Source organism: Pyrus communis, chromosome 5 (assembly GCF_963583255.1).
Source record: "Pyrus communis chromosome 5, drPyrComm1.1, whole genome shotgun sequence".
Taxonomy (NCBI): domain Eukaryota; kingdom Viridiplantae; phylum Streptophyta; class Magnoliopsida; order Rosales; family Rosaceae; genus Pyrus; species Pyrus communis.
In genome coordinates this window covers 5,360,418-5,496,241 of record NC_084807.1, presented here as the reverse complement: position 1 = coordinate 5,496,241, position 135,824 = coordinate 5,360,418, and the positions used below count along the sequence as shown (strand labels likewise).

At 37.8% G+C, this 135,824-nt stretch overlaps 10 protein-coding genes and 2 pseudogenes across 11 annotated transcripts; 6 read left to right on the top strand and 6 right to left on the bottom strand.

Annotated features, from left to right (window-relative positions):
- The first annotated feature begins 12,895 nt into the window (after positions 1 to 12,895).
- On the top strand, positions 12,896 to 15,876 carry LOC137735412 (non-specific phospholipase C3-like). The gene is made up of 4 exons (XM_068474836.1): positions 12,896 to 13,591; positions 14,263 to 14,672; positions 14,853 to 15,023; positions 15,373 to 15,876. The coding sequence occupies exons 1-4, from the start codon at positions 12,942 to 12,944 to the stop codon at positions 15,705 to 15,707; spliced, it is 1,566 nt and encodes a 521-aa protein (XP_068330937.1). The 5' UTR covers positions 12,896 to 12,941; the 3' UTR covers positions 15,708 to 15,876.
- A 2,944-nt stretch (positions 15,877 to 18,820) lies between these two features.
- On the top strand, positions 18,821 to 23,230 carry LOC137734989 (non-specific phospholipase C3-like). The gene is made up of 4 exons (XM_068474335.1): positions 18,821 to 19,737; positions 21,837 to 22,246; positions 22,407 to 22,577; positions 22,753 to 23,230. Exons 1-4 carry the CDS (start codon positions 19,109 to 19,111, stop codon positions 23,085 to 23,087), a joined length of 1,545 nt encoding a protein of 514 aa, XP_068330436.1. The 5' UTR covers positions 18,821 to 19,108; the 3' UTR covers positions 23,088 to 23,230.
- Positions 23,231 to 42,365: 19,135 nt separating this feature from the next.
- Positions 42,366 to 52,732, top strand: LOC137735266 (putative acyl-activating enzyme 19). Of its 2 annotated transcripts, XM_068474679.1 has the most exons (15): positions 42,366 to 43,353; positions 43,798 to 44,001; positions 44,515 to 45,240; positions 46,020 to 46,693; positions 46,916 to 46,991; positions 47,093 to 47,179; positions 47,312 to 47,355; positions 47,842 to 47,950; positions 48,834 to 48,893; positions 49,683 to 49,767; positions 49,899 to 49,963; positions 50,652 to 50,711; positions 51,345 to 51,389; positions 52,178 to 52,287; positions 52,364 to 52,732. In XM_068474679.1, exons 1-15 carry the CDS (start codon positions 42,451 to 42,453, stop codon positions 52,572 to 52,574), a joined length of 3,459 nt encoding a protein of 1,152 aa, XP_068330780.1. In that variant the 5' UTR covers positions 42,366 to 42,450; the 3' UTR covers positions 52,575 to 52,732. The 2 variants fall into 2 exon arrangements, with proteins under 2 accessions (XP_068330780.1, XP_068330781.1); XM_068474680.1 differs by lacking the exon at positions 48,834 to 48,893.
- A 2,431-nt stretch (positions 52,733 to 55,163) lies between these two features.
- Positions 55,164 to 55,841, bottom strand: LOC137734179 (E3 ubiquitin-protein ligase SIRP1-like). The gene has a single exon (XM_068473489.1). The coding sequence runs from the start codon at positions 55,839 to 55,841 to the stop codon at positions 55,164 to 55,166; it is 678 nt and encodes a 225-aa protein (XP_068329590.1).
- Positions 55,842 to 68,403: 12,562 nt separating this feature from the next.
- LOC137734797 (5-oxoprolinase 1) lies at positions 68,404 to 73,545 on the top strand. Its single transcript, XM_068474081.1, has 2 exons — positions 68,404 to 68,516; positions 69,468 to 73,545. Exon 2 carries the CDS (start codon positions 69,500 to 69,502, stop codon positions 73,301 to 73,303), a length of 3,804 nt encoding a protein of 1,267 aa, XP_068330182.1. The 5' UTR covers positions 68,404 to 68,516; positions 69,468 to 69,499; the 3' UTR covers positions 73,304 to 73,545.
- Positions 73,546 to 74,293: 748 nt separating this feature from the next.
- Positions 74,294 to 75,440, top strand: LOC137733329 (uncharacterized). The gene has a single exon (XM_068472483.1). The coding sequence runs from the start codon at positions 74,498 to 74,500 to the stop codon at positions 75,023 to 75,025; it is 528 nt and encodes a 175-aa protein (XP_068328584.1). The 5' UTR covers positions 74,294 to 74,497; the 3' UTR covers positions 75,026 to 75,440.
- Positions 75,441 to 75,594: 154 nt separating this feature from the next.
- On the bottom strand, positions 75,595 to 76,840 carry LOC137733781 (BTB/POZ domain-containing protein At3g03510-like; annotated as a pseudogene).
- A 10,784-nt stretch (positions 76,841 to 87,624) lies between these two features.
- On the bottom strand, positions 87,625 to 89,402 carry LOC137735317 (uncharacterized). The gene is made up of 2 exons (XM_068474734.1): positions 89,090 to 89,402; positions 87,625 to 87,895 (listed from the first exon to the last, which is right to left on the bottom strand). Exon 1 carries the CDS (start codon positions 89,360 to 89,362, stop codon positions 89,090 to 89,092), a length of 273 nt encoding a protein of 90 aa, XP_068330835.1. The 5' UTR covers positions 89,363 to 89,402; the 3' UTR covers positions 87,625 to 87,895.
- A 2,652-nt stretch (positions 89,403 to 92,054) lies between these two features.
- Positions 92,055 to 94,242, bottom strand: LOC137733309 (transcription factor bHLH91-like; annotated as a pseudogene).
- A 4,881-nt stretch (positions 94,243 to 99,123) lies between these two features.
- LOC137735658 (transcription factor bHLH91-like) lies at positions 99,124 to 101,449 on the top strand. The gene is made up of 3 exons (XM_068475103.1): positions 99,124 to 100,324; positions 100,542 to 100,970; positions 101,165 to 101,449. The coding sequence occupies exons 1-3, from the start codon at positions 99,317 to 99,319 to the stop codon at positions 101,267 to 101,269; spliced, it is 1,542 nt and encodes a 513-aa protein (XP_068331204.1). The 5' UTR covers positions 99,124 to 99,316; the 3' UTR covers positions 101,270 to 101,449.
- Positions 101,450 to 103,451: 2,002 nt separating this feature from the next.
- LOC137735576 (pentatricopeptide repeat-containing protein At1g08070, chloroplastic-like) lies at positions 103,452 to 105,614 on the bottom strand. Its single transcript, XM_068475007.1, has one exon. The coding sequence runs from the start codon at positions 105,548 to 105,550 to the stop codon at positions 103,733 to 103,735; it is 1,818 nt and encodes a 605-aa protein (XP_068331108.1). The 5' UTR covers positions 105,551 to 105,614; the 3' UTR covers positions 103,452 to 103,732.
- Positions 105,615 to 106,662: 1,048 nt separating this feature from the next.
- Positions 106,663 to 112,594, bottom strand: LOC137734099 (glucosamine inositolphosphorylceramide transferase 1). Its single transcript, XM_068473379.1, has 4 exons — positions 112,048 to 112,594; positions 111,550 to 111,672; positions 108,950 to 109,117; positions 106,663 to 108,719 (listed from the first exon to the last, which is right to left on the bottom strand). The coding sequence occupies exons 1-4, from the start codon at positions 112,396 to 112,398 to the stop codon at positions 107,037 to 107,039; spliced, it is 2,325 nt and encodes a 774-aa protein (XP_068329480.1). The 5' UTR covers positions 112,399 to 112,594; the 3' UTR covers positions 106,663 to 107,036.
- Between the last annotated feature and the right edge of the window lie 23,230 nt (positions 112,595 to 135,824).

Sequence of the window (135,824 nt, the reverse complement as noted above, 5' to 3'; positions counted from 1 at the left end):
GTAGTAATTAATTTTATTGAATAAATGATACTATCTACAGTAAGGGAGTTTGAGAGTGGGTTAAGCTTCAAAATGAGCTAGCAATAATGTGCTTCAAATTCACCATTGGTTAGAATCGAACCTAAAGCCTCTCATTTACAAGTGAAATGAATACCACTAGACCGTAATACTAAGTAGTGGGTAGTAATTAGTAAACAATCACAACTCATTTTTCAGATTTGACTTGCAAAAACGAGGGGAAAAAAAGGTCAAATTATATGATAGGACATCCCGATTGAGTTGGTAAGCCCAACATGATCAACAAATAGAGCTTTGTAAAAGCTTAGGTGAAGCCCAATATATGGGCCCCTAAGATAGACCTCAGCAGCCCACAAATACTCACACCACACTAGGGCTTCAAAACCTATATATGTTGGATTTATTTATGAAAAAAAAAAAGTGATGTCTCATTTTACAAAGAAAAGGGAGACGAGGGAGCCATAAAAATTACAATTTCAACTTCTTTTTTTTTTTTTTCCCCCGAAACAATTTCAACTTCTTATAGATCCGTCAAGAACACAGCTTCTCTTAGATTAATTAAATCATAATTCGAAAATAAAAAATATTGGATCATATTCGTTTGGGGATATTGCTGTTTTACTTCTTAAACTATTATTTCAGTAGAAATTGACCTTTTGAACTATTTTTTTGGTAAATTAACATCCTGAACTATTTGTTAATAAGTCAATTAACCCTTTGTCAATAAATTCCGTCAACTATTCTGTCAAATTCAAGGGCAAATTAATATTTTTATTATCATTTCTTACATGTCACTTATAACAACCAATAGAATTATAACATGTGGGCACATAATAATGTGTATGACAGTATGAAATGGTCCGTTATGTAAACGTGTGGTTTCTTTATGTTTTTTATTATGCTATAAGTTTTTGAATTAGTTTGTGTCCATGTGTCAATATTTTATTTGTGGTTATAACTGACAAGTAAGATTTGATGATCAAAAGACTAATTTGCTCTTGAATTTGACGGAATAGTGGACGGAATCTAACGGCAAGGGGTTAATTGACTAATTTTGAATAGTTCAGGGGGTTAATTTATCAAAAAAATAGTTTAGAAGGTCAATTTCAACTAGGATAATGGTTTAGGAGGTCAAACAGTAATTTACCCTATTTGTTTTCCTGTAGGCAGGAAGACTTGAATGTCCTTTATCTTTTTCATGGAATTCTTAAGGAGATAAGTTTATAATTTAATTGTTTATTTTACCTATGTAAAAATAGCTGTTAGGTATTTTTTATTTATTCTTTTAATATAATTTATAAATAAAAAATAATATTTAAAAATTTGAATACGTAGTGGCAAATTAAGCCCTACAATGGCAAACCTAGCACTTCACTTGTGAAAGGGCCTCATACTAGCATAGGAGAAAAATAGTTGGAATTCAAACTTTACAAACGCACTAATTGAAAGCATATATCCATTACAACCATAGTTATTCTCAATTTTCGTAAAGTGACAAAAATAAAATCCCATTATCAAGGTACACATCTAAAAATGAGAAAGAGATTCGCAAAAACTTTTGTTAATCTTCGTTCCTTTTCGGTACACTTATACTATTTAAGCCTACAACCTTGACTATCATTCTTTTATTCTTAGTCAAATTAAGTGGTCATTTACCCAATTTTACAACAAGCTCTCATTTGTTGTTATTTTTTTTCCCATTCATTTTCAAAGATTAGACTATATGGACTAAGCGAGCCTAAACAAATTTTCTATCCAAAAAAACAAAAAAAAAAAAAAAAAATTGCTTTTATAGTGTTGGAATTATTGCTTAGAGATACAGGATTTACGAATCCCTCCTGCTTATGTTAAAACTTTTTAGGACCTGCCTCATGGTTTACATGTAGATAAAAACTAAATTTCTTGGTTTGAATTAACCCACAAGCTTTTTCATGTTATCATAGCATAATTTTCTTCGTTTGAATCTGTGCAATCTCCCAGCATAAGTTAAATTTTGCATGCTCATCTCTACTGGCATTTCTCTCGGTCGTATTAGAAAGAAAAGAGCAATCCACCTTCATAAGCATTAATAAATCTTTAATTTGCAAAGAGCAATCTACTTTCCTTCTCTCCTCTCGCCAAAGCACAAAAGATTTTCATTCATGTATTTTTACAGAATTAAAAATTAAAATAAAATAAATAATTTTTCTTTCATAATACGTACCACGCATAGAGTGGTCCAAAAATTTAACGGTTAAATCTTGTAAATAAAATCTAATGAATCTTTACAACAGTAAAATTATTTTTTTTTGAACAAATGATATGATCTACACGAGGAAGGGGGTGTGCCTAGCTTCACAATTAACTAGCAATAATGTGATTCAAATTCACATTTGACAAGAATCAAACCTAAAACATCTCACTTATAAATAATAAAAAATAACAATTAACCCTAGTACCTAAGTGGCTTCCAAAGTTAAATTTTATAAAAACATACCACCATATGAAAGTAGAATTGTAGCACAACCCAAAAGAAAAATTAAAAAAAAAAAAAAAAATTCTACCACCATCTTGGTTATTTGAAAGAGTTAATTAGATTTAAACGCTCAAAATTTGAGTTTCTTTTATTAAACATCCATATTTTTTAGAATTTTGATCAAGGCGCTTTGGTTCATTAGTCCACATCAGTATTTCTTATGTTTTAAATTAAAAATAATAATTGTATTTTTTAAATTAAAATTTTACATATTGATTTCTAAATAGTTGAGAGAATTTTTTTTATCCGGCTATTTTTTATTCATGTATTTTAGGAGTTGTGGACTCTTTTTTAGGAGAAAATTTTGGTTTTTCGCTCAACATATTTATCCAATTATATCTTTTAATTTTTTTTTTCGTTCAAAATATTTTTTTTGTCCTAAAATTGAAAAAATTATTGAAATGATGGACGCTTAGATTTTTTTTTTGTTTGTTTATTATTTAGTATATACTTTTTGTTAGATAATTATTTTGTATACATTTGAATTTGTACATATTGTCTATTAGTGATAATGGTACGTTTATTGTTGGTTATTATATATTGGTTTTGTATTGATTGGTACGTTTATTTTTAATTTTTGGGTGTACATATCGTTGATTCGTACGTTTAGTTTCAACTTTCGGTACGTTTGGTTGTAGCTTCTGGTACGTTTAGTTTTGTTCTTGTTGATTGATAGGTTTTTTTCAAGATTTTGTTACGATTTTTTTTGTATATATTATGGATTGTACCATTTAATTAGCATCATATGGGTACGATTAATATTATACATATTGTTGATCGGTACATTTACTTTTGTTCTTCAATGTTGTTTATTTCTGGTTTTAGTAGGTTTGTTTTCATACATATATTTTTTATTGGTACATTTGTATTATTCTCGATGTTATTTTCTTATATGAATTACTACAAAAATTATATATGGAGTACTACAAATATCTTAAATGGTATTTTATTTCTTCATTGAAAGGAAAAAAAAAAATCAAACGGCAGGGTATTTTATTCCTAAATAAATTGTATATAATCATTTTTTTTTGTATAATCATCTTTAGAGGGAATCAAGGGAGATAGATTGTAGGAAATTTGTTTCAATATCTTTGTATTTTTTTTTTTCCTAACATGAAGAATTTAGGCAGTGGTAAGATCTGTACTTTTGCTACAAATAAATGATAGTTATGATAGATGAGACTCTAAATTTGTAGGACAAATGTTTAATTAAATCTCTAAAACCAACAAATGTTTAGTCTATAAAGTTGAAAACTCAGGCACTTATATCAAAATGCCCCTAGGGATGGTTTATTAGTTCGACCTTCTTTGTATAAACAAATGAGTTAATTGCTTTCTCATCTCAACGACGAGAGTGAATTTGAGTTTCCTTCGTTTAAATACCCTCGTTCGATGGTGCTTAAATACCCTCGTTCGATGGTTTATTAGTTCGACCTTCTTTGTCCAAACAACCAATATCATGAATAGAACATTCCAAAGTAGCATCAATCACATATTCTCCAGTAAGCATTCGAATAAACACCTAAGAATCCGATTCAACCTCCACATCCTCACATCCCAACTCAATACAGATCAATAATGCTGCACGGATCGCAGCGGCTTCTGCCATTGCCGCAGTATTGAAGAGCAATCATCTTTCCCCACCACCCGCTTGCAACAACCCAGCAAAATCCCTCAGCACCCACCCATAGCCACCTTTGTAAGTCCTCCCACACCACGCCCCGTCACAATTGATCTTCAGCACCCCATAAGGTGGTCTCTTCCATCTAACCCGTTGACCCGCAAAGCTTGCTGCATTCCCAGTCTCACCGCAGCCAGCTTTTATCCTCTTCTTATATTGGCCTGCTCTAAATTCAAGAATTTGTTGCCTAACCAAATTCACCATCTCCATGGGATTAACCAGCAGTCCATTGAAGACCATTTCATTCCGACTCTTCCAGATTCTCCACATGACAAAAACACACTCTTGCATCAGCTCCTCTTGTCTATTGTTGTCACGAAAACGAGCACATAGCCTCTGCCAATACTCTCGGAAGTCCCTTCCTGCCATGGGCACCATGCCCAGTTGCAAGGAGCAACAGTACGATAGCACACGACTAAACGCGCATTCAAAGAACAAGTGGTGCTCCGTCTCCTCCGCCGCTCCACACATTGTTAGAACCAATCAAATGTTAAGTATATATTATACAACAATTGCACAGTTTATTTCGAATAGAAATTTCACAAGGATACAATATCTTACAATATAAACAATTAATAAAACTGAATTAATAAACCACAAAACACTGACTTGGTTAGGAAGATAGAGGTTTGCAGTAGCAATCTCCTAAGACAGAAATACACCCTACACCAGTGCAGTAGTTCAAATGGACGTCTATCTTGCAGGATACAACTATCAAATCCAAGTTCTTACACACGAACTTGGATTCTTGGCGAATTGATTGAGCGTTTCTCTGTGAAATATGGAGAAAGGTAAAAATGAAATTGATGATGAGTTTCTGATTTTATTGCCATATATATAATGGCATAATTTGAACTAATACAGCCGTTCATGCTTATCAGTTTTTTTTTAAAAAAACCGAATGCAACTGTTCAATCAATTTTTAAAAACTGAACGTAACTGTTCAATCAGTTTTATCCTTTTGGAAAAAACTGAATCCAAAAAATCAAAAACGTAACTTGTGTTTTTCGTCCATCCGAGCCTAAGAGCCCCAAGGCCAAAGCCTATCTTTGACATTTAATATATACACCCAAACCCTTCAAGTCTAAGGCCCAAAGTCCATGGTTTTAACCTAATTCAATTCAAGTTATAAGTGAGTGAACTCACTTATAAAGATGTAGTGTTAAAGGTGTTTGGGCGATGTGGGACTGGCAGTCCCACATAACACAAGTTCCAACACACATAACACATGTACTATCCACTTGCATTCGGCATCGAGAGAGATTAATCCGCACTGCTAAGGAATTGTTGCAGCATCGCCAGATAAAAAACTTCAATTTATTTGGAACAACTAACCTCTAAATATCCATCCAGCAATGGTCACCCTCATCCCTCCGACTCCATCCCCCCTCCCTTTCCTCCCAAGCTCCCCATTTTCCTCATTCTCTATAGCAACTCCATATCCTGTACGAACCGTATAAGCGCCATTATTAGAATAGTGCCATATAACTCTATCCGGACACCCCATTAAACTTACTGGCAGCCCCAGGATAATATTACCTTCTTCCTCATCAAAATACTTCTGAATAAGGTCTTCCTTCCAAGCTCCCCGCGCCACGTCAATCAGTGCATTCACCATCACCGACATTTCAATATGTTTCGAACGAACTTTATATGTATGAGGCCGTGGAAAACAAGGGTCATTACTAATGCGCATACTCTGACCAAAACCAACCCGCCTTCTTATACCTCTCTCCAGAATCCGACTCCCCTGAATGATACCCTTCCACCCCCAAGAGGATATTCTCCCCAACTTAGCCTCCATAAACGACCGATCTGGAAAATATTTTGCTTTAAGAATTTGATCCAACAGCATATCCGGATTATGCAAAAGGCGCCAACAATCTTTGCTAAATAAGCTAGGTTAAAAGACAATAAATCCCTAAACCCTAGCCTGCCTATCTTCTTCCTTCGTTTCACTCTTTGCCAAGAAATCCAATGCATGTCGCCTTTATCCTTATTCCCCTTCCACTAGAACTTGGCTATAGCTGATTCCAATTCCTTACAAAGGCCTACCGGAAGCTTAAAACAAGACATCTCATAGTTTGGCAATGCCATAGCCACCACTTTAATAAGAACCTCTTTTCCAGTTGGGGACAAAAATTGATCGGCCCACCCATTGATTCTCCCTTCCAAAGCCTCACGAACCCCTTCAAACATCGCCTTTTTCGATGAGCCAAAATCAGCATTTATCCCCAAATACTTACCAAAGTCCTCTCGACCCTCAATATTAGTACAAATAGCAAGTCTCTTCCGTCGTTTTCTCGAGCAATTAGCCCCACAATACAAAGAGCTCTTCTCCCTATTAATAACTTACCCAGAAGCGTCCGCATAACACTTTAACAATCCATAACCTCTTGAACCTCTTCCTCCTCGGCCTTACAGAAAATTACAGCATCATCCACAAAGAATAAGTGAGATAATGAAATCCCACCATGAACCACTCGCACACCATGGAGAGCCCCCCGCTCCTCCCTCCGTCATAGCAATGTCGAGAAATCCTCGGCACAAAGTAGAAACAGAAACGGCCATATAGGATCCCCTTGCTGCAACTCTCTTTGTGGTTGGATAAAACCAGTGGACGCTCTATTAATTAGTACACTATACGTGACTGTAATGATACACTCTGCAATTCGATGACAAAATTCAGTCGGAAACCCCAAGGCTTCCATCATTGCCAATAAAACCATTCAACTCGGTCATAAGCCTTCGCCATATCCAACTTCACTACCACGAAAACCTCATCCCCATCACATTGGTGATTAAGAGAATGCAATATCTCATGCACCACCAAGATATTATCCTGAATCTGTCTCCCAGCCACAAAGGCCGATTGATTTGCACTAATAAGGTGCAGCATAGCCATCTTCATACGATTGGTCAAAAGCTTAGCAATCACCTTATAAGCCACATTACATAAGGATATCTAATGCAATTGAGACATATTCTGAGGACTAGCAATTTTCGGAATTAGAACAAGATGAGTGTGATTCAATTTCAATAGGAGTTTCCCCGAGAACCAAAATGCCTTTACCATATCCATGATATCCTTACCAACCACATCCCAGTATTCATGATAGAAACTACCAGTAAACCCATCCGGTCCAAGTGACTTATCAGCAGGGATTTGGAACATAGTGTACCTCACCTCTTGCTCCGTTACTGGTTGCATCAGTCTTTTCGTGTCCTCATCCGAAACCCTAGCCGCCACACAATCTGTTATCTCCAGAACCTTTCTCGGACTACATGTAAGAAAAAGATTTGAAAATGGTTTACTGCAATCGCATCCACCTGACTCAGCTCAGTGCACCAAACCCCTTGAGCATTCTCCAAACCCAATATCTTATTACAGTGACGCCGTTTCACTATATGTGCATGGAAGAACTTAGTATTTTTATCCCCCTCCTAAATCCACTGAATTCGTGATTTTTGCTTCCAATACACCTCTTCCTCCTTAAGCATGCATTTTAACTCACCCTCTTTACGTCGAACTTCTTCAGTTGGCATAATAGAATGGTGCAAAGTATTATTGTTACTAGTTTGTCTTTGTAATATAAGGATGTTTGGATAATGGAGTGTGTAATGTTGAATTTACGTTATGTAGAAAATTAAAAAAATTTGGTTTAAATCAATGAATAATTTCATATTTCGACATAGATCGTTAGTACTGTTTTTTATTCTTGAATGCAAATTGAGTGTAAAACTTGGTCATGTTCAAGAACTTCAAGATTCCACTTTCAAATTGACTATTTTTTAGCATAATTGGAACGTTTTCAATTGGAAGTCAATTATATTTATAAAGCAAAATTAGAACTTTGCTCAAACAGAGTACTACTTAAAATGAGATAATCTCAATCTTGATCTTGTACGTGAGATAAGAAATAAGATTATCTTAAACTAGTACTAAAGTAAAAATGGTGCATTGCTGAAAAACAAAATTCTAAATTTCTATGTTTATGAATTCATATAAGACATTTGAAATTTCTATATTTATGTATTCAAACAAGGAAATTAGTGCATAGTAATTTCAAAATTCTGAAGTTTATCAAAATTCTAAATTTATTTTCCTCATTGAAACATAATGTTAAACATAATTTATAATTTCTACACTTCACAAGTTGTTGCACTTCTCTCTATATCTATACTATTATTTTGGTCCTCACTCTCGAAATAAAAAGTTTGGGGTGACAAGGACACGATGTATGAATATTTTGAAAAAGGAAACGTCGATGGAAGGGAATGAAGTTTATGGCGTAAGACGATATTGACGTCGGCGAAATATAGTTAAATCTTCCATAAAACATACCACGAAATGAAACATAGCATTGGCAAAAGTTTTCTACAACCTTTGTGGGTGATTCGAAGTACAATACAACCAAAAGAGCCTAGCCCCTCCAAAAAAAGGTCTGCCGACGTCAGTAAGCCAGAGATACCCCAATATAACAGTCCAGAGTGCAAGTAGGGTTCGGGAGGAACCATATAGACACATGGTTTATACCCACAGCCTCTTCACCTGCCCACAGAAACGTACAAGCTACAACGATGGTGGTTAGGGGTGGAAAAAATTCCCAAAAATCCCGAACCGAACCGAAAAAATCCCAATCCCAAACCAAAAATTTCCCAAACCGAAATTCCCGAAATTTTCGGGATGCTATCCCGAACCGATCCCAAAATTTCGGTATGGGATTCGGGATTGGCTTCTCGATATTTCGGGAATCCCATACCAAACCGAAAATATATAATATTAATTATTATATATATTATTCTTATATAATTGATACTAATAGTTTCTAATTCATGCTCTGCAACCTGAAATGCCCTACACCTTGCATATTTTTCATGTTTTGTTTGATATTCATGTGGATTTTATTATTGTTGCTGCCATGGCTGATGATTTTAGAATGCTTGATTAGTTTGTCTCTCAACATATTGCAAAAAGGGTTTAATTAATTTGAATTTTGACTATGATAAAAACAGTCAGGCATGCCAGTGTTCAATTAAATAGTAGTGTGAATGAAATGAAATTCCTAGTTCATGAATGTGTTCTTGAATTATATATTTGAAGAACAATTCATAATTTCATATTTCAATTTGGGATTCCCGATTTGTCCCAAAATCCCGAAAATATTTCGGGATTCCCGAAATTTGGGATTCCTGAAAATTTGGTTTGGGATTGGTCTTCAAATTCCCGTCCCGAAAAATTTTGATTTGGGATTCGGAATACTAGTTTCGGTATGGTATCCCATACTGAACCACCCCTAATGGTGGTGACGAATCATGATTTCATCTCAGTTTGGTTTCATTGGGTAAATATATCATTATTAATTTGTGGATGTGATGGCCTACGCCATATTTTCTAATTTGAAAACAACTTGGTTAAGATTAACTGTCAGATCACGGGAGTAGATCCCTTTTGGATCTATGCATTCAGAGTTCAAAGATTAAATAATCATTGCTTTTAAAATTTGATCGTTCAAAAATTATTATATCTTTCAAAAGTTTTTAGTAAGTTCTCTGCTTTTGATTGTATGATCAAATTTTAAAGATCATGATTGTTGGGCTCCAGATGTTATCCAGAGAGGATCTGCTTCCTTCCACGTTAGTGTTCTGTTTCTTATATCATATGCTAATGCTAGGGTTGGTTTGTTAATTTCAACCATAATTTCTTAGTATAAACTGTAAACTAAATGAAAAGAAAGTTGATGATTGAATTATTACTTAAGCGTTGATAGACCTGCTTATTTATATTGGTGACATATCATTTAGTTTGTAAATTTTATCTACAAATTTAGTTTTCCTAATATTACCCTAAAAATATATATATAATTAGTGAGTTCTATGCTGTTTTTTTTATAAATTAGCTGACATGCTTTACAATGATCGTAACTAATATGTTGACGTTCAGATGTATTAGATCTTGACTAGAGAATTAGATGTGATTTGAAACATGTTTTGTTTAATGAAAGTTGTTCGATTCGTTACATTTATAGTGCTTTATTGTACTATACGCACCAAAAAAAGAAAAAGGCCTTTCAAAAGTACCAGCCTTATCTTGTTCTGTTCAACTATGTTGTTTCATGGGAGGAGAAAAGGACCTAATGGACTAATCCACCCGCAGCAACAAGATGTTCAGCGGTTATTATCTACGGCAAATATGTTTCTTTTTTTTTTCTTTCTAAAATCCAATATCATTGTTTTTTCTTGTGTCGTAGTTCTATTATTCATAGATAGATAAATATGATTTCACAAAGAAATACTAAGACAATAAGACATTCATTTGCAAGGATCGTCGTTCATACATCATCTTAGCAAAATAATAGACAAATTTTGAAACATTAAAACATTAATGTGTAGTAAAAAAAAGAGACAAACACGGTTTCACAAAGAAATACTAAAACGATTCATTTAATTCAATGGTTATATAGTTTTGGATTTAGGTGATTTTTAATAGACATGATCTTTGAAATAAAATTTAAAAGATAGACGGCTTGATTGTTGGAATATAAATGGCCTTACAAAATAGTGTCAAAATATATGTTAAAAAGTGTCATTCAGTACTATTTGGACCCAAAATAATATTATTGGGCTGAACTTAGGTTTATGTTCTGCCCAATGCTCTTCCACTAATGCTATGGGATGTCCAGTGGTCGCAAGCCGTCCAATTAGGTCGGTCGAGTCCTATTGCAAGAAGGATTGATCTAGATAAGAGTGAATAAGTTGAGTCCTGATACAACAAGGATATTTAAGAGTTGAAGACGTTGAGGAGACGGGAGTGAACCTGGTTCATTATGGAGCTTGGTTCAGAAACCTATTGGAACTCGGGTTGGCCGAATCTTAATCAGATTAGGCTTAGGAGTTTTAGTCCGAATACAACTCTGGTTCAGCCAGGAGTAGGTACGTTGCTATATATATATATATATATATATATATAGGGGAGTGCATTATTGAAGCTTCTCCAATTCAACACACAAACTGCCCTGCGCAAACTCTCGCTCAACGCGAAAAACCTCTTAACAACCTTGTGATTTTTATTTTCCTTTTTCGTCGACACATCTTCAGTTTGGATAAACATCACTGTGAAGGCAACCGGCGAACATCTTCAGTTTGGATAAACAGCATTGTTGTTGTAGAATCAGTCGACCGCAGAGCACCTTCAGTTTGGATAAACAGCATTGCGTCGAAGGTCGACTGATCACATATCCAAGTCTCGGCTGACAAGGATTTTCGAGTCTTTGTTGGTAGAGGTCATCTCACTAGCCTTCTCGGCGAAGTGAGGTGTTACAAGTTATTGGGCTCGGCACATTGAACGCCGAGTTGTTTATGATTGGATATTCACAAGTAAGTTTTAGAGTTCGGCATTCTGATGGCTGAACGACATTCACCATCAAGACACACATCTCTTTTGAGTACTTGTGTCCGTATAGTTTGGTACTAGTTAGACGTGCTTATACTCTTACGAATATAATCACCGTGACCGAACCTGGCACCGACAATTCGTGAACTTCACAAGACTAGCAACCTTGTCTTCAGGCTCTAGAACCCGAAGGCTGAGATGTGTTCCTTCCTCGACCGCAGTCACAAGATCAAGAAGTCAGTAACGCCCTCAACGCAACATCAACACATTTTACTCCTCGGTCGAGCTCGGCCGATGAGTTGGCACACCCCGTAGGCTTGGTAGTTTTTAAGGTCAACATATAAACTTTTTGACGCACTATGGGAGATGTACGCTTTTTGACACACTATATGAGCCTATTGTATAATCAATGATTCAACCATCTAATCTCTTATGTCTTCCCTCAAACATTCTCTATTCGTATGACTTGAGGTCTATAGTTGACTGATATTACACTCCATCATTTAACTACTGCAATTCTTTTTTTGATAGCGGGTCACATGTATAGGACCAACTGGGGCATTAGTCATCGTATAAAAGATATATTAGAGGCTCGTAAAGGCCCATTTAAGTTTTTTCTTTCTGTTTGGGTCTAAATTCACATTTTCTCAAAGTTAAAGTTTAATCTTTTTGTGAATGACAAACTCTGTATAAACATATTCTTTGATCTCTTAGTGTACATTATTCTTTTAATTCATGATAAGCTCAATAGAATTGGTTTCTTGTTGATCTTTAAGGTTAGCTACTTTGGCCAATACAACTCCTTGTGCCAATTTAGTAATATTACACGCATAGCATATTCTCTGTTCGTTAGCATAACTTGTACACCTAAATTTCATAACTTATATTATCATGCAATACACATTTGACCACACAAAATGTAGAAAAGAATATCCTACACTATATCGCATTTCTGTACGTGTTTAACATGCTAATCACGTACTTTAGAATTAATCTGATTAATGCAAGTAATCACTTCAACCAATCGACTTGCATTCCTAATGTTTGGACCATCAATTTCAACTTCTTATTTCTCACGCTCATATGAATTCTTGTGAAACACAAGTTTACGTACCCCCCCAAGCCTGTCTTATCCAAATAAAACCATATATTTTTTCTCACACTTTCCAAGTTTCCTCTCCGTATGGTCCAACCAGAAACTTGTCCAACATCATCTCTCTTCATTTCTCTCTCCTATATAACCATATATATTGTCACATACAAAGCGTAACCCCAACAAAATATTTCCCACAATACTAGAATTCCCAACCACCGAAACACACCACCAAACAACAATGGTTTCCGAATCGAGCAGCGGCAGCGCTGCAACTCCTCCACCCAGCAGTCCCATCAAAACGGTGGTCGTTTTGGTCCAAGAGAACCGCTCCTTCGACCACATGCTGGGATGGATGAAATCCCTAAACCCCGAGATCAACGGGGTCACCGGCTCCGAATCAAACCCCATTTCCACCTCTGACGCCAACTCAACCCAAGTCTTCTTCCGCGACAACTCTGCCTACGTCGACCCTGACCCCGGCCACTCCATCCAAGCCATCTACGAGCAAGTCTTTGGCGAGCCGTGGACGGAGGCCTCCACTTCCAAAACCCTACCTCCGAAAATGAACGGTTTCGCCCAAAACGCTGAGAAGACACAAACCGGTTTAGCTGAGACGGTGATGAGTGGTTTTAAGCCAGAAAACGTCGCAGTTTACAGGGAACTAGTGAAGGAGTTTGCGGTGTGCGACCGGTGGTTTGCGTCCGTTCCGGCTTCGACGCAGCCGAACCGGCAGTACGTGCACTCTGCGACGTCGCATGGGCTGACGAGCAACGATACAAAGAAGCTGATTGAAGGGATGCCTCAGAAGACTATATTTGAGTCGTTGGACGAAGAAGGCTTTTCTTTCGGAATTTACTATCAGTACCCTCCTGCTACCCTTTTGTATAGGTACCAATTTCTTCTTTCCTTTTTTATTTCAGGTTCAGAACTTAGTTTATTACCTAGTTCTTAATTACAAGAATTGTTATTTTTGTTTTGTTTTCTGTACCAACGAACCGCATGCTAGAATATTCGCACTTCATTTTTTTTATTTTTTTTATTCCGAGATACCCTAAGAAGAAAACAGGATTTCTTGTTGTGATTTCTCCAACAAAATTTATTTTGTCCTATTACATAAGTTGGGTTGTCTCTTCTCTTCATGTACATTAATTTATCTGTCACTCCAAAAGGAAATTTCTACCGTGCACGTGTACTGGTGCACAATGATTTATTACTCTTAAAAAATTGGTTTTGCATAGACTTGCACGAGAACGGTGGTGTATTAGTACACGTGTACCGTAAAAAGTTCTCTTTAAAAATGATTGCCTTACACTTCTTATTATTTTATAGTATAAGCGGTGAGTGCAAGACGATATTTTTTTTAGATTGCAATAACAACCTTCATAATTTAATTTTGATCTTTTTGTTAGAAAAGAAATGCATAGTGTTTTGCTTCTCAATCTTTAATTAGAAAAATTGAAAAATAGAAAATTGCCAAAGAGGAAAGAGCCACTCAGTTTTTCTAGCTAAAGAAGTACACGCCACTCATACCGCGTTTTGAATGTTGCTTAACATTGCAGAAACCTTAGAAAGTTGAAGTACATTAAAAACTTCCATCAGTTTGATCTAACATTCAAGAAGCACTGCAAGGAGGGAAAGTTACCAAACTATGTGGTGGTGGAGCAAAGGTTCTTTGATCTGCTATCAATACCTGGGAACGATGATCATCCATCTCACGACGTCTCTGAAGGCCAGAAGTTTATAAAAGAAGTGTATGAAGCACTAAGAGCAAGTCCCCAATGGCCTGAAATGCTGTTCGTTATAATATATGACGAGCATGGTGGTTTCTACGATCACGTTCCAACACCTGTTACAGATGTTCCTAGTCCGGATGATATCGTTGGTCCCGAGCCATACAACTTTAAATTTGATCGTCTTGGTGTTCGGGTTCCAGCCATTTTAATTTCTCCGTGGATTGAACGCGGAACAGGTAATAACTCAAACAATAATAGTTATATATGCTATAACAGTTACATCATATTCACTACAACTTTAAAAGTACGACCAACTTACACGGATCCCCTCCATCAAGGATCTGATTAACATCCTATAGTTAGTCACCAAAAGTGAGACATGCTATATAACATGTATTGATTGTTTATTGTTGCAGTGTTGCATGCGCCTTCAGGGCCATATCCCTCGTCACAGTTCGAGCACTCCTCAATCTCAGCAACTGTTAAGAAGATTTTCAATCTGAAAGAGTTTCTGACAAAGCGTGATGCATGGGCGGGAACCTTTGACGTTGTCCTCAATAGAACAAGTCCAAGAACTGATTGTCCAGGTGAGTTTTGATAATTTTAAGCTTTGATAACAACCGTCATACCTAATTATAAAAATGCCAAGTAAATGTTTTTCTCGCACTACTCTCTCTTTCTAGTTCTTATCTACCTTTCCAGAATATATATGCCTCGCATGTACATACATAGCACGTGGGATATTTCTTGTTAATACCACATTTGACAAGTGATTCATATATACAATTGACATTTATTAGGAATTATTAAATGACACATTCACATCATAAAGTATGTGACGTTCACAGGCAAAAATGTGGTCTCTAAAACATTATATATCATAATACATTGACTCCTCCCACATTTTTATTTTAAAATTTTGTTTATCAATTGCAGCTACTTTGCCTGATCCTACGAAACTACGAGAGGCTGTATCTAAAGACGGCGCAAAAGTAAGTGATTTTCAAGAAGAATTAGTACAATTGGCTGCGGCATTAAATGGAGACCATAGAAAAGATATATATCCCCACAAAATTGTGGAGAACATGACTGTTTCAGAGGCTGTCAAATATTGTGAAGAAGCATTTAACAAATTCTTACATGAATGTGAGAAAGCCAGGGAGAGTGGAACAGATGAATCTGAGATTGTCGTCTGTGCAACCTCACCTACACCGCCCTCCACCAAGTCGTTTGCTCAAAAAATATTTTCTTGTGTGGTTTGTGATCACTGATGTCCCGATTGTTAGGGTTTATCTCGACACATGTTTCTGTTGGAAAACATAAAATAAAAGAAAAGTATTTTATAGATTTAATATAATTAGTGATTTGATTTGATTTAATTTGGTATAGGTTCCTAGTCTTGTGAACAAAGGTTTGATTTTATTTATTTTGTATTATTGCTCCATTGTATTCTTATAAATAACTCCTTATGGAGAAGAATAAAATATAGAAGTTGGATTCCGAAGTTTGTGAGATTATTAGAGAATTCTGAATTTTACTTAAACCCTTTATTTTTAACTTGGTATCACAGCAGAGTTTGATTGTTGGTTGAACTTTGCTGTGAGCGCTTCCCTATGGGTGCACGAAGCTAATTTTCTTCGTGCACTGCACCCACATGCCATGAACCTGAGGGTGAATATTTTCTTCTATTTTTTGATGAAGAAGAAGAATAGTTTTCGCTGTCATGAAGAAAAAAATTGTGGTTTCGTTGCCATGGAGAAGAGATTAGGGGAAGAAAATTCATGGTAGGATCTGTTTCCTGTCATGTAGTTTTTTGAGTTTTATTGCAAACCGAATATACTACTGCAGGATCTTCTGCAACTTCTATTGTTATTACTCCCACCTGTCACCACACCACCTCTATTTGTTCTTGTGTGTTTGGTTTGTTTTTGAGTTTGAGGAAGAAACAAAATTGTAAGGAAAAAAAAGCTCAGGTGACTGGGCTTCTAGAAAGAGGCGTTAGTTTTAATTGGGTTTTCAAAAATATTACCACTAGTTCCAATTGAACTTTTGAAAAAAAGTGTTAGTTCCAACACATTAAGAGCTTTATTAATTGGGCTTTCGATAAAAGACATTAGTACTAATTAGGTTTTCGAAAAGATTAGCGTTAGTTCCAAACGTCCAGTTGGACTTTCGAAAAGAGGCGTTTCTAGTTGGGCTTTCCAAAAGATTGACGTTAGTTCTAGTTAGGCATTCGGAAAGAGGCATTAGTTTTGGTAGATTGTGATTTATTACGCTTTTGAAAAGATTGCCGTTAATTTTAGCATATTAGTGAAGATTTCCTGCACTTGTGGCTCCCTTAATGCGTGGTCCCACGTGAGGGGGTGTCAAATTTACAAAGTTTCAATATAATTTTATTTCCTTCTTGGCAAACTCATGATTCCAGAGGCATGTGAGTGTAAAATTAGAGTTCCGTAACCTTAAACCATTGCAAGAGAATACTCTATGATATGATTCAAGAGTCTCTATCCATAGCTCATGAATATGATTTAGGAAGTACCTTCCAAATCACATTCACGAAAATTATATAGATAAGGAGAATCATATTAGATAGTAGATATGAATAAAATATCAACTAAACAATGTGATCAAAAATATTGATTTAGAGAAGAACCGTATTGCATTATAATTTCAACTGAATAGGTTATCCACCTATTGCTTAGCTTAAGTAGCCATGACATACTGCTAGATGGTAGCCATGACATACTGCTAGATGTCAATCATGGCGTGTGGAAACCCTGAGGCTTACTACCTGTTCATCTTCATTAAAGGGAGAATTGAAAAGTAGTTTCAATTCACAATCGATTAGTAAGAGTTCTAATCACTAACTACCTTGCTAATTAGAACCTAATGGCTCGTACACGAATAAGCTTAAGTTTTGGAAAACTTAAGAAGAATATGAGATTAATTAAATTAGTTAATCAATTATACGCATGTTAGACGCTGTATTGGGCCTTAAAAGTGAGTTTCGAGTTCCTAGGTCTATTGGGCCTTGACCCATTATTGGGCTTGTAACTCAAGTTGTGCATGACAACTTATGTGTGAAAGCCCAAAAGGCCCACCTATACTATATGGCCGGTTTGGGGAGCAAAATGGTTGGGGTTCCACACATGTGACTCACCTATATAAGCCATTTTATAGCTCCATCCTAGGGGTTTTGGAGAGCAAAGAGAAGGATGGAGAGCCACCATTTTATATCCTTCTCTCTACAAAACTTGGCCACCATGGAGAGATTAGTAGCACTCCTCTCTTTCCATGGTTATCTCATTTTTTAACCAAACCAAGCTTGGTGAAGAGACTTAGAGGCCACCTACCTTGGTGGCTCATGGAGATTCTTATTCTAACACAAATCTAAGGAGCAAAGAAGCTAGGAATGAAGGTCATATCTTAGGAGACTATCCTTTGCTCAAGAAAGAGATATCTACAAAGGTAAATGAATTCTCACCTCTTTCTTGTAAAATTGAGTTGAGTTTTGGTTCACCACCTACTAGGCATTGAATTTCATGGTTAAAGATTGGTTTTTGAGTGCATATAAGTTAACAAGCTTCCATTGTATAGTTAATTACTACTAGTTTTGTCGCTCCCACTGTTACTATGTGCATGCTGTTCATAGTCTCTACTTATTATGTATATGCATGGCTAATTAGTTTTGTAAAAATTTAAATCTTCAAACCATACAAACCCTTTCATTTCTCAGGGAGAATGAAGTATACTCACATGGCCTTGTACATTTTTTCACTTAGATTAGGAGTATTTTTTCTATTGAATTTTTGCTAACTTGATGAGGTTTTGATGATGCATCTACTCTGGGTTGGTCACACACTTGTGTACATTCTGAAGATGTCAAGCATCGACATACGTGCATTATCTCACATTTTTCTCCTTAGACTACAAGTTTGTCCCACTAGGTTTATTGTAGCTAGTCTTTGTGAGATTATCTTTTTATATGCACCCCTATCAAGAGACTCGTGAATGCAACTATTGTGTCTGCCGAGAAGGCAAAAACAGACAACAACCGCCATCTCCTAATTATGAAGACCTGATGCGACTACTTAAATTGTACACACTCAAGGAGGAGTGTTGTAACTAATAAGTGTAAACTTAATATAGGAATCCCAATAGAATTTGAAGATACTTAACCTTGTATTTCCTGTAAGGCAAAAAAACTCATCATAATTATTATAAATAAAAGCCGGAAGATGAAATACATTTCTCACAAACACCTAAGCCCTTGTCTCTTTCTACCATCCCCCTCTCACCCACTCTTAAATTTTAGTTATACATCTTTCTGTTTGTTCTAATTATAAGGAAGTAGCTTTAGTAACTTTTCATTACAATTGAAACTCATTAGTGGTTATAAGAACTCGAAAGTTTGTACTTTATTTTATACAATCAACTTTACCCTTCTTTTAAGCCCAACCGAAGCTTCTTCAATGTTTCTCCAAAGTCCAACCTAAGCTTCTTCAATATCATAAATCCATGACCATCTCTCCTCTCTCTATATATAACAACTATCACATGATCATAACGTAAGCTTAACAACATTTACACAATATATATTTGTATTCCCAAGTAACCCAAAGCACAAACCACCACATTCGATCGGACCACCACCACCACCACCACCACCACAATGGTTTCAGAGTCAAGCAGCAGCAGCAGCCCCATCAAAACGGTGGTCGTTTTGGTCCAAGAGAACCGCTCCTTCGACCACATACTGGGATGGATGAAGTCCATAAACCCCGAAATCAACGGAGTCACTGGCTCCGAATCCAACCCCATTTCCACCTCGGACCCAAACTCCACCCAAATCTTCTTCCGCGACAACTCTGCTTACGTTGACCCGGACCCCGGCCACTCCATCCAAGCTGTGTACGAGCAAGTCTTCGGCGAGCCGTGGACCGAGGCCTCCGCTTCCAAAACCCTACCTCCTACCATGAACGGCTTCGCTCAAAACGCTGAAACAACACAAACCGGTTTAGCTGAGACCGTGATGAATGGTTTTAGGCCCGAAAACGTCCCCGTTCACAGGGAGCTGGTGAAGGAGTTTGCGGTATGTGACCGGTGGTTTGCGTCGGTGCCCGCTGCGACGCAGCCGAACCGGCAGTACATCCACTCAGCGACGTCGCATGGGTTGACGGGGAATGATAATCAGAAGCTAATTGAAGGGTTGCCTCAGAAGACCATATTTCAGTCGTTGGACGAGGAGGGCTTTTCTTTTGGGATTTACTTTCAGTCCTTTCCGTCCACTCTTTTGTACAGGTAAAAACTTTCAAATTGTTTTGCCCTTCCTCTTGAAAACAATGAATTAATTTTCGTTTAGATTCATCCATTAACTAAAATTATCCATTCAATTTATCTGAAAATCCATAATAATTATTCACTTATCGTTTAAAAATAGATTACACTATCAACACATTTATTGTCTTAGTTCATGAAACCCTCTTCAAACTTGTGAAATCATAATGGGTCACGGCAATGTAGTGCTTACCAATCGATCGAAAATGTCGAGAATTTTTTCTTGAAACCGACCAAATATATTTAGAAATTTTGGTTGCTCCTTCTATGTTAGGTTTGACGCACGGGGAAGTTGTTAAAACCTCCTCGAATAGTACTTGTCTGTTAACTCATCCACAAGTGATTAAAATATTTAATTAATGCCTTTAACATATTCAAGGTTACAAAATAAAATCTAACATTTAAATATAATTCAAGTTTCTTGAGGAATAATGATTTGCAGCATAAATCTTATCCCGTATTATTTGATTGTTTTTGGTTCTTTAAGAGTCAAAGAAAAAAGTAGTAATGGATTTCCTAAGGCGTATGCCAAGTTGGAGTTTTGGAGTCTACAACAGTACAGATTGTGAAGACAATATGATCAGTTAATTATTTCGATTTTCTTTTAGAAAGATTTTTCAATTTTGTACATAAGAAATCAAAGGGAAGAAGGAAGATCGAGATTGGAATTTTTTATTTTCATGAAGTAAGCTATATTTTTATGATAATTTAGAGAAGTGGCCAACCATTCCAACAACTACAATTTTCTTAATATAAAGGACACTCAATTACTGGACCTACTACAATTTCTTATCGATATGATTGCCTTACCATGTTATTCAAATAATAGCTAGGTCCACTTTGTCAACTCTCTCAGCAAATTTTTATTTAATATAATTAGCGGGTTTCATGTTAAGAACATGCAAGCCAATTTGCATATCTCCACCTAAATGGTCCCCCACCCTGTCTGATTATTTGTCCCTTAATTAATTATTACATAACTTGACCTTATCTCTTCTATTCACTAGTTGGAAAGGCTAATTAATCAATACAAATTCAAGGTTTTAACACATGCATATTAATATTTCTTTGTCCTTATTTGGCCGGTAAAATATTCCCAAAATGAGTGGTTAGTGGAGGGGAAAAGTTAAATTGTTTTTGGTTGAGAAAAAAACAATCATCTATAACTTTGCCCCACCATCGATAAATATAAAAATATCTAGTTCATTGTGAGATGATGTTCGATTTAATAATTTAATAATAAGATAACATGTGAAAACAAAACTATAAATAACATTATACTATTGACTTGAAATAGCAGAGTAACGGATTGGAACTCTGCGTCGTTTATGTTACATTGGACTATATTATAACATTTTTTGTCGCACAACTCACATGGATTATTATCATATTGCCTTTATACTTTTGATGTGTCTTTTGTTTTTTTTATTTTGTGACACACATATTGTGCATATTGCATGGTTGAAGTTTCTTAGTAAGCAGCCCTCACATGTACATTTATAAAATGATTATATATTATCATACAGGTGGGGAAGTGATGTTAAAGTATTAAGAATTGAGTAATGATACCCTTATCATATATTTGTACATTATTTATATCTTCTCTTTAATAGAGATAGGGTCCACCAATATACGTGAGTTCATCTCTATTTGAAAAAATAGTACAAATATGTAATAAGAGTAACATTTTTTTTAGGAATTCTCGCACCGGAAAGTTTGACTACTTCTCTATTTGCCAACTCATGGTGAAATCATATGGAGATAAGGGAAACATGTATGTACGTTATTACCACCGTCACTAGCACATTTAAGAATAAACACCATGCAACATCATCATATCTATTTGAATGATGTAACAAGATTTCGATTGAGCTGAAATTATATGTCATTTAACAAAACAAACAAACTGCCTACCTACTTTTTGTTGGCAAAACGATGTCATCTCAGTTTTAGAGGACTGAAAAATCAAAAGGTCACCAATATAAGCTTTGCATTTTTTCTAACTACGAGAGAAAGTACACAGTAGTTGAGCAATGTTCTGAATTTTAATTTACAAATGGCAGGAATCTAAGAAAATTGAAGTACATCGACAATTTCCATCAGTTTGATCTACAATTCAAGAAGCATTGTAAGGAGGGAAAGCTACCGAATTATGTGGTGGTGGAGCAAAGATTCTTCGATGTGTTATCAATGCCTGCAAACGATGATCATCCATCTCATGACGTCTCTGAAGGCCAGAAGTTTATAAAAGAAGTGTACGAAGCTCTAAGAGCAAGTCCCCAATGGAATGAAATGTTGTTCATTATAATATATGACGAGCATGGAGGTTTCTATGATCATGTTCCAACACCTGTGACAGATGTTCCTAGTCCGGATGATATCGTTGGTCCTGAGCCATACAACTTTAAATTCGATCGTCTTGGTGTTCGTGTTCCAGCCATCTTAATTTCTCCATGGATTGAACCTGGAACAGGTAAGTTGAAGAATGTAACTATTTGTATCATAATTAATAACCATATTGCTACGATTATTACTGAACTGAGACGTGTAAGATCTAACATTGTTGTTTATTAACTGAAAAGAAGAATATAACGTTACTCATACACTACCTTTCATACTTATTGAAAATGCAGTGTTGCATGGGCCTTCAGGGCCATATCCTTCATCAGAGTTTGAGCACTCCTCAATTCCTGCAACTGTTAAGAAAATTTTCAATCTCAAAGAGTTTCTGACTAAGCGTGACGCTTGGGCGGGAACCTTTGAGGGTGTCCTGAGTAGAACAAGCCCAAGAACTGATTGTCCAGGTGAAACTTTAATTAAAAGATTCGATGTCTAGTGTTTTAATTACCTATGATTATTGTATGAGTTGCTCATATATAACATTCCTCTTCCTATATGTATGTGAGTTCCACTGTAATGTGGGATCGAACATATTTATCTGATTTATCGCAACCATACATTTTAATTTGTTCATTGCAGTTACTTTGCCTGACCCGGTGAAACTACGCGAGGCTGCATCTAAAGATGGGACAAAAATGAGTGATTTTCAAGAAGAACTAATTCAATTGGCCGCGGCAATAAATGGAGACCATAGAAAGGATACATATCCTGACAAGCTGGTGGAGGACATAACTGTTTCAGAGGCTCTCAAATATGTGGAAGGAGCGTTTAAGACATTTTCAGATGAATGTGAGAAAGCCAGAAAAACTGGAACGGATGAATCTGAGATTATCGTCTGTGCAACATCACCGACACTACCAACATCCAAGTCGTTTGCTCAAAAGATATTTTCTTGTTTGGTTTGTGATAACTGATGATATTTCAAGTTGTTTGGAGCAGTTTCTTGGGGTTTTCGATTCTAATGAGTCGTGAGGTTTTTTTATGCCAAAAAAAATTGTTAAAGACGATTCACAACAGAATTTATTTGCATGTCTTTTAATAATGAAATCCTTTTAGTTCGTGCTTGAATCTCTATCTATACTTTATATAGACTGCTAGTGGATGTGCTCTAAAAGTCAATCGTAATATGAAATTTTTTAGGATAACTAGATTAGTCAAACTGATCTCACCAAAGGGCAAGTTCACTTGTTAAGACTGTCTCATTAATTGTTATACGTCTGAACAATGAGTCCGTGGAGAAAGTATAGAGGAAGCAATCCAAGTAAGCTGGATTGGTGAAATCTTTGTCGCTCTATTTTATACTAAATTGTTATCAAATGGACCCTAATTATCTAGAAAGACTGGTACACACTATTTTTGCTCAATTGGGAAGATGGCTTATCTCAAGCTATTCATGTGGAGACACTGAGACAGGTGTATAGGTAACTGATCAAATGAGAGTACTTGCATAGAGTTCTACTTGCATGTCAAGCAAGTAAATTCTAAGAGTTGCAATAATGCAAGTAATCCTCTAACCTGAGACACCATGGTTGTCTTGTGTATAAGTCGTTGGCTAATTGATGATGCAACATGACCATATCCCACCAATAATGTGTTCTATGCATTTTCAGAGTCATTAACGTATTCATAGAGGCATGTGAACATAAAATAAGGGATCTCTAACATTTAGCAAGAGAAGGAGAATACTCTACGATATGATTCCAAATTATTTGGCCAAAGTATCAAGTGTGATTTAGGAAGACCTTCCATACACTTGTCCCTTGAATCATATACATTCGGATAATTACAATACGGGTTTGACATAAGCTTCCGTACCCTAATTATGTGATATAATTATTGATTTGGAGATGATCAAATTATTTTGTAATTGCAACTGAATAGGATCTACAAAATATTCTATATTGGCTTGGGTATGTAGCCGTGACACTATTGGGTTTCTAGGCAAATTGTTGGTACAAATTTAGTTCGATGAATTAAATATGTAACAAAAAATAATAAATAACCTACCATATGGTATCCTACTATATATTTGGTTGGTTGTAATCGATAAAGCAACAAAGAAAGATGGCAAAGAGATTACTATATGAATCCTTAGCCACGTGTGCTTCGCTTTGTAGGATTATCTTTGTGCTTGTGTTCTTCCTCATCATGATTAATTGCCAGAAGCTCCTTAATTGTTGAGCCTCTAGGAGTATCGTCATTGATACACCAATAATAGATGATGTAATAGGGATTCAAATGTGCTAGCAAAATCACTCACTTGGAAGAATACTATTGGGCGACACATTGTAGAGAATTATGGGCTACGGTTTCTATCTTTTCTTTGAAGGACAAAACTGATTAAACTTACATTAAGAACATATGATAAAACTTTATGGGGGTATGTAGAATAACCCCTAGCCGCACCCTACTATTGGGCTTGACACTAAGGCCATCTCCAACCGACTCAGCCTAAAATTGGAGAACCGGCCAACGAGCTGGCCTAGAGCAACCAGCCAGCCAACTCTATAGCCCAGCCCAAACACATGCTACCTGACATCATGCTGAGATTAGGTTACTGTTAGATTTGAATTTTTTTTTTTAGATGAAATTTAAAATAAAAAAAAATTCTAATTTTTTTTCTATAAATACCCAAGTCATTTCTACCCCATTTTTCACATCATTTTCACCATTCCATACTATCTTACCTCATTTTATTTTAACTCTTCACCAATTTTTCACATCCTTTTCATTGTATAAAGATAAGAAATCCAGAGGCTTATTAATTTAGCGACAAGTGACACTCAAAATATGTCTGAAAACCTTATTTTAATATGGTAGTTTAATTCAATTGACCATATTAATTCATTTAAAATAATAAATTATTGATGGGGCTAAAAAATAGCCCCCTTCGGTTGGAGATGAGTTTTTTTGTCAAACGGGCTATGTTTTAGCCTATGGCCCTTTGGCCCCCTCAATTGGAGATGATACAAAATATGGCCTGACATAGTTTATTAAAAAATAATTTTTTGCAGGGCTATAGGGCTAAACATGGCCCTTTGGCCCCTTTTCGGTTGAAGATGACCATGTTTAGCCCTATACCCTGAAAGAAATTATTTTTAATGAACAGTGTCAAACCGTATTTTATATCATCTCCAATCGAGGGGGCCAAAAGGCCATAGGCCAAAACATAGCCCGTTTGACAAAAAACCTATCTCCAACCGAATGAGGCTTTTTTTTAATATGTTCTATAATGAAAAGAACCTCCAAACAATAACCAACCAATAATAAAAAATAAAAAAAAGGTTGTACCTAAATCGATGTCACTAAATATTTTAATGTTAGGTTTATCAAATAAGTTAAATTTGGGTAAATTACATTTTACTCCCTCAAGTTTGGAGTCAATTGCAACCTCATATATCGTCTTTAAAACATTTCAATCTTATACATTTATTTATATTTTTTTCAATTTCATATATATTTGTGCTGACGTGGCTACCAACTTTAAACTATTTGAATAGAAATAAAATAAAAAAGAATTAGTCAATAAAAAATCAATAATTTTTTAACAATTAAAAACTTAAAGAACAGAAAGTGGATCTGGGTAGATTTTTCTTGGGTGAATAGAAAGTTGATCTGGGTAGATTTTTCTTGGATTTGGATCCTCTCCGGATCCCCTCCCTGGGGATCCCTGGGATTAAGACACAAGGACCGTTCATTAAAGATCGTGCGGCCATAATTAAATGTTTTTTTATGCAAAACGAGATTGTTTTACTTTTAAAAATATAAAAAGCATTTAATTGTGGCCGCACGATCTTTAATGAACGGTCCTTGTGTCTTGATCCCTGGGATCCTAGGGAGGGGATTCGGAGAGGATCCAAATCCATTTTTCTTGGGTCTTCATCCCCAATAACCCATCTCCTCTATGTGCTTGTCTACGACCAGAATTAATTGATTCTTGGTTTGGGAAGCTTCTTCCGCCGCCCCCCTCTTCGACTTCATCCCCATCTGCTTATCTGTCTCCAACAAATCCATCAACAACATCCTCACTGGCACTACCGTCCTCGACATCCTCACCGGCACCGCCGACTCCTCACTGGCATCGTCGTCCCTAACTTTAAATATGATTATAAACGGAAGATGATGCAGCTACACAAATATGATCAAGAAATACCAAACCCATGGCGCTGGCTGGGCTGCTACATCGGGCTGGCTGGCTGGTTCATTTTGGCCAGCTCGCTAGCCTGGTGTTTGATTTTTGGCCTAGTTGGGCCCACAAGTTCTTTGGCCTAGCCCTTAGTTGGAGACGGTTTTCGTGTCAAAACGGACTATATTTTGGCCTATGACCCTTTGACTGGGTCTGTTAAAGATGGCCTATGGGCTTTACTCCTTTCATTTTGTCCATTCCACTAGCCTACTTGAGCTTGTGACTTGAACTCTTTTTAATTAAATAAACTACAATGCTTATTTTAACAAAAACATGTCCAATTACCCTAAATAATCAATCCAATGTAATTAACAATTAATTATATATTATCATCATCATCTGTGTAACATTGTTATTACTATTGTAGGTGTGTGATCTCTTAAGTTTCAACAAAAGCTGTCAATAAAATTAATTGATAAGTTAATTTAATTCCACAAATCAGAAGTGACAACTAGTGATTAGTGAATGTATGTTAAGCTGGAAGTGGACCCAATTTAATGCACAAGAAGCATTGGTGCAATTCCAACACTTTTAGCGCCCGCTTCCTCTTTCTGGACTGTAATCTTTGGTTCTAGGTTTACAAGAACATCAATGGAGTTTCCCTGGAATACTAATTAATTACTTCTCCATATGTAACAGTAAAATTCGGCCTCAAAAGAAAGATTACTAGTCTAAATCTCTCTTCTAGGCTCCGTCATCCACCTCACTGTTCTACTCTACAGGTGTGGTGAATTTGGAGGTTGCCTACTCTGGATACTATATACGGAGGGATATCCAAGGAGATTCAAGGAGGGCGATCAAGGTTCTAAGGCGCATAGTAGCTATTTTGGAGAGGCCATAACATTGGCTCCATATGGTATAATCTCACTCTCTTCCGTTTAAAAAAAAAAATGTGATGTAAGGTAAATACATTAACCACTAAGCCTATGCATTTTGAAAGGAATTTAATTTGATCAGTAATTTGTAATTGATTCCGTTGTCATGGTTTAATTTTAAAGTATATGCATGCTAATCTTTAGTTTTTTCCCCCCTTCAACTGCTAACACATTGCAATTCCATTGTTTCTACATTGTTATTACATTGTTAACATCACTGTATGAAAAAATTATGTAAATGGATTATTTAGTATAAAAAATTGGTTTACTTAGCATTACTTTTTTTTTTTTTCCAAATATAAATGGTAAAGTACGTTTGGCTTGATACAAGACAAAATTTCTATAATATATGTAATTAAAAGTAATTTATCTATAATATAACTATATAAGTAGATTATTGAAAGAAAAAAAAAAGAGATATAAATTGATAATAAGTAACATACATCCCAAGCACCACACCCCGAGCCCCCGCGCTTGCACTCTTCACCGATGACTCGCTGCCCAACGGGCCACCCCACCCAACCCAACCAGTTGCAGTATTGCGCCATTACACTCCCCACCTTCCAATGCAGCAATGAGAATAACTAAATCCGCCAATTCCTGCTTGTTGGAAAATTTAATAGTAATATTATTATATTAAATTTATTAATTGAATGGAAATTAGAAGTGGAGTTTTGTGGTAGAAAGATATGTCTACTTAAATGAAGTGTTGCAATTTTTTACTCTTCATGAATAGTCACATGTTTTCCAAAGGAGTATCTCACATTTTATAAATAGGGAAGCCCCTATAATCACTAAATAAATTTTCATTGTTTACATAATCATGCATAGAATGCACTAAATATTAGAGAGTCTTATTGAGTTCATATGAGAGGGTTTTCAACACAATCGTGGTTCATGTAGTCTTGTGATTTGGAGTGCTGCTATTACAAGGACTTAATCGTTGTATCTTGGGAGATATGCTTCGATCAACCATGAGCACCGTAGTGGGGCATAAACTTATCTTAAGGACAAAGTGTCCAACACTTGCCTCGACCGTATTTTCTAGGTTTTTCTAATCCATTATATCATTTAACATTGGTTACTCATGTGCATGCATTATTGTGATACATAATTACATGAATTATTTCTTGATTTTCTATGTGATTTATTATAGCAATTAGACCCAATGTTTCCAACACTGCTAACTATGAAAATAGGGTTTGGAGTGATTGTTAGGTGTTGATGAGATATATTATGTTCTTCTTGGTCATTATACACAATCACAAATTTCTACATAAATTTTTATTTAACACTAATATTAATTTTTCATGTTCACAACACTTTTACAAACAAAGTTTATCAAACATTACAACTGATTATTGTAGAAGCAGTTTTAGTTTAAAACTATCTAGAGTGAGGTGCATCGGAGTATGTACACCTTTATAGTTCGGTGATAGACTAAATAGCTCCCATCTCGGAGTTGCACAAACGGATCAGTTATGCCACCATCATTCTGTTCCAAAGCCTTGCTGAGATTGACCATGCACATTTAGCAAGATACGAAAACCTGATGGTATGGAATCAGCCAGGTTTCCGTATTCATGAAGATTCCTAACACCCAAGGATTTGGCATGTGCCACAAGTAATCACACTTCTAAGAGGATGAAATATCTACTCTCACATATCCTCTAGGATTCTCGAATGCTTTATCGAAAACGAACTAGGAAGGCAACTCGAAGATTCATCTGACGGGTAAACAACATTAGTCCAAAGGTAGTACTTCAAGAGATAAGTACTTTTGATTATTTAATTGTATACATGATTAAATGCATATTTAGAACAGAAGACTCAAAAGTTGGGAATGATCTTAATTTCCATCCTCGCGCATATTTTTCTTTGTTCTTTCTCACACAATTCCTTGCGGTACATGGAATACCCTAAATTTCCAAATATCACACAGTTTTGAAACTTCGCATATTGAAAAGTCTAAAAATTTAAAATGATACTATTAAATGAGTTTCCTAGAGCTCATTCTGTGGTGTTTCAATTAGTAGCTTAGGAGGCTTAAGTCGTATTAAGTACGGTTACAATATGTAGGTTACATACACAGGACATGGCCCTATAATTTGGAAATCCAACGCACCATTCGAGAGGTTTTCATACTCGAAAGTCTATCCGGAAATCATTTGAGTGATTCTTCTGCTGTTTGGGTTTGAAAATCCCTTGTTATCTTTCTTTTTATTTTCTTATTCACACATATTCAATCACCAATTATAACAGCAACAATAACAATATAATTGCGAACCATAATTAAAGCAGAATATGTAATTCGTAAAGCGTAAATTATGGCTAAAAAAATCCAACTTAATTATGTGTTTTAGAAGTTACTTGGATTGTGTGACGAGGATTATGAGCGAGGTTGTAGCATACTTAATAATGTAGAGTCGAGAACCTACTTAATAACGTGTTGTGGCCTAAATTTAATTGAAGGAGAGAAAAAAAATGTGTAGGGATAGAAAGTGAAAAGAGAGACTTGAAAAATTTTGTATTTACATTTCCCATCGCATTAAACCTGTCAATTGTGTCATGTTTGTCGTGTTCGTATTGTTTTTGTGACATAACCGATATCTTAAAGGATTGTGTCTTGCCTAATCCGTTAAACTGAATGGGTAATATGACCCAACCCAAATTTAACCTATTAAAATAACGAATAATATGACCCGACTCGTTAGTCGTTAAAGAAAATAGGATAAAATACAAAAAACTACCTCAACTATTGATGTCACGACACTTTCATACCTCATCTTTTAAAATTGACAATGTCATACCTCATCTTACGAATTTGTGCCAATGTCAGACCTCCGTTAATTTTTCTGTTAAATGCTAACGTGGCCAGAACGGGACCTATTTTTATTAAAAAAAATAATTAAATATTAAAAACTTAAAAAATTAAAATAAAAAAAACAATAAACAATAAACCAAAAAAAACCCATTAACCCGTCCCTCCTCCCTAAAAACCCAGATCCCCTTCTCTGAGTTCTCCCCCACCCATCCCTATCTCTTTCTCTCTCGTTCTCTTGCCTCTCTCTCTTCTCTTTCCCTGTAACCTGCATCCCTAAAATCCCAAAACCCAAAAAACATTCCCACCCGAGTCATCATCGCCAGCGAGCTCTTAATCCTCTAAGTTGATGATCGTCGATTAACCCCAGACCCTTCCCCGCCACTCTCGCTGACATCATAGCTCTTCTTCTAGCACCATAAGTGCTTCTGGTTCCCCCACTTTAAATACCATGGCAAGTTGAAATTGTGCAGAGGCTTCGCCTTCTCAGAACCCATTGCCATGGACTTCACCTCCACTCTCTCCTCCTTATCCGACCCGCCTATATACACCATTTATCGGAAACTCAGGTCAAAGAGAGCCACTCTCAGATCACAACTTTCTCTCTCTGTTTCTCGAGCCTCCTTTGATTTTCTCGGAAAATCTCGGAATTTTTTGGGAAAAACAGAGAGTTTTTCTATTGGAATTGTTGTTGTTGTTGTTATTATTATTATTTTTTTTCTCTCGCAAATTGCCGGAGGGGCAGATTTCGGGGGCGAGGAGGAGAAGGGAATGTTGTTGTGGAGGTTGTGGCTAGAGTTGGGGTTTGGGGGCAATTGGGGGTTGTGGCTGTCATCGCTGGAGTCAACGACAGAGGTAGGGTTGTCGTCGGTGGGATCGGAGAGGAAGGTTGGGGGGGGACGGGTGGGAAGGATTTTTGGGTTTTGGGATTTTAGGGATGCAGGTTGCAGGGAGAGAGAAGAGAGAGGCGAGAGAGAGAGAGAGAGGAGAGAGAGAAGGTTGGGTGGGAGAGAACTCAGATAAGGGGATCTGGGTTTTTGGGGAGAAGAGACACGGGTTGATGGGGTTTTTTTTTTGTTTTTTTTTTTTAATTTTTAATATTTAATTAATTTTTTAATAAAAAATGGGTCCCGTCTCTGGCCACGTCAGCATTAAACAGAAAAATTAACAGAAAGACTGACGGAGGTCTGACATTGGCACAAATTCGTAAGATGAGGTATGACATTGTCAATTTTAAAAGATGAGGTATGAAAGTGTCGTGACACCAATAGTTGAGGTATTTTTTGTACTTTACCCAAGAAAATATATGTTACTTCAACAAATAATCAAATGAAAAATATCATTAGCATCTACATATTCTAAGCCCTAAAACCCTAACACCTAAAAGTCCAAACGACGATGTAACCATTTCCAAATCGTAGAGGGTCCGATAACGAGCGTTGGCATAATTTTTTTCTTCACACTTGTAAATTAGTTAGTATGAATTATTACACATTTTCAACTCCACCTAAAACACTGTTCCAGAGGGTTGGGAGAGTTTTAAAAAATGAAAACATACGAAAAATCTAAAAAAAATTTAGTTTTAATGAAAAAGAACAAATAAATGTGTAGTAAATAGTACCATGAAAAGATAAAAATGTGGTTTTTCATTAAAAACGAATAGTACCGGGAGTGTTTCGTTAATACTCCATTTTAAAAATCTAAACGATGATGTACCAATTGTTAAAGCATAGATGATGTGAGCACGGACGTTTGTATATTTTTTTCACATTTTTTGCACTTGTAAATTAATGATTGTTTATTTTTAATTTGCTTTGGTATTTTGTAGGAGAAATCAAATTACATTAAAATGTTCATAGTGAGCAGTCAAAGTTGACCACCCTTGACCTTTGGCGAACGTTGACTGTTGCTGACAGGCGTTGACAAACGGTAATGATTTGATCTCACTTATGTGAGGTTAAATCCTGACTATTGTAGTAAGGTTTTTTAGTTGTTGAAAAGTACTAAACTAAACTTTTTTTAACAGGTTGAAATGGGTTACCTGCAAGTAGACATATTGCTAGTTAAGAAAATCAAACTTTAAAGTTTCATTTGTTTTTTAGAGTGTTGTTATTGGCACTTCAAATATCTCATTTTGTACTTCAATTTTTTTTTTATTTAGAAAGAAAGAATTACACTTATAAAAAGTGCACAAGTGCTAATAAAAATAATTTTTAAATATACAACATTATTACATAATACTAAATGAAAACACTTTGAATATAAACAAGGTTCAAACTGGCCCTTCGTACATAGGACATATCATTAAACCATTTTAGGGTTATAATTAAGGGAATTTTAATGAAACACTCCTGGTACTATTCACTTTTAACAAAAGTGACATTTTTACTCTAAAAATCTTGGTACCATTCACTTATAACACCATTTTGTCATTTTAATTAAAACTTAAAGTTTTGAAATCATTTTCATTAGTTTTCCTTATAATTAATTGATAAAGGACCAAACATAGGCTCTTAACACCCTAATACATGCATTTTTAAAGAAGCCAAAAAACCACTCATCCTGCCAAGTAGTACTACGATTTAGTGATATTTCTTTTCACTTGTAAGTGAGAGGTTTTAGGTATGATTCTCGCCAAATGCGAATTTGAACCACAAATGCCCATTGTGAGGTTTAGCCTAACCCCGTCTCTCCCTTAGTGTAGATAATATCGTTTGTTCCGAAAAAAAAAAAAAAAAAAAAAAAAAAAAAAAAAAAACCACTCATTCTGTCACTTAATACTACGGTCTAGTAGTATTTTGTAATTCTCTTCACTTGTAAGTGAGAGGTTTTAGATTCGGTTCTCGCCAAAGACGAATTTGAACCACGTTATTGCTAATCCATTGTGAGGCTAAGCCCTAGTTTGATATTGATGTGATTCTGAAAAAAAGTGGCTATAAAAAAAAGTCACGTCAACATTTTATATTCCTATTGCTTTTTGTTTTATTATTTCTATTAAAAAAAAATCAATATAAAATATTGACGTGGCTTAACCGTGATCACAAAAATAAGAGGAGATGAGAAGGATATGAGATGGGAAGGGCAGACAATTCAGGTCTTATTGGCATTGCCAAATTGTAAAAACATAAGTTTTAAATTGCACAAAACTAGAAAAAACAAATCAGGTGTTATTAATTACCCCATTAATAGAATCTATAATTTTAAAATATATTTTACGAAACATTTTTGCTCATCCTCTCAAGTGATAGTAATGTTTATCCCTTATTTACTATTATTGAATGAGTTAAAATTTTAAGAATTGTGAAAGTAAATCAACTTTTTTCATTGGTTCAACACTTTTGTTGCTTTGCTGGGAGAAATGTCAAATCCATTAGAAAAGTATCATACATCCTCACAGACATGGATCTCCGGATCCATGTATCATAATTCATCAAATCCATGTATCTAAATTGTTGAAATTTGATTCAATGGTTACAAATAAGGCTTACTTTTAAAAATTTTAATAACTTTAATCGTTGGATCAAATTTCAAAAACTTGGATACATGGATTTGGTGGATTAGGATACATACATCCAGAGAGGACCCATGTCCCATCCCCACGCTATTCATGGAATAAAATATAAATTTAAATATCCAGCCATTAATTAGCAATTAAGGGTGCATTTGTTACATAGATTATCTCAGATTGGACTAGCTTAAGGGATTAAGTTGGACTGACTTGACTTGGACCAAGCATGATAATAATAATGAAGTGTTTGGTGCAGTACCAGACTAATTTATGGACTAAAATTATTTTAAAGCCCAAAATATTTTTTTTATCATTTTTAATTTACTTTTACTTTAAAAAACCAAAAACAGTCAAATATTATATTATAAAATATTAATTTTAATTTACTTTCATTTCTCTTATCTTCATTGTTTCTATCAAACTCTGCATCTAACCCCTACCTCTCTGCTGCTGCTCTCTTTTCTCCCAATTAGTCAAATCTCCCTCCTCTTTGCCCTTCCACTTCTTGCCTTCTCAACATATTTGGGGTTTTTGCAATTCCCAAATTCCCCTTCTTCGTGTTTTTGGCCGAATCATGTGTTGAGACATTGCGTTGTTCGTCGTCGAATCTTCAAACAATTTCTAGGGAGCGGTGAAACCAGCCTGCAACAAAGCCCGACGAGTTAACCGGAGGGGAGTGGGGGATTGTGGAGTCAAGGGAGTGAGAGACTAAGGTGACTTGGGGTTGGAACGCTTGGATTTCTCGAGACGCTGCAAAACCTAGAAACAGTCTTAGTAGTCCGACGCTTTTCGGGGTCTCTCGCTAAGAACCCCTAGCGAGCTCTTTAGTCCATGCGAGTCCACCTAATCTCTTTGAAGTTAGTCCCTTCTGTTAACAAACACTAGACTACACTAACTCTTAGTCTAGTCCAGTCCAATAAAACTTAGTGAGGGCAAACAAACACACCCTAAAAGCAAAGGGCAAGGCTTTTTTATCCCTAATTTGCTAAAATACCGAAATTCAACAACAAACCCCATGCCAAAGTGGCAGTGCATCAAACCTATCCCTCGACCATCATCATCATTTGTTCCAACTTTCTCACATGACACAACGTGATTAATTTAAAACAAACACTTGCCATCCCCTTACTTCTCCCATAGAAAGAAAGAGTGAATTCTACCAGTTACCCCACCAAGAGAAACTTCCCATTGGTAAATCGAGTTTAAGAAAGAGTAGACGAGAACTTAGGGCTGTTAATTTTTCGACTGGGATAAAACACTTGTTTAACCTAAACAATAACTGTACAAACAACGGCATTCACTATCTGAAGATGATACAAAGGAATTTACACTTTTCTTCGGTGATGGTGCTCATATGAAGCAGACCGTCCAGTTATTTCCTACCGCCAAAAACTTCACATGAGATTCACAACAGCCGGAAACCGGTCCTGAACAAAAGACTTGCACCTGCGCAACCATGATATTGCCCGATCCTTGAATTACGGCCCAACCGTATAAGTTCTTTCATCACCTTTCTAACAAAAATGGGGGAGGAAAAAAGGATTGCGTAAATAGATTGAACTCAGAGAGAGAGAGAGATGATACAGACTAAACAGAATATGCATATACATGATTTTAGAGTTTCTCCTACTCAAGGAAACGACGACGAATGATGCAAGTATTTAAATGTAACTTAATGTGTTGGATCTACACTGTACACAGGAATACATCATATGCATGCCCAAAGCCTTGAACACCTTGGAATTGAACTTTCATGAGTCACTTCCGCACAAGTAGATTAATAAAAAACAAAGATCATTCACGAATGTCTATTATAAAAATGGCAGATCCTGTTAATTTGACAATTTCATAAAGCTCCAAAAGAGGAGAAAAGCTTCTTTTGAATCACAATGCATAGAGCCGATTAAAATCACAGTTTTTGTATCAATAAAAAAATATCACACAGTTTACTCAATAAATTGGGGATGTGAATGAATGATTATGCTTTTGTTATGACTGATTTACTCTGTTGTTTCTCTGGTAATTACATAAATATTTATTCAAGGAACAAGTCATCTAGTTATGTAACCAATTATCATATTATATATGTACCAAAACTAAAAGATTTATTTAAGTTTGCGTGCATCTACAAACAATGTAAAAAAAATTATAAATCGAGCGACTTGACATATACATGATTAATTAGAGGATGCGTGCATGTTTGATCAAATTCTCTAACGCTCAACGATTTACTTTTGAAAATTGAAATTTTGAGACGACTTTGTCGACTTTGATAATATTAAAGTAGTAGTTGATAGATTTATATCAAAGAAGACACTCTACAATGATGAAGAACCCTAACCCATAAGCCAGTCTCACAATGTTCATGTCTGACATGCTACTTGTCAAACACTTCACAATAAAATACCAGGCTGCTGTAAATCTCACTTGCATGTGTTTGCATTCTTCCTGCAGTGTACAAAATAATTAAGCAAACTTTTAAATTAATTATTCGGTATAAATAAATTTAAGTTGTTGGGGATGGAAAGGGTGCAAGAAAGATCACGAAGACAGCATAAGGGTGAGATAATATTGTTCCCAAAAGGGATGCAAATTTTCAAGAGTAGTTGCATGTAAAGATTTCATGAAGCTATCTAGCCAATGTTTTATATGCAGATTAAGGGGGAATCCCGATTAATGGCTCATTTGAAAGTGCTTATAAAATAACTGAAATGCTTTTGGTGAAATTATTTTTGCAACCAATCCTTAGTAAAAAATTCATGCAAATCCTAAAACAGTACTTCAAGTGCTTTTAGAACTCAAAAACATTCTTTCTAAAAACACTACTTTCAATTATTTTAAAAGGATTTCCAAATGAGAGCTAAGTCTATAATTATGATCCTTGTTACAGTTAATAGATAGTTTTGTGAACAGTACTGTCCTTCCTTAATCATGTGCTTGATTATGCGTACGTATGTACGTAAGTTAGATGTTATTGAAGGAAAGAATCACAACTGATCACGACTGATTTGGTGACATCCTGTAATTGCTGTCATTAAGTCAATTTACCTAGAATAGGTCCTAGAATAGTGGATCGTATCATATGTAAATTGTATATATACTGCAAGTTTTTACACAATGAAATACACAGATATTATTCTCATTATAAAATTCTTCATGGTATTAGAGCATTCGCTCTTGAGGACCTAGAAGTTCATACAAACGAATACCTCATGGCTGGTGACGAAGAGCAGAGACTCATTGAACCTAGAAAGGGCTCGAACTCTTCCAAGACCTCAGAATCATGGGAGAATTCCAATCATCCTCTTTTCCTCCATCACTCGGACCAACCAGGTGCTGTTCTTGTTTCACAACCACTGATGGAAGACAATTATACGACGTGGGTGCAGTCAATGAACATGGCACTCACTATCAAGAACAAGAAGGGTTTTATTGATGGAACCTTACAAAGGCCGACTCACAATTCTGATGAACAACTGCAATGGGACCGATGCAACGTTCTTGTCAAAACCTGGTTGCTAGGAGCCATGTCAAAAGACATCTTGAGCAGTGTCATTCATTGCACGGATGCTAGAGATATGTGGCTAGAATTACAAGAGAGATTCTCCCACACAAATACAGTTTTGTTGTTCCATATAGAGAACGGCATACATGAATGTGAGCAGGGCACAAACTCAGTCACTTCCTTCTTCACAAAACTCAAAAGTCTATGGGATGAAAAGGATGCTCTCTGTGGTTTTCCTACTTGTACCTGTGAAGCAGCAGCTGAAGTTAAGAAGTTCATGGAGACGCAAAAGACCATGAAATTTCTTATGGGACTTAATGAGAATTTTGCACAGACCCGCAGCAACATCATAGGGTTAGATCCACTTCCGAACTTGAACAAAGCTTATGCGATGGTACTACGTCAAGAGAAGCAGGCAGAGACTACTGCTGGCAAGTCCACGACACCACAAGAATCTTCTGCTTTTGTTGTAAAGAAAGCGACTCGTGATTTCAAGTCTATATAAGGAGAAGCAAAATTCTGTGAAAAATGCAACATGACCAACCACAACACAAAGAACTGCAGAGCCCATCTCAAATGCACATATTGCAATGGGAAGGGACATACATATGACTACTGTCGAAGGAGGAAGAATACTACCGAAAGTGGCCAAGCAAGATCAAAAGCAAATCATGTAGCCCCTCAAGATGATCAAAAGGAAGCTGTGAGTGACTTCCCTTTTTCACGGGAGGAGTGTCACCAACTTCTCAAGATGCTCAAAACGAAGGCTGTTTCAGCCAATTTGGTCGGTAACATTCCCAATTATGAAGAATAGTAAGGAGCCAATATGGATAATAGATAGTGGTGCCAGTGATCATATTGTTTGTAATCCCAACTTGTTTACCTCATTCAAGGCAGTCTCTAATCGTTGGGTCAAACTTCCCGACAGTACCACAACACATGTCACTCATGTTGGCACCGTAGCCTTCTCACCACATTTTGTTCTTCACAACGTTCTATGTGTACCCTTGTTTTACCTTAACTTAATCTCTGTGAGCAAACTAGCGTTCGACTCCTTCCAGATTACCATCTTTCTAAGACAAATTTGTGTCATACAGGACCTACAATCGGGGAAGATGATTGGGATGGGAACTGAGAGGGAGGGACTCTATCGACTCAACCTACCAAAGAAAGGAACATGCAATGTGGTGCACACCAACTCAGACAGTTTATGGCATGAACGACTTGGGCACCCTTCAAATAAAGCGTCTTCATTATTTTCATTTCTTTCAAATAAAGCTTGTGATTCAAGCTCTTGTTCTATTTGTCCTTTAGCCAAACTTACTAGACAACCATTTCCATTAAGTACTACTCGTAGTGCATCTTGTTTTGATTTAATTCACATTGATATTTGGGGAGGTTATCATGTTCCAACTTTTTCTGGTGCACAATATTTCCTAACAATTGTCGACGACCATTCACGCAGCACTTGGGTGTATTTGATGAAACACAAGTCTGAAGCACGCACTCTCCTCATCCATTTTATTCATTTGGCAGCAACTCAGTTTGGTAAACATGTTAAGGTCGTTAGGAGTGACAACGGTCCGGAGTTTAAGATACCCCAGTTTTATTCTTCTTACGGCATTATCCACCAAACTAGCTGCGTCAACACACCACAACAAAATGGTGTTGCTGAACGCAAACATCGCCACTTGCTCAATATGGCCAGGGCCCTCCTTTTCCAAGCCAATTTGCCAAAACCATTTTGGGGAGATGCCATACTTACAGCGGCTTACTTGATTAATCGCACACCAACTCCAATTCTTCAGGGAAAAACACCTTTTGCAAAACTTTTCCATAAGGAACCCAGTTATTCTCATTTAAGAGTCTTTGGTTGTCAATGCTTTGTATCCACACATCCAAACCGTCCTAGTAAGTTTGACCCTCGATCAACGGAGTGCGTTTTCCTTGGCTATCCACACGGTCAAAAGGGTTATAAAGTTTATAACTTGACAACTAAGAAATCCCTAGTTTCAAGGGATGTGGTTTTCTTTGAGAATGTTTTTCCTTTCCAAACAAATTCGGAGTCTAGCCCATTATGATAATCCTTCAATATCTCCACTTCCTTCTTCCAATCCCACACGTCACTCTCCACCTACAATCTCTCACAATCCCCCGTCTTCCGCTGACCATCATCATAATCACTCTCCTGTCACGTCTCTCTCATCTACAGAACCTGTCTCCTCTAATATCAACCTTCCTAACTTGGACCCAATCTCCTCTGATCAGATTCACTCACCTTTGCCTCCTGCCCAATCTCCACCACAACCTCGCAAGTCTTCTCGCGCCACGAAGCTTCCTACCGCATTGCAGGACTTTCACATTGATGCGGCCCTCCCCTCACGTCTCGCCCCGTCATCTTCTTCGGCTGAGGTCACCACTCCTGGTACGGCTCATAGTCTCTCCCATGTTCTTTCTTATGCCAACCTTTCTTCTCCTCATCGCACCTTTACTACTAATATTACCTTGCAAAGAGAACCTACATCTTTTACTCAGGCAGTTAAAGACCCCAAGTGGCGAGAAGCGATGCGGCTCGAGGTTGAAGCACTGCAAGCTAACAAAACCTGGAGCTTAGTTCCACCACCGGCTCACAAACGACCAATCGGTTGTAAATGGGTGTACAAAATCAAGTACAACCCCGATGGCACCATTGAACGCTATAAGGCCCGGTTAGTGGCCAAGGGTTACAGCCAAGTGGAAGGCCTTGATTATAAGGAAACGTTCGCGCCAGTTGCTAAGCTCTCCACCGTTCGAGTGTTGCTCAGTATCGCAGCTCAACAAAACTGGCATCTACACCAACTAGATGTGAATAATGCGTTCCTGCATGGAGACCTCCATGAAGATGTATATATGCACCTTCCTCCTGGCTTCGAACGAAAGGGGGAGAATAAGGTCTGTCAGCTACACAAATCATTATACAGCTTGAAGCAAGCCTCCAGGCAATGGTTTGTGAAGCTCTCCTCAGCCCTCAAGTTAGCCGGTTTCAAACAATCATGGTCTGACTATTCCATGTTCGTCCGAAGCCATCAAGGTATCTTTACAGCTTTATTGGTTTATGTGGACGATGTAATTCTCGCAGGGAACAGTTTAGATGATATTATGAGGACCAAAAGCTTTCTATCAAGCCATTTCAAACTGAAGGATATGGGACAGTTGAAATATTTTCTTGGGTTGGAAGTAGCGAGGTCCAAGCATGGCATTGCATTAAGTCAAAGAAAGTATGCATTGGAAATACTTGAAGACACAGGATTCCTTGGTGCAAAACCTTCACGTTTTCCAGTTGATCAAAATATAACTCTGACACAAGGAGATGGAAGACTGTTAGAAGACGCATCTCAATATCGAAGACTTGTTGGACGCCTCATTTATCTGACAATCACAAGACCGGACCTCGTGTATGCAGTTCATATACTTAGTCAATTCATGGATAAACCAAGACAACCTCACTTAGATGCCGCTCATAAGGTGTTGAGATACCTCAAGCAGACGCCAGGTCAAGGCATTTTCCTACCTTCAAAAGGGTCATTGGAATTAAGAGCATATTGTGATGCGGATTGGGCACGCTGCAAGGACACTAGAAGGTCAATAACGGGTTATTGCATCTTCCTTGGACATGCTCCCATTTCATGGAAAACAAAGAAACAAAGTACGGTCTCACGTTCGAGTGCAGAAGCTGAGTATCGTTCTATGGCCACTGCTTGTTGTGAGATCACATGGTTGCAATATATTTTAAAAGACTTGAATATTCAACATTTGCAGCCAGTCAAGTTGTTCTGTGATAACAAGGCCGCAATACACATAGCATCTAATCCTGTGTTTCACGAAAGAACCAAGCATATAGAAATAGACTGCCACATTGTAAGAGAGAAAGTGCAAAAATGATTGATTCAAACAGAACATATAAGAACCAAGGAACAACCAGCAGACATTTTTACGAAGCCCCTGAGTTCAAATCAGTTTTCAACATTGCTGGACAAGTTAGGAGTGATCAATATCCACTCTAACTTGAGGGGGAGTATTGAAGGAAAGAATCACAACTGATCACAACTGATTTGGTGACATCCTGTAATTGCTGTCATTAAGTCAATTTACCTAGAATAGGTCCTAGAATAGTGGATCGTATCATATGTAAATTGTATATATACTGCAAGTTTTTACACAATGAAATACACAGATATTATTCTCATTATAAAATTCTTCAGATGTAATAGTTAATTTAATTGGCATTTCTTGTTCAAAATATATCAACACAGGATGCTTATTGGTCAAGTTGGGTGAGAATTAGACCTTAATTAGAACTTAATTAGAAACTCGGGTGATGCTATTGGTCAAGTTGGGTGAGCATTACCCATTACACTAAACCTTTTTGTAAAAGTACTTTTGAAAAAATAAACAGTATTATAATGTTTGATAAAATTTGCAAAGATCTGATTCAACAAAATTTAGTGTAATGGGTAATGCTAGAGAAACTAGATTTGTAGATAAAATTTTCAAAAGCACTTTTACAAAAAGGTTTATCAAACACTCTGCTACTTTATTTCACAGCTGCTTATTCTCACAGTACAGCATAAGCAGTTTTTTTTCAAAGCACATCAATACCAAACCAGCCCTAAGCCCACTCCTCTCTCTTTAGTGTAGATAATACTGTTTGTTAAAAAAAATAATAAAAAGAAATACACCCTCATCCTTGATTGAGTCAAGAGAGAAAGCAAAAAGTTTTATAAGCTGAAACAATCCTTCGCATTTGAGTTTCAAGCGAGTACTACGAACTCCATGTCAAACCTAATCTCCTCAACCGCCACATCACTAATCATCATTCTTGGGTCAGCCCAAACAGCTTTCGCCATACTGGGCTATTTCGTCCTTCGATAAACCAAAAGCTTTTCTCAGGCCCAAATCGTGCCTTGAACCCAACTCACCAAATCACAAGCCGAAATGAAGAAAAATATTACTAAATCATAATATTAAGTGTTATCCTAATAGTGTTAAACCCTCACTTTCCTTAATAATAAAATCTAAAAAAAAAAAAAATTTAATTTGTGCTTTTAAACCCAAAAACATTTTTTCAAAATACATTTTCTATCAGGATCCTCTTTTGAGCAAAGGTGAGGATTATGACCAAATACATAAACCCGTTGAAATTTTATCTTATAGCTACAAACAAAAAACTCCCTAAAAATTATAATAGTTATAACCATGGAATAAAATTTCAACATTTGGTCAGCAGAATCCTTGTCCTTTGCTTGGGAGAGGATCCTGATCCGTTCAAATGTACCTTCCCAAACCAACTCTAATCACATTCTCGAACACGCACGGGTTCTAATCTGCACCCTCCAGCGAGAGATGCCGAGAAATGATGCCCCGAAATCCCAAGCGACAAGATCAAATACCCATTGCTGCCTTTCCCGCGAGTTCTCCACGGCAGCCTCCACCAACACCGACAAAATCGCCGTCATACACGCCTCCGGTGGTGCCCTCCTCTCCCGCCAACCCCGTCCCCGCTTCTCCATTTCCGACGATGCTGCTCCCGCTCCCGTCCGACAACAACTCCTCTACGACGGCGACCACTCCTTCACGTACTCCCGCCTCTCCTCAGCCGTCAATTCCCTCACCTCCCAGCTCCTCTCCGCCCCTCAACCTCCCAGCAGTTACAAGAAGCTCGGCCCAAGAATCTTCGGCATATACATGCCGCCGTCGGCGGAATACATAGTGTCCGTACTGTCAGTTTTGCGATGCGGCGAGGCGTTTCTGCCTCTGGACCCTTCCTGGCCCAAACAGAGGTTACTTTCAGTAATTTCCTCGGCCGACGTTGACCTTATCGTCGCCTGTAAGACGCAGTTTGGATTCGAATCGGACTTGAATTGGCTACCGGAGACCTGCAAACGCAGTGTTTTGTGGTTTTCAATGGAAGAGGTTGAGGAGTGTAGAAATGGAGTAATCGATTGGGCGTGCAAATGTGAGAGTGGTGGGAAAGAGAGGTTGTGGTGTTATTTGATGTACACTTCCGGTTCGACCGGGAAGCCGAAAGGCGTGTGTGGAACTGAGGAGGGACTTTTGAACCGGTTCCGGTGGATGCAGGAGCTGTATCCACTGTTTGGTGATGAGGTTTTGTTATTCAAGACCGGAATAAGCTTTGTTGATCACCTGCAGGAATTTCTCAGCGCAATTCTCACTGGTTGTACTTTGGTCATACCTCCTTTCGATCACCTTAAGCGAAATGTGATTTCGATTCTGGATTTCATACAGGTACACGGCCTTTCTTTCGTTCGTGCTTCGTTACTGTGTTTAGCTCAGATTAAAATCTTGATCTAGGAATGCGACATTGTGAAAATACAGCATTATTAATTTGATAGAATTAAGTAACCATAACGATCAATTGTTTTTTGACCTCTAATGCCGTAATCGTCATGCGTTGTGCTCAACTTATCCAAAAAATCCTCAGGCTGGAAAAAGATAACGGAATAAAAACTCGATACGTCTTGGTCTCCGTTTATGCAATGTGGGACGAACTATTTGATCTACGATTTCTAATATGTGTACTGATTATGCAAACCAAAAAGAAATTTCATAAGCTGAACAGTTCATCATTTTCGATGTTTACATTTTGCCGAAATAAGTCACGTATACCATTAGTGTTACTATAAGTTGATTATTATCATTGTTTTTTCTAAACGTGGAGTTTTCTTGTAGGCTTACTCTGTCAGTAGGCTTACTGCTGTGCCATCACTTATGCGAACTATCCTTCCTTCTTTGCAAGGTCGAGAGGAGGAGCGGCTTCCAACTTCTTTGGATTTGTTAGTGCTCAGCGGTGAAGTTCTGCCTTTATCATTATGGAAGATGCTCTCCAAGATATTACCCAGGACCTCTATCTTGAATTTATATGGGAGTACTGAGGTTAGAGTTTAGAACTTCCCTTGAATTGATCTCTATTCGTTCGATTAGGTCTCCAACATATCAGATCAAATAATATTGCCTGTTTGGATGAATATGAAATGATTTTCAATTCCATTTTAAGGCATTCAGATTTTTACTGATAAATCTTGTGTTATTTTATTTGCAACATATGACCATCATATAGTTTGGATATTGCCAGGTTTATTATCTTAAGTACCGTGACAACTCTGAAGTGGGCTCATTAATCAAGAGAGCAAAAAAAAGATCTCTCTCTTTTTTCATTTATTTTGAAGAAACAGCATATCTTCTCTTTAATAAATGCACCATGATCGATTCTGGCCTTCTGTCGAGCTTGTCGTAGCATAGGAGTGACAAAGCTGTTATTAGTCATTTCATAGTATCACTTATAGTGATGTACTTCATCATGAGATAACTGCTACTTTGAGTTTCACTCCCAAGGGATAATACATCAATTTTTTAAAAAGTGCTAACGTGTAAATTGTTAAATTTTAGGTTTCTGGTGATTGTACATATTTTGATTGCAAGAGGTTGCCAATGATTTTTCCTTTGGAGACAGACACACTAACAAGTGTTCCAATTGGCATGTCTATTGTTAATTGTGATATTGTGCTTGTTGATGGCGATGGTGTATCCAGTGAGGGGGAAATTTGTGTTGCTGGTGTATGCAATTCTTCTGGATACTATTCTGACTCTACATTTACACCTTTGGACACTGTAAACGTGCTTCAAGATTCTGCTTGTTGCAGTTCTGTAAATGAACACAGAAGTCAATCTTATTTTCGGACTGGTGATTTTGCCAAACAGCTTCCTAGTGGTGACTTGGTGTTCTTGGGTAGAAAAGACCGTACTATTAAGTACAATGGGCAGCGTGTTGCTTTAGAGGAAATTGAAGATACATTGAGGGGACATCCAGATGTAAAGGATGCTGCTGTGATTTTTCATAAAGTTCAAGGGGAACTCATGTCACTTGTAGCTTTTGTAATATTAAGAGAAGGAAGACCCAGTGAGATACTTAGATCTTCCATCAAAAGTTGGATGACTGACATACTTCCATCAGTAATGATTCCTGGCCACATTGTTATCAGTGAATCATTTCCTGTGTCTTCTAGTGGAAAAATTGACTATGAGTTGTTGGCCGAATCAGTATTTCTTGCAAATCATGTCCGAGATGGGATTGGTGATGTTGGGAGCCACAATCTACTGCAAGTAATTAAAAGGGTTAGCTCTTTACCCTCATAAAATGACCAACTCATTTTTTTTCCAGTCATTTGCTAAATTACACTTATGTTTACTCGGATTTGTTTTTTTTTTATTTACCATTGATCTCTGCATCCACTAGTGGAAGTTATTCTTATGGATAACTGGGTGCATGCAGGGGAGGGTCTCATATCATGGGCTTGAGTCTGGAATCTTGGCTTAAGTTTTCAAATTAGGGATAAATCTCCATAGTGTTTCAATTTTCTATCAATGTTTGCTGTCGTTTTTATTGATTAAATTTTCACTTTGGTCAGCACTATTATTACTAACATTCATGATGTTCTTAATTTTTAATGAATATCATTATGGGAGATAATAAATGCTAACTTGAGCTGAGCATGGTTCTTAGCCAAATTAACATATTTTCCTAAGCTGGAATGGGACTTCGTTTGTTCCTCCCTGCCACTTGCCCTTTTACTTGGGCTGAGTTTTTGTTGAGGTTTTTGAAATTTAAATCTAGCCCATTATGTAGTGGCGTGTCACCGAGTTCTGGAAAACTGATGTATGTTCTGAAATGCAAAAATGTTAACAAATAAAAAGATCATTTATCATCCTACAAGTTTCCCACAATTGCTTTCGAGTAACAATTTATTTTTTATCTCAATCACTTGGAGGACGACAATTAATCTCTTACTTTGAATTTTGATTATGTAAAAATTCGCACTGACTATTTGTTTCCTCAACTCAGGTTAATTTTTTATTATCTATAAATTCATAGTAATTTGTTTCCTTCTTGACAGGCGTTTAGTGATGTTTTAAGGGCTGATGAGGTTTCTGATGATGATGATTTCTTTAAGATGGGTGGAGATTCAATTGCTGCTGCCCATCTTTCTAATAATATAGGAGTTGATATGCGACTGATATATTCCTTCCCAACTCCATCTAAGCTTTGTGCTGCTCTTCTAGAGAGAAAAGGATCTTTCAATATGAATGTTAGCAGAGATTCTAGATCGAAGATAAATGTGGAAGGGGATAAACAGAGCATTTATCATGTCCACTCTGAGACTCCCAATGCAGTAAATGTTGACGGGCAGAGGAGATTTCTAAGAACTCTTTCTGAAAGAAATGAAGATGATGCAATTATCTCCAAACGCTGGAAAGTTGATTCAAATGTTGCTTCAGGTGCTACTGGTCCATCAGATGGGTATCCATGGAATTCTGGGGCAATACATGTGTCATGTTCTTTCAGCCGGTGCAACAAAGTTGTCCATGAAGGTGGGTCCAGGGTGAAAGATATGTATCAAGCAACCTGTTCTGTGATGGTCCCAAGAAGAAAAGTTAATATGCAAGAATCGTGGAAAGTTTACATGGGATCCTGTGTTGATGCATCACCACTTATTGTTCATAAAGATCAGGATATATACTTATTTATTGGATCGCACTCGCAAAAATTTCTGTGTGTTAATGCCAGAAGGTAAGGCACGTATCATTGTTTCTGAATGCAAAATATAATTGGCATAGTTCTTAGAGAATTCCGGAGGCATTTTCTTGTTTTATTCACCACATGATAGATTTGATATTTGCTCATCTTTAGTAGTGCATTGGAATCTTTCTATTCTTTGTCAGTATTAGCAGTCATATCCTTCATTTGAGACGGGATGTTTACATAATATGCTATGAGTATATTATTCTCTAGTGGTTCTGTCCAGTGGGAGGCACAACTAGAAGGACACGTGGAATGTTCAGCAGCAACTCTTGATGACTTTACACAGGTTTAATTTGACATAACTTTGTGTGCTTTTAACTTCATAAATCATCTGTAGATTAGCTCCATGGGACATGTTGATGATTCTCAAATGGGGTGTTTCATTAGGTTGTAGTTGGATGCTATAGAGGGAAAATATATTTCCTTGATTCTTTGACTGGTAACATCTGCTGGACTTTCCAAACATCTGGTGAGGTAGGGTTGTTCTAACCTGTTGTTGATGTTGTTTTGTTGTTTTATATTTATTTCTAATCCCCATTTCATTTGCATTTTGATCCATTTTCATTCTTTATCTTCTCTTACGGTTGATGTATTTTCATTATGAAGGTAAAGTCACAGCCCGTCATAGACAGTCAGAGACAATTGATCTGGTAATATTTCTGCTTTTTAATTCCAATAAACTGAACATTGTATTTCTTGGATCAATTGTGTCCACAGACTAACTATCCATTTATAATGCATGGAATCAGAAGACAATTTTTTTCATGTTCTGTTTTATTCATGCTTGGAAATCCTTTTTATAAAAGCATTACTATATACGTTGGACTCACAAAGTGAACTGTTCATGTAAACAACCAGACTGATGTAGAAGAACTGAGGAACTGTGAATTTATGTCTAGTCTGCAACATTTTGGGTAGAATAAATATTTGGTTGCATATAGAGTTCTCCCTGCAAACTCTATTTGTGAAGCAACCAAAAGAAAAGGGATGATTGTGATTTTAAGACTTGTTTTGACTGGTGAAAAGTTTCTGTTTACTACGTTATTTACAGAACGTACTCTGACTTTGTGTTTGTTTCTATTATGTTGGAAGAGGGAAAACAAAACAGAGATTGATCTATAACAAAATTTCTGCAGGTGTGGATCATATGACCATAACTTATATGCTCTTGATTACAAAAATCATTGCTGTGTATATCAACTTCCATGTGGTGGGAGCATCTGTGGGTCACCTGTAATTGATGAGGTGAATTTTGGAATTTATTATTCATAAGTAAATCGTTAATTCTTCTCCAGGGAAATTTTACTGCAGTTTGCTTGTTTTATTTGCAGATGTTTAAATATGTTTTTGAAATTTTAAATGACCTCTCTCTCTCTCTCTCTCTTACTGCAGTTTGCTTGGTTTATTTGCAGATGTTTAAATATGTATTTGAAATTTTAAGCGACCTCTCTCTCTCTCTCTCTCTCTCTCGTTTCCTGCAATTCAGTTTTGTTTCATGAATCTTGCTCGGTTTGATTAACGATTATGTCCTAGTCTTGCTTTTGGATTTATTTATTTATTTTCATATTTGATAAGTAATCGTTTTGATCAAGTTTTTTCATATGAAAGTAAAAGTCAGCCCTTGATTGGTGGCCCATGGGATAATAAATCTTGTAACATGCTCCAGAAAAAAATAACTGGATGCATGCATGTCCATGTCCACATTTGTATGTTTTGTGTAAATGGGAGGGTAGAGTGCTGATCATATTTTGTTTTAGTTGATTCTATTTTATTCTTTTCTTTCTGAATTGCCCCTTCAGAACAGAAATTTGGCTTGATTGTTGAATTTACTTGGATTAGTGGGATTTGTGCTTGGAATTGTTATTTCTTGCTGGTGGAGACTTTTCAGGGGTTGTTTGGTTGGAAAGAAATAAGAGGTTTTCAGATGATCGGGTGGAAAAACTGGACTTATGGGAATTTTTATTTTTATTTTTCTTTTGGGTGTATGTTCAAATATCCGCTGTATAGACGTATGATGAATATAACTGGCCACTCCCAGTAAATAGTTGTACTCTTGTCAGACAGTAGACTCTGATATTTTGTGTACATGGCAGTAAATTTGATTTTCTTGTACTAATCTTTCTTTCAGACCAATAACATACTTTATGTGGCTTCTACGAGTGGCCAAATGACAGCTATATCAATAATGGTATACAAAATTTCATGGCTTATCTTATAGTTATTGTTATACCTTTTAAGGGGTGAATGTTGTGTTTGTGAGCAGACTTGAACATGCTGAATCAGAGAATTGAAATATCTTCAAAGAAAACTATGAGGTTGAAAACTTGTTTGTATACCTAAACAAAGCTTCAGAACGTAGAATATTGCTTGAAATGCATGACTATTAGCTTCAATGTTACCTTTACTCCTCATATTAAATAGCCCTATATGACAATTACCTACATCAATAGTAATTGGTGCCACTGCCTTCAGGGCTATGATTGTTTCTATGTCATTTTGCTTCTCAAAGTAAATGGACACTATAAAGTGTTCAACATAATGAGAATAAAATAAGTAGGATTAGAAGAAAAAGAAAACCAATAGGAGGAAAAGGTGGCCCCAATGTCTTCCCCTTTGGGGACAACTGGTAGACCTAGTGGTCTACCATGCCAGTTCCTTCAATTGGCCCAATTAATACCTAGGGTTAGAACTTATCTAATGATGCGCTTGCATCATATCATGTATTGTCATTACTAATACATGGTGACAGGATTTCAATGTCTTAGTCTCTGAGTGATATTTTGCCCAAAAGTTCATCCATTTTTAGAACAAATTTTATGTTCAACTATTATTGGTTCTCATATTTATGCTATTGTGCTTGTTTCATCCCAACTAACCTTCTTTGGTAAAAGAAGTAAACGTGTTCTGATTTATTCAAGTGGCATATTTTTTGGCCTGCAAGCTGATTATTGTTTTGTGTAATCTACTCACATTTCAGGCACTCCCATTTTCTAGTATGTGGCGGCATGAGTTAGAAGCTCCAGTGTTTGGGTCTCTTGCCATCAATTCTCTGAACGGAAATAGTATGTGCAGTTCATTTGACGTTTGGTTATATGTATTCATCCTTTTTCATTTATGAAAGTTGGTCTCATTTTATCGTTGGAATTGGTTGTTATTATGTTTTACATTTCTTTTGTTTTTTTCTTAACTACAGTTATATGTTGCTTGGTGGACGGTCAGGTGCTTGCCTTGGATACTAGTGGATCTGTTATTTGGAGGGTACAATTTTATTACGCTTTTAATACCCATATGGATTTTTTTTTTTTTTTTCATAATATTATAGGGTAGTGCTGTTCACACACCCTTGTTACCTCTCACACACCTTTGTTAATTTTTGTCCATAGTTCTTCAATTCATTTGATCTAATAGCCAGAAATTGAGAGTGGTTGTGAGAGGTAAAAATGGGTGTGTGGATAGTAGTACTACCCATGTTATATTGCATGACAGAAACCTTTTCTCTGATCCCAAGACATTCTATCCTTTTTGCTTGGTTATTTTTTTTAAATTTATTTTTTTAATGTGAAATTGACTTGGAATAAAAAATATATCTCGCTTTATACCTGTATTTTTTCTTATGTTATATTATACCTGTACATACTGAAATTTTTAAACTTCCAATTTTCATATTTTTTTGGTTGAACTCTACATTCCATCCCATGCATTACTATGACTCATTAGAAATAGCACACTCATGAATATCTGAAATAGCGTGTTTTAATTCTGTGTTTGGTCATCTCCAAACATTTGCACCCGGTTGAAGTTCTCTGTTAGATAAGGACAGGAATGTACAGTGATGCAGTTCTTTGTCAATGTGTTCTAGACTTATAGTCCTCTAACATGTATGTTTTGCTTGAGTTGCAATTCTTGATCCTGTTTCTTTTTCTTTTTTTTTAATATTTTTTTACAGTACCGAACTGCTGGGCCTATATTTGCTGGAGCCTGCATATCTTCTGATCTTCCTTTGCAGGTATAAATACCTGTATACATATACGTATATAATGTATGTGTGGTATGCATATTATTATATGCATATACTATGGAGTTAATGTTCTGTTGCGAAATCATAAAGTATCTGTCATTTCTTGAATCTGCTAAACATTCTCATATGGCACAAAAATTATACTCTTCGACTTTGGTTGTCAGAAGATTACGTTACACCTTGTGATTGTAATTTTGTAACTACCAAATAGATATCAACCTTCTTTTTAATTTCATTGCAGCAAAAGAGATCTTAACAGAGAGATTAAAACCCTAGGGTTGAGGTCCTGTTCAAATAAGCTAATTATCATTATAATTTGCCCCATCTGGATAGTGTAAGAATCTTCGCTTAATTCTTAAGTGAATGTAAGTAACATAGGAGTGAGGGTAAATATTAACCGCATGTTTATGTTTTATTGTTGCTGTAGTGTTTGGGTATGCTGTGTAGGGCTAGACCTTTTTATTCAAAATCTGATTAACAATTTCAGTCATTTTCTGTCTTTTGTTGTTTTTACATGTTAATTCATGATGTCCGTGCCCTCACTGCATATGGAATTAGCCTAGTTCGTATTGAATAACCTATTGTTCATTTAAAGATTGTTTTGTCTTGGTTATTCTGTAGGTACTCGTATGTTCTAGAGACGGAAGCATCTACTCACTTAAACTGGTAAGTTGCAGTATATGTTTGGATGAAAATCTGCATGCTTTTAGTAATTTTGGCATAAATACTGATAGCTTTTCTGTTCTGTAATGATTGAATTTCCAATATCGAATCTTATGCTGTGGCTTAACCATAAAAGTTGCACCAAACACATACTTGGATAGGGTCGTGAAGTGCAAAGCCCCGGTCTTTGACAACCTTTGTAAGGACAACAAAACCTATACTTATGTGTGTTCAACACTATAACTATAGGCGGGGCCAGTTGTAGGATGAGCACCGAGTGGCGTTCTGCTCGATTAGGTAAATGCGAGTAATATTTTATTGCTCCTAAAGAATGGAAGAATTTTATCTGTTCTAAGCAACCTTTTTGTAATAAATAATTTCTGGTAATACTACTCGTTTACGACAATCTAGTTACATTACTTTGTCTCAGTTTGAGTCTGGTAGTGTTCCTAATACACAATTTTAATTGGATTTCAAATTTAATGGCTCGCATGAACTACAAGCTGTTTTTACTGTTTGGCATAAAAACACGAGCAAATTGGAATTTGTCCATTTTGTTCTTTTAATAGAATCTGGTAGGGCTGATAGGCAGTTTGCATTCACTCTTCTGAATTTGCAAAACTTGCTGGTTTTAATTTTATTCAGAAAGATAGTTTGGAAAACAGATCGGTACTGATTGCTTAATTATACTGGATTCACCCTATTTCCTAACATCCTGTAAAAGAAAGAGCATAATTTGTTCATATTCAGTATATTGTACTGCACGTTCATCACTGCTTTGTTTGCTGTAGGAAACTGGAGATTTACTTTGGGAATACAATGTTAAGGATCCGATTACTTCATCCGCTTACGTGGATGAGCACTTGAGCTTGGCATCTGATCTGCCTAACTTGCCGGACAGGTAAATAACTGCAGAAGACTTTAAATAACTTGAACATTAAGTGATCATTTTCATATCTATCCACAACCTTTTCCAGGTTGGTTTGTGTCTGTTCCAGCTCAGGAAGCGTGTTCTTGCTCCGGGTTAATTCGGGTGCTGCCAAAGTTGCAAATCAACGAATGGATGTTGAGGAATTTGCAAGGCTGGACCTCGGAGGAGACGTATTCTCTTCACCTGTGATGATTGGAGGCAGAATTTTTGTTGGTTGTAGGGATGATTATGTGCACTGCATTACTGTTAAGCCCTAGGTCCGCAGGAACAGTAAGTTCCTTAAACATGAATTTTGTTGTTAAATATGTAAAGTCCTTTTGAGGTCAAATTATGTTGTCAAATTTTTATAGGACAAATTGCAATTTAGTCCTTGTAGTTCGGCCCGATTTAACATTAAGTCCCTATCGTTCCATTTTTCACCATTTTCCACCATTTTCCCCCAGTAATTCAGCAATGTTTTCAGTAGGAGAATTTGTCTAACCAACTGAGAGTTGGACTAAAGAAACAATGGATAGAACTTGGCTGCTGAAAGAATTAGCAGCATTCCCTGCTAATCACCAATCACGGCTGGAAATGTGTTCAAGTTATGATTAAAAAATCCATAACTTGAACATGTGTCCAACCGTGATTGGTTATCAGTAGGAGTTGCTGTTAAATCTTCAGCAGCCTAGTCCCGTTCAGAAACAATAGGGGAGAATATATTATGACACAAATTAACAAGTGAATACATCAAATTTCGACACATCGGTTAACAAAAAGAATGAGATAACCAACCAGATCAATAAGTCTTCGTTAGATCCATATCATTGTCGTCGATCGTCGGGCATGGAGAGGCGGCACGACGGGCAGAACCTGCTCGTCTCCAGCCATTCAACGATGCAGCTCTCGTGGTAAAGATGCAAACACGGCATGCGAAGTCCTTCAGTACCCACCCCAAGCTCCGCAATACAAATAGATCAGCAAACCCCTGGTGGCGATGAAGTTTCCACTCTCACCCTCTCCAACTTGTCAATGGAAGATTTTGTTGCATGTGCAAACGCTGGCTCTACGTTCATACCATCATCATCCGACTCCTCAACCACTTCAACTTTGATGAGTGCCTCCATGTGCACAAGACTGGTACCCCTTGCCCTAGCACGTAGGGCCTCACACAAGATTGTATCGGCCGTGGACAAAAGAGTCCGCAAGGGGACGTTGAACAGGCCAGAAAGCACGCGAGAGACGGCTTTGGAAGCAGCCGGCGACATGGCAGTCTTGTCTAGGTCAATCTCAAGTTTGTCCTCAAAATCAATGCTGTCGATGCTCTACCCCATTTGATCAATATCTTCTAAAAGCATGACTTTGTAGTGGTTCTCCAAATCCTCTTCGTCCTCTGAGATCCTTGGCAGCAACATCACCGTAACATTGGCCTTAACGTCCAACCACAACTTGGATTTCAAGTCGTCCTCCATTTTCGGGATTTCGGAAACGCCGAGCAGCCGCGTGCTGCAGTGCAGTAAACGTCGCCCCGAACCTCCCAGGTCTCCTCCGCAGTGACCACCATCAGCAGAAAGAAAGTGCGGTATAATGTGTGGGATATTTGTAGAATTCAAAGGGTCTTAGTTGGGGTTGGGGTAGGAAAAAGGAATAGGATGGAGAGTCTTGGGGTAGGAAAAAGGAAGACGCGAAGCCGTTGGGATTTTTATTTATTTATTTTTATCACAAAAATTTTAGTTTCTTACATAATTAATTGATTAACATTATTCTTAAATATATAGCCTCCAAATGTTATGATTCACCGTTAAATATACAATTTACAAGAGTAGGTCAAGTCCACGGTTTAAAACCCTTCAACGTCATAAATTTTTTAGTGTATTTGGAACACAAGGTTAATCACGTATTAGAATCAGGTGAAAAAAAAAAGAAAAAACTGAAAGCTATATCATTTATGCACTTATATCATGGCACATGTTGTACCGACTTATGTTCTGAGTATATGAAAAAAGCTACACCAATACCAAACTAGCCAATATTGGTTGTGTTTGGGTTTAATTTTTTTAGTACATTGATATTCTTACACTAAGGGAAGGGAGAGTTTGAACCTAAGACATCTCACTTCCAAGTGAAAAGGAATATTATCATATCGTAGTACTGAGAGATGAGTTTAGTTAATTGCAGACTTTTCATTTCTCAATTTACCCATACAAATGTTGGAGTTAAATCACATACAATTTATGATGCATACATATATTTTGTTCCGAAAGTAATTATCTCTCTATACATAAATGTTTCCTTAATGGTGGAGTTGCGGCTCTTAATCTAAACTTCCATCTATGATAGAGTTCTTTTTTATTAAAAAAAAAAAAAAAAAAAAGGACAACTGGTATGCCACGGTTATCCATTATTTTTGGGACCAGAGAGATTATGAGGAATTTCATTCGTCTGTGACCACAATCAAGTAGACTCATAGCTCGAAGCATATATGATAGAGTACTAAAGGAATAACACAAAATCTAAAATAAGGAACAAAACCTAAATCAGTCACATAAACGTATTTGTTGAGCGACATGACACTGTTTCATGTTTGATTTTTGTTTTTGTCGGCTTGATTTCTTTTTGTCTTTTTGGATCATATCCTATCTTCCTTTTCTTGAATCAGATTGGACAAAGAACATGTAGCCACCATTCCATAAAAGATAAGAGAAAGAATTTTAATTCCATATATGTAGACTCAAGAAACAAGTAACTGATCAAACTTTTACATTAATTACACAAACTATCAAATGGATTAATACATATCATCAAAACAAAACAATTAATGTTGAGCGAATCGTGAAGCAAAAGCCCTCATTGGCCAAATTAATCACTTAGTTTTGTGTTGTTATTTCGGGAGGCATGGCGAAGCGGCACAGTGGGCAAACCCTACTTTTCTTCAACCACTCGATAATGCAATCGTCGTGGTAAAGATGCGAGCGCGAGCACGGCATGGGGATTGCTTCCGAACCAACCTCCATCTCCTCCATGCAAATTGAACAATCCGCTGATACTTCCACTCTCACCCTTTCCAGCTTCTCGATCGATGACTTACTTGCAGGCACAAATTTAGGGTCATCCGTGTCCAGGCCCCCAAATTCATCGACAAGAACAACGATGGACACTGGCATATGAACAAGCATGCGATCACTGAAAGGTCGAGAATCAGTTTCTGCGACTCGGAAATCTTGTACTATTTTATCCACCACGGAGTCGCAAATCTGAGGAGGGACATGCAGGCTAGAAACCAGGGCCTCAGCTAGGGCAGCCCTTGACTTGTCTTCATCCATCAACAAATCGAGTTCGAGTTCGTCGAAGTAGGTTTCTTCTACTGGAAGTGAATCGTAGTCGTCGTCGTCCTCGGCATGCAAGGCAGGCTGACTTGTCAATATTCTGGCATCGACACCCAGCAAGAATTGGGTCCATGGCAATTCGTTGTCAGGTTCAAAAACCTCTGTCTGCTTCGATTCGCAATGGTATCCCACCACTTGCCGATCACTTACAGTTTCCATAGGTGGATCACGAAGAGAAATAAAGAAAATTAAGTAGAAACTAATTAACACACGATCGAATTAGTAGTGTTTGAGCTACTGTAGTTATTCCGAAGGCGAATGAAGCAATAGATAAATCTGAAATACTTGAGGCAGGCATATAGCGTTTATATAGACCACTTATATGCGCGTGTTTCCTTGTTAGGTTAGGATCATATTTCCAAATGAAACCAGGATTCAGAAATAATAATAAATGGAAACATATTAACGTAAACAAGTAGGATTACGAATCCTTATTTCCTTGGGATTTCTAGACTCTTAGAGCATCCCCAGTGAGGGGCTCTATATGGAGCTGAAAAAGTGATGGATATATCTCATTTCAGAGCTCCAAAGAATCTTTGGGGCTTTATAATAAAATCTCTCCTAATGAGGGGCTATGTACCTTTCGGGCTCTATATGGAGCTATATATTTATTTATGTAGTAATTTGATTGTACAATAAAGTTATTTTTATCTTAATTTTTCTTAAATTGATTTTTAGACATGTTATCTTAAATTTTTTTTAATGAACATTCGAACCTAAAAAAAATCAAATTCTAACAAAGTTAGATTTCTTCACTTATGTACCGTCGGATTAGGTTCTCTTATCTTAATCTCATCCGTTTGTTTGCTCTATGCAATCAGATAGGATAAGATTTACTTCATGACAACCATTGGATTGAATTATCTTATCTCAATCTCATCGGTTGGTTTATTGCTCTAATTGGCACATTCTCCGAAATCAAAGACAACATGTTTAGAGTCTTGCAAGAAGTTCTGTCATGCCATCAATGCCGTCTATGGACCAGAATATCTTCGTAAACCGACGAAAGGTAACTTGCAAAGACTTTTGAGAAAAACTAAGAAACGAGGGTTTCCAAGTATGCTTGGGAGCCTAGATTGCATGCATTGGGATTGGATCAAATGTCCAGTAGCATACCATGGTGCTTATACTGGACACAAAGGACACCCAACCATTGTCCTCGAAGCTGTTGCATCATATGATACATGGTGGGCTCCATTTTTGAATTAAAAATAACAAAAAAATTAAGTATAGGCTCCGTTTTTTATGTGGGTCCCACTAATTTTTGGGGCTAGATGTAGCTTAACTTTTTGCTATCCAAGAAAGGAGGTTGATAGCCCTTGTGGTGGATATAGCCCTTGACACACCCCGACCCAGAAAGTCCATTTGGACCCTGAATCGAGCTGTGCTGGCCGACACCTGGAAGGTGACGAAGCCATAAAATGTGATAGTGTATAAAAAGTGAATAAATTTGAATCTAAAAGTGTCTAAGTACCAGAGTGCGCTATGAGTGGGAGCGAACCCATTTCACACGCGATGTCAGAGCATAAGTAAGGTACAGTAGTGTGGGTAAGAATCATACCCTCAGAAATATCCATTAATACTAAGATTCACCACATATTCTTGTCGATACAAACTCAGCATCTAAAACCTGGAGGGCACCAAACAGAAGGTGTGAGTAAGCAATAAAACCAAGCTTCCCAAAATTATTACCTCTCTAAAAGTAATGCCCTAAATGTAAAACCCGTATCGTTTTCCATAAAACAGTACAACATATATACATATATACATATATCCAAACCATACTCAGAAATGACCAAAACCACGGTTTGCCATCAAATCCACCATACATTAATAAGTAGGCCAAATGGACTAAATCAATACAAAGTGATTTATCAGTCAGAATCATCTAAAATGACATGTACAACTTATCCGTATCTCATCAATCATGGCTAGCATATAAGTCGGAGTCACCTATAGTGACCTGTACGACTTATCCATATCTCATCAATCCTGGCTAGCATATAAGTCGGAGTCACCTCTAGTGACCTGTACGACTTATCCATATCTCATCAATCATGGCTAGCATATAAGATCATGGCTAGCATATAAGTCGGAGTCACCTATAGTGACCTGTACGACTTATCCATATCTCATCAATCCTGGCTAGCATATAAGTCGGAGTCACCTATAGTGACCTGTACGACTTATCCATATCTCATCAATCCTGGCTAGCATATAAGTCGGAGTCACCTATAGTGACCTGTACGACTTATCCATATCTCGTCAATCCTGGCTAGCATATAAGTCGGAGTCACCTCTAGTGACCTGTACGACTTATCCATATCTCATCAATCCTGGCTAGCCAATAGCTCAATAAGTATACCTGCACACGAGTCGGAACCACCTAAAGTGGTCTGTACGACAGAACTGGGTGTAAATAAATACGCTCAAGTGCTACGATCACGTGAAGACTGGGCGAATAATCGCGGGTCACCTACGAGTCGGAACCACCTAAAGTGGTCTGTACGACAGGACTGTGCACCTACCTTGGATCCAAGGTGAGCGTAAGGTGCGGGAGGTGAACATCACGTGAAGGACTGTGCCCTGGCCACGGGCGGGAGCACTAACATCGGGGTGCAGGTTTATGAGCTCTCAATGCATCTCAATATAACATGTGCAACTCATGGCAACCAATACGATAGTATCGAAGTTGCCTAACTCATAACTGTAGTCATGCTATAACGCAATCGATTCAACTAGTACCATAAACTCACCTGAACTTACCTGGGTGTCCTGAGTTCACCTTTGCACTTGAAAGCATTCCCAATAATTATATGCAAGTAATATACATATGGATATATCATGATGCAATCTACTACTCAACCATGTCGTAGCATTTTCAATTATAAACAATATGGTGTGAAGTGTACAATCAGTAACGCCCTACTCCCAAACTACTTATTTTCAGGGATAATTATCCATGACAACCCAATTAACTCTAATTTAACTAACTAATTCACAAAACTAAAACTTGTCTTTACCAATTTCCTTCGCATTAATCAATTTCCCAAGCAAGGCTTTTGTCTCAAATATTTTATGGCTGCATCTAACGTCTCGTTAGACTGCCTACGTACCCTAAACAGGGATCAAGCCATTCGTAGTTCACATAGTACTTCAAGCATTCACAATAATTATATATGAAAGTAATATGCCTAATCAATTTAAAGGTGTCGATAGAACTCTCAATAATATGTACGATAAAAAGGAAAAGATGCACTCACCTGGAGTCCACGCTATGATTCTCTAGCACACGCATCGAGACGTCCTGAATGATTGGTCCCTGTGACCAATTATCAAATCACATCTCAGAACTCTTATCCGTAGAATATGTAATTCACATAAAACACAACCTCAACGACATTCTAAAATAGTTTGAGACCCATTGACCACAAGTCAACCGTCGATCAAAGATCGACGGTAGGGTTTACAACCCTGTATAACTTGACCCGGAAGATCCGCATATCAGATTTCCAATCCGCAACTCCCAACGATCCACAATAAGTTTCTAGAATAACATATTAAAGTTTCATTACGATCCAACGGTCAGATCTCCGCCAATTGCCTAAAACAAGTGGCCGTGAACATTTATTTTACTAACTTACAAATCCAATTCAGGAAGATCCGTAAATCGGATTCCCGATCCGTAAATTCCTATGATCTTTAAATATTACGTATTATAATGTACCCAACTTTGGTGACGATCCAACGGTCGGATCGTCGATTCACATTTTCATCAAGCAATGTATCGTAACGAATTTAGGTTCCAACGATCAACCTATGTCATTCAAATAACAAAACTGAATTCAAGATATTCGACATAACCTAAAAATAGCATTGGCGGCCCACTGGCCACGCGCCGCCGCGGGTGGCGGTCGGCCGCCCCGACTCGCCGGAAAATCCAACTATTTCCAAAAATTCTCAAACTTCACAGAAATGAAGATCTCAGTGAGTGGAGCAACTTTCATACCTGCCACGAAGTCCAAAAGTGGACGGAAGATGGTCAATTTTGCCCACTAAGCCGGCGGGTGCCTAAAACTTCCCGACGTCGATTCGTCGTCTACGGTGGTCCAACGGGGTCAAGGTTGGTTGGGTTTTGCTCCTGGGATGATGGGCTACAAAGCCCAAGTGGTGGCATCGGCCATTGCTTTGCCGATTTGCCGGAAAATCGAAAAGGGTGGCCGGAGCACCATTGATTTTCGTCAACTTTCGTGGCCTCAAACCTCCACATCCCATGGTTAATCAAGGTGATTCTTGGGTGGGTTTTGTAGAGGGGAATGAGAGCTTCAAGATGGTGGTGGTGGCATCGAAAAACTCCACTGGAGTTGGCCGGAATCGGCCTTGGAAAATGGTTGGTCGCGAGTGGGAAAACCCACGGGAAAAGCTGGGATTTTTTTTTTTTTTTTTTTTTTCTCTTTTTCTTTCTTTCCTTTTTCTGATTGGGCTTTACCTTAAATAACCAATTTCTGATTGGGGATTTAATTTAATTAACACTAAACCTTGAATAACCAATTTCGAACGTCCGTAACTATACCGTTATAATCCGGACTCGCAAACGGCTTTCGCCTATGCGTTCACATCCACGAGTATTACGAGAATATGTTAAAAGAATAAGTCATACGTCTCTCTAGACGATGGTCAACAGAAGTCAAAGTCATTGCCTCTAGGGCAATTTCGTAAATTCACGCTTTTAAACTAAAATAAAAACGTAAAATTTGGAACGGGTTGTCACAGCCCTATTTTCCTGCCCATTGGAGATGAAATTTCTCATTAGGGCTTCAAATATGGTAGTATCATGGAGGATAGAGTTCCCATTGGAATGCTCTTACTACAGTCTAGTAGTATTGCTCACTCCCCCACTTCCTTAACTCATACCACATGCTCACGATAGGGTAAAAACATTGAGTTCTAATTCAAATTGACTCAATGTTTTGAATGTGTAACTGGAGAATGGTTGAATAATTTAACTTTCTTTTTTTTCTTCTTTTCAAGTTTTGTTAATGTTTTTTTTTTATTATTCTTTTTGGTGTGGATGTTTGATTGTGCTAATGTTCATGTTCAAATTATGGAAGCTAATGAAATTGGCTCAATAGGATTTTTTTTTTATTCTGATTTTTCCTTTCTTTTTTAATTAAGTTTGTTCTTTCAAGGAAAAACCCTTATAAAAATAAAAAATTTATTTTAAGCCCAAAAAATATGGACCGTTGGTCAAAATATCTCACAGCCCAGAATTTGCCAGGTGTACTAGCCGTTATTTTTTAAATTCAAATTTTTATTAACCATTAGAAATAAAACAGCCTAGAAATATAGCCTTTGGAAATCCAAGGGCCCAAACAAAGCCATGTCACCTCTACCCATAATCAGCTGCGTACACTTGCAGCGCAGTCCCTATCTTTGTATTTGTGTCAGCTCAATCGCCAAAATTTGCACGTATAATGCACACGCCTTGCCGAAAAAAAGAATTTCATGTGGTTGAAACCAGGCAAACGTCAGATCCACTCAGTGAGTGGGCTAGGTGATTTGAGCCCGTGTGTGAAGACAAGACCCCTTGGAGCCTAGTTGATTGGGTAAGGCTGGAGAGGTTTTGGGGAGGTAGGGAAATTTGATTGCCTAATAGTCCAAGTTATTTTCTTGATGATATAAAATAGTGATACGAATATATGGTAAAAATTGTTGTAGGCCTAATTTACTAAACTGTATTTAGGACTAGAGAGGGAAATGGTTGGCGGCAAGAGAGAGATGTAATTCTAAGGTGTGTGTTGTATCACCCCATTGTGCCTTTATTTATAGTAGTAAGATAGGTTAAATCCTTACCCTTTTAGGATTATAACTCTAATAGGATATTAAGTACTAAAAGGAATATTCCAAGATATCCCTACATACACTAGGATTTACATAATCACATTTCTAAACTAATAGGACTGCAACACTCCCCCTTGAGTGTGTAAATACTCAAACAAAACATCGCATCAGATCTTCAGCAGATGAGGTAAGCCAGTTGATGAAGTCGACACAATAGGTGAATACGAGTCTCAAATTTAAAAGAAAGTATGCCTGGGTAGTAAAACTCACAAAATCTAGCTATGGTAAAACCTAAGGTAGGTAAAAACCCATAGACTAAGGAAAAAAGTGAGAAGTATGCATAATGTCTAAAACAAACATCAAACATAACGAAAGTAATGAACTCAACGGAGCCCAGGATGAGTGCTACATTAAAACCTCGTTAGGTAGCAAAAATTCAGTGGAAAAAATGCTCCTAATCGTGGGAAAAAAATACATTAAGATCAGGTGAGTATGCTTCTAGATACTCCCCCTGAGTTAGACATAACTTCCAAATAAGAGAACTACAAGCAATTCAACTCAGATAATTAACGTATACTGATTCCTTGGACGAGCTTCTGAAAAGTAGACTTGGGCAATAACTTGGTGAAGAGATCGGCCAGGTTGTCCTGGGAACAGATTTACTTGACTTTGATGTTCTGATGCTGTTGTTGCTAGTGAGAATAAAAGAATTTCAGCGCTATGTGTTTGGTGTTGTCTCCCTTGATGTATCTCTTCTTTAACTGTTCGATACATACTGCATTGTCTTCAAAAATCATCGTATGAAGCTCAACGATGGAGGTAAGACCACTAGTGCTTTGAATATGTTCCATGACTGTTCTCAACCAAAGGCACTCACGCGATGCTTCATGCAGGCGAGAATCTCAGCATGGTTCGAAGAAGTCGCAACTAGTATTTTCTTGGTAGACCTCCAAGATATAGCAGTGTCTCCAACGGTAAAGACATAGGCCGTTTAAGAACGTGTCCTATGTGGGTCAGATAGATAACCAATATCTGCCTAACTAATGAGGTAGGAATTAAACCAATGACCGAGGGGGCGGCAGCTCCTCTCGAGGATTCATGGGTTTAGAACAAGCCCAAATTTGTCATACCCTTGAGGTAGCGAAAAATGCCTTTAACACCATTCTGGTGTCTACATGTAGGCACGTTACTATATGTAGCCGAAAGATTAACAGCAAAGGAGATGTCGAGTCTAGTGCATTGAGCCAAATATAATAAAGCACCAATTGCACTTAGGTGTGGAACTTCATGCTCCAAAACCTCTTCCTTATCCTCCTTGGGATGGAAAGGATCTCGTTTAGCATCTAGAGTTCGAACGACCATAGGAGTACTCAAAAGCTTCGTTTTATCCTCATTAAAACGTCGCAACACATCTGAACGATGCTCGATCTCCAGGCAGAGACAATATCAAGTTTTCCCAAGATCTTTCATCTCAAATTCCGATTTCAAGTGAACGGCAATTTCCTCAAGCTTTGTGGGAGTTCTGATAAGGTTCATGTCGTCGACATAAATTGCAACGATTGCAAATCCAGAATATGACTTCTTTATGAACACGCATGGGCATAGTTCGTTGTTCACATACCCCTGACTTGTAAAAGATTCACTCAAACGATTATGCCATATTGGATTGTTTCAATTCGTAGAGTGATCTCCTCAATCTAATTGAGAAAGTGTTCCGTGGTCTATAATTATTTGAACCAGCCAATGCAAGTCATTCTGGAACTTTCATATAGATTTCTGTATCTAGATCCCCATAGAGATACGCGGTTACCACATCCATAACCTGCATATTCAGTTTTTCGGAAACTACCAAACTGATAAGGTAGCGGAACGTTATGACGTCCATTATAGGGGAATATGTCTCCTCGTAATCACTCTCAGGGAGTTAAGAGAAGCTTTGCGCTACGAGGCATGCTTTTTATCGCACTATCTCATTCTTCTCATTATGCTTCCTCACGAAGACCCACTTGTAGCCCACTGGCTTCACATGTAGTAGAGTAGAAGCTACAGGCCCAAACACCTTACGTTTTGCAAGCATTCATCAACTTGGATTGCTTGTTTCCAATTTAACCAACTCGTTCTACATCAACATTCATCAACGAAACGTGGTTCAATGTCATCGCTAAGCATGATGTCGAAAACAACTGTATACTCGAATACATCATTGACAATCATCTTATTTTGATTCCAAACCTCATCCAATACTACACAATGGATCGAAATCTCACGATTCTCGAGAAGTCGGTATGTATCATCTAAGACATCACCGTAATCTAGAATAACCTCATGTGTTGGAACAAATGAGTAAGCAATGGTCGGATTCAGACTAAGGTTACTAGTTTGTGCCATTTTCCTCTTCCAAGGTTGTGAATTTTTTGAACTAGAATGTCTACTATGCTTCAGGGTATGAGCAAATGATTGGCTAGCCACCAGTGTATCGGGACTAGTAGGAGGTGTGGTTGCCCTACCCTTGGGGACGGTTTAGCCTTCCAAGATGGTGATACGGCGTACGTTGAGTACATCTATCCTTACAGGTGTGTTTGCAGCGGGTATATGTGATCTTGTTACCTTTGCTAGATTAGTAAAAGCATCCGGCATGCTTTGAGCGATGCTCTGAAGATCTAGAAACTGAGGGATACGGGGATCTAAATGAGACATAGTGGGAGTAATCCACGACAATTCGTGGCGTTCTACATGAACGTTAGTGATCTTATCTCCCCATAACGACGAGAAGACTGTCTCATTGAAGTGACAATCCGCAAAATGTGCAGTAAAGATATCTCTTATCAAGGGTTTTAAGTAGAAAATAATTGATGGCGAATCATAACCAACATAGATTCCCATTTTTCTCTGATGACCCATTTTGGTATGTAGTGGCGGCGCTATTGTCACAAGACTGTGCACCCAAACACATGTCAATGCAAGACATCAGGCTTGTATCCAGTAACCAACCGTAACGATGAATGAAGTTGGGTGCAATATTGCATGGCCCTAGGCAAATACCAGCTAGTTGATTTGCATAACCAAAGTCCGAGCTATTATTTGAAGGCACTTTATGAAAGCTTCTACCATCACGTCGATGCATCAACCAACACCATTAAGTTTTTAAATGGTCCGCATGTTGATTGGATAGGTCCACAAATATCCCCTTGAATCCTCTGAAGAAATTTAGGGGGGTCGTGAATAATCTTTGTAAGTGAGGGTTAAATGTTCAACTTCCCCAGGAAGCATGCTTTACAAAGCGGATGACCGAGATAAGATTTTAAGTGATGCCCATGTGATACTTTGAGGATACGGCGCATCATATCTCGTCCGGGATATCCCATTCGATCATGCCAAAGCAGGAGAGTGCTCTAGAACCCAGCCATAGGGCCAGCCACGTGATGGTTCTCCACAGATCGAATGGTTGTTATGTACAACCCATTCGGCAGACATTCCAGCTTCTTGTCAATACGCTTCTAGCCATATTCGTAAGAAGTCTTACAAAGAAATTCATAACCATTCTCTTCAATGGTTTCAACATGATATTGATTATCTCAAATATCTCTAAAACTCAGAAATGTTCTATTGGAACGTGGAGAATATAGTGCCTCTTTAATGGTTAATTCATTACCATTGGACAACATAATAAGGGCTTTTCCGTATCTTTCTATCAAATTGGATGGGCCTAAGAGGGTTGTCAGATCTGCATTTTTAGGTACAAAGTTAGTAAAATAGTGTTTCTCACGCAATATGGTGTGCGTGGTGTCACTATCAGCCAGACAACTAACTTCCCCACTAGTTATACCTAAAAATAAATTAATTGAATCGGTCACATGCATAAATAAAATTCCATTCATTCAATTAATCAATTCGAGAAATAATATCCATAAAATAGTTATTAATTCAAAACAAACCAATCCAAACAAATAATTCCAAAGACTTGAAAATTGTCCAAAAATTAAACCATAAACCTAAATTTTAAGGTAGGGTTCGGCCACTAGGGGTGTAAAAACGCCCAACATGTCTTAGAAAAATAAAACTTTATTCTTCCATGGGAGCGGATGCCTCCTGAAGATCTGAAACCTCCAGAGTTGTAGTAATATCTTTGAGATGTTCTACATGCACAAAGTTAGTCTCACGACGAGAATGATACTTGACAATAACGTCAGGGGTAGCTCAGCATACGCGTGACCAATGATCTTTTGATCCACAACGATAGCACATGTCCAGCTCAGTGGAAGTCGATTGAACGGTAGCTTTTCCTTTGTTCTTGAAGTTTGGGGCCTTAGGTGCAAGGGATTGGCGCTTCTGGGTCAAATTTCCTCCCTTTGGTGGGCCTCTGTTTTGTTGACCTTGGGCTTGTGGTGGGGCTTGCTGCCCATTTCCACAGCTGTGACGGGGTTTCCGTCGGTTATGGCTGCTAGAATTAGTCGCATGCGCTTGAGGCGGAACATTTAAGCCAGTAGACCGAGCTTGATACTTGGTTTTGCTTTTCAGTGAGAAGTAAAACAAATATTAAATCCAAAAATTTGGTGAAATTTTGTGCGATATATCGTTGTTGCAGGACAATATTGGTGGCATTGAAGGTCGAATAGGTCTTCTCCAGGAGATTCTGTTCGGTTAAGTCCTTTTTACAGAACTTAAGCGGTGATCGGATTCTACAAACTTCAGAGTTGTATTCATTCACAGACTTAAAGTCTTGGAAGCGTAAATGTTGACAGTCATGTCTTGCTTCAGACAAGTAAATGTCTTTCTGGTAATCGTAGCGATCGGCTAGAGCGAGCCAAAGTGTACATGGATCCTGCTCTACGTGGTACTCAGTCTGCAGTGCATCATGGATGTGTCTACGGATAAAGATCATAGCAGTAGTTTTCTAAGCTTCGTCGACGGGTTCATCGTCAGTAGGTTCCTCGATAGTAACTCTAAGACTCTGTGCAGTAAGATGGTGTTTCACGTCTTGAACCCACTATAGGTAGTTTCTTCCAAAGATTTCTAGAGCGGTGAAATTGAGCTTGTTCAAGTTCGACATGTCCCTAAAACAGAGGGTACTACAAAACGTGGTTAGTTGTATGGAAAACAATAGACATATATCATAGAACATGTGGGTTCTATAGACATGTATTGGTTCAATTTAAGCATGAAAGCTACGAAAACTACGAGTTTCAAAGGCGCTAAATTTGAAACTACAGGTTCGATTTAGTTATGAACGTTCGGTTCATATATAGGGGTACCTGCAAGAATATAGAAGACAATATACAATAAAAAATGTAGTGAATTTGTGGATTGCTTCAGGAATCCAAGTATGAGTGCATTGGGACTACGAAAGATAGTCAACGGTTCAAAGAAATTAAATAATTTATTGAATCGTTAATTGCCAAAAAGTGAACTTTAAGTCAATAATTTTGGATTAATTATCATATTAATGGACAACTGGTCACTTTAATTAATTCAATAGATCGTAACCATTCAGGTTTGATTGTAGAAGCAAAAATAATAATAACATTCTGGTTAAAATTATAGCCCAATCTCGGTGGGATTGGGTGCCGTGTGCGGGGCAAGACTCCAAAAAGGGTTTAATAAGCCACGGGTTAGCTATGGAACAACCTAATCATGGTTGCAGGCCATGGGTCGTGTGTCTGAGATAGGCCTAGCAGCAAAGCTATTGGTTTTGTGGGCCACAAAAGGTGTGCGTGCATAGTCCTAGCATGGAGCTGGCCTAGGATAGATGTGCGTGAAGCCCAGCAAGAGCTGGATTCGTTGTGGGCCGGTTCTAGGCAAGCCCAACACATGGGCTGGCTTTGGTGATTGCGGGCCGAGACAGATGGCGAGTCCAGCAAGCAAAGGTTGCTGGCTTGATAGGCCGAGACAAGGACAGAGCCCAACAAAGGCTTGCTGGCCTACTGGAGTAGACTCAGGGCTTTAGGCCCGTGCATAAACCAACCCAGGCCAAGGCCTAGTTGCAGTGCAGTGGCAGCAAGCCCACAGGGCTGTTGCAAGAGATCCATGGCGTCAAAACGACGCCGTTCCTAGCTATGGCGTGGAGCCGCAACTCAACTGTGAAAAATCCTAGATTTTTTTTTTTTTGAATTCTAGGGTTAAAATCCCTAATTGCTTTTAAATTAATTTCGATGCTTTGACTCGCAAATTCCACATAGCATAATTGCGTATTGCATGAAATATATATATATATATATTGACAAAATATTTGAACACATATGCAATATATATAATTGAAATGAAAATATAAATATAAGAGGTTTATGCATCATGGGGAATGTTTTCATGCTTCAAAGTCGTTTCAAATATCTTAATTTATTTTAAAAGAACCTGATTGGTAGAAAATAATTGAAAGCCTTTAATGTTGTAGAAGAAAGCCTCATCCACGATCCTTCAATTCCTTAGTTTTTGGAAAAAGTGTATTGATAACGTGTTATAGGCTTAATTTACTGAACTGTATTTAGGACGAGAGAGGGAGAGGGTCGGCGACAAGAGAGAGAAAAGAGAGATGTAATTCTGAAGTGTGTATTCTATCATCTCTTTGTGCATTTATTTATGCATTTATTTATAGTAGTAGGATATGTTAAATCCTTATCCTTTTAGGATTACAATTTTAATAGGATATTAACTACAAAAATATTTCAAGCATTTTTCACAACCACATTCCTAATCTAATAGATTTAATAGGACTGAAACAAAAAAAACATTATCGGATCTAAAATGATTGGCTTTTAAGCATTTTCCATTTTTAACAGATTAGGGTGTTAGACATGTGTCAACAAATCACACAAGTCACAGGCTTGGCAGAGGCTCCTTGGGCCCAGCAGACATGGACTTTACCGAGTTTGGGACCCAAATAAATCTCGTTTATTGGTGCTGGCCTAGCCAGCTCCAACTCAAGTGCACCCGGTTGACTGAACGATTTACGCATCTGCTCTCTATTTCTTCCTCGACAACGCCAGACATACCAGACGGGTACGTCTCTTAATTATCTTCATTGTTTCTCAATAATTCATCGTTTTAGTTTCTGGGTATCCTCAGTTTGTCAGGTTTGACAAATGGGTTCTGATTGTTTATCGTTTTCTCCTGCTTTGGTTCTTGGTTTCGTAGATTCTGTATATTTCGTGCTTTTTATTAGAATTTCGTAGCTTTTAGAAATATGGATGTGGGAAAGTTGATTTATTTTTCTCTGATTCTTAAATTTCCATCACAATACGAGTTGGATTTCGTTCATCGTTAGGACTATTACAAAAATGTATAAGGGGTGAGTAAGGAGATGTGGTTTCTGGAGCAGCAATAGTAGGGAGGAATGGTGGAAAGCTAGGAAGCAGGTTGGAAGTGATGACAACGACAAGTGAAATGATTGAGATCAGCTAAACTAAAACTAAAGGCAACTATATACGAGTTCTTTACAGGATTTCCCATTTGTGTTGAGTCCACAAATCAGAATATTGCGTAGAGGATTCGGTCAAGTGTGATGAATGATTTCCTGGAAGGAAGTCTAGATTGACTTCTTTGGAAATTGTGTCTTCGGTTTTGGTTTATGGTTCCAGACGGTTACTTGTTATTGGCAAGTTTGGACTCAAATTTGAAATAAGTTTTAGATGGACTTGTCTGTCTCTCGTTGTGGCTGTTTTGAGTGCGTTAAAATGGGATGTGATGCACTCTGCTGTGATTAGTAATTAGTTCAAGTTTAATGGATTATAAGCCTACAAATATATTCACTATTTTTAGTAGTTTATGGAGTTGCAGAAGATTGTTATTTGTAGATTATATAAACCCTGTGTTATCATCTGAACCTTTTCTTTACCTTTGGGGTTTGTATTGCATGCACCGTCCATTATGATCTTTGGGGTTCAGTTGATGTCGAATTTATTGTTGCAATTGATCATATCTATTTTGTTCTGTTTGGTTTTTCTTCTGTAGGTTATTCTCAACTCTAATCTCTTAGCATCGAAATGGGGAGTGTCAATGACAACAAGCTCAGATTTTGCATTGACAGAGGGGGAACCTTCACTGATGTCTATGCTGAGATCCCAGGTCAGCCTGATGGACGGGTTTTAAAACTTTTGTCTGTAGATCCATCAAATTACGACGATGCTCCTGTCGAAGGAATTCGGAGGATTCTTGAAGAGTTTACAGGGAAGAAAATTTCCCGTGCTTCAAAAATTCCCACTGATAAGATAGAGTGGATAAGAATGGGTACAACTGTAGCAACTAATGCACTTTTGGAAAGAAAAGGGGAAAGGATTGCTCTTTGTGTGACTCGAGGTTTTCGTGATTTGCTTCAGATTGGCAACCAGGCTCGTCCCAAGATATTTGACCTCACTGTATCAAAACCATCAAACCTTTATGAGGAGGTTATTGAAGTTGATGAGAGAGTTGAGCTAGCTCGTGATAATGAAGATTCTTCTTCACCACCATCATTAGTTAAAGGGATTTCTGGTGAGATGGTTAGAGTTGTAAAGCCTATTGATGTAGAAACTTTGAAACCGTTACTCCAAGGTTTGTTGAAGAAGGGCATTAGCTGTTTGGCTGTTGTGTTAATGCATTCATATACTTACCCACAACATGAAGTAGCGGTTGCAAGCCTAGCGGAGAATTTGGGCTTCAGACATGTGTCCTTATCTTCAGCGTTGACACCCATGGTTCGAGCTGTTCCTCGGGGTCTAACAGCTAGTGTTGATGCATATTTGACGCCAGTAATTAAAGAGTATCTAACAGGGTTTATGTCAAAATTTGATGAAGGAGTGGAGAAGGTGAATGTTTTGTTTATGCAATCTGATGGTGGACTTGCACCAGAAAGTCGATTTTCAGGGCATAAAGCTGTTTTATCTGGTCCTGCTGGTGGGGTTGTGGGTTACTCACAAACACTTTTTGGGCTTGAAACTGAGAAACCTCTCATTGGGTTTGACATGGGTGGCACATCTACAGATGTGAGCCGTTATGCTGGGACTTATGAACAAGTCCTGGAAACCCAGATTGCAGGTACCATAATACAAGCACCTCAGCTTGACATAAGTACAGTAGCTGCTGGTGGTGGATCAAAGTTGAAGTTCCAGTTTGGATCTTTCCGGGTAGGACCGGAATCAGTGGGTGCACATCCTGGTCCAGTATGTTACCGGAAAGGTGGGGAGTTGGCAGTTACAGATGCAAACTTAGTTCTCGGATATGTAATTCCTGATTATTTCCCACCAATATTTGGGCCCAATGAAGATGAGCCTCTAGATATCAAGGCAACAAGAGACAAGTTTGCGAACCTTGCAAGCCAAATAAATTCCTACCGGAAAAGCCAGGATCCATCTGCAAAGGACATGACAGTGGAGGACATTGCACTGGGATTTGTAAATGTTGCCAATGAGACTATGTGCCGTCCGATAAGGCAATTAACGGAGATGAAGGGCCATGAAACAAGGAACCATGCCCTTGCTTGCTTTGGAGGTGCTGGGCCTCAGCATGCCTGTGCAATTGCTAGATCATTGGGTATGAAAGAAGTACTTGTACACAGATTTTGTGGAATCTTAAGTGCTTATGGGATGGGATTGGCAGATGTTGTAGAAGATGCACAGGAGCCGTACTCTGCAGTTTACAGTCTTAAATCTGTCGAGGAAGCCTCTCACAGGGAAGCTACTTTATTGAATCAAGTAAAGAAGAAGCTGCACGATCAAGGTTTTAAAGATGAAAACATGACAACAGAGACATATCTGAATTTGAGATATGAAGGTACGGACACCTCAATCATGGTTAAGAAACGAATTTCTGAAGATGGGAGAGGATGTAACTATGATATCGACTTTGTGGAACTATTCCAGCAGGAGTATGGTTTTAAATTACTGAATAGGAATATCCTAATATGTGATGCTAGGGTTCGTGGGGAAGGAGTCACTAATATATTGAAGCCCCTGCCTCTGGAATCTACCTCATGTTCTCCTAAAATTGAAGGTAATTACAAGGTTTATTTTGGGAGTGGGTGGCTGGAAACACCTCTTTACAAGCTTGAGAAACTCGGGTATGGGCATATCATACCTGGCCCGGCAATAATCATGAATGGGAATAGTACTGTGATAGTAGAACCTAACTGTAAAGCTATAATAACTAAATATGGTAACATTAGAATTGAAATTGACTCTACTCCAAGCACCGTGAAAGTAGCGGACAAAGTTGCTAATGTTGTGCAGCTCTCAATCTTCAATCATAGATTTATGGGTATAGCCGAACAGATGGGAAGGACCCTGCAGAGAACTTCCATATCAACCAATATCAAGGAGCGGCTAGATTTCTCTTGTGCCCTCTTTGGACCTGATGGGGGACTAGTTGCCAATGCCCCTCATGTCCCTGTGCATTTAGGAGCAATGTCCAGTACTGTCCGGTGGCAGATCAATTACTGGGGCGACAACTTGAATGAAGGAGATGTTTTGGTCACCAATCATCCTTGTGCCGGAGGTAGTCATCTTCCTGATATAACTGTTGTTACCCCTGTATTTGATAAAGGAAGGCTGGTGTTTTTTGTGGCGAGTAGAGGGCATCATGCAGAGATTGGGGGTATTACTCCTGGAAGCATGCCACCATTTTCCAAATCTATATGGGAAGAAGGGGCTGCCATAAAAGCGTTCAAGCTTGTGGAAAAGGGAATTTTTCAAGAAGACGGAATCATTCAACTTCTTCGATTCCCCTGTTCTGATGAATTGGTTCAAAAGATCCCAGGCACTCGCAGGATTCAAGATAATCTGTCAGATCTTCGAGCTCAAGTAGCTGCGAACCAGAGGGGAATTACGCTTATCAAAGAGCTTATTGAGCAGTATGGTTTGGACACTGTTCAGGCTTACATGACCTATGTACAGCTAAATGCAGAAGAAGCAGTGAGAGAAATGCTTAAGTCTGTTGCTGCTAGAGTTTTGTCTCAGTCGGCTAGTTCTGGAGATCAGAGTTCTGTTACTATTGAAGAAGAGGATTACATGGATGATGGATCCGTTATTCATTTGAAACTTACAATTGATTCTGTTAAAGGCGAAGCAAATTTTGATTTCAGTGGAACCAGTCCGGAAGTATATGGGAATTGGAATGCTCCAGAAGCCGTAACTGCTGCAGCAGTTATATACTGTCTTCGCTGCTTGGTGGATGTTGACATTCCTCTAAATCAAGGTTGTTTGGCTCCTGTGAAAATCTATATTCCACCAGGCTCTTTCCTCTCTCCAAGTGATAAGGCTGCTGTCGTGGGTGGTAACGTTCTCACTTCTCAGAGAATAACTGACGTTGTGCTTACTGCATTCCAAGCTTGTGCTTGTTCACAGGGTTGTATGAATAATCTCACTTTTGGGGATAATACATTTGGTTATTATGAAACAATCGGAGGTGGGAGTGGAGCTGGTCCAACTTGGGATGGGACGAGTGGAGTGCAGTGTCATATGACCAATACCCGAATGACTGATCCAGAAATTTTCGAACAGAGATATCCTGTTCTTTTGCATAAATTTGGCCTGAGAGAGAACAGCGGCGGAGTTGGGTATCATAGAGGGGGTGATGGGCTTGTAAGGGAGATAGAGTTCAAGCGCCCAATTGTTGTGAGCATTCTTTCAGAGAGGCGTGTTCACGCACCAAGGGGGTTGAAAGGAGGGAAAGATGGGGCTCGGGGGGCTAACTTCCTAATCACAAAAGATAAGCGAAGGGTTTATCTTGGCGGGAAGAACACTGTTGATTTGCAATCAGGGGAAATTCTTCAGATTTTAACTCCTGGTGGTGGTGGATGGGGCTCTCCTCGTTGATGCCGAGTCTTGATATGTCTAGCATGTTTCTCTTTATATCATTATCTGGTAAGATTTTAGTATTTGTGGTCACCCTCATGTTTTCGAGTTGATATTTTGGTAAATTTGATTTCCAAATAAATCCGTCGTGTTTTCTATATGATCCGCTCATAAAAAATTTGAGAGAACATATCATAAATTTGATACTGCAGCTATTCCATTTGATGTTGTTAATGAAATAAAATTCAGTTTCCAACCTTTTACTTACATCTGCTAAACTTAGTTGCTCTAGTAATTCTTTTTGTCAAACTTTCCATTGTTTGGTGTATTTTTATCCAACGATTTCTCGTCAATGAGAATTGGACTCAGAACCTCCTCCGGATTTGGTTCCTTTGCATTCATGCTAGGGAGCTGCACACTCAGTTGCCTCTTTTGTTTCCCAGTATCGTGGCCGCCATAATTGGAATGTAGTTGTGCCGAGTTTGCTCTTTAACGTTCTAGCAAGCGATGTAATTGTTTTTATTTCACATCTAACGAAACGTCCTATATAAAAGGTTCGTCGAGTAAAGTTGAAATTTTGTATCACTAGACCAAATGTTCAACTATTCGTTTTCTCAAACTTTATTTAATAACACAAATCTCTCTACATTATTGTTTCTCTTCACCATCTCTTGGTTGGAGGTAGTTGGCAAGTGTAGAAGGTCCTAGAAAGTCAAAAAGCAAATGAGACCAGTTCTGTTAGTTCAACTAACGTAACAAGACAGAAAGCATAAAATTTAGGACAGTCACTTCCTCTCTCTTCTAATATCGTCTTACATAAAATAAAAAGTAACGAAAAAAACGTAAAAGTACAAAAAGAGCATGAAAATCGTATCGTATAATTAACCGTATATAGTCGAGTACGTCGTCGTCATTATTTCTTTTTAACTCTTTAAGGTAGATGATTTGTACATAAATAAAACAATTAATCAGTTTATAACAATGCCTTGCAGTTACAAACCAGCCCCGCTTTCAGCGCTCTGTTTTGAAACCTTCCCACCACCGGATATATCCTCCATAATTCCCATCCACCACTTTGTTGGATTCCGGCAACAACTCGACTCGATCTAACAAAAAAAAATAGCAAGAAGAGACAAGAACAATTACACAAAACTCTGAAAACATTGTCGGTCACGCCGCGAAAGAAAGATCATTGTCTCTTTTTCTTTACCTTCGATGGAGGAAAAGAAAGGAGATGCTAGAGTCTCTGTCATCTCCGGTCTCTTCTTCATCTGCATTATCGCTGGCGGAGTATTTCTTTTCCTTTACATGCTTCTACCCGAAGAAAAAACCCAACCATGGTACCCCTTTGCAGGAATGGTGCTTGTGGCTATTCCATGGGCATTTTGGATCATGACATGTCTCTACAGATGCTTTAGGCCCGCGGGGGCCATGCATACCGGGGACAGCGGTCGCTATGCCAAGGCAGGCAGCAGCCGGGCAGCCACCATCCCCACCACGAGCGGCGCATTGACAGTTGGCAATGCTTCATCAGCTGCGGACTCCTCTGTTCATTCACCTAATGGTGACCGAAGGGTGCAGTTTGCCGGGGTGGTTGTAATGGGGAACGAAGATGAGGGTGGACGCAGAGGCCAGAACGGAAACGACAACCATTATCAAGCCATAGACATGGAACATCACAATACAATCAATGATTCAGTTGGTTCTACGGATAGTGAAATGCCGTTGAGATTAATGGTTTGATTTCTTTTTATAATAGTATGGATGTTGCCAAGTAGCGCTGTTCTGGTAATCGATATATATCTCCGCCCTCCAGCGAATGGACTAGTCTCGTGGCAACTGCCATGGAATGGCAAGAATCATATGCAACTATGTATTACATCCTTCTCTTGCCACGGGGAACGAAAGCTCAAGGACGATTATGTATATGGGGAGGTGAGTTTGGAGTTTATTCTTGGTGTGAGTGTGACCGTGTTAATGTTGTCTGAAGAAAGCAGGAAAATATTTTAGAGGTAAACTGGAACCATGTAAAGTCTTTCCCAACAATGATCATACATGTAGTTTGATGCTAGAAAGTGAACTAACTAAAGAGGAAAGGTTTTCTTTGTTGTACTTTGATTTTCTTAAGCTTAATAGCATAATGTAAGTTCAGATTGTCCAATTGGTTTTCTGCTTTCGGGAACCTCGGTTCTAGTTGAGTTTTAACTTTCAAGAACACCAACTTCTTTCCTCATCTTACTCTCTCATTATGCACTTCAATGAATAGCTAGATATTTGCCAAACAAATCTTAGATGGAAGGAGAATCTACATGTCACACTCCATGTTTTTGATGCACCTTCTTCTTCTTCAATTGGCAGTTAGAATCGCGCACGCTATTGATTCACCCCAACTTCCTCTCCATTTCTCTAGCGAAGTTGGTTTTCTCCTTCACCTTTATGCTCAATCTCCACAATCTGGTTCTCTTCACAAGCTGCAGCCATTTTCAATCTCTTTCCTCAACTTATAGCACTCTCTTTCAAGCTCCATCACCATTATGCTCATTTTCTCCATTTCGGATCTCATTTTTCCCTCACCAACATCCAACTTTGCTTCATTCTCCTCTGCAGCCTGCTTTGTTGATCTTTCGTCCAAACCCTGCACCTCCTTGATGATTGTAACCCGCAGCTGCAACATTTCATTTTTGGATGCATGTTCACATGCTTCGGGCGACATTTTTTTAAATCCGTACCTGCCACTTCCTCTCGTTCCATCTCTGTCAAGTGCCTGCGCTTATCTAAGTAGATATGAACTGCCCTGTATAATCCATTCAAGGTTCTTTGTATTTCCAACGATGCTGCAATTGACATCTCTGCTAATTCAACAAACGTATCTCTCTTACCTATGTCACTGGCAACTTAAGCCAAGAATTCTTCAAATGAGTTCAGCTACTGCAACTAGCCCGGATATGTCTGAATCCCATTTCTACAGTCACAGCTTGCTTCCAAAAGAATAATGAAACTGAGGATAATGTGCATGGAAGTAGTCCAATGTCACGAGGCAACAGCCTCTCCACTGCTTCAAGTATTTCCCTTTGGTAGTTCATCGTATCTTCCTCTCCACTGCTAGAGAAAACCCATTTCCTTGTATAGTCACAAAGGGATGCAGCCACGTACGGTGATGGAACTCCATGCTTATTCATTTGAAGGATGACAGGCTCATAGAGCCGGAGGGGACAGTGTTGTCAAGTCTTCCGATTGCCAATCAGCCTATAGCCTTCTTGGTCATCATCCTCACTATCGTCATATCAAATTCTTCATTGGCTGTCCAATAAGGCTGGGATTAGCTAGTGCCCTTTGAATGACAGACTCTATACAGGCATCGATTAAACCGAGCTTCACGGACTGTCGGAGGAACATTTCTGTGGCTCGGAAAGCCATGATAGTTTTATTCCAGCTCGGGAGGATTCTCTCTTGAAAATAACAAAGCGCCTTACTTAACAGATTATTTTTGCTGTGGTTTTCAGTCATTTCCAGGTAGTGAGATACACAAATGAGAGGTACAACATTCTCAGTGGACATCTGAATTTCAAAGCCGTGGTAGAATATGGCAACAAGCTCAAGAGGGTCTGCGATTTCCGTTTGAGTAAGGCAGCAACTTTGGCTGATTTTTCAGCCAGAAGAACCTGTAAACTGTAGCTTTGACAAAACCGTATGTCCTTTTTGTACCAGCCATACAGAACAAAAGCATACATGATGAGATAGGGTTGTTTCAAATGCCAATGTATATATGCGTACTGTAATCTCAAGTACTTCGCAATGTTTTGTGATTGAGGAATGAAATATGGTTTCGTATTACCCTTCTAGTAAATTTGGAAAAGTATATAGAAGGTTAGCATGACCAATGCGCAAGAATGAGATAATTAGAACCACTCACCTATTTTTACAATTTTTTATTTTATTTTGAGAAAACAATACGATATTCATTGATGATATTGAAAACACACAAAACTTGGATCATAGCGCTTTGACTAAAGGATTTTCACATTTTTTTTTAATTAAACATTTATTCTTTTTCAAACTTTAATCATGGTGCTTTGACTAAAGGCCATGTCAACATATTTAATTTAATTTTCATGTAATTATTGTGTTTTTTTTAACCAAAAAAAAAAAAAAAACCAAAATTCCATATATTGATTTTCAAACTTGTCTTTTTAGATGTAGGTTTTATTTTTGTTTCCTTCTTTGCTGGGATATTTTTAGTTACAAATTATTGGTGATTAATTTAGTCAACAAAATTCTCTGTTTTTTAAATCAAAATTTTCTTTCTTTGTTTCCTTTTTCGGTCAAATACTTTCCATTTTTTTTTCCCTCCAAAAGTTAAATATATATATTTTTTTGTTTTATCAGCAACTTTCATTATAATAAAAACTAGTACAAGACCAAAAAATGATCGGGTAAACAACTACCGGGAATGTAAAAGGTCCAATCAAAATGAAAGTAGCAACCCAAGATACAACGGGAGACCCACACAAGCTTATATCTAAAAGCAGCAGAAAACAGACAACAAAAACCCTAATCTCCAGTAGCAAAGACCACATCGCCGCCGCCGTCACATCCTCGAAGGAAGCCAAACTCCGAACCAATAAAGTAAACACCAGATCCAAGTCTCCTTCATGAACCCCTACGAAATATATACAAACAACATAACATATGGGAAGAAGGTGAGGCTAAGGGGTATGTAAAATGCCCAACACTTGGCCTCGATGGAGATCCGACATGTTGGTTGGGGGAGGGGAAGTGAGGGAGGGAAGTGGATCTGATATCTAATTCCACATCAAGGCCCACCGATCCAAGCACATGGTGGTGGGATGGGGATGAAGTATCACAGCTAGGGATGAGGGAGAAAGGGAAATAAAAGACAAAAAACAGTAAAAACAGGTGAAAAACGCCGAATAAGGGGCAAGAAGCCCAGGATAGTTGAGACTCAGCTCAAGGAAAACTGAGATTAAACTCAAGGGAGAACTAAGAATATAAAAGGAAGGGAGAAAACTGGGAAAGATGAAGGAAGAGGAGGAAAGCAGGGAGGGGGAGGAGAAAGGGGAGGAAAAGAGGGAAAGTGCAAAGGAAAGAGAACCTAAGAAAATTAAGGAGGAAAAGGAAAAGAGGGAGGAAAAGAAGAAGGGAAGGAGGGGAGGGATTTGGATCCTCTCCTGAGCTTAGGAGGCTGAGCCTCCTGAGCAAAGCACACAGACCGTTGGATTTTGATCCAACGACTACAAACAAAGGGGCTCTCTAAAAGCTATAATAATTATAGCCGTTGGATCAAAATCCAACAGCCCGTGTGATTTGCTCAAGAGGCTCAAACTCCTAAACTTAGAAGAGGATCCAAATCCGGAGGGGAGGAAGGGTGGATGCCTCTGGCACCTAAGCCAAAGGCTAGGGCCAACGGTGAAGTTGACGGGAGTCTTTCACAAAGAGAATTTTAAAGAGACAATGAGAGACTTTTTAGAGAGCCTGTACTAGTTTTTAAATAGTATTTTTTTTCATTTACAATAAATGTAAACATGGCGCTTTGCGTTTGTTCCTTTTCAGACTTTAATCAAGGCCCTTTCCATGAGTACGTAAAAATGCTGTTCCTTTTTTAATATTTTCGTTTCTTTTTTGTTTAAGCTTAGGGAGCAATCATGGATATTTCCTCAATAAGCTAAAGGCAAGCATGTCTATTATTTTCGTCAACATGAACATCTTTAATAAGATATTAATCTTTTTTTCTTTTCTTTTTTCTGATAAAATCATAACGTCAATCTTATTCCAACATTGTCATTATGAGAAACGGCTATGAGGTACATTTATTTAATAATTTTTTTTTTTATAGAACCATAATGTCAATTTCATTCAAGCATTGTTATTATGAGAAACGACTATGAGGAGCACACAAGGAGAGTAGAAATCAATGTTCTGGTTTATGCTTTGCTGTTTGATATCCACTGAGAATTTCAGACAAGAATGCAGGTGCAGCTGGTGGGACGGGGTCGCCTGGGCATGCACACCATGTGTCAAGGCAACTGCAGGATGTGCATTTCGGACAACTGCAATCTCTATCTTCATGGCATCGTAACGAAACTACATTTCTTGCTTTGGCTCCTTTCTGAGTATCTGCATCCGAACACATTTAAAGACAAACACATAATAACAATATCATCAACAGATAATAAGATTTCATATATTCGTATTCAAAACCTTCCGCAATTGATAAAAAAAAGTATCAATATCATCTCAATTAGGGTTAATTAGTTGGTAATTATTCCGGATATTAATATTTTCTTTTTTACAAGACAATATTCTAGGGTCATCTCCAACCGAAGGGTCCAGATGGCTAGAGGACCGAAAATAGCCTGAAAACCGTCTCCAACCAAGGCCTAGGCCAAAGGGCTCGTGGGCCCCACTGGACAAAAAAGAGCCAACCGGCTGGCCCAACCCAGTTAGCCAGCCAGCCCTGGACTAGGCTGGATTTTTCATTATTAATACATTTTTGTCAGATATATCCGACAATATTGTCCTCTTTAGTATTGGATATAGCCGACAGTATTGTCCTCTTTTTTTTTTTTTTTTGGGCCATTTTTTTAATTCCCCTTTTTTCCAATAAATATCTAAGTCATTCCTACACCATTTTTCACATAATTTTCACCCTTTTTAAATTTAAGTTGTTGTAGTTTTTAAATTTAAGTTGTTGTAGTTTTTAAATTTAAATAATAAATTATGTTTGGCCCTATGTGTCACATCCCGGCCCGGGGGGACCACTTCCCAGGCCCGCTCCACTATCGTAGCATGATATTGTCCGCTTTGGGCCCCGACCACGCCCTCACGGTTTTGTTTCTGGGAACTCACATGAGAACTTCCCGATGGGTCACCCATCCTGGGAATGCTCTCGCGCGCTACTCGCTTAACTTCGGAGTTCCCATGGAACCCGAAGCCAGTGAGCTCCCAAAAGGCCTCATGCTAGATAGGGATGAGAATATACATATAAAGATCACACCCTTAGGCGATGTGAGATGTCACAATCCACCCCCTTAGGGGCCCGACGTCCTCGTCGGCACACCAAGGTCAGGGTTAGGCTCTAATACCAAATTGTCACATCCCAGCCCAGGGGGACCACTTCCCAGGCCCGCTCCACCACCGTAGCACGATATTGTCCGCTTTGGGCCCCGACCACGCCCTCACGGTTTTGTTTCTGGGAACTCACACGAGAACTTCCCGATGGGTCACCCATCTTGGGAATGCTCTCGCTCGCTACTCGCTTAACTTCGGAGTTCCTATGGAACCCGAAGCCAGTGATCTCCCAAAAGGCCTCGTGCTAGATAGGGATGGGAATATACATATAAGGATCACACCTCTAGGCGATGTGGGATGTCACAATCCATCCCCCTTAGGGGCCCGACGTCCTTGTCGGCACACCACGGCCAGGGTTAGGCTCTAATACCAAATTGTCACATTCCGGCTCGGGGGGACCACTTCCTGGGCCCGCTCCACCACCGTAGCACGATATTGTCCGCTTTGGGCCCCGACCACGCCCTCACAGTTTTGTTTTTGGGAACTCACACGAGAACTTCCCGATGGGTCACCTATCCTGGGAATGCTTTCACGCGCTACTCGCTTAACTTCAGAGTTCCCATGGAACCCGAAGCCAGTGAGCTCCCAAAAGGCCTCGTGCTAGGTAGGGATGGGAATATACATATAAGGATCACACCCTGGGCGATGTGGGATGTCACACTATGACCCTTTAGCCCTCGGTTAGAGACAGTTTTTTGTTACAGGGCTAAAACAAGCCCTATTACCCTTTGGCCCTCAGTTGGAAATGGAGGCAAATATGACCATGTACTGTTCATTAAAATATTTAATATCTTGGAGGGCCAGAGGGCTAAAACGAGCCTTCTGGTCAACTTTCGGTTAGAGATAGCCTAAAGTCCTCTTGTCTACATGAAGGGGGATGAAACTTTAGTGCAAGGGAGTAGACACACTTTCTTAACAAACTCGTTGGAATGATTCAAAATTTTAAGAAAATACAGTTTATAACTACACTGTCAATAGGTAGACAATTTGACAAAAAAAGAAAGAAAAAAAAAAGGAGAGTTTGACTTCAAATTCCACGAACGATGATAACTAATAAAATAAAAGGAAAACTAATGAAAATAACTTGAAAACTTTGAGTTTTAACGATAAGCACAAAATAAATGGTAAAATAAATAGTACTAGGATTGACCTTTTAGTGTAAAAATGTGGTTTTTCGTTAAAGTGAACAGTACCGGAAGTTTTCGTTAAAGTTCCCTAAAATAAAATGGAAAACAAACAGTGAAAGGTAGACTTACAGGATGCAAAAACCAGAATGGTAAGTAAAAAGACCAACTTAAGGGAAGACTTCTCCATATGTTAGGCTGCTGCTAGGAGTTGCTCGAGTATAAAGAATGGAGGTGGCTTTATTTGTTGATTCAGTTGCGTGCTCCAACACATGACTTTATAGTGAAATTAAGCGTGGTTAATATGGTAGAATATCTTGCTGTGGATATTGGAAGCATGAAATCTTAAATATTTACAGCTACTGATTTGTCTGGATTGTGCACATTCATTGCATTACTAATAGAGATGGAGAACAAGAGGATCTAGGTCCATTAAAAAGGATGGTTAATGTTCTTTTTTGGTCAATAAAAAGGATTATGGTTGAATGAGTGTTTGAATGCATGATATCTGAGGAAATAAGGGGAAGCTTAATTTAAGACTAGCTAGCATTATATTTGTGTAAATATGTACCATAGTCCATTGACATTGACCTGGTTTGGTTTTTTTAATTAAATAATGTTAGGGAGATCAAATTTTTAAAACCAAATGATGTCGATGTCGATGAACGGATTATTATTTGTAAGTATTGATTAACGTGCTTATTTCTTATTTGATTTGCAAATTTATGTATAAAAATTTGGTCTTCCTAATATTATCATTTTTTATTATGTATTATTGTTCTGCCCATATAATTTTTTTTTAATTATTGTATAAAAAATTAATATGTCCATATAGAATAGGGAAATTGTATAATGACCTGATCAGTCCCTTTGTATTTATATTGAAAGGTGGAGTTTTACACTGGTAAATACAGAAGATAGTTATCACTTGCTATAGGATAACCAATTTTTAACATACCAACATTGGTGGAAATGTCGACATGCAAATTTATAAAAATATTAATGAATGTATCGATATCGTTATCGGCTGCTTTTGATGGACATTATGAAAATTTGCAATGGATGAAATCAAAAGTTGAAAATCTGCAATGGATTCCGACCAAATTTTTGTAGTGAACTGTAAATATTTTCAATATTTTTTTATTTTCTTATATCTCGTCATACAGAATGAAGTTTATTTCACTACTTTTCATATCAATCTTTGATTTTTCGTATATATATTTTAACAATTTCGTGAATATTTTAAATACTGATTATGACTAAAATGATTGCACTGAGCTCCATATATGTTTGTAAATATGTATGCATGGAAAGATTTGGGGGATTGGGCAATAATAAACCATGCATGATGTGTTGATGACTGTCAGCAAATTAGAGGAGTGCAATCCGGTTTATTTTCTTATCAGTGCAATTAGATTACAATTCCTTTCTTTCCATTGTCTCCTTGCCTTTTCTAATTCTTCTTATTTGGGCACAAAGGGCTTGGAGAAGTATTTGAACCCACAAATCAACACTAACCAGCAAAACTCAATTAGCAGCTGTAGATGATATGTAGAAAGATATAATTTGTTGAAAAAACAAAACATATATTCCAGGATAGTAGGAAAATAAAATTAAAGAACACCTGGAAAATAAAATAAAAAACTAATCAAAATATTTTCAAAAGCATAATAAAAGGATTAAAGAGAGTGAGCATAGGAAAAAAAAAAAGGCTTAAAAGGAAAAATGAAGTTACTGTTTAAACCATAACATTCCTTGATGCCAAATCTGATTCTCACTTCTATCCTGTAAATAGAATAAGCAAAAACAACAAAAGATAAAACAAATTATGATCACCTCTGTTGATGCACAAAATCGGATTGACTTTGGAACAACATAGAGTGTCGCCTTTGTAAGGTTGCTTTGGTCACCTAGTGTAGGTAATATGTAAAGAGATAGAGACAGGGAAATAAACACAAGATGTACCTGGTTCACCCAAAGTCACGAGGGTAAAGGAGTTTTCATTAACAATGTAGAGTTTACATAATACAAAGGTTTAAACATAATCACCATTAGTGAGTTCTAATAATGGGTTAAGTAAAATAATAGCATAGAAATTAATTGTAGGAGAATGATCTCCTTCTATAGTTGAGCAGAGTCGCATGCTTTCATCCGCGGTCAATGTAGAACTTTAGGAGTTTTATTCTGATGTCGACACGTATCCCATTATGGTTAGCTTCCTGATTGGAGAGAAACTCTTGTGCTCCTTACTATAGGTTTGGGAAGGGCCTCATAGCTCCTTACTATAGGCGATTCAGGGAAACCCCCACCATTTTTTATCAAAATCTGACCAGCCCAACCGGCGACTTCCGTCTTCCTGAATTGGGAGAGCAAGAACAAGTCTCTCTTCTTTTTCTTCTTATTACGGGCGACCCGTTTTCTCTTTTTACTTTTTGGAAACCCAAGTCAGTAGGTTTTTCCGAGAAATACGCAGAAGCCCGTAGTGGACCGTCTGCTATCGGGGCAGCCAGCCCAGTCGGCATCGGAGAAGCGTTCAACAATACCATCGCCATCGGCTGACTCCAATGAAACCATTTCTACAGCAACCTAAATCGAGACCGAGATAGAGAGAGGGCTGCTCGTTGGCTTTTCGAGACAAATCATAGGAATGGTGTTAATTCCCATGTTGCGGAAGGAACGTTATGCTCTGTTTTGAGTTGGAGCCAAGAGGTGCCCGGCCATCTTCTGCTGAACGGTAGGGTAGTGGTAGCAAGGCCAGGAAGTAGAGATTAGCCTTCCTGCATTTCTATTCTTAGTCAATTATATTTGTCTTGTCGTTGAAGCCCTGTCGACTGCTTTTTGTTTGATCCTTTTAAGGGATAAAGTGCCAGGGAGTTCTTTTGGGAGCATAAGGTGAGGACGCTAGGCCCGGGCCAAGTCAGTGGGGGGACCCTGTCGGGCTCCCCCCCCCCCCCCCCGGGTCGACTACCTCATCCCTCTTATCACGGAATCGAAATACAATCGATTCCTCTATTTAAGTGGTTCTCGCTTCTCCTTGTTCCTGTTCCTAACTCCTCCCCCCTATGCTACGCGCCTGCCTTTAAGAGCCTTTCCGCTGGTTCCCTTCGTCGGCGTCCTTAGCTGTTCTAGTAGCTCCTTTGATTTAGCGTAGGGAAGGTGGAAGCTCTATAGGACAATTGAGTTCTAGTTCTTTACAAGACAGATGGGAATTGTAGCTAACAAGTGTGCCCTGAGTGGAATCCTACTTATAAAGCTAGGGTCCTGATCGAGCAACTAGTAGTCCTATCTATCCACCTCTCCAGACACAATATCTTGAGTACCTATGATGGTGACCACATACGAGCTGTGGCTAATACCCGAGGCATAAAAGAAGCATTTTCTACGGGGTCGTTGGCTCCACCTGTTATCTCCTTCTACGACATGCTGTTGTCGTCGCCATATTCCAACTTCGGACCAGATTAACCCTTTTGAATTAGCCGATCTTACAAAATGGATCGGGCGGGCTGGTTGGGAAGGGACTTTTTTGGGAAAACCGGTCTTCGGGTATCTAGGCATGGTTTATGCGAAGTAGACTACCGAACGGGTGTGGGGAAGAATCTCGCCAAAGGTTCAATTTCTGATTCCTTTACAACAGTTAACTCAAGGGATCCCGTACCCGCACACTCCGAGCAGGTGGGTATCGAGGAACACAACGATTGTTTCAACCGTACTTCTACTGGTGGCGGGCGGGCGAAGGGTCCAAAGGACACGTAGCCGGGGGCGAGTCACTAAACCTAAGAGTTCCTCCCTATAGAGAATGAAGAGGAGCCAAGGTTCTTCCTCTCAACAATGCTTCTCGAGGCTCGTGGACCTGGAATGACTATGCATAGATCACCCCTATTTGTGTGGTCCGTTCTAGTGACAGACCCGCCTAGTTTGAAAGGCTCAGCAAGAGGCAGTCTCTAGTCCAGTCTAGCGGTCATGTTTGAATCGATCCATTCATTAATGCGCAAGAGAAAGCGATCCATCAGACTAGAGGGAAGTTGGTCTTTCTCAACGTGGTGTATAGCACGAAAACCCATTCACAAGGTTTCGTTTTAAGTTAAGGCACGTTACGCCGGAAGTACTACCTCGACTGATCTAGAAAAACAAGTTAGTTCCAGAGGCATCTTCCAATGAAATATTATTTAATCGTGGAAATGCCATGTTAGGTGCACCTATCAGAATCAGAACAGACCAATTACCAGATCCAATCACTACAAGCAAAAGGAAGGTATGGGCCTAGGTAGGGATATTCGAATCGATCCAGCAAAAAGCATGCAACGACACAATCAACAGGTGAGCCCTTACCCGGAAAACCAAGCCAAGATAGATGTGTATGGATCAACATAGGCTAAGTAACATACATATAAAGAAAGGCTGCTCCGACCAATCCTTCTAAACCGACACGACAGGAAGAACCTCACAAGTATGAAGCTTCATCAGGTCAGCGCATTAACAAGTCTAAGAGTGCTCTGTTTCTCTCAAGGAAAACCAAAAAAATTCCCCTCATTCAAAGAAAAGAAAGATGAAAGTTGAATAATAGCTGCCGGCTCCCTCCGCTGGGTTGGGTGGCCGGGTTAGCACCCCTCGTCGCCTCTGTACCCAAAACAGACCTTAGTTACTGGGGGGTTTCGGGGAAGACCTATGTGGGGCACCTTGCCCCTTTCTTATTATTAGTAAGATAGGTTTGTAACCCTATACAAGGGGCTGCTTGCTGCATCTGACGAGCAAGGAGGAAACATCAGCAGCTGACCTAGTTCTGTGGCGCGGGACGTTCGCGGAGTCCGCGCCTTCAATAACTGCCGTCCCATCCCTCATTACTGATGCGTATTTTGCGCCTGTCTCTTTTCTATTCACCTTTTTTTCTTGTTTTCTTGAGCTCCGGGAGTCCCGTGTGGAAGGGCTCTCGCTCGACGGAAAGTAGAGTAGAAAAAATCATAAGAGAAGCAAGGTCCACAGAAGGTTGGGAAGTAGCTTTTCTGAAAAGCGGGGTATTCTTTCTGAGCAGTTTAAAGATCGGCTCACAGATGGGTGTGGGCTGGGCAATGAACCTGCTGGAGGGAGGGATCGCATTCACTTGCTTGCGGCCCGGCTCCATAATAGTGGAAAGCGGGCGCGCTTCTTGCTATAACAGAAAGACTTGTCGGAAATCTGGTTGGTCCAACCAAGAAAGGCACGGGAGTCTTTGGGCATTGCTTGGACTAAGTACTCCTCAAAAGCCCACAGGAACGGAGTTGATGCTCCCACATCCATAGCATGAGTAGTTAAAGCAGTAGCAAATGTTTTGTTTTGAAAGCAAGATGCAAATCACATGCTTATCAAAAATGGAATCATTAGCGTTGGGGTGAACAGCTCATATGCGACCTTTTCTTCATTCATGAGGTTCCTCATGAGTGCTATCGACGTCAACAAAAGCCAAGTCAAAGGAAAGAGCGATGCCCGCATTAAAAAAAGGGATTCGTCGCAAGTTAAAGAACCACATCCAGACCCAGCCACAAATCCAGGGGCTTCTGGGAGGTTTAAACAGGGTTTCAGAGGGGTACAAGCTGGTGTTCGAGTAGCTAATTCCTGAGTGAAAGTCGTGGTTGGGTTTGCCTGCTCTTTCATAACAGAGCCGTTATTCCCGGCTGGCATAGAAGTCTCTCGCGCTGTTTTGTATTGTTGTTGCTAGACCAAAGGGAAAGGGAGAGGAAGCGAATGCTGACGAGACCCTTCTACAACAAAGACCTGCCATATGTCGGACAATCTCGACCTTGATCTCGAAAAGATCCTGGGCCTTTATATGGGCGAAGTAAAAGCAAAAGAGAGACCATAATAACAATCACAGGGAAAATCAAGTTGCTAATGGAAGTGATCAAGCCATAAACGAGACCAATGAAGATTTTGGTGGGGACCTGGAGCAACTAGGAAAATAATAAAACTGATTAGTTGCCGTGGCACTTAACTATATTGCCATTCTAGTTTTTCTTGTTACATTAAAAAGGCAGAAGTTGGGAATTTTGTTTCATTTGATGTAACATATTAATCCAACGAATAAACCAATCTTATTGATGGAGAAGCTATTCAACAAATTTTTACCAAAATGCAGCGCAAATTAAGAATCATATGAGTCTTAAAGGAAGCAAAATATTATTGAACTACCATATGCAGAACGAATTGTTCATGGTATGTATATACAATAGATGGTAATCTTAAATCAAATGCACACAAATCTTTCGATTTTGCGTAGGCCTACCAGCTTCACATTGTCGCAAACGTTTGACAGTTTAGTTTGTCAATCTCAGCAAACAGGAGAGCAACCGAGAATAGACAAATTGCTCTACTTCCTATCTCTTTGCAAGAGCACCCAAGGGAGAAACTGAAATCTTACAGAAAAGGCCTGCATCATTTCCGCAAGACAAAATTATAAAAACTGCTGTTATTTAATAAGGAAAAAAATTTAATATGCAAGCATACTATGTACCAATTCATTAAAAAATTGGTTACTGCACAACCATACATTATAATCATCCATTCTAACTCTCAGCTACGCTATCGACAGTGGAATGGATGATAATTCTATAAACAATTTCACACAATGCCATTAGTCAAATGCCTGATGCTTGACTTATACAAGAAAATATAACTCAAATATCCTAATGCATGGGTTGATTTGGTTCCATTACAAATAATCGTAACACAAGTGCTAACAGTAGTTCAGAAAATCCACAAAAACAAACAGAAAACCAGAATTAGACATGCAAAACCAAACATTCGACAACAGAACTTGGAAGATGCCAACTGCCATAAATAATATGCAGGGAAGAATTTGATGCTTTCCCGATATGTTAGCCAAATTCCAAATCTATACACCCCTAGGTCTGTATACTGATACCGGCCTATCAACACACCAGATTGGACAAGAAAACCAGTTTATATTTTGATGGATTTTAACATTCATAATAGGCCGATTCAGTATACAGAGCTAGAGGTGTATAGATTTGATGGCTAACATATCAAAAATGCATCAAATTCTTCCCATCAAAACCATTTTATATAATACCAGAACAACCCCATTAACACATCATTTACCACTAACAGTCCAGTAATTACTCCTCAGCACCCCACTACACATACAGCAGCAGAGACAAAATTTCATCCCCGTTCAAGAAGTAATCAATGAATTTTATCTGCTAGTCTCTAAAACGCTCCTTTTCTCTCTTTGCCCACGACAAAAGACAACATATTTCACAAATTAATCGACTTCAAAACTAAAACCGAAATAACGACTTTCCAAATAACCAAACATCAACCAACCTGGACAATTGCAAGACTAAAACTAACTGGATCACATTACTGAAACATGAGTGACAAATCAATCAATCAATCATTGAAAGCACATAAAAACTTCCACCAATGATCAGAAAGCAACCAATTTCTTCTATTAATTAAATGCTCAAGACATTCACAACCAAATCAAATCATAACCATTCCCCAAAACCCATAAACTCAGTTGAATTCAACAATTGGACACCAAAACCCAACTGGGTCAAGCTCCAATTCGAGTGAAAATCCACAAGAAACAGAAACCTACTCATTGAATGTATTTGGGTAATTCCCCCTTCCTCAAGAGGGAGAGAGAGTAATGAGCGGCATCAACGAGGTCGTCAATGTTGTGAAGGGACCTCTCCTCCGCCGCCAACATGAAGATTGCGCGCGCCTCCGCTTTCTTGGCCAGCCTTGCGGCCAGATTCAGCGGCAAGCTAGGCGAGTTAAGGCTTCTGAGTATCTGGCGATACAGAGAGAGGACGCGTCCTCTGTTTCTTGCCAAGTCCTCCGCCGTCGCCCAAATTACTCCCTTTCCCATTTTTCTCTCACTTCACCTTTCGTTCGCAGCTCAGAGTGGGGTTTTTATTGTTTCTTTTTTTTTTTTTTTTTTTTTGAAATCTGATCACTTTGTTTGACGAAAATACCCTAATTTTTTATGTTCTTGTTTTTTATTTATTTTAAAAATAAAAATATATGAAATTACCGGTTTAATTTTCTAATTAAACCAGAACATGAATAATAAATATGGGCAAAAATGTAATTTCACACAACCAAATTTTTTTTTTCCAAAGCCTCACCTACATATAATCCTAACGTATTTTTAATTAAAAAAAAAAAAAAAAAAAAAAACTTTCCACTCTCACATTCTCTATTACTCATTTTTCTCGCCAAAATCTTCTTCAACCGCTCTAACCACCCCACCTCCTTCATCCCCTTCTCCCACCCCGCCTCCCTCTAACCCACCTGCAAATTATGTAGGCTCTTCTTCTCCTCCAACCCTAATCGCCCTCCACCAGACCCACCACCCAACAACTTCCCCCACATCCTCTGCGTTTTCCCCCATGATCCCTATTTCGCCGCCCCCTCCTTCTTTGACCCATGAATCCTAGACTGGAGGCCCTCCCACCATGAATGGGCATCCAATGTTCTGAAGGTATGAGCCTCATTATTTAGTTTCTACATCTAATGCGAGGTTGGAGCAAGAAATTTTTAAGCATTTAAAATCCCTTGCAATACGTTTGATGTGTCATTGAAATACATATATTAATCATGATTTATCACTCCTCAATTACTTATTTTGTTGCATTCGATTGTTTTTACTTTGTTACAAGGCTTGGTTTCATTCAAGTAGAGTTCCACATTATACAACTTTTGGGAGATGTACTGAAGTTAGTGATGATTTTAGTGTTTCATGTAACAATATCTTTACAAATTATTATAAAATTCTAAAAGTATTGCCTAACTCATAAGTTTGGTTTTATTTCACTAATGTTAGTAATTGTTTTCATAAGTTCATGTAACTCATACCATAGTGAAAAGATTTTTTTTTTCAGAATGACATATACATTGCACATTGATTATATAACTCATACCACAATAAAAAGAAAATTGAGTTGCACACATATGTCTGTCGGTTGCTAGTTTTAAATTGAAATCTAATTGATGCTTCTATTTTAAAAATTAAAATACCTTGCGAATAGTGTTTTATCGCAATGACCGATATTCACCGATTTTCTTCCCTATAACAACTGTAACAACTATATTGTTTATTGTGTACCGGTTTCAGTTGTACAATATAATTTTAGTTGAATGCACATCTAGTATTCGATAAAAAGTCTCAGTCAATAAAATGTGCTTTTTTATTTGGTGAAAAGTTAATAAAATGTTTGATTAGTAGGGTTTTGTAATTTGATACCCTTTGATAACACAAAACACATTTTTCATGTAGAATTTGGTTAGCACTGGAATTACATTTTCTGCAGCATTAATACTTGTTTTCTTCAACCATTAGTGTTTTATGCATACATACGATATTATCTATACTAAAGGGTGAAGGAGTAAGGTCATCTCCAACCGAAGGGTCCAAAGGGTCAGAGAGCCGAAAATAGCCCGAAAATCGTCTCCAACCGAGGGCTAGGCCAGAGGGTTGTGGAATCTAAGAGGGCCCCACGGAATCGGAGAGGGCTAAAGGGCTGGCTACATGGCCAAAATTCAAATCAATCCTATCCGTTTTAACCAACAGGATTGATTTGAATTTTTTTTTTTTACAGTTTTATTATTATTCTTTATTTACAAAATTTTTCCTATAACTTCTATTTTTCATTTTTTTCTAATTCTATTTTTTTCCTATAACTTTTATTTTACAATATTTGTAGTTTTTAACAACATTTAACAAATTATTAAAAACATTTCTAGTTTTTCATATTTGTTAAAAAAAACATTTAACAACATGAAACTTAAACAACATTTAAGTTGTAGTTTTTAAATAATAAATTACGTTTGGCCCTATGACCCTCGGTTTGAGACAATTTTTTATGATAGGGCTAAAACGAGCCATCTGGCCCTTTGGCCCTCGTTTGAAGACGGAAGCAAATATGGCTATGTACTGTTCATTAAAATATTAATATCTTGGAGAATCTTGGAGGGCCAGAGGGCTAAAACGAGCTCTCTGGCCAGCCATCGGTTGGAGATGGCCTAAGTTCAACCTCACAATGGACTAGTCATAATAATTTAGTTCAAATTCACCTTGGATAAAAATCGTACACAACCTCTCACTTATATGTGAAGTGAAATACTAATAGACTGTAAAATTCAGTGGCTTAACGGAGAGTGTTTTGACATGTCCATTGTCTAAAGTCGAGCATGATTCTATTATTTTTTCATTCAACATATCTTGAGCATAATAATTTATCCATTACAATCCAATCTTCTATATCAAACGATGCTTAAACATCTAAGTTTACATTCACTTTTAAACCAAAAGAATCTGTTTGGAACGACGACAATTTAGTAATTAAATTAGTTTCAATTCCGATTCAAGTAAATTAGCAAACAGCTTATATGAAATCAACACTATTCTTATTCTGACTCTAGAAAATTTAGAAAACACCACAATAATATATTCAAGTGAACTATTTAAAAGACTTCAATAATCCAACTCTCCAACATTTCAGTAAAAGATACTATTTAAAAGACTTAAAACAATAATCCAAGGACCATCTAATGCCTTCCTAATAACTGCCGGTAGGTGGAACTGCTGAATATCGTCCATCCAGAACCTCAATGAACTTGCCAGCAATAGCACTTGCATACAAGCAAGACCCTTCATACATCTGCAAAGTTAAAACCAAACCCTAATTAGTAAAACCAAACTAATTAAGTGAATTAGGACACAGTTGGTCAAGTGTGTTTGCCTCGTTGCACACAAATGTGATTTCTCCTTCTCATATATTAGACGAATTTAGAATATCGTTTTATCAAAAAGAAAAAATTGAGATTAATTGCGGACTAGTGAAAAAAAACAAACCTTGGTATTGAACAAGAAGCTGTAGGAATTGCCAATGTGGCCACCAGCAACGTGATGAAGATCAAGCTGCAGCTCGTCAAGAAGCCTGGACACAAACAGCAACAGGTTGATCTTCTTCCTCTGCACCAGTTTGATGGTAACTTCATCTTCGATAATGCAGATATCGACGTCGGTGTATTTGGATTTCCTTTGAAGCCATGAGCTCCTCAGAGAGCCATTTTTGTAGGAGTGGTCATGACGCTCACCAAGAGGCTTAATGTTGCAGTTCTCATCGTCTCTGGGGGCACCTCCATCTTGTTCAGTTTTGTGCCTCTTGATCCTCTCTCTCCCACACCTTTTCTTCTCCACCAGCAATTTCAGCTCATCCTCTGTCCTCAGAAGCTCGTTTATGTAATCAATTGCATCTCCCACGATTGATGCTTTATCATTCTTGTATCCCAAGCAACAAATTTTTAGAAAGAATAAAATTATCAAGCCAACAAAACAGAGGGAAAAACTGGAAAACTACAAGCCAAACTGCCACATCAAATTCAAATTAGAATGCGATTTGGAATTCTAAAATTTGTGCCTACACCTTAGTTGGGTTGGGAATCAAATTCCTCAAGGTGAAGAACTTTTCATTCAACTGTCTCCGACCGCGATTAATGGCAAGGTTTTTGGACTCTTCGAGATTTCTTCCTCTTCCAATAGAACCCATTTCTCTGGAGAACTCGATAACTCCATCCTCAAAAAAAGACTCAGTAATAGTGCCATTGTTAGAGTTCATAGCTTTTGATATTTAGTTTTATGAAGGTTTTGAGTGTTTGGGAAGAAGGAAAATTGCAGAGAAAATGCAGCTATGGTGCTGCGAGAATTATGAAGGTTCTTATTGTATTTCACACTCCACTAATCAAATATAACCGTTAGAGGAGAGAGAAGTGAGATTCTTCTCTAACAACTTTACACCAAGATTAAATCCTAGCCTTTGATTCTATCACGATTACACTTGTCATAATCTATCACTTAAATCCTAGGCTAGAGAAGAGACCACTTGGACTATGATCCAATGGCTCAGATTACATCAGAAATTTAAACATATAAAAATGGAATTCAAAACTTGTGACTTTGGGTCCAATATATCAGCTCAAAGGGTTAAACATCAACAGCCATCATCTGGGTAAATGCCCCCACCACTCCCCTCTTTCTCATCGCCGCCGCTACTGAACAATGATCCGTTTCCTGAGCCAGGCAAGGTGTACCCATGAGGCAGAGACTGAAGCAACTCCCTGAACAATGGCGGCTGCGGAGGAAGGTTCAAGTGGAGAAGCGGGTCATAGAGAACAGAAGACGCCATCCCTTGTGGGGTGTCAACCGCGCTGGGGAGGTCTTCCAGGAACCCCAAAGTGCTCGGAAAATTCGAGGTTTTGGGGACGGGGTTTGTGAAGGTGGTAGATGAGTTTTGGAGAAGAGTGGAAATGGAGTATATGGGTAAGCTGAAAAGGTTGAGAAAGTCAGGTGGTTGTGGGTATGGAGTAGAAGTAGCAGAAGTAGTACCATCTGGGAACTGTTGCTGCATCTGATCATGTACTCCATGAATATTGTTGTCCAAATTTGTTGGGTGCTCAAAGGACAGCAAATGGGAATCGTTGATATTGTCTTTATGGCCACTGGTGGTGTTGTATGGATTATCCACATTGAACCCAAGTTCGTTATGGAGCTCGATATCCATGGAGGAATGATTATTATGGTGATGGTGATGACAAGATAGCTCATACATCAGAACTTGCGGTGGTTGTGGCGGAGGCGGTGGTAGAGGAGGGAGGGGGTCGTGGTTGGGCAATGTGCATACTCTCTGCTGCAGATTCTGGGATGGAGATTGGGTCAAAGTTGCAGCTTAGTGTGTCTTGATACATTTTTGGAGAAAGTCTCTGTGTGTTTGCCTCTGCCTTTTTGTGCAGCATTTACACAACATAAACCATGTAAGGTGAGAACTAAACCCAAGTCCCACGTTCCTAACCTTGTGTAAGAGATTAGTAGAGCCTCAAATTTGACAACAGTTTTGTTTGTTCACAAAATTTATTTGTTAATTTTTTTTCTTTTATTTGTACTTATAATTTACTTACAATGTGCCATTTTGTTATATATATGTAAAATGTACAAATATTTAAAAATAAAAATAAAACATTATATTTATAAAAAAAATACAAAATCTGATCTGATTTCACACAATTCAAATTTGAGGAAAAAAAATTAAAAATCTCTATTTGGTATTAGTTTTTGCATGATTTAAGAAGGATTTAATAATTTTTGTTATTAAATTTCTTAATTGTACCATTCAATCAAAGTATTCAAATTAATAAAGTTTCAATCTAAAATTTTAGTCAATCAAGAACGAGAACCAAAGTTTACCCAAGTTAATAATAATGTCCAATCCCAATTTTACATGCATCAAACTGTACTCTTTGTAGGGTTGCAAGCTAGTTGTGTGGTTCTATACACTTCCATTCTGCAATTAGGGCATGCGTGTACGTCCTAAACATCAAGGACCTTAGCTCTCTATACTTTAGACTAAACAGTCAACAACATGTTAACAATCATCTCACGTTTACTTACTTGGAAATAAGTCGAAATGATTAATATACGTGTACATCGTTGCATCCGTATGAGTCAAAAATGAGAACTTCTCTGACCAAATGGAGACAAGGTTGTCAACTAGTCACAGACAACCTTAAAATTTAGTAATTTGCACAATCTTGTCCAACTTTCAGTTCATTATTATGGAATTAGTTAGATTCTCTTTTTGTATAAGTGATATTATATGAGAGATAGCAAACGTAAATGTCATGAATACAATATTATTATGTTGTTCTGTATTAAAAGCTACAACGTCGTGTAGAGAGAAATTTATACATTGAATTATTCACACAGAACATCATAATATAAATGTAAATATAACGTGTAAGTCCTGAGAAATTCTAAGGGAACTCTCTCAAAAGTAAGACTCTCTAACTTCTCATGCTTTTAGTATAGTTTTTATAACATTAGCACGAAAATTAACGTTAAATTATATGATGAAAAAAAATCTATAATGAACCTAGCTCACTTTAAAAAAGTCCCTTAAAAATTTCTCGAAAGTCCTTTATAAGAGAGAGGATTTAAAATGAAATAAAAATTCAGTCTTTCTTGTTAAATGGTAGGAATGGTTAGTTTGGGATGGCGGTTTGCATGGGAGAAGTGAGAGTGGGGTCCACATAAACTGTATGAAAAATAGGGCTCCTACCGAAACTCACTCTTGGAGAATAACCAAATTTGCGTGAAATACTCGAAAAATGTTTTCTTTATTCCTCTTCCTGTTTTTAGTTCTTTTATATTTGTCTCTCACAACCAAAGCTCTATTTATAATTTATAATTATCACAAAATCATTCATTATTTCTCTAAATTACAATTTGAGACATGAACAAAAACAAGTATAAATCTTATTGTTGAATTTTTTCTTAATGGCAAAATGGTCCTACAAAACTATTGAGGATATATTAGAAACTTATTATTTAGTATAAGGATTTTTTTAACTTTAATCCTTCAAGAAAATTGAAATTTAAAATAAACCTGGTTTCAGATTACATATTGATTATAGTCTCTTGATGTGTCCTTAATTCAAAATAATCAATGTGCATTTTATTTAATGTCTCCCATTAAATATTTAAATTTATTAATAACAAAATTTAAGTTTAAAATTTTTTACCAAAAAAAGTTTTTTTTTTTTTTTAATTTATTAATTTTATTTAACATTCTTCAAACTTGAAAGACTCAATTAATGTACCGAAATGTGACATCCCACATCGCCCAGGGGGTGATCCTTAAATGTATATTCTCATCCCTACCTAGCACGAGGCCTTTTGGGAGCTCACTGGCTTCGGGTTCCGTAGGAACTCTGAAGTTAAGCGAGAAGGGGGCATGAGCAATCCCATGATGGGTGACCCACTGGGAAGTTGCTCGTGAGTTCCCAAAAACAAAACCGTGAGGGAATGGTAAGCCCAAAGCGGACAATATCGTGCTACGGTGGTGGAGTCGGCCCGGGAAGTGGTCCGCCCCGGGCCGGGATGTGACAAATTGTCACATCCCAGACTCCAACCTCTCGGATATTGTCCGCTTTGGCATTCTGGGCCTGGACTATGTCGCAGCCACCCAGCTACCGCACGGTTTTGTTCTTGTGGACCGTAGTCCACAAAAGGCCTCTCTGAAGTTAAAGCTCTGGGCATGGATATATAAGGCCCAAAGACCACGCCCTCACGGGCGATGTGGGATACTACAATCCACCCCCCTTAGGGAGCCCGACGTCCTCGTCGGCACACCACGACCGTGAACCTGGCTCTGATACCAAATTGTCACATCCCAGACTCCAACCTCTCGGATATTGTCCGCTTTGGCATTCTGGGCCTGGACTATGTCGCAGCCACCCAGCTACCGCACGGTTTTGTTCTTGTGGACCGTAGTCCACAAAAGGCCTCTCTGAAGTTAAAGCTCTGGGCATGGATATATAAGGCCCAAAGACCACGCCCTCACGGGCGATGTGGGATACTACAATCCCAGACTCCAACCTCTCGGATATTGTCCGCTTTGGCATTCTGGGCTTGGACTATGTCGCAGCCACCCAGCTACCGCACGGTTTTGTTCTTGTGGACCGTAGTCCACAAAAGGCCTCTCTGAAGTTAAAGCTCTGGGCATGGATATATAAGGCCCAAAGACCACGCCCTCACGGGCGATGTGGGATACTACAATCCACCCCCCTTAGGGAGCCCGACGTCCTCGTCGGCACACCACGACCGTGAGTCTGGCCCTGATACCAAATTGTCACATCCCGGCCCGGGGCGGACCACTTCCCGGGCCGACTCCACCATCGTAGCACGATATTGTCCGCTTTGGGCTTACCATTCCCTCACGGTTTTGTTTTTGGGAACTCACGAGCAACTTCCCAGTGGGTCACCCATCATGGGATTGCTCATGCCCCCTTCTCGCTTAACTTCAGAGTTCCTACGGAACCCGAAGCCAGTGAGCTCCCAAAAGGCCTCGTGCTAGGTAGGGATGAGAATATACATTTAAGGATCACCCCCTGGGCGATGTGGGATGTCACAATCCACCCCCCTTAGGGGCCCGACGTCCTCATCGGCACACACGCAACCAGGGTAAGGCTCTGATACCAAATGTCACATCCCGGACTCCAACCTCTCGGATATTGTCCGCTTTGGCATTCTGGGCCTGGACTATGTCGCAGCCACCCAGCTACCGCACGGTTTTGTTCTTGTGGACCGTAGTCCACAAAAGGCCTCTCTGAAGTTAAAGCTCTGGGCATGGATATATAAGGCACAAAGACCACGCCCTCACGGGCGATGTGGGATACTACAGAAATGTATTATATTGAACTAATGTATTTAAATGTTAGTATCGAAATGTATGTATTGAAATATATGCACTGAAATGTATTTTATTAAATTAATGTATCTAAATGTGTGTACCGAAATGTATGCACCGAAATGTATTATAATGAATTTAATGTACCTAAATTAAGAAGACAAAGTACATCGAAATATATTGTATAACAAAAATTAATTTATCTAAATGTTTACAACAAAATATATTACGATAAATAAAATGAAAATGAAAATTATAATGAAATAAAATTAATACATTAAAAATTAGGAAGAAAAGGAGAAATAATTAAAATATAATTAATAAATAAGGTTATTAATCCATCAAGGGACTAAAATTAGATTTTGATTACTCATGATTTTAATCTAAAAATCATCTTTGCCAATGATTAAAATGAAATTTTTTATTTAATATATAAGCGATATTGCAGAAGGGGAGTTAAATTAGGAGTCTAAAATGTGGAAGTGTGTCTTGGTGTACAGCAAGGAACCAAGTCATCGTCCTTCTCTTTTGGACAGGTAGGTAATTTCAAAAGAATATCCATGACGTTTCTTCTTATAAACAAACCTTGAGAACCCACCTTGCTCACTATGTATAAAAGTTATTAGGATTATAAAAATTCTTGTTAAGGGCTTAGATATTTTAACACATTAATATTCAAAAGGTTTTTTGTTTAATGTAGTGATTTTTTATATTCTCGCTTTTTTCTTTTAATTCATTTAATCGAAAGATTGAAAGAAATTAAAAGAGTGTATAAAGAGAAAATGAGTCCAGAAAATCAATACCTTTGTAAGTCATCTTCTACATTATTTTATATTGAACTCGTTGTGAATGATTGAACAAATTTTATGACTTTTTATCGAGTAACAAGAAAAACACAATCGCATTTTCTCATGAATTAGAAAAGTATTAAGGTAAATCTCTAAATACATGTCATGAGAATATTACAAGCAGTCACCCACCCCAGTCACCCACCCCATAGCTACCACAATGTATATCCCAAGTTCTCAACGCAAACAAGTTCTTAACTTGAGAACCGATACGAAGTAGAAAAAAGCAAATGAAAAGAATGAGAGGGCGAGAGGGCAAAATCAGGCGAGCAATCAAGAATTTTTGGGTGGTGAAATCCACTCTTTTTTATCTTTTTACAAATCTTTCTCAATTTTTGACCGTCAGATTCAATGAATTGAAGAAAATAAAAAAAAAATAACAAGAAATACGTGAGAAATAAAAATAAATACGTAGACAACAACATTCTTTTAGAAATACGGAGATTGTGAGTGGACCCACTGGTGGGATCTCAGTAACAAACTCCCAGCTGGTGCTTCTGCTCTGCTGTGCCAAATTGGAAAATCACTGAGAAAAAGAAACAATTCTCTCTCTCTCTCTCTCTCCACAGAGGTTTGCAGTTATAACTAGTCCCTTCTTTCTCCTACCATCAATCTCTCTCTCTCACAAATTCTCTTTCTATCTCCACCAGTTCTTGATGTCGTGACTTGTGAAGAAATAACGGATCCTAAAGGGAAAAAGAAGGAGACGGCTTTTGTCCAAAACCAAAAATGTATCAAGACACAGTAGGCTGCAACTTGGACCCGAACTCCATCCCTGATTCTGCAGCAGAGAGCTTGCTAGACGTCAACCCGCTTTCCCCACCACCACCGCCGCCTCCACAACAACCGCAAGTTCTCATGCCTTGTTCAGACACCCACCACCCCAATAACACCACCACCAACAGCGGGTTTGGTGTCGAAGAAAACATCAGACTCTCCATAGAAGAGCTTTCTTATCATCATCACCGTCACCAAAATCATCATTCCTCCATGGACATCGAGCTCCAAAACGAACTTGGGTTCCATGTCGATAACCCATACAACAACACCACTAACCATGACAACAGCATCAACAATTCACATTTGGTGTATTTTGGGCACCCAACAAATTGGGACAACAATATTCATGGAGTCCATGATCAGATGCAGCAACAATTCCCGGATGGTACTGCTACTGCTACTTCTACTCCATACCCACAACCACCTGACCTTCTCAACGTTTTCAGCTTGCCCAGATGCTCCCCTTCCTCTCTTCTCCAAAATCCATCCATCACCTTCACAAACCCCATCCAAAAAACCTCGAATTTTCCGAGCTCTTTGGGGTCCCTCGGAGACCTCCCCAGCGCCGTTGACACTCCACAAGGGACGGCTTCTTCCGTTCTCTATGACCCTCTTTTCCATTTGAACCTCCCTCCACAGCCGCCAATATTCAGGGAGTTGCTTCAATCTCTGCCGCATGGGTACACCTTGCCTGGCTCAGGAAACGGGTCGCTGTTCAGTAGCGGCGGCGATGAGAGAGAGGGGAGCGGAGGAGGAGTTCTGTATGACCCAGATCCAGATGGAAGTCTTGGGAGGCAGTTTGATGGCGGAGTTTTGGAGTTCTCGAGAGAAATGGCTTCTAATGGGAGAGGAAGAGATCTCAAAGGGACCAAACACTTTGCCACTGAGCGCCAAAGGAGACAGCAATTGAATGGCAAGTACGATATCTTGAAGACTTTGGTTCCAAACCCAACAAAGGTACGCACATAAAATTCACAAACTTCACATCAAGTGTATCCGAACGTAACGACCAAAAATCCCCAGCATAGAATACTCCGAAGCATACTAGAAAATCCCGTGTTGATTTCATAAAACAAAATGCATCAGTTGTTTTGCAGTTTTAATTGAAACACCATTTCCTCGGTTTTTTGTTTTGCTTAATTTATTTTTCTGGGTACAATTAATTGGAGGAAAGAATGATAGAGCATCAATTCTGGGAGATGCAATTGATTACATAAACGAGCTTCTGAGGACAGTGGACGAGCTGAAGTTGCTGGTGGAGAAGAAAAGGTGTGGGAGAGAGAGGATCAAGAGGCACAAGACTGAACACGATGGAGGTTCCACCGGAGACGATGAGAACTGTAATGTGAAGCCTCTTGGAGAGCATCATGACCAGTCCTATAGCAATGGCTCTCTGAGGAGCTCATGGCTTCAAAGGAAATCCAAAGACACCCAAGTCGATATCCGCATTATCGACGATGAAGTTACTATCAAACTGGTGCAGAGGAAGAAGATCAACCTGTTGCTGTTTGTGTCCAGGATCCTTGATGAGCTGCAGCTTGATCTTCACCATGTTGCTGGTGGCCACATTGGCAATTCCTACAGCTTCTTGTTCAATACCAAGGTTTGTGTGTCTTTCGTGAGATCAAATGAAACTTCGTTAATAACAATCAAGAACGTATGTAGGACAGACATGCCAAACGTAATCTAAGAAGTTACACGCACCGCAAGAAACAACACAATTAATTTCACGATTAGTTTCGCCCCTTGGTTTAACTTTGGTTTTTAATTAATTAGGGTTTGGTTTTAATTATGCAGATGTATGAAGGGTCTTGTTTGTATGCAAGTGCAATAGCTGGGAAGCTCATTGAGGTTCTGGACAGACAATATGCAGCAGCGGTTCCACCCACCAGCAGTTATTAGGAAGGAGGCCTGAGATTAACCTGCATGCTTGGATTGGATCAATACCAATTAAGTCTTTTAAAGATAGTATTAAAAGAGTATATTTCCATGGTTTAGTGGTGCTTTACTTTACCCTCTTTAATTATTACAATTCATAAAAATTCTACAAATTTGTGGTGTCGAATTAGTATGTAGACAAACATGCAGTGTTCCTTCTTTATCTTCGAGTTCGTCTAAGAATCTGTCATTGTCATTGATAAATTATTAAGCTTTCTACTAATATGTTGTTTTTTTCTAAAAAAAAAATAGCTGACTCCACACGTAACATATCATAACTTATCGAATTTTTAAACACCATCCTAATGGTAGAACTAGATTGTCAAAATCTCCCAACGTGCGGGCATTAAATGTTAAAATTCAAATAGTACTAACATGCAACATGCTGTAGTGGATAAAGTTGAGAGTAGTAACCTGACTGAAGTTAACCTAAGATACAAATTGTTACACTATACATTACTACCGGTCAACGTCATATATAATAGTTAGAAGATAACCCATGTGGTAAAAAAATATGAGGATTCAGATCTTTATGGCAAAGTCTATTAGAATTTATGTTCAAAAATAAAAGTTTCGTCAATCCTTAGCATGTGAACCTCACATGTGGTATTAATATATATATATATATATATTTCAGTTCAAATTATAAAAATAAACTTAAAAACTGAGAACGAAATACTTAGCTAACGTATTTTAAGATTTTCCGGTTTTGTGTTTATACTCAACCGTAGGTAGTAGATGCCTCTCTGAGAACCGAACAGGGTATAGCAGACGCTTCAAACATGATCTACTAGATTATTATTTTGATCCATGGAAGTTTGTTAATTGTTAACGGAAGGGAAACAAATGGGCAGCCAACAGAGAGTAGTTAATAAATAATTATAGTTTCCAAAGCTTATGGCAATTGGCAAAACTGTCGGACAAATTAAATTAATAACAAAGTCCGAATTAGAAAAAGGATCCTCTCCGAATCCATTTTGTGAGGATCCTAAGCCGTTCATCGTACATCGTGCGATCAGTTTTCGTCAAATACTATTTGTGTTTAATTTTAAATAAAAAAAATCAAATGATTTCTGATCGCATGATACACAATGAATTATTAAGATATAGAGATTCTTAAAATCTGCGTGCATCCGGATGGGATCCAATTCCAAAGTAAGCCAATTCTACAGGCACCAAACTGTACACTTTGTAGGAGGCAAACTAGTTGTGTGGTTCTATCTAAAATTGCCCTCTCCCTTCTTCCACCGTCTTCTGTTTGGCAACTAGGATATGCATGCACGTCATCCAACCCTATCTAACGTTCGTTTCGGATCAACTCTGGGACTGGGGGCCACAAACACTTATGGGGAGAAGAACATCTTGTGTGTTTTTTCCTCACTCTCAAACGGGTCCTTGATATTTCAACTACGTTTGTGTCGTACGACTGTTTCATGCATTATTTTGCCGTATCTTGTTACAAGGAAGCTACAAGTTTTCATTAGGATATATAAAATGAGATGTGATTTCACATTTTTTTTAACTTCTCACACACCTCTTTGTATTTTTAGTCATAAATTGAATAAATCAAACATAATCAACAGACAGATTAAGTACGTGTGGGATGCTAAAAAGAGTGTGTGTTTATCATTTCCCTATCAGATTTGTATATTCAAATTAATCCCATTACCAGAAGTTCATTAAACTTAGATATTCAAGGTATAGCTTCAACTAAGTTCAAGTTTTCTTTAGGGGGTGTGCTATCCACACACCTCATTTTACTTCTTACACACCCCTTGTTAATTTCTATCCGTTGATTTTCTTCAATTCATCCGATCAGACGACCATAAATTAGAAGGGTGTGTGAATATCACACCCCTTCTTTAGCTATGGATACCACAAGGACTTGGAAGCAAAATCTTAAGCACTAGATGGATGGTATTATCATGTGTTTGATGTTTTAACCACCCCCTGCTGCAAAATTTTGGAATGCCTAGTTGCTGAGAAGAGCGTTAAAACAGGATAAAATCGACACACAGGTTAGCTATGCGATTATGTGCATCGGAGATGAAATAATGCAGCTTCTGCCTGAGGAAAACCAAGATCCTAGTACATCACAAATGGACTGATTTACAAAAAATGAAGCACGGTACAAGTGACACCAGTACTAAATAAATTTGGTGTGGATTATGAAGTATAGTTGATAGTTTACAAGATGAATCTTTACAAGAATTACTCGGTAGGTTGACAAAATTATTAAATTTGATCTTCTTGCTTAATTCTTACCTCGCAGAAGATGCATTAGCTCCTGAAAAGCCCGTAAATTTGAACCATGGGATCAAGTTGATCGATCATGCCAGCCGCAATGTGCCAAACTGCCAGCGCTCTTCCTTCCCAGTTTAGCCGACGGTTTATGTTGATATGCCTCGATCATCAAAAGAATGGAGTTCAGTGTGCCAAAAGCTCATGGTTCTTTATGTGGCTCATAATCTCTTCTAGCAATTTGTATATTTCTTTGCTTCTTTTATGTGATTTGTCACCCTTTCTGAATTCATGAACAATACCATCAAGTTCGATTGAACTACACCCGGGAGTTTTCTTCACGTTCTTTCCCTTCATCGCCCGTCTCAACTTCACTGCATCCCTCCACCTATTTGCAGAGGAATATATGTTTGACATGAGCACATATGCACCATCTCTCTCGGGCTCTACCTTCAGTAGTTTCTTCATCACACTTTCAGCAAGCTCTACTTTCCCATGGATCCTGCAGGCTCCCAATAGAGCGCCCCAAACAAAGGCATCAGGCTCAAGTGGCATGTTTTCAACAAACTCCTCTGCCTCGTTTATTAACCCGGCACGGCCTAACAGGTCAACCATGCAGCCATAATGCTCTGTCTGAGGTCTGAGCTTGTACACACTTGACATCTCCCTAAAATACTTCTGACCCTCTGCCACAAGTCCTCCATGACTACATGCTGCAAGGACTCCGATAAATGTCACCTCATCCGGTTCAATGCCCACTTTAGGCATTTCAGCAAATATATCCAATGCCATCTCTACCTCCCCATGCATAGCTAACCCAACAATCATGGCAGTATATGAATATACGTCTCTGCGATTCATGCATTGAAAAACTCTAAAGGCTCGGTCTATACTTCCACACTTAGCATACATATCCACAAGCGCATTTCCTATAAACCCATCAGCCTCGATCTGATTTCTATCAACATAAGCATGTACCCACTCCCCCATCTTGAGCACTCCAAGATTCGCACACGAATTCAAAACGCCAACTAAAGTAACATCATCTGGCTCAAGACCCATTCTTTGCATCTCCTGGAACACGTCCAACGCCTCCTTAAATTTCCCTTGGTGTGCTAAACCCGATATCATCGAATTCCAGGAAACCACATTTCTCACAGGCATCTCATTAAAGACTTTACGTGCAAAGTCGGCATCCCCACACTTCAAGTACATATCGACCAACGCATTGCCTATAAAAACATCTCGGCATACCCCATTATCGTAAATGTATCCATTGATCTTCCTACCCAAGCTCAAGTCTCCCAACTTCGAGCAAGCAGAGAGAACAATGACCAACGTCATCTCATCCGCCCTCATCTCTGCGTCACACATCCTAAAAAACGCTTCAACTCCTTCTCTCGGAAACCCCATTTTAACATAAGCCTGAATAAGCGTAGTCCACGAAACCAAGTCCCTCTGAGGACTTTCATCAAACACCATCCGGACCCATTTCATAACCCCACAAACAGCATAAACCCTCATAAGAGTGTTATTGACGTAAACATTGGACAAAACAAGCCCGGTCTTGATAGCGTAGGCGTGAATCTGCTGCCCCTCTCTCAGCGCACGCAACTGCGCGCACGCTTTGAGAACAGAGGGGACGGTGTAATGGTCAGGAAGGATGCCATTGGCAAGCATGTGTTCAAGCAATTCAAACAGTTGGAAAAGGGAGGCTGTTTTGGTGGTGGGATTTGAAGGGAGGCCTTGGATGATGGCATTGTAGAGGGAGAGGCAGAGGTCTGGCTTTTCCAGGTGGTTTAAGAAAGAGAGGATGTGAGTGGAATGTGAGTGTTTGTGTTTGTGAGGAGGAGATGGAGGAGAAGAAATGAGGTTGGGATATTTGAGAGGGAGAGGCCTTGTTTTGATGAGAAATGAATGCAACTGTTTGAGTTGTGTTGTGCTTATTGATTTGCATGATTTGAGTCTCCCATAAACATGGACCCATAATTCTTGGGAGTTCATGTCATACACTCATAGGGGGCATATCAGGTTTTCACAATGGGAAGAGGACTAGAAAGGTTGAGGAAGACACTGAATTGTTTCCTTTGGCCTTCTTTCTTCTATAGTAATTTTTGGCTAAAAACTTAAATTCTCTAACGACAGAATGTAAATTATACATCTTTGCTGGAAGATATAAGTAAAAACCTAAATTTACATTCCTTTTTTTATATATTTGGTGACAATCCCACTAATTAAGAGATAAAATTAAATAGGATCTCAAATTTACATCTCTCATATTGGAGCAGCTTTTGGAGATGCTTTAAGATAAGTTTTTTTAACTACAATATAACTTACGAATGTTAATTTGAGATGTAAAAGTCAATATTGCATCCTATTTCATCACATTTACATTTTCAGAAGATGTAAAACCACATATAAATTTATGTATTTGACTACTATACTTACAAGTACTTATTACTATTACTATATGACAATCAAAATAGGTTTTAGTGACATTCAATAAGCATCTATGACTGTCGGATGGTAATAGTACTAAGTAAGTTTCCACTCAAACAAATATTTGCCCTCCCATTTAAATTGTCCATGGAAGATTTATTTGACCTCCCATTTGAATTGTCCATGGAAGAGTTTTTGGACCAACAACTAATGTATACATACTTTTCGTCGCCATATATACCGTCGATTCTAGATGCTCCAACCGACTAAACATCCAGTTTCATTCGTTGTATTGGTCGGATGGTTTCATTTATATTTCTTCAACCATATTACCGGTAGATGAATGCCATTTTTAAAATGACACGAATGCCCTTTTGAGGGCAAAACCACAAAGGTCAGCATATTCGAGGATATGTTCATGCAACGGGAATGACAATATGATAATATTCCAAGTCAATTACAAATGTCATATTACAAAATTGAAACGTATAACAATACGTGATTGAATTGAAATACCGTCACGCTAATTAAGATTCTCTCCTATCATACACAACCTACACAATTACAGTTATCAACCATATAAAACCATCAGGCACCATCATCCAATTTCCTCAGATGCTACATATCATCCACCCAAATTTGTACACACACTACTTATCTGACTAAACACATAACAGTTGAAACCTTTTTCATGATTCACTCCGGCAATATAGCATTCAAAGTATATGGCAAAACATCATTTATCAAATTAGTTCAACATACATGTAACGGAGTAATGTCACAACACAAAATTTCCCTGCTGCAGAGGCCATGGCACATCCAAAACCAAGACGATAAAAACACATACTGGATCAATGTCCAGCAAGACATCAGAAAACACAAAAACAATGCACATCTTAGTGATCAAAATTCAAATCTATTGATAAACTAATTCCCTGACAAGAAATTCACAGGGGTGAAGGGAGTATGGATTACTAAAAGTTTACTAAACGAAGAGAGAAGGATTAACAAATTCAGGAGTTGTAAGCGACTAGCTACTATACCTCCCTGGCTATACATCCCAACCATCCTTCCGCTCATCAAACTCCCACTTGCGCCCAGCCAAACTTCCATACATCTCAGAAAATTTCAGGAGGCAGTTGCTCCTTATATGGTAGTGAACTTTTGTATTTCGGCTTATTGCAGCACCAGATAACTTCGATGTATCTATTGCCCACGCTGGCTTCACATACTCCACATTCTTGGATTCACTAGCATTTGCATACAAGTAATTCATCAGTACGTCCTCGCAGTTGAAATACTTGTCCACCAATTCCCTCGCTTGGCTAGCTTCTTTTCCCCAGTACCTCTCGAAAGCTACTTGACTATCAAGGAAAGCTGCCCCCGTGAGAATCATGTTATATCCTTTATGGGTCCGGGCATATTTCTCACCTCGATACTTCAATGGGCTTCCGTCAATTAGTCGGGGGTAGAAACCCACAATACGATCCGGGTGTTGGCGCCATATCCTGAATCCCCTCTCAACATCATTGCAAGTCATCATAATGTCGTCATCAAGCTCAAGAACTGCTCGGGTCTTTATCAAAGAATCCAACTTGAACCGATTATTCAGTGAGTTTTGTTTCTCTACTCTGATCCTAACCGGCACTGTGGAGTCAAAGTCGCTAACTTCAGGTGGTATTCCTTTGTTCCACACCACAACAATTTCTCGCACTGAGGAACATCTGGAATAATGTTTAACATACATTTTCAAATTCCAGAGACGAGCGTCATAGGTCATTGTTAATAAGGTGAACTGTGAGTAATGACCTTTCCATGGATAAGCTTCTTCTGCACCGCTACCACCATAGATATATTTAACTCCTGTGCACATCGCTGCAACTCCAAATGCCAAAATTATCGCAAGAACCAGCCTTCCAGCACAGGTATTAGGCTTAATCCTACCTCTGAGGAATGAAACTCCTCTGTTCAAGTGGCTGCAAAACCGTCTCACTTTGGAAGAAAACAAATGTGATCTTTCCCAGGCCCAGAACGCATCACTCCGCTTACCTGAGTAGCGAGTGCACCAATTGAGAGGAATCACGCACTTCACAGCGCCAAGTAGTACACCCATCAATATAATGAGTACAGCAACAACGGAAACTGAAGCACTGCCAAGAATAAACCTCCGAACTGAATCCCCAGATGGTACCCGGTCTCCATCCATCACTCCAACCCACTCACCAGTATTTATTTGCTGCACATCTAGATGATGATGGCGAGCACCATTCCAAGCATTACGGCCCTTACTTGGCTCTATCAAGCCCAAGGGAACTTCAACTTCTTTGTAATCATCCTTGGAAAGAACTTCCACCTTAAAGGTACGCACTCTTCTCCCATATGTTTCACCACAGTCTTGACCAACACGATAAAGATTTCCTTTGTAGAAAAATGGTCTGCCTCCATTTCGAGCCCCAAAGCTCTTGTCCCTATTATATATAGGGTTCTTTTTGTGTGGTTTCCAAGGACCAAGAGGGGAGCTGCTATACCAGATTTCCAACTGTCCATTCTTTGTGGTGCCAAATCCAGTGTTATCTGAACCAAACAACCAATACACTCCATTATAATCAATTATGAAAGAATCAACAAGAGGCTTTTTCATGATCACTCTCTCTAGAGTCCATTGCAAAGGAAAATTGAGTGCTCGGTATAGACGAACATCCCCTTTCATACCACCCTCAGGCATCATATATATCTGTAAGAAACAATAAAAAAATAAGTTATACAACAGATATCGAATTTACCCTAGAAAATTAGGTGATAGGTGCTTTTTTATGCAATCAGTGTGTCCCGTTAAGCTGCAACTTGACCAAAAATGCATCAAACAATTGTGTAGAAATAATCTGTTACAGATCTTTACTTTCATTCACACTGGTGACAGGATCAAATGGGCTGGTGTGCACGTAAAAAGAAATGTGTTCTTACTTGGCCAAGGTAGTTGAAGACATACGGGTAAGAGAGATGCCACTCTTCGTCCAAGGCAATGCCCAATTGCTGCCATGTTGCTCCCTTATCAATACTTTTCGAGACTCCAATATCTCCTTGCAAAGTGATTGAATTTTTGGTTTCATAGAACAAGTAAAAAATATCTCCCTGGAACAAAAAGCAGAGATATTGAGTAGCACGACCCAAGTAATTCTAAGAAAAGTGACTAACAGTTAAGACCTTAATACATGCAATGCCGACATATCAGAATATGCATATCCAAGTAAACACACATTCAAAACACATGCACACAACACACACACACATGCAAACACCGCTAACAGTCTCCAAAAGGTCTATGAGCTGGAAAAATCATAGTACACCTCAATTAAAAAACAACAGAGACAACATTCCGGATTTTCTTCTGTTTACCACATTGTAAACAACTTGGTCAGCATAAAACCAGTTCTTGCCCAAAAGGAAAAAATATTAAATTGTTAAAAACTCGTCAAATAACTTTTGATTTTTGTTCAGGAAATAATTTCTCTCCTGCAGGATGACGAGGGAAGGAAGGAGAGCCTGTCTTAAAATAAAAAAATAGATTTCTGTCCTTCATGGTGACAGACAATCACATCCTGGTTGAAGTGAAAGGATCTAAAAGAAATAAGAATACACAAAATAACTACAATAATTCCTCACCTTAGCACTTTCTAATCCATGTACCAAATAAAACAGTAGTTTTCCTTTTTTTTCAAAGCCAAACAATGAAAAATGACCTGTTTTTTCCTCAAGGAAATCATTTTTCTTGGAAGAATTTTCTACCAAAGCAAATGGATCCTTGGTTCAATCAAGTAGACATAACATCCCCTATTTTGACTTAAGTTTGAAAATATAAGGGATGAAACAAAAACCAATTACAATGACAAAATATCATTGACAACTATATTGGCTGTCCCTTTCAAGGTGTTGTGCATATCACGTTTAAGAATGGGAAAAACAGAACAAACTCGGAAAATCGAAACAAAATAACCAAGATATGCAACACCAAGAATTAACATGGTTCGGCTGTATGTGCTTATATCCACGGGGCAAGAACAACAATCTTTCACTATATCAATAATGAGTACTATGGATAATCTTGCAATACCTCTATCTCTTTTCTTGACCAAAAAGGGACATAATATTCTCTCACTCTAACTCCTTCACGAACAAGAAATACACTCTTTATCCCTTTTCTTTTCTCTCACACACACTTTGCCCTCACAATATTCTCTCACTCTAACTCCTTGACATATTGTTTTGCTCCAATTAAAAACTAGTGCAATAGCCCCCTTAGACATAATAAGGGTCTTCAATAAGAATTAATAATCCTAATTGGAATCTATTTATGAATCCTTCTTCAATTGAGAAACCAACCCCAGTTGTGAAAACAACTTCAATTGGGTAAACAACTTCAATTGGGAAAACAACTCAAATTGGGAAAACAACTTCAATTGGGTAAACAATTTAAATTGGGAAAACGACTCCAATTCAGAAAACAATTTCAGTTCGGTAAACAATCTTATCCTCTAAGATTATAATTCCTAATAGACTTAGGACAACTCATCATGGGCTATAAAACCCAACACACAATACCATGACAATTTTAGCAAGTGGTGATCCCGTGCAAAGCACTATCGGAAAACAAACAGGATCTTATATTATCAAGTTACTTGAATGCATCTATATCCACTATGGTCAGCACCCAGCAAAGTCAGGTGATACCAATGTCAAAACAAACAATCAACAAAATGACAAAGGCAGGTGATACCACTATCAGAACAATCCATTAACAAAATGACAAAGGCAAGTTTTTTTTGCCACAGAACAATACAGAGAAGAAAAGGAATACCATGTTAGCATCAAAGAGGGACTCTCTCACTACCATCTGGGTCCTAATCAAAATCATGTTTTGCTTGAGAAAGACGAATCAACCAAACATAGCCATAGCACAACGTCAAATGGTGTATGAATGAAAGGTTGAAATTAAATAACCAATGAACGACCACACCCATCATGCATCCATAATGCACTTAATGTCCATCACACACCTCTCCTTAATACAACTCTCCAACAAATGACCTGTCTACTTCACACCACACAGAGATGACAAAAAATATCACTAATGTCAACAGACTACAACACAATATCACCATCTCGCTTATACTCACTTAAACTTGTTATCACTGTTGCCACAAACAAGAGCAGAAAACATATTGTTGAAACCTTACAACTCAAGTGTACCAAATCCCGATTCCAGCCCTAAACCTTCGACCCAAGGAAAATTGGTTATAATCTATACCCTACCATATCCGTTTGTGCTCTTCACATGAAATCATTTAGTCCTCAAAGTTTAGTGAGAAAGATGACCAAAACACACTGCTGTAACAATTCACTCAATGTTTAAAATATACAAACTCGTGATATTTCAAGTTCCGGACTATACTGTACAGTAAATTGGCCTTCGAATTCTGCAAATCAGTACCGAACTCAATTGACATGCAATCAATCATACATTAGAACTGTAAAAACGTAAAATATTTGAAGGGCAGAGCAAATACCTGGACGTAAAGGAAAGGATCGGCAACAAAATTACTTGGGAAACCAGCATCAGAAACTGAAGAACAAGTCACAACCGGGTTCGCCACCGGCCAAGCTGCAGAATTGTCCCTCCATACATTCATCTACACCAAATTGCAACCCAGTTTCAAAATTCGAAATCTCCAAAAATCCATAATTTAACAAAAAATTGAAAGAAAAAAAAAACAAATTCCAAACTAACAAAATAAAATTAAATAAAAGAGTTTTCCTTAAGAACTTTTCCTCCAAGAGCTAAATTAATTTAATACAGAGGAAAAAAAACAAAACAAAAAAAAAAAAAAAAAAAACAAAACCACCCTTCCAGCAAGGCCAATTCATCCCAAACAAGTCAAACCAAAAGAAGACTAAATTGAAAAGCCAAACCCACCAAAAACCAAACTGAAATTAAGAAAAAATATTCTCAAAATAATACACACCCCATACAGTGAAAAAAAAAAAAAAGACAAAAGAAATCTTACAGCTTCAATGGGCTTGAGGGAAAAAGGAGAGTCACCGAAGAAAACACCAACAGACCATGAACCTTCATTGTCCTCCTGACACCCAAGCATGGAGGGAGAGGCCAACGCCGTCCGAGCATAAAACGGCGTGAAGGCGAACCAGACGTAAACCGTGGCGACTGATCCGAACAACACAAAGCACCCCAAGAAGAACACCAACCCCGACGACATCAGGCACCTCCACCTGCACCTGCACTTAACGCTCATGTTGCAGCAGCTGCCGCCGCTATTACTCGCACCATTCGCACAACCACCACCCACAGCACCACCGCCACCGCCGTCGCCGCTGCCGGAGGCCAGACTCGAACCCATTTTTTTCCCAGAACCCCACCGGACGCAGACCGATGGATTGGGTGTCAAAGCCGCAGGAAGAACGCCTTAACAACCGCCGCGAGCATTTGGGTTTGATTAATTGTGTGATTAGTATGTGATGTTTGAAATTTAGCGGTTTTAGGTTTTTGGGAAAAATGAAAAAGGTGACGGAGCGAGAGATGTTATTTGAGTTGGTGATTTTATAGGGAAAGCGTTTTACTGGATATAAGTGATGTGAATTGTCGCCCATCAAATTAAAATACTATAAAATCCCAATTTACTCCTTTATAAATAAAAACTATATTTTTTTCTAATTCTTTTTTTTTTTTTTTTTAATTTACAGCTTTAGTGAAAGGGAGAAAGGTTAATAAAGTTTAGGTAATGCTAAGGCGGTTAAATTTGAACCTAAAATTTGCAAACTAAATGATGTGTCATCAATAGTAATATGCATGTTTATCAACACTTAAGCGGTGTTCTAAAAATCGGCCTAGGCACTAGGCAATGAAGGCCCGCCCCCTATTTAGGGCAAATCGTTTCAAAAAATTGGTCTAGAGCTAGGTGGCAGCCTAGGCAGTTTGGTTTTTTTTTTTTTTTTTTAATTAATTGTGTGCTATTTTCTTTTGGGAGTTTTAACGAAAAGTCCGCAGTACTATTCATTTTAACGAAAAACTATATTTTTACACTCTAAAGTCAAACCTGGTACTATTTATTTTACCCTTTATTTTGTCCTTATTATTAAAACTCAAAGTTTTCAAACCCTTTTCATTAGTTTTCTTTTTTCTTTTTTAGTTTCATGGTAGTATACTTATGGAAATGGTGTACCTATTTTGCAAATGATGGATTGGACTACAAGTTCATCCAATTGTGAAATGAATTGGAGAACTTTTGAGAGGATACATACAAAGAAAAAAAAAATTAGATACAACAAGGTTAAATAATTTAGTCTATATCGAATCCAATGCAAATATCATGAACAAAAAGAATTTAGTCTATCATCCAAGAATACTCCTCATTATGATTATATGTTTACTGTTTTTTAAATATTGAACTTGTTGGATGGATGTACTTTGTGTATTCTTCTACTTCTATTTTTGCATTCTATCGTTCTTTTATTATCCATACAAATATAGTTTTTTTTTAAGCCTAAATAGGCACTTAATTACAAGATATATAATAAACTTACATAAATCTGCCTAGGCACCCACCTAGGCCCCGTCTAGCCGCCTAGGCGCTACACCCCTGCCTGCTGTCCGACTAGTACCTAACGTTTTTTAGAATCTTTCGCTTAAGTAATAAACTAATCATCAACTTCAATGTCTTTTAGTTTCTAAAATTTTGTTTACAAATTTAGTTTCTCTAGCATTATCTTAATTTTTTTTCCTTTTGTACAAGGAAGAGTGAGGCGAGTTTCGGTGTAGACAGGAAATATGTAACTCTAAGCTAATTCGGTTAAGTTTCGCTTAAGTAATAAACTAATAATCAACTTCAATGTCTTTTAGTTTCTAAAATTTTGTTTACAAATTTAGTTTCTCTAGCATTATCTTAATTTTTTTTCCTTTTGTACAAGGAAGAGTGAGGCGAGTTTCGGTGTAGACATGAAATATGTAACTCTAAGCTAATTCGGATAAGTTTAAGTTATGAGAAAATTTATGTGGAGCTTAACTTGCAAAAACACAATTCAGTTTTCAAAAAAAAAAAAAAAATTGGAAGCCAAATTTTGAAAATTCAAAAAATTAAAATATTGTAAAATGAGTTTTTAATTTAAAAAAGTGTAAATAACTCCTAAATTAACAAAAAAAAAAAACGAATATAGTAAAGATAAAACAATAATTAACATCCTGTTAAAATATATGTAAACTACATATTAATAGAATTGGTGGCAGGATTTTATGAGAGTTAATGTTAAAACTGTTGAGTCTTGCCGCAACCCGGTTGTCCCGAAATGGTCACAACCTTCTCAGGGACGACTCAAGGTGAATGTTGATGGTGCCTGGAACAAGGAGCTGATCCTCAGAGGCGCGGGAATTGTTATTAGGGATTCGAAGAGAGTTTGCATAGCTGCTGCGAGTAAGAGATGTGATGATGTGTTCCCTCCTTTTCAAGTTGAGGCTTTAGCAGCTAGAGAAGGCCTTGTGGTGGGGTTTTAATTATATTTCTTTGGAGAGTGATTCGCTTCAGATCATGTCAGCTTTACATGAGTCTTCTACGGATATGTCCCCCATTTGACCAATCATAGAGGATGCTAAGTACCTGCTACACTCGGTCGTTGAAGTTACTGCGACCCACATCTGCCCCCAAGCCAATTCCGTAGCCCATTGGCTAGCCTATTTTGCCCTCCATTTTGGAGGTGATTGTACTTGGGATAATGAACTTCCCTCTTTGATTTGTAATTTAATTGAGGAGGATATCTCCATCCCTTATACTTCTTAGCCTATTCCTGGCTTGTTTGAAATATATCTCGTCTTTTATAAAAAATAAAAAAAATTAAATTCTCATTATCAACCAAAACTCCATGAAGTTATTATTCTAACTCTCTATTCAAGATTGAACATAGATAAAAAAAAAAAAACATGGACAATAATGTAATTTCTCATAACCAAATTTTGCTGTTTTTTTACAGGTCTAGCCTACCTATAATTCTAACATATTTCAAAATAAAAAGTAAAAAGTAAACATCTCTCTCCTCATTTCCGCTCTCACGTTCTCTATTACTCTCTTCTTCTCTCACTCCTATTTTAAAAATAAAAATAAAAAAATTTCTGGGCATATGCTAGTGTGTACCACCACTCTGGGTTTCAATATCCCACCCCCCCCCCCCCCAACGGGTGGTTAATTACAAAATTTGATTAATTTTTTATTACTTTTCAATTACTTAAAAAAAAAAAACAATATATATCACAACTTCGATCTACATAAGTTGTTCGGATATATAACATATGCAACTTGATTTTTCTACATTGTCATCAAAGCTGAGGTCCGGCTTGGGGCTTGATTATATCGGGGAGGTGTTGAATGGGAAGACCCTAAACAAATGACAGCGAATGCCGGCTACCTTGTAACCAGTGATTCTTGGGGAGGGCTTGTTCGGAGGAGGCATTATAATATACGAACAAGTGCTTCTTGACCTTGACTTCTCGTCAATCCTCGTCGAGGACGACGTTGGCAAAGCACAAGTTTGACAAAGAAAGTCGAATAGGAAAAACAAATGGGAGGATAATGCTTCCATTCTTTTGTGGAGAAATACATGAATAATGTATCTTCACTGTATTAATTCTGTAATTAAAACCATGCAATGTCATAATCTTAATTTTAAGATCATCTAAAATTTCATTTTAGTTGGAGATCGTTTTGTCATCTAAATATATCAAACAAATTAACGATTGATCATAAATATGTTATGTGATGTTTGCCTGTCAATTTGTTTCATACATTTGGATGCATAAGCAATATCTGATTCAAATGGTTTTTTAGGTAATCTATCTCTAAATAAATATTAAAAACATAAACCTAATTATAAAATTTATACAATGAAAATACATTATTTGCAATAGATATTTATGCACCCCCACTCGTAGATGCAAGTATTATCCAAAAAAAAGAATGATGTGCAGTCATTACTCTATTTGGCCTACGATATTCAATTTTGAAAATTATTATTGTCACTTCAAAAATTTCATTGAGTATTCCTTACAAGTATTTTTCTTTCTAAATATAAAAGATTTGTATTAGATAATTAAAATTTTCAAGTGTCAATAACAATTTCTTTAAATGATTTTTTGAATTCAAAATCCACATATTGCCAATGATTATAAAATAAAATAAATCATGTTGCAGAGTAGAAGTTGAACTCATATCTACATATTTAAATATACGTAAATAGCTGGAGGACGGCGGTTTCAAATTTGTTGGCGCACTTTGCTTATACCGAAACAAGTTTACCCTTCCATTCCATCCATCAACTTTGAAAATTTCTTTCTCTTTGCTGCAAAGCAAACAAAAAAGAAAGGAAAAAAGTTCGATTAAATGCACCGAACCAATGGTGGAATTTATTATTCCAAAGCCGTTTGGTGGTTGTTCAATTTGGTTTTTTCATTTTGTTGGACTTTGTTTCTTTTGGGTCAGAAAACTAAACTCATGTCAAATTTGGCTTTCGATGTTTTGGAGAAAGGAACGGAAAAGGTTTTTCTTCTTTCTTGAAGGAATAAAAATAAAAAACAAGTTTAATTAAGTGTAAAATACAAACTCACAATTTCAAATCTATCATTTTCTTTTTATAATTATATAAATGAGTTTTAGGGTTAGTTTATGTTAATTTTTATGATTTAGTTGTGTTTCTCTCAACTTATAAGCGAGAAGTTTTAGCTTATCGATAGTAAAATTGATACCTAATTATATTTGGCTTATTGCTTGATTTATATACATTGAATAGAAAATTACGAGAATCAAACTCTTTACGGGGGTCGCAAGTGACCCTCTACCACAGTGGTAGAGATGATTGTTGCCCTTGCACCATGACATGTATTTGAATCTCGTCAGCTCGCTAATCTAACATCTAATCTAACAAATTTATCGTTTGACTAGAAAGAGAAAAAAAAAAAAAACTCTTTACGGGGGGGGGGGGTCTCTTGCCATTTTTAATTAAATTGTAGCTTTAATGTTCAGTCATGGGAAACCTCATTTACCGTTGTCATTCAGTGAGAGGTATTAGGGTGTCTTGGTGGTTAAGATTTTAATTTTAACCTATTGCATTCCGGGTTCAAACCCTCTCTTATGCTCTTAATGTAAATTGTTGTACAACATAAGTTGTAGTTAAAAAAAAAAAAAAAAAAAACTAGTGTTGTAACTTGTAAACACAATTGTGCACATAACTATGTTACAAATAAGTTTTTCCTTTTAATAGATCGATGGCAGGCCTTGCACAAGAAGATTAGAGAATAAAAGGATATTTGTGGAATATCTGTTGTAATTAAAAAATAATTAGTGGTGTAAACAAAATTGTCTCATCGTTGTGTTATATAATTTTTTTTTCCTTTTAATGTAAGGAAAACTAATGAAAATGGTTTGAAAACTTTGAGTTTTAACGATAAGAACAAAATAAAGAGTAAAGTGAATAGTTCCATGATTGACTTTTTAGTGTAAAAATATGATTTTTCATTAAAATGAACAGTATCATGAGCTTTTCGTTAAAACTCCCTTATATATATATATATCTATGACAGTCGACAAAAGAAAAATAGATCGATGGCTGCTTTGCACAAGAAAATTAGAGAATAAATAGATTTTTGTAGAGTCATCCAAGTACCCTTCATCATATATATTTGGGTAAATGACAAAAAAACTACCTTAACTATTGGTCTGATGACACTTTCATATCATATCTTTTAAAAGTGACAATGTCATACCTCATCTTACGAATCTGTGTCAATGTCAAACCTCCATCGATTTTTCTGTTAAATGCTGATGTGGCTTGAGACGGGATCCACTTCCTAGCCAAGTGGATAAAAATATTAATATTTTAATTAAGTACCAAATAAATTATTTTAATATTTTTATTTTAAAACATGTGGACCCACCCCCATAATTCTCGCCCTTTCTCTCATTTTTCTTCCTGATCCGTACCCATCTCTCCCTTTCTTCCCATTCTCCCATGTGTTCCATCTCTCTCTCTCTCTCTCTATCTCTCTCCTATCTCTCTCACCTTCACCTTCATCCATTCTTCACCTTCTTCCTTCGTCCATTCTTCACCTTTTTATTTAAAAAAAATTTGGACCAAAAAAATCCAGATTTTGTTTGTTTTTTTTTTTTTTTTTTTTGCAGTGGGTTCGTCGGGCCTGAGACAAGATCGGCGAGGCAACGAGGATTCAGGGCCTGATTCGGTGGGGCCTGGTACAAAGGATTGACGGGTGGGAAGACGGGGTGTGTCCGATTTAGGTGGGAAGGTTTCTGGGTTTTGGGGATGTAGGTGTGCAGAGAGGGATGAGAAAGAGAGGAGAGAGGTCCCACAATTTTATATAAATTTTTTTTTAAATTTTTAATTTTGAATATTTAATTATTTTTTTATCCAATTGAATTAGTGAGTGAACCTCGTCTCTAGCCACGTTAGCACTTAATAGAGAAATTAACAGAAAAATTAACAGATGTCTGACATTGGCACAAATTCGTAAGATGAGGTATGACATTGTCATTTTTAAAAAATAAAGTATAAAAGTGTCGTTCGACCCATAATTGAGGTAGTTTTTGTAATTTACCCTATATATTTTTATGGAAAATCAAATACACGATTAAACAGTCAATATGATAGGCTAGCAAACACATCAATTGCCATATTCTTCCTTGTAAATGTGATTAATCATATAACTTGGATATGGCCCAACAAATATTTATATATGCTTGATGAGAGATTAAGTGGTCATGAATTTGAATCTGCTCCTTAATTGCTTGTACTATGATTTTAGAATCTACTTTAATATTGACTTTTTTTTGTTCAAATGACATTAAAAATTGTCCTTAAAGCTGTAGCTTGAGCATGTAGCACAAATCAAATATATATATATAATTATGAGAACGTTTTCTTTTGGTTAATATGTGTCACAAGCGAAGTTCTAAAAAATTGTAGACGTTAGTCGGCAGCAGACAGGGGCCTAAGCTATTTTTTTTTTTAGTTTTAAATTATGTTTATTATACAACATTTAAATAAATGTCTATTTATACTTTAAAAAAGGCATAATTTTATTGTGATACATAAGTTGTAAATAAAATGACATAGAATTATAAAGTACTAGAACATATTGAAACATTAGGAACAAGCATGTAATGAGTGTTCATCCAAGTATCCACTAAGGGCTGGTTTGGTATTGCTGTGCTTTGAAAAAAAGTTGATTCTGATGTGCCGTGAGAATAAGCGGCTGTGAAATAAAGCAGCAGAGTGTTTGGTAAACTTTTTTGTAAAAGTGCTTTTGAAAAAAAAACAGTATTATAGTGTTTGGTAAACTTTTATGTAAAACAGATGTGAAAAAAAACCGATTTTTCAAAGCTGGGTTTTGCAGCTTCTTGTTTTTGGCTTTTTTTCACCCAAAACTGTGAAAAAAAGCTGAAGCTGAATGTTTACCAAACACAAAAATAGCTCCCAGCTTTTTTTGATACTAGCTTTTTTCAGAATCACCTCAGTACCAAACCAGGTCTAAGTCTCTTACAATTTTATTGAAAAAATAAAATAGAAGTTATTTATTTTCTCATTTGAGAGTCGCGGTCTAGGCGGTCTAGGTGGGTGCATAGGTAGGTCTAGGTGGGCTACGCTACCGCCTAGACAAAGCACCCTTTCTTATAGCATGTAGAGATTAATCGTGGCGGCGGCCAACCGCCCAGCGCCTAGGTGGCACTAGGCCGAGCTTTTTAGAATACTGGTCACGAGAATGTCGTCTGTGAATGTGGTTGAAGATGTCACGGTCAAGACATTGCTGGGACTTTTTTGGGTACTCTGGAGTACCCGGAGTGACATGTATTTTAAATGTTAAAAATTTGCTTAAAAATATAAAATTAAAGATTTTAACGGTTATAATACTCAAGTGATACGTACTCCATAACACCCAAAAAATTTTGTCATGGCCACAAAAATGTTGTTGCTGTTTCCTTACTAGGATTTATTTTACCATTTAAGGACAACAGTTAAAGGTAAATGGGGATTCCAAATGACTGTATCCAACTGTGTCGTCTGACCTAAGAAAGAATATTACACCATTATTTTGTGCAATGTCGGCCCTGACGATGCAAGTCGTGACACCGTACAGGACCCTTAAATTTGGAAGGGTCCTAATTTACGATTTTACTTTACCTATATATTTCATATATAAATTTAAACGTACAACGATATATTGAATTGTTCTCTCAATGCAATTCTCTAGCGTATTATCTCTAATCCAAGAATTGGGTTCGAGTCTTCCCAGTGGTGGCTTTTTTGTGTGTTTTATTTTTAATTATTTTGGTATCTAAATGCATGGTTTAGTGTTTTATTTTAAATTTTTTTTGGTATTTAAAAACATGGTGTTTTGAACCAAAAAACTTAGGGGAAGCAAAAAGGCACCTAGCTACCATACAAAGAATTTTTTTCTTCATTTATATTATCATTTTTTATGAATAAAAATGTAAAAGAAAACATAACAACTAAAATGTTAGACCTTTTAAGGGTTTTTATTCTTTCTTTTTTTGTATTTATAAATAAGGAGTTTCGAACTCAAAAACATAGGGATGCAAATAAGGCCATCTCCAACCGAAGGGTCCAGAGGGCCGAAAATAGCCCGAAAACCGTCTCCAACCGAAGGCTAGGCCAGAGGGCCCCACGGAATCGGAGAGGGCTGGCTGTATACAGCCAGCCCGGGGCTGGCCAGAATGCAACGGCTAGCACGTTAGCTAGCCGTTGCATTTGAACTTTTTTTTTTTTTTTTACAATTTTATTGTTATTTTTTATTTACAAAATTTTTCCTATAACTTCTATTTTTCATTTTTTTTTAAATTCCATTTTTTCCTATAACTTTATTTTACAAAATTTGTTTCATATTTTTTTTAAATTCCATTTTTTCCTATAACTTCTATTTCACAATTTTTTTTTTTAAAATCCATTTTTTCCTATAACTTCATATTTTTTATGCTCCTACGATAGTGGATGATGAAGATGATGTTGATTATGGATATTAAATTTAAGTTGTTGTAGTTTTTTAATTTAAGTTAATGTTGTTTTCGAATTTAATTGTAGTTTTTAAATTTAATTTGTCGTTTTTAAATTTTAGTTGTAGTTTTTAAATATAAGTTTGTTGTTTTTAAATTTAAGTTGTTGTAGTTTTTAAATTTAAATAATAAATTATGTTTGGCCCTATGACCCTCGGTTGGAGATGGTTTTTTGTGAGAGGGCTGGTCAGAGGGCTCGTTTTAGCCCTCTGGCCCTCCAAGATATTAATATTTTAATGAACAGTACATGACCATATTTGTCTCCGTCTCCAACCGAGGGCCAAAGGGCCAGAGGGCTCGTTTTAGCCCTGTCACAAAAAACCGTCTCCAACCGAGGGTCAAAGGGCCATAGGGCCAAACATAATTTATTATTTAAATTTAAAAACTACAACAACTTAAATTTAAAAACTACAATTTAAATTTAAAAATTACAACGGTAACTGGCCCAAAAAATAAAAAAAATTAGAATTTTTAAGAATTTTAAACAAAAAAAATTGGCCAAAAAAACCAAAAAAAATAAAAAATTGAATGCAATGGCTAGCTAACTAGCTGTTGTATTCAAATTTTTTCTCAAAAACTCCTGTCGGTTATAACCGACAGGATTGCTCTATTTTTTGGCCAGCCCTTTGACCCTTTCATATTTCGTGGGGCCCTTCAGATTCCACGAGCCCTCTGGCCTAGCCCTCGGTTGGAGACAGTTTCAGGCTATTTTTGACCATCTGGACCCTTCGGTTGGAGATGGCCTAAGTACCTAACCACTGGTCCACCACACCTAAAATTGTTTTTTTTTTTAATCTCAATTCATACATAATCCTAAAAATTAAAATGTAAAATAAAACATAGCAATGAAAATTATATACAATTTAAGGGTCCCCATTAAAATTTCGCACAGAGCCCCCAAAATCTCAAGACCGATGCTGATTTTGTGCATTAACAGTCATCCTATAAACATTTATTAAAAGGTGGTCGTTTTGAACAAGTTTTTATATAGAAACTAAAATTTGTATTTTGTTGCCTTAAGTTGTGTCAACTTCCACGGTGGCCCGGTGGGTCAGGTGCTTTGTCGTTTTATTTTTGTTTCTGTAGAACTGTAGTACTTTTGTCGTTTGGAAGGTTGATAATGATATGTACGTAGAAGGTGAAAGCATTAAAAAACATGGAACACGTTACGTATATCGGATAATACTGGCAAGCTGCAAGCACCGTTTTTGGCTTAAGCTGAATTAATCGTTTTCGCAGTCTAATAGGATAGTCGAAAGATAATTTTTGTAGTAAAAAAATTAAGATATAAATTTTTGTGATGAAGTTTGTTAATATTTAAACAACTGTGGTGAAAACTGAAAGTAGTTACATTAGTTTTCAATTTAAAAAACAAATAAATAAAAAATTAATTTAAAAACGGCCCCTTAAAATTTATTTGGTAGCAATCAACTTACATAATTTAATGGTCTAATAAGCTTATTCTTTCCAAGTAAGCACTTGGCTTTTATTTTCGGAAAGAAATGTAGTCCTTATCCTCCCTCCCCAGTCCCCACTGCCCTAAAAGACAAAAAGAAGAAAAGTGTGTGTGGTCGGATGCTCACGGCTGAATAGTTAGCCCAATTCATGGGATAGAAAATGGGATGCCTTCAGATTTTGAGAATATAGCCAACCAATCTTATTGCCAACAGTAGCAATCTAGATAACCCATGCATTTGATAGAAATCGGCACAAGAGGTAATGCTCGACCTATTTGCAATTTGCATCCGGCATGGACTCAACGGTTTGAAAGAAATCACTCTATAACAGGCAATGGAATTTGAAACTCACTTTGAAATTCGATAGACTCGATCGGAACATGATGTTATCGTTGAACGGAAAAATATGGCTTTTTTATACTAGCTATGTTAAAAAAGAATAAAATATCCATAGCCTAGGGCATGATTTACCTACGTAATTTTGCAATTGCACAAAGAGAAATGATTGAGTTGTGCTAACAATAACCGTCATCGTGTGTGTATTAGCGTTTTTCCTTTGCATCACTCTTGTTGGTAGCATGTTGTTTGTTGCTTATGAATTAGGATTTCCCTTGATAAATATGTAATTGACTGCCCTTAATCCTTCGCCCTTAACTATTGACATTATCTTGTGTGTTTAAAAATTGTCCTATCCAAAAACTTTATGTACTGTTTTGGGGAGCTGCTGAAATAGAGCAGCTTGGCTCCTTAAAATTTAGGATGATCTCCTTTTTAATTTACTTTATGTTTGATTCACATATATAACTTTGCGTTTATAATTGAAACCGTTTATATTATAAATCATTTTTAAAGATCATCTTAACAAAAAATCAATTAAAACTAAAGTCGTTTATTCAACCGATGGTAGCAAAGATGAGCAGTTCATAAAGATATACAGTTCATAATACTTTTACCAAATCGTCTATTTGGTTTTCTATAATTTGATGACTAAGATCTCATATTTTATTGATTTTTTTAGCAAAGATGAGCTTTATAGAGTAATTTTAATATTAATGTTCTGATTATAAGACCAAAGTTTCGTAAATTGGTCACGAAGTAAATTGAAGAGTAACTCCCCCTCAATTGCTTGGCTCCTTAAGGTTGAGGAGGAGTTCCTCCTCAAAACACTCAATGGCCTATTCATGAACTTCATGCTTATAATCGGAACCATTTATATTATAAATCACTTTGTACAAATCATCTCTGTAAAAAATCAATTAAAACTAAGATCGTTTAGTCGATCATTGTAGAAAATAAATAAAACGTTTTATAATGTTTTTACCAAATTCATCTGTATATTTTTATACATTTCTATGAGTAAATGGTCTAAGTTAATGCTTATACCAAATATGTATGTATGTGTTTAATTTTCATACATCTATAGGATTAAATTCCACCTGAATCCTTGAACAGTCAAGTCTTCATGTTTAGTTTATATATAAGGAAATTTTTTTGAAATGTCATATAAACTTATACATATTTTTTAATTTATCATATGAATTAAAATTTTAAGCAATATATCATATGATTTTTCTGAAATCATTAATTTGTCATCTCATTTTTGTGAAAATGATTAATTTGTCATTTCACCTTAACTCCGTTAAGTTTTTCATCCAAAAGAAGGTTATTTTGGACTTTGGACCTCATTTTTCACAAATTTATTTATTTATTATTTTTTAAACTACAGTGGGCAATAAATTGGATTTCAACTTTTGATTTCCTTTTCACAAGTTTTCTACTTATCTTTTGGTACGAAAAAGACGTGTCACATTCATTTCATAAACTTATGGTGAATTACTTAAAAAGTACATTTGGGTTTGTAAATTTAACTAACTACAAGTTTTGAGAATTCAATGCAGCAATCATGTTCATTAAAAAAAAAAGAGTTGAAATGTCAAAATAATCTTGAAGGGAATCGAAATGCGGCGTTGAAATATCCAATATAACCTTGAAATAAGTTATGTTTCTTGCACATGGCTTATTTTGGATGAAAAACTTGAAGTAGTTAGGTGAGATGATAAATTAAGAATTTTTTAAACTTGATATGACAAATCGTTTAAAATTTTAGTTTTTACTAGCATTTGTCTACACACTTTGTGTGTATAAATACATTTTTTTAGAAAATGAGAAGGAGAGAGGGAGAGAGAGAGAACGTGGGGGCAGCGAGAGGTTTTTATTTTTGGTTTTTTTTATTTTTAATATTGGAGGTATTTTAACATCACCTATAGGTGAGGCTTCAATAAAAAATAGTAAAATTTGGACTTATGAAATTACATTATTGCCCATACTTTTTTTTGTGTGATAGAAGACTAAGTAATCTGTAATCTTTTCATCCTATTTTGATTGACAAAGAGGATTTCATTAATTAATAGAGATGACAAAGTAAAAAAGGAGCATAAGTTCATATTACATTAGAAAAATCATATATAAATAAGTTGATTCTATTGTTTTATGCCCTCAAACTCTCCTTCAAATAATTAATTGTGGTGTATTTGGTCTAATTTATTTAGTTTTTTGGTCAGGAAATGAGTTTGCTGCGCTCATCAATGAAGTTGCAGCTCCCCTTTTTGGATTTCTTTTCAAATATATGTCAATATTATTTCAGAATTGTGGGCGTTGAAGGTCCGATCGTAACTTAAAACAATCCATTCCCTCCACTTTCTGACCACTTCCCAATTTTTTGACTTTAGAATTACTTGTATTTGAATTGGATTCTATTTCATTCTAGAAACAAAATGTTCCTACATCTGATATTCCTCCTAACATGTGACGGAGATGTTTTAGATTCGACTTAGGGCTGGTTTGGTATTGCTGTGCTTTGAAAAAAAGCTGCTTCTGCTGTGCTGTGAGAATAAGCAGCTGTGAAATAAAGCAGCAGAGTGTTTGGTAAACTTTTTTGTAAAAGTGCTTTTGAAAAAAAAAAAGGCAGTATTAGAGTGTTTGGTAAACTTTTATGTAAAACATATGTGAAAAAAAGCTGGTTTTTCAAAGCTGGGTTTTGCAGCTTCTTGTTTTTGGCTTTTTTTCATCCAAAACTGTGAAAAAAAGCTGAAGCTGAGTGTTTACCAAACACAAAAACAGCTCCTAGCTTTTTTTTATAGCAGCTTTTTTCAGAATCACCTCAGTACCAAACCAGGTCTTACAAAGATGGTGATGTATTATAATTATCTTGGATTCGATACTACTTAATCCAAACATCATTTCCTAATAGTAGAATATTATATTTTCTTAAAATAAAATATGATCGTATAAAAAAACAAAAAATTCCCTTGCCACCATCCAGGCTTTCTTATAATATATATCCAATGTATGTACTTATGAATTATGACTTTATTCCAAATTTATTATAAAAAAAGTTGCATGGATTAACACAAATAAAACTTCATCAGCTTGCAGAAATGGCCCCAAAGATTCCCTGAGTCCCTCCAATCCGCATTTTGTTTACGGAACTTAAGTCATGCGAAATTTCTCTTCCTTGGAAGGTTCCGATATGGACATGGGAAACAAAAGTATGACAGCGATCTGAAGCTGATCAAGATTGATGACTTGTATATCAAGTCATCATTTCACACTTGGGAATTCTCTTGCATGTCCTTATGAACCTTCTATTAATTGTCTTCTCATATCCAATGCAATACGTGGGAAATTTTCTGGTGCTGGTTTAATCACAAATATAGTACTTTGGTAAAAAGAGGGTTAGAGATGAAGTTAGAAATTTATATCAGTACGTGTTGCGAGTATTGTAAGTTTGAATAATAAAATGAAAAACTCAACAAACATGAATATATAAAAGTTGCAATACTATTTCATATATAGTATCTAGACAAAAACTTTACACGTGAATTAGATTTGTGTAATCTTCTTGATGTTGAAATTTAAACAATTTCATTCACTATCAAGACAACAAATCATAATTTTGCTCATGATTTTCATGTGATTCATAGGCTGGCAGTTGGCTTTGTGTTTTAATCATGATTTTCATGTATTATGCAATATTATTCATGATGCTTTACTTAAAGATTGTAATTCTTAAATATCACTAAATGCTATGTGCCCCTTTGCACACCTTAGATTCTAGATTTATTTCTCCTATCCTTCTATATAATTTTTATAAATAAAAATATGAATCATATCCCCAGTTTATACCAATGCAATTTTGTCATACTACAAAATCAAACGCATAGGATATAGACAGTTACTGGTATAATCTTGATTAAGATGCAGAAAACGTGTTCATATGAGTATATTTTATTGGATAAAAACCATGCACAGTACTTCTTTAGTTTGATGCATGGATATCTTCCGGAATATATGAATATTGAATGTCGACAAATGACAACTAAAGTTGATGTGCCTTTCTCCAATGCTGTCTAATAATTGTTTGTTTTGGGGCTACTCGATCAGTAACTCAGCTCAACTGAGCTCGGTCGAGTAGCTTCTTATTTACTATATAACATGATTCTAAAAGATGTTAGACGTTAGTCGGGTAGTGAGTTGGAGTTTAATGTTTAAGCTACTAAGCGGGGCCTAGGTGGGCTAGGTGGATTTAGATAATTTTTTTATATATTATTTATTTTATCTACATAATTTGATGGTCTAAGGAAATAAAAAACATTATCCAAATAATTCATATAACATATATATATATCTCAAACTTTTGAAAAGACAAAAAGCCCATGCAGTGGGTGGTTTCATAATTCAAAACCATGTGCCAATCCACCTCTTTCACGTTCCCCAAAGGTGGAGTCCCCAGATCGTCACACATTTTGACCCCTTGAAATTTGAAAAAACCCTTTCTATTATACCTTTTCATTTCCTCTTCTTCCTTTAGCCCCTTTAGAGCCCTTCTAGAGCCTCAAACTAAATCAATGAATCTGCAACTCGCGCCACTTCAAATTAAATGTTAAACACCCTCGCTCTCTCTTTCTCTCGCTCTCTCTCTCTCTCTCATTTGTTCATAGATGGCAAGCTGCAGAAGATCGTCGAGGCTTTGCTGCTATGTACGACATCAATAGTTTCAGATTTGTTGCGAACAAGTTTGGGATTTGCAACTTGTAGAAAAAGGTATGTAGGCTAAAAAATATATTTGTTATTGATACGTGAATGTGGAAAAATGGAAGAGAATGCTTATGGAAGAGAATGCTTAATTTTTTCATTATCTTTCTCTACAAGATTACAAGGATATATATACATGATACAAATGTGTAGGTAGGACAAGGTAGCCGTCCTAGTGTGTAGGTAGGACAAGGTAGGACGGCTGTAGAGGACAAGGTAGCCGTCCTAGTGTGTAGGTAGGACAAGGTAGGACGGCTGTAGGACGGCTTGACGGCTGTAGGACAGCTAGTGTGTAGGTAGGACAAGGTAGGACGGCTGTAGGATGGCTTGACGGCTGTAGGACGGCTTATTCTTCCAATAATAATATTATATACAATTACACAAGGACTCCAACCATATTCCTTATTTGTCTAACACTCCCCCTCAAGTTGGAGAGTGGATGTCAAGAACTCCCAACTTGCGTAACATACCCGAAAACTTTTCTTTCCCAAGAGGTTTGGTAAACAAGTCTGCCAACTGTTGTGCCGTACCCACATGCTTGGTCTCTATTGTGCCATCTACAATCTTATCTCGTATAAAGTGACAATCCATCTCAATGTGACGAGTTCGTTCATGAAAAACAGGATTGGCAGCTATATGTAACGCTGCTTGATTATCACAAAATAAAATGGAAGGACCATCCAAAGGAATGTTCAAATCCTTCAAAAAAAAACGAAGCCAAACTATCTCGCAACAAGCACCTGCCATGGCCCTATATTCCGCCTCTGCTGAAGAGAGCGAAACGGTTTTCTGTAGTTTCGTCCGCCAAGAAATCAAAGAACCGCCCAAGAATACACAATACCCAGTAGTCGAATGGCGAGTGATAGGGCAACCTGCCCAATCAGAATCACAAAACGCAGTTAACTTGGTCTGGTTGTCAGAACGAAATAATAAACCTTGACCTGGAGTAGCCTTCAAATAACGAACAATACGAAGCGCAACATCCATATGAGATATCCTTGGCTCGTGCATAAAACGGCTTAGAACATGCACAGAATAGGTGATATCCGGCCGAGTGATAGTGAAATATATTAACCGACCTACTAATCGTCGATGCTTTTCAGGATCCTTGAGAAGTTCTCCTTTATCAGATAATTTTGTGTTATCCATAGGAAAAGCAATGGGTCGTGCTCCCAAAAAACCATAGTCCTTGAGAATCTCTAATGCATACTTGCGTTGAGAAATATAAATCCCTTGTTTGGAACGAGAAACCTCAATACCCAAAAAATATTTTAAATCACCAAGGTCTTTTATCCGAAAATGATCACGGAGAAAAGACTTCAGAGAATTAATGGCATTAGCATCATTGCCTGTAATCACAATATCATCCACATAAATGAGCAAAGCTGTGAAAGAAATACTAGACTTTTTAGTGAACAATGAATAGTCAGCTTTGGATTGTTGAAAACCGGCATAAATGATGGCACTAGTGAATTTGGCAAACCATTGGCGAGAAGCCTGCTTAAGACCATAAAGTGACTTGTGAAGGCGACACACAAGATTCTCCCCCTGTCGCCGAAGACCAGGAGGAGGAGACATATAGATTTCTTCATGTAAGTCACCATGTAAGAAAGCATTATTAACATCAAGCTGATGAAGAGACCAAGACTGACTAGCAGCAAGAGCAAGAAGACAACGCACCGTAATCATCTTAGCAGTAGGAGAAAAAGTGTCATGATAATCAATACCTTCAGCCTGAGTGAAGCCTTTAGCAACCAAATGAGCTTTGTAGCGGTCAATAGAGCCGTCGGAATTGTGCTTGAGTTTGTACACCCACTTACAACCAATGGGAATTTTGCCAGAGGGCAAGGAAGTTAAAGTCCAAGTACCATTAGCATGTAAAGCTTGAAGCTCCTCAGTCATAGCACGTTGCCAATTGGGGTCAGTGGCAGCCTCGGCAAAGGAGGAAGGCTCCACAGTCCGACTGACAGAGTTAATGTAAGAAAAATGCCTGGGAGAGTAACGGTGATAAGAGAGAAAATTACAAAGTGGATATCGCGTACCTTGTGTAGAACCGGGTTGCGAAGTCGAAGATGGGTGGGATGGCAGAATCACCTGCGAGCAAACGTCGTCTTTTAAATAGGATGGAGGTTTATGGGCACGGGAAGAGGTGCGGGGAAGGGGTAGGGATGTCCGTGGGTAAAAGGGTGAAAGGTAAGGAAGTAGCCGGGGGGGGGGGGGGGGAAGGAGGGGATGCCGAGAGGGCAGGGGCATGGGAAGGAATGGGTAATGGGGCAGCAAGGGAATCTGTGGGAGGCGTGGAAGGGGAGGAAGGTGGAGGAGGGTGAGGCGTCGGGGCAGGAAGGGGTGGGTGGGCATGGGGAGGAATGGGTAATGGGGCAGCAAGGGAATCTGTGGGAGGCGTGGAAGGGGAGGAAGGTGGAGGAGGGTGAGACATCGGGGCAGGAAGGGGTGGGTTATATGTAAAGTCCAGAGGGGGTAGGATGGGTAGGGTAGGCGAAGAGGATGGGATAGGAGGGTGAGAAACGGCATAAGGGAAAGTAGTTTCGTGAAAGATGACGTCTCGACTAGTGAAAATGCGGTGATTGTCGAGATCGTAAAGGGTATAGGCCTTTTGTCCATGAGGATAACCGAGAAAAATGCAACGATGAGCCCGAGGGGAAAATTTGGTGGTGGGAGTGAAAGAGGTGGCATATGCCAGACAACCAAAGACGCGGAAGTGGTCATAAGATGGGGTTTTCGAAAAGAGAACCTCGAATGGGGATTTATGATGGAGAAGACGGGTAGGGAGACGATTGATGAGATAAGTAGCGGTAAGAACACATTCCCCCCAAAACTTGATAGGAAGATGGGATTGAAAACGAAGGGCGCGAGCGGTTTCAAGAAGATGACGATGTTTTCTTTCAACAACGCCATTTTGTTGGGGGGTATAAACACAAGAAGTTTGTAAAAGCACCCCATGATCAGAGAAAAAACTACGAAGAGATAAAAATTCACCACCATTGTCAGTACGAATGCATTGGATGGTAGTGCGGAATTGGGTAGTGACATAAGCAAAAAAATCCTTAATTAATTGTTGAGTGTCGGATTTATGTTTCATGAGGAAGACCCACGTAAAGCGAGAAAAATCATCCACAATGCTTAAGAAATAATGAGCACCAGAAAGAGAAGATTGACGATTCGGGCCCCAAATATCATAATGAATTAAAGCAAAAGGGAAAGTTGATGAAATTGAACTCAAAAGAAAAGGTTGACGAGTTTGTTTTGCCAACGGACAAACATCACAAATATGACTAGAATCAAAAGTACAATTAAGAGAGTTAGATGCTAAAGCTTGCAAACGAGTGGAGGAGGGGTGACCTAGACGCCTATGCCAGAGGGAGGAGGGGATGGTAATGATGTTGCAGAGAGGTTGACGGGTGGGGAGAGAAAAGGTAAGGGCCACAAGGTAATACAGATCGCCACGTCGCTTACCCACACCAATCATCGCCTTTGAAACCAAGTCCTGCAAAACACACCAAGAAGGAAAGAAGGTTATGGAACACGATAATCCATCTGTAAGTTTACCAACCGATAAAAGGTCCACTCGGAAATTAGGGACACATAAAACATCCTTCAAAGTAACTGAGGAATTTAAAGGAAGAGTGCCGGTAAAAGTAATGGGAGCGGAAGCATCACTAGGCAAAGAAACAGGCGGCAAATGTGAAGGAGAACGATTAACCAAACATGAAGCGGAAGAAGTAATATGATCCGTAGCACCACTGTCAAGAATCCATTGACCATGACGAGAGGTGACAGGTAACAAACCTTGGGCAAAATCAGTAGTGAGCACGGCATTGACCTGAGGAGGGATGGTGGTGTCACGTAGAGCAGCTAGAACACGGGAGTGCTGCTTGGCAGAGAGGTCAGGCATGGCAAGCTGCAAGTCATGCAAAATGGGCTGGGTCCCGTGCACTTGGTGGGTCGCTAGAGTAGAAGAGGAGGCGGGGGCCTGGGTGCCTTGCACGTGATGGGCCTGGGTGAAATTATGGGGCCGGGAAGCAGAAAACCGTGGCTGCTGGGGAGGACTGGAAGGTGCATGGCTGTGGGAAGAACTGGAAGCAGTGGCACGGCGCGGTGGTCGCCACGGTTGGCCATGGAGGGGATGGCCAATGGGATAGCCATGAAGTTTATGGCAGGTGTCTCGGGTATGATAATCAAAATTGCAGTAGGTGCAGTGGAGGGGAGGACGAGCAGAGGAGGGACGGGACGGGCCACGAACAACCATGGGAACGGCAAAGAAAGCTGCCGAAAAAAAAATTAGGGCTAGGGTTATAAACCTGCTCTGTATACCATGTAGAAAAAAGGTATGTAGGCTAAAAAATATATTTGTTATTGATACGTGAATGTGGAAAAATGGAAGAGAATGCAAATGGAAGAGAATGCTTATGGAAGAGAATGCAAATGGAAGAGAATGCTTAATTTTTTCATTATCTTTCTCTACAAGATTACAAGGATATATATACATGATACAAATGTGTAGGTAGGACAAGGTAGCCGTCCTAGTGTGTAGGTAGGACAAGGTAGGACGGCTGTAGGACGGCTTATTCTTCCAATAATAATATTATATACAATTACACAAGGACTCCAACCATATTCCTTATTTGTCTAACACAACTGCCTAGTGCTGCCTAGAGTCACTAGGCGGTTGCCTAAATCCTCCCCGCCTTAAGTAAATGCTTTGACCTAAATCAAGTCGGGGATCCGCGCGGCCCAGCGCCTAGGCGATTTTTAGAACACTACTATATAAAGTGAATACAATATATAAAGGGACAGTCCACTTGCGACAAGGAACTTCACGCACCTTGATCAAAATAATTGAAACGAATACGGTTTCAATTAAAGAACATTGGTGATTAGGAACCGCATTCAAAGTCTATTATATATACATGTATAGAGATGAGAGGTTTTTTAGTGCAATAACACAAGTCAATCGGTACACTAAGCTTCATAATACTAGTAAATGAACACCAAAAAATTTGATACATGTTGGATCAACTTATGTTCCGATTACGCAAGAAAATCTCTCTACAAAGATGGTCTCTCGAAAACTGTATTGATTCATGGGCTGAATAGGATTGACTGCCTTCTCGCAAGGTGAAATTTTCAAGGCGAAGGTTCATTAGTAATTAATTACCTTTTAGACTTTAGTTGATGATGTAATTAACTAAGATAATTAAGGACCAAAAGTTTCATTAGTAAGGGGACCAAAAGTTGGTACATGTTGTATCAACTTATGTTCCGAATACTATTCGTAGGAAAATCTTTCCATAGAGAGTCTCTAGAAAACTCTATGGATTCATGGGCTTCAGCTTTGACTGTCGTCTCTCAAGGCCAAATTTTCAGAGTGAAAGTCCATTCCTATTTAATGACCTTTTAGACTTTAGTTCATGATGTAATTATAAAGGGTCAAAAGTTCCATTAGTAAGAGGTCCATTCCTTTATAATTGTAATACGAAAAAGGTTTTTTTATTTTTATTTTTATTTTTAATTACCATCTCATGTAATGTTGAATACAACCTACATTGAAATATAATTTTAAATTATTTGTCTTAATATGTAATGATAATTTTGACCTCGTAAAGTTAAAAAAAAAAAAAAAATTCTTACTTACACCCCAAATCACTTTTAACTTGTATATTCTAAGATTATTTATCTTTTTAACTCTCAAAATCACTCTCTTCATTGTATAATTAACCAATGAAACTACAAACATGCTGATTAAAAAAATTTATTGTTGACTAATGGAACATGAAATCCACATTTCAGAATCTTCCCATAAAGTAATACTTCATATTTTTCATTGTTTAGTGATCTCAATGACATCAGTATGACTATAGTTGCATTATGCATAAAATCCCTCGAAAAAAGTACGGTTGGTGAGGAGGATCACACCTAATAAAGCCAAGCCATGTCGGTTGCTGTCTTATTTTCTGAATATGATACAACTAGGAAGGAGCAGAGGCACCCAAATCGGGTTTAAGAATTTTTGCACTTGGAGGAATGCTTCCAGCGCAAACATGAATTTTTGTACTACGAGGAATGCTTTAAGCGCAAACATTATTGTACTAGGTTTATGAATATTTGTATATAAATTGGGTTTATGAATTATATAAAATAATTTTAAGATGTGGCGTGCTTCTTTAATCAACATTATTTGCGGCGAAGAAGAAGAAGAAGAAAAAGAAGAATTGTGCTACATCTTGAAGGTTCCGGTGGCTAGACCTTTGACAAACAAGAACAAACAATTGGGAAAAAAAACCTATGACAAACAATTGGGACAAGTCCCTCTGCCTACATTTCTATGTTGACAATTATCCTAGGACTTAACAAGTTAACTCTCCTCCCCGACAAACTGGATATCGCCAATCAGTCATGACAACGACCATGACTCACGCCATCACGTAGCGGCACAACCATCGCTTCCAGCTTGAGAATTCTTTTAGATCCGAAATTTTAAATTTCAAATCCCCTAAAGCTAGTCCCTGCAGGTCCTCTGCTTTCCACCGCGGCGCCCCGGGGGGGGTGTTGGGGTTCTTGTTAAGACCGTCTAGCAATCTATTTAGTCGAGACGAGTCCCTTGTAATCCAATTAAAGATAATCCATACAAGTAACAAACAGAGGATTACACTAACTCTTAATCCAGTCCAGTCCACTTTATAAAGCCTAATGATGACAAACCAACGCACCTCCTAAAAGTATTTAAAAGTGGAGCTTTTCTAATTCTCATTTTTCACATGAGAGGAAAGGGGTCATTATTCCTTCCAAATGAAAGGAAATGATCTGGGTTGGCAGATTCAAATCTTTCTTTGTTCAACAATCTATACCTATACATAAAGTGGTTTCTTTCTCACATTTTATTATTTCATCACATTCCAACACGAAATTCAGCTTTCTTCCCTTTTTACGCTAAAACGAAACCAAATACTAAAATATTCCAGGGCGTATTCATTCTTTTTCAATGATTTTTATATATTTAATTTCCTTTATTTGACAATCTATGAAGGTGTGATCTTGATAAGATGATTAGTTGATCCCGGTCAGTATTGGCCACTCTTATTTTATTTGGATAAATTATTGGCAAATCTTCAACATATATTATTGTATAAAGAGCTTTTTTTCTTGCATGTTCAGAGATTTGAATTTGAAATCTCAAATAAAATAGATATAAAATTATTGCATTAGAGCATCTTCAAAAACCTGGTTAAGGTTGTTTGGCTACTTTAATATAAAATGGAGAAAAATTCGGCCCTGAAGGGCTAGTTAAATGACTACTTTAATAAAAACTGTCAATTTGGTGGCGCATATATAGGTCAAGTTGGCCTTACAATTCAAGGTCTCTGGTTGTTGGTTCGAGAAGTCTCTAAATTCAATTCAGGACACCCACTTTTTATTATTATATGCTTCCCTGATTCATGAATAAAATCACTATAGTATCTTCGTAAGAATGACTAGCTATCTTAACTTTGTGAATAACAACTAATTGAATTTAGCTACATGGAGGGAGAAAGTTAAATTTTTGCTAAAACCATGATATCGTATCTTCGTAACAATATAACTGCAGTATGGTTTCTCTTCTCTAGGACTCAGAATAGTTTCACTCTCAATAGGGCTAGTGCATATAAAACCTCATGTTCGAGAAGAGAGACCATACCGCAGTTATATTGTTTACGTGAGATCACAACTGCTCCTCGTATCACGGTAGCAGTTGTGTTTGCAGTTTTAAGAGTTTGTAACCAACTCTTATTCCACTATCTTTAATTCCAATAATTTCTCTCTTATGTATTTTATTATGATTAAAATACTTGTAAGTCCATTATTAATATAAGTCCAATTAGTCCTCATAACATATTCGATATCATGGTTTTGTTATAACTCACATTCCTTTGAAAACCTTACATCCTCCCACATGAGTATAATTAAACCATATGCAAAATATATGTTAAGACAACCAAGGTGATCACTGACTTATGTTAATCATAATGACTTTTACAATCAAACACGGGCTTATCAATTGAACTCAAGAAAACATTATACATAAAATATTGTATAAGTACTCTAGAATCACAAACTGATTAAGGTAAGTGCTGACATTGTAATTTAGGGAACTTCAGT

Coding starts and splice junctions, on each gene's coding strand:
- LOC137733329 (XM_068472483.1), top strand. CDS start 74,498: ATGGAGGAAAAGAAAGGAGATGCTAGAGTCTCTGTCATCTCCGGTCTC.
- LOC137735658 (XM_068475103.1), top strand. CDS start 99,317: ATGTATCAAGACACAGTAGGCTGCAACTTGGACCCGAACTCCATCCCT. Junction 100,325..100,541: donor TGGTTCCAAACCCAACAAAG/GTACGCACATAA, acceptor ATTGGAGGAAAG/AATGATAGAGCATCAATTCT. Junction 100,971..101,164: donor GCTTCTTGTTCAATACCAAG/GTTTGTGTGTCT, acceptor TTAATTATGCAG/ATGTATGAAGGGTCTTGTTT.
- LOC137735317 (XM_068474734.1), bottom strand. CDS start 89,362: ATGGGAAAGGGAGTAATTTGGGCGACGGCGGAGGACTTGGCAAGAAAC.
- LOC137735412 (XM_068474836.1), top strand. CDS start 12,942: ATGGTTTCCGAATCGAGCAGCGGCAGCGCTGCAACTCCTCCACCCAGC. Junction 13,592..14,262: donor CCTGCTACCCTTTTGTATAG/GTACCAATTTCT, acceptor TTAACATTGCAG/AAACCTTAGAAAGTTGAAGT. Junction 15,024..15,372: donor TCCAAGAACTGATTGTCCAG/GTGAGTTTTGAT, acceptor TATCAATTGCAG/CTACTTTGCCTGATCCTACG.
- LOC137734797 (XM_068474081.1), top strand. CDS start 69,500: ATGGGGAGTGTCAATGACAACAAGCTCAGATTTTGCATTGACAGAGGG.
- LOC137734989 (XM_068474335.1), top strand. CDS start 19,109: ATGGTTTCAGAGTCAAGCAGCAGCAGCAGCCCCATCAAAACGGTGGTC. Junction 19,738..21,836: donor CCGTCCACTCTTTTGTACAG/GTAAAAACTTTC, acceptor TACAAATGGCAG/GAATCTAAGAAAATTGAAGT. Junction 22,578..22,752: donor CCCAAGAACTGATTGTCCAG/GTGAAACTTTAA, acceptor TGTTCATTGCAG/TTACTTTGCCTGACCCGGTG.
- LOC137734099 (XM_068473379.1), bottom strand. CDS start 112,398: ATGGGTTCGAGTCTGGCCTCCGGCAGCGGCGACGGCGGTGGCGGTGGT. Junction 111,673..112,047: donor CCCTCAAGCCCATTGAAGCT/GTAAGATTTCTT, acceptor AATTTGGTGTAG/ATGAATGTATGGAGGGACAA. Junction 108,720..108,949: donor TCTTCAACTACCTTGGCCAA/GTAAGAACACAT, acceptor TGTTTCTTACAG/ATATATATGATGCCTGAGGG.
- LOC137735266 (XM_068474679.1), top strand. CDS start 42,451: ATGCCGAGAAATGATGCCCCGAAATCCCAAGCGACAAGATCAAATACC. Junction 47,951..48,833: donor GGTCACCTGTAATTGATGAG/GTGAATTTTGGA, acceptor TCTTTCTTTCAG/ACCAATAACATACTTTATGT. Junction 48,894..49,682: donor TGACAGCTATATCAATAATG/GTATACAAAATT, acceptor CTCACATTTCAG/GCACTCCCATTTTCTAGTAT.
- LOC137735576 (XM_068475007.1), bottom strand. CDS start 105,550: ATGAACTCCCAAGAATTATGGGTCCATGTTTATGGGAGACTCAAATCA.
- LOC137734179 (XM_068473489.1), bottom strand. CDS start 55,841: ATGGAAACTGTAAGTGATCGGCAAGTGGTGGGATACCATTGCGAATCG.